Source organism: Gavia stellata, chromosome 14 (assembly GCF_030936135.1).
Source record: "Gavia stellata isolate bGavSte3 chromosome 14, bGavSte3.hap2, whole genome shotgun sequence".
In the NCBI taxonomy this organism is placed as follows: Eukaryota; Metazoa; Chordata; class Aves; order Gaviiformes; family Gaviidae; genus Gavia; species Gavia stellata.
This window is the reverse complement of record NC_082607.1, coordinates 24507124-24646992: the sequence shown is the minus strand read 5'-3', so window position 1 is coordinate 24646992 and position 139869 is coordinate 24507124. Positions and strand designations below refer to the sequence as shown.

At 55.8% G+C, this 139869-nt stretch overlaps 4 protein-coding genes across 6 annotated transcripts; all 4 read right to left on the bottom strand.

Moving 5' to 3' along the window:
* Positions 1 to 68856: 68856 nt before the first annotated feature.
* RPS4X (ribosomal protein S4 X-linked) lies at positions 68857 to 73178 on the bottom strand. The gene is made up of 6 exons (XM_059824645.1): positions 73094 to 73178; positions 72331 to 72511; positions 71800 to 71897; positions 70457 to 70628; positions 69649 to 69806; positions 68857 to 69019 (listed from the first exon to the last, which is right to left on the bottom strand). Exons 1-6 carry the CDS (start codon positions 73118 to 73120, stop codon positions 68918 to 68920), a joined length of 738 nt encoding a protein of 245 aa, XP_059680628.1. The 5' UTR covers positions 73121 to 73178; the 3' UTR covers positions 68857 to 68917.
* A 1570-nt stretch (positions 73179 to 74748) lies between these two features.
* On the bottom strand, positions 74749 to 75207 carry CITED1 (Cbp/p300 interacting transactivator with Glu/Asp rich carboxy-terminal domain 1). Its single transcript, XM_059824600.1, has one exon. It carries the CDS (start codon positions 75205 to 75207, stop codon positions 74749 to 74751), a length of 459 nt encoding a protein of 152 aa, XP_059680583.1.
* Positions 75208 to 77238: 2031 nt separating this feature from the next.
* Positions 77239 to 114320, bottom strand: HDAC8 (histone deacetylase 8). Its single transcript, XM_059824599.1, has 11 exons — positions 114240 to 114320; positions 113582 to 113634; positions 112028 to 112158; positions 109592 to 109733; positions 105968 to 106080; positions 104835 to 104912; positions 104303 to 104411; positions 96712 to 96884; positions 94930 to 95024; positions 80719 to 80824; positions 77239 to 77771 (listed from the first exon to the last, which is right to left on the bottom strand). Exons 1-11 carry the CDS (start codon positions 114318 to 114320, stop codon positions 77749 to 77751), a joined length of 1104 nt encoding a protein of 367 aa, XP_059680582.1. The 3' UTR covers positions 77239 to 77748.
* A 238-nt stretch (positions 114321 to 114558) lies between these two features.
* Positions 114559 to 139500, bottom strand: PHKA1 (phosphorylase kinase regulatory subunit alpha 1). Of its 3 annotated transcripts, none has more exons than XM_059824541.1 (31): positions 139423 to 139500; positions 139076 to 139234; positions 138517 to 138564; positions 137796 to 137964; positions 137349 to 137431; positions 137081 to 137161; positions 136554 to 136652; positions 136293 to 136439; positions 135917 to 135970; positions 134163 to 134285; positions 133951 to 134046; positions 133163 to 133270; positions 132881 to 132959; positions 132298 to 132432; positions 131110 to 131219; positions 130306 to 130450; positions 129314 to 129392; positions 128709 to 128884; positions 126576 to 126752; positions 126100 to 126194; positions 125756 to 125895; positions 125453 to 125609; positions 125226 to 125305; positions 124949 to 125027; positions 124733 to 124862; positions 124254 to 124355; positions 123733 to 123861; positions 121829 to 122031; positions 121236 to 121289; positions 120902 to 121102; positions 114559 to 120626 (listed from the first exon to the last, which is right to left on the bottom strand). In XM_059824541.1, exons 1-31 carry the CDS (start codon positions 139498 to 139500, stop codon positions 120453 to 120455), a joined length of 3690 nt encoding a protein of 1229 aa, XP_059680524.1. In that variant the 3' UTR covers positions 114559 to 120452. The 3 variants fall into 3 exon arrangements, with proteins under 3 accessions (XP_059680524.1, XP_059680525.1, XP_059680526.1); XM_059824542.1 differs by having other exon boundaries at positions 121829 to 121999; positions 123746 to 123861; XM_059824543.1 differs by lacking the exon at positions 126576 to 126752 and having other exon boundaries at positions 121829 to 121999; positions 123746 to 123861.
* Positions 139501 to 139869: the final 369 nt, after the last annotated feature.

The window sequence follows — 139869 nt, the reverse complement described above, 5'->3', positions numbered from 1 at the left end:
ACGAGCATACGTTAGTAAGTTCTCAAAAATAAGATGAATACGTATAACAATACCAGGAAACCAAACGCATACGTATGTAATAGGCCAATGTAAGCTACAAACTAACACTATTCAGGTATGCATGCTAGATAGAATTATCCCCTGTGCATCCAGCGCCACAATAAAGACGACCTGCTTTCTAACATACAAAGAAGTGTCAGGGAGTTCTTTTAGGACCGACTTTTCTGATAACAGGGGCAGCTGCACAAGGTGCAGCTGCGGGGCAGGGGGAGGTCTGGCGAGTTGGGGGGGCAGCTGGTGGCTGCGCCTGGGCCGGTGTCCGCCTCCTTCCCCTCTTCCCTTCTGCCAGCTCTCGGCTGGCTCCCGGGGGCTGCCCGGACCCGGCCCGCCTCCAGCTGAGCAGCAGCCTGCCGCAGCGGGCGGTTCGCAGCCTCCCGCCCCGCCACCCCCGGGCGCCGGCGGGCAGTAGATACCCCGGCACACGCCCAAGGCCTCGCTCCTCACCGTTGGCCTCGGCCCTCGCCCACCGCCGGGAGGCGGCGGCGGCGGCACTGCTGCACGCCTGCCTGGCACCGGCGCCCCGCCCAGCACCCGCCGACAGCGCGCACGTCGGGCGGCAGCGGCGTTTCCTTACCGGGGGGCAGCACCCGCGGCTCCCCGCCTGCAGTACCCGCTTGTGTACGCCAGACGGCAGCAGTGAGCATGGGCGAGCGCCCCACCGCGCATGCGCAAAGTCGGACTGAGCAGGACCGACTTGCGGTCGCCAGGCAACAGCAACGCACGGGGCTCCGCACCAGCGCGCATGCGTTGCGCGCGGGCCCGGATGCCGGGCGACACCCCACCGCGCATGCGCTACCGCGGCACCGCTTACCGAGAAGCGGGCAGAGCTTGAAACCTGCAGAAAACCACACGAAACCGACAACAAAAACGACACCTCGCGCCGCGCAGCGGGGGCCGCGGCGGTAGCAAGGACTACGCCTCCCTGCACGCGCCCGAGAGCAATGCGGCTGCCCGGCAACCGAGTCCGCAAAAACTACACCTCCCGGCATGCACTGGCAAGCACAGCATGGCCGCCCGGCAGCCCCCTGCCGGAAGACTACGCCTCCCGGCGTGCTCCGCGAACCACCCCAGCCGACACGCAGCTCCCGGCATGCCGCCGGAGGCAGCCCGCAATGCTTTCTGACCCTGCAGGGACACCGTACCCACCCTCCGCCGCACCCGGAAGCCCCACCGTGGCGCGAGCGCAGCCCTGCGCTCGCCAGCGCTGCTCCGGGCAGTCCCCGCCGCCGCCTCCGACAAGGCGCGGCCCCCCGCCAGGCTCCGGACAGCCGCCGCCGCCTCCGACCCGGCCCCGCCGCATCCCCGCCGCCGCCGCCCCATGCATCCGACACGGCCCCTGCCGACCCCGCACCTTCCTCGGGGCTTTCCCCAGGACCCGCCGGTCCACTGCGCAGCCCCGCCACCAGACCCAGTGCCCCTCCCTCCGCAGGGGCTCCCTGGCCCCCAGCGAACCCCCCGCACCCGACCCCAGCACTCGGCAGAGGCGCCCCCCCCACCCCCGGGGCCACCACTGCCTGGGACGTTCGGGGTCCAAAAGGGACGCCCTGCCCCGCTCACCTTTTCTCCCGCGCTGCAGCCGCAGCCTGGCCACGCTCGGCAACTGCTCCGCTCCACTCCTCCTGCGGCTCACACCGACCCTGCCATGGCCACCCGGGGCAGGGCAGCACTGGCAGCAACCCCTCCCCAGCAGCCCCTTTACAGGGAGGGGCCATCACCAGCAGCCTCACTGGCCCCACCTGGGGCACCAGTAGCCTCACTGGCCCCACCTGGGGCACCAGCAGCCCCAGTCACCAGCTGGAAGGAGCCCAGCGGGAACAGGGGCCATGGCCCCACCCTCACGGCATGTCACCTCGTCCCCGGGGCTCTGTCGCAGGCCCTCAGCCAGTGCAAAGGGAGTGCAAAGGCGGCCGGGAGTGCAAAGGAGATGGCGATGGTTTATCCGGTCACACACATACCCAGTCCCGGGAGCCAGTCTGCTCCAGGCCCCCACGACTCCCCCTGCCCTGGGACACCTCGGCAGTCGTTTCCAGAGCCACACTCATCACCCGGCAGGGAAGAGACCGTCAGTCGGTCTACCAGCTCCTGGGCAGAGGTGAAGGCCGCCAAAGAGGAGGAGCGGGGTGCGGGACGCTAGAAGCCGGGGGAGGGTGGCGTGAGAAAAGCGGCAGCCGGCTGGGCAGCGGGGGTGTAGCGAGAAAGCGTGAGGCAGGACTGGGCCAGCGACAGAAAGACAGGGAGCCCAACAGGGATGGAGAAAGAAGCGGCAGGCAGAGAGGAAGAGAGGCAGCAGAAAGAGGGAGAGGGAGCGGGACAGGGACCGACAAAGAAGGACGGGGAGCAGGACGGAGATGCAGAAAAAAACCCGGGACGGGCAGCATGACAGAGAGGGAGGAAAAAAGAAGAGGGACAGGGAGCCGGACAGAGAGAGAGAGAAAAAGAGAAAGACAAAAAAGCAACAAAGAACAGGGCCGGGAGGGAGGAATGAAACAACAGGGACAGGGAGCCGGGACAACGAACGATGGGGTGGGGGTGGACAGGGACACAACACAAACCAAACCACATAGCTACACACCATCTCCAGGGCTGTTTCACACTCACGTTTTCTCTATCACAGCTTCTGCGCAGCATTTTTTAGCCCTTCTTAAATAGGTCATCCCAGAGGGGCTACCGGCGTTGCTGATGCAACTCGAGGCCGTTTCCTCTCGTCCTACCGCTTGTCGCTTGGGAGAAGAGACCAACACCCACCTCACCACAACCCCCTTTTCAGGCAGTTGTAGAGAGCGATAAGGTCTCCCCTCAGCCTCCTCTTCTCCAGACTGAACAACCCCAGCTCCCTCAGCCGCTCCTCGTGAGGCTCGTGCTCCAGACCCCTCACCAGCTTCACGGCCCTTCTCTGGGCACGCTCCAGCACCTCAGTGTCCTTCTTGTAGTGAGGGGCCCAAAACGGAACACAGCATTTGAGGTGCGGCCTCACCAGGGCCGAGTACAGGGGCACCATCGCTTCCCTCTTGCCCTTTAGTTTGACCAGCAGGCCTCGACTCACCCACGCCTGTCTCTCGCCTTCCTTTCCCGATTGCTTACCCCTGGGGATCGAGAGCTCTCGCACTCTTTGGAAAGCGTCCTTAAAGGTCCGCCAGCCCTGTTCCGCTCCCTCGTCCCCGTGGGCAGTTGCCCAGAGGATCCTATTGACTAACTGCTTGAACAGTTGGAAGTTTGCTTTCCTACAGTGCAGGGTCCTGACTTCACTCCTCGCCTGTCCCACATCCCTCAGGACCGAGAACTCCACCAGTGCACGATCGCTGCAGCCCAGGCTGCCTCCAACCGTGACATCGCTGACTAGCTCGTTCGCGCTGGTGACCGTCAGGCCCAGCCTCGCGCGTCCCCTCTGGTAGGGCCGTCTATTACCTGGCTTAAGAAGTTGTCCTCCGCGCGCTCCAGGAGTCTCCTGCACTGCCTACAGCTCGCCGTGCTACTCTTCCAGTAGATGTCGGGGTGGCTGAAGTCCCCCGGCGGGGCAAGAGCCCGCGAGTGTGACGCCTCCTCCCGCAGCCGGAGCGAGAAGGGCTCCCCTTGATCCGGTGGCCTGTAGGAAACACTAGCGACGAGGCTCCCTTTGTCCCCTCAGTCTCTAATTCTTACCCGTAAGCTTTCACCCTGCTCGTGGCTCTTAGTCAGAGACAGCTCTTCACAGTCGATCCATTTCTTGACGCGGAGGGCAACCCCTCTGCCCCTCCTTCCTCGCCTGCCCCTTCTGAACAGCCGGCAGCCATCGACAGCCGCGCTCCAGTCACGGGATTCGTCCCGCCAAGTTTCAGTAACAGCCACGAGGTCGTAGCTTTCTAGAGGCGCAGTGGCTGGCGGCTCCTCCCGTTTGCCGCCCGTGCTGCGCGCATCAGGGTAGAGGCACTTCAGCTGGGCTGTCGGCCATGTTGCCTTCTCGGAGGAACGCCTCTTAACTCCCTTCAGGTACTCCACCCGTGTTTCCCTGTTGGCTCCTACTACCCGAGGAGCCCCCGGCTCACCTCCGTAAGACTTCAAGCGCGCTCCAGTGTACCCGGCACGTCCCAGAGCAACCGACTGAGGGCCCTCGCTAGCAGCCCCTCCCTCTAGCCTCGGCGCGTGGTCCCACAGCTTGTCCCGAGCAAGCCTGACATTAAATCCCTCCCCCCGCCTCAAGTCTAGTTTGAAGGTAGGTCTGCCAACGAGCCAACGAGCCTCTTCCCACTCCGAGAAAGGCGAATCCCACCCGACGCCAGCAGACCTGCTGCCGCGGAGAGCGTGCCGTTATTGAAGGTGGTCTGACGGACCGCAGAATAAGAACAAAGGCCCTAGTGTGTCCGTCTCCATGGTCTTGGAGGACTTCCGGATCCTAGAGTGTCTGTCTCTATGGTATTAGAGGGCTTTGAGGTCCTAGATTGTCCGTCTCTATGGTACTGGAGGCCTTCCGGATCCTAGAGAATCCATCTCTATGGTATTAGAGGGCTTCCGGGTCCTAGAATGTCCATCTCTATGGTACTGGAGGCTGCCTGGATCCTAGAGAGTCTGTCTCTATGGTCTTTGACGACTTCCGGATCCTAGACTGTCCGTCTCTATGGTTCTGGTGCAGATCCTAGAGTGTCCATCTCGATGGTATTAAAGGACTTTTGGGTCCTAGAGTGTCCGTCTCTATGGCCCTGGAGGACTTCCGGATGCTAGAGTGTCCGTCTCTATGGTCCTGGTGGACTTCCGGATCCTAGAGTGCCCGTCTCTATGGCACTGGAGGACTTTCGGATCCTACAGAGTCTATCTCTATGGTCTTGGAGTACTTCGGGGTCTAGAGTGTTCATCTCTATGGTACTGGAGGCCTTCCGGGTCCTAGAGAGTTCCTCTCTATGGCTCTGGAGGACTTCCGTATCCTAGACTGACCGTCTCGATGGTATTAGAGTCCTTTCGGGTCCTATAATCTCCGTCTCTATGGTACTGGAGGCCGTGCGGATCCTAGAGTGTCTGACTCTGTGGTATCGGAGGACTTCCGGATCCTACAGAGTCCGTCTCAGTGATCTTGGAGGACTTCCAGATCCTAGAGTGTCCGTCTCGATGGTATTAGAGGGCTTCCGGGTCCTAGAATGGCCGTCTCTATGGTACTGGAAAACTTCCGGGTCCTAGAGAGTTCCTCTCTATGGCCTTGGAGGACTTCCGGGTCCAGAGTGTTCCTCTCTATGGTACTAGAGGACTTCGGATCCTAGAGAGTCCAGCTCTATGGTCTTGGAGGGCTTCCGGATCCTAGAGTGTTCGTCTCTATGGTACTAGAGGCCGTGCGGATCCTAGAGCGTCCGACTCTGTGGTATTGGAGGACTTCCGTATCCTAGAGTGTCCATCTCTATGGCCCTGGAGGACTTCTGTATCCTAGAGTGCCCATCTCTATGGTACTGGAGGACTTCCCCATCATAGAGTTTTCGGGATTGTTGGGGGTTGCAGTAGCTGTTATGGCGGTTTTTAAAATTTTGTTTGCTTGTTTGTTTCTTTGTTGTGATTCCTTTTTCAGTTTTTTTAGTGTTTTAATTTGTTAGGTGTAGTTATTTGTTTAGGAATATTTGGTGATTTGTTTAGGGAGCATGTTTATGTAATTTTTGATTCCGATTGGACAGTGGTGTGTTTTTCTTTTGGGTTAGCAGTGGGGTGAGTACAGTGTAGTTTAGGTTCTCATGAAATGGGAGTACAGGGAGAGAGGTGTAGTGGGAGGGGTGGGGTTCTAGAACAAATTGAAAAAAAAAAATTCTCCCAGGGAGCAAACCATTTTCTACTGCTGCACCAGAGTTCTTATTTTTTTAAGTTTTGTTTCTTTTATTTTTGTTACGCCCAGGCAGTATGCTATTTTCTACTGCTGGTTTAAGATCCCTAATCCTAACCCTAACCACTAAGCTTCAGCAGTTTCAGTAATAAATTTATTAATCTGAATATTGCTTCTAACACCACTATCCACATGTTAAATGCACAGCCTGGTATTTTTTTGTAAACAAAGCACCTAGCAGCAGGCTGTGACACTGTGGAAGTTGCAGAACCACACCTGCTTTCGAGCATGTTCCGCTAAGCTCTCGCCAGAGCTCTGAAATAGTGCAGTACAACTATGCAGCCTCCCCCACTGTCCCTCATTTCACTGCTCCTGCATCTGCTCCAGCACGTTTATGAGTATAGGCTTTGAGAGCAAATTAAAAGCAAGTGCAGAATAAAACACGTACATAAATAAGCCTAAGTGCAAAAGTGCAGCTATGCCGCCTCTTTTTTTGCTTTTGAAAGGAATTTGTGCATCCTCCTGTTGGAGCAAATCTGCCGGAGCAGGGGGTACCAGTGCTCCACCAGTGGAGCACTTCAAGACAGCTACCAGCTCTGCCCCGCACTGTCCACTGAGGTATTGAAAAGTAATGCGGCTGGACAACACCTTGAGCTACCCAAGAGTCCACATGGAAGCACCTGAGTCAAATACACAACCACCTCGTGAGAGCAAGAGTTGCAACTGCTGTGGCAAAAGCAAAAAAAGGTGTAGCATAATCTTATGAGTAAAATGAAAAAAGGATATTGAAACTGCTATGCGTACAACACAGAGTTTGAAAAAGCATTTTATTGAGAATCCAGAAGGTCGAATAAGGGGGAAAAGGGAAGTCAGAGATGCATTTTCCTTTCTGTCCAGGAACAGCTTCTCCGGATGCTACAGTCCAGCTGCATTCTCAGATATAGAGGTGCTGCAATAAAAACATACATTTCAGACATAAAACACACCACAGTCTAATCTAAAAGATAGCAAACGGCCTAAAAGAAACAGTTCTGCAGAAGAAACAACGTCCATCACACCAGCATATCCCGTGGCCAGAGCTGCATATATGGTACAGAAAAAGAGATGCAAAAGAAGCTCTCAAAAGGAACTCCCTGCATTACAGTGTGTCTGACAACAACCCCCACCATCCCACAACACCCCTCCTACTTCAGCTTGTCTCACCCAAGCGACGCACAGCAGAGAGTCCCAGCCGGTGCTGGAGCTGGCCTCAGAGGCGGGCACCCTGGGCAAATGGAGCTGGGCATGCAAGGCAGCGGCCAAAGAGGCTGCACCCCTGCTTACAGGGGGCTCGAGCCGCTGCCTGGACTGCAAAGCGCCCGGGACTCCAGGGCACTGGCCGGGCCCTGACTTACAGGGCAGCCCTGGTCCCAAAGGCCCACGGAGGCTCCTTCTCTCCGGATTCAGGGGTACCCTGACCCGCACCCCGCTAACGGGGCGGTCACCCCACACAGGCTGCCAGCTGAGCACAAAGGCTCCCAGACCCAGACCCCGATTACAGGCGGGTTGACACCCAGGGAGCCAGAGAGCTCGGCCTTCCCCCGCAGCAACAGGAACGAGACTCAACAGCCAGGCAGTGGAGCTTCACGGCCAAAGGCCGGGGGGCCGGGGCCCCAGCCCCGAGAACAGGGGGGGCACACGCCCGGCCCCACGCCTCTGAAAGGCCGGGGCCAGGGGCACCCGCCTGCTTACAGGGGGTCCCTCCAAGCACGGGGGGCACGCGCAGCCCTGCTTACAGGGCGGTCCCCCTCGGCTCGTCACACACTCCCAACAAGCCCCACGGAGCCCGAGGCTCCGACCCGCGCCCGAGTTACGGGCTGGCCATCCTGGCTGCAGCACACCACCACATCTTCAGGAGCCCAGGGAGCGACCTCGACCCCAACCGCGGGGAGGTCGCCCCAGCCAAAAGCAGCGCCAAAGGCGGGACTGCGCCCTCCGGCACAGCGCTTCCTCAACCTGCACCCTCTAAAGGGCGAGGGAGGGCTCGTTCCTGTAGGCTGGCTAAAGGAGCCTCCCCGGCCCTGCTTACAGGGAGGTCGGGCTGCTCCTGGGGACAGAGGGCTCCACAGCTCGTGACACACGCCCCGACTCCAGGGGGTCACGCTGGCAGGTCGCCAGCAGGACAGGCAGCCACGCAGGCAGAGACCCAGGCCCTGACTACAGGCGGGTCGCGTTGCCCGCGCTACGACTAAGCGGCTTCGCTCCGTCCTTCGAAAGAAGGGGCAAGCCCGCACTCTCCCTCCGCTCGCGGGCTCAGAGGGGACTCCCCGTAGCTGCACAGAGCCCTTCTTTCCCTCCTGGGAAGTTTAAGCTAAGCTGCAGCGACTTTAACAGGGGCCTAAAGGACAAGCTCACTCACACCAACAAGGACAAGGACACACAGACAGAACTTCCCAGAAGGGAGCGCGAGCTCTGTGCAGCCAATGGCTGGGGAGCCATCCCTACCGCCGAGCAGGAGAGGAGAGCCTCAGACCTGCCCCCCGGGCTGCTGTGTGGAGGCCAGAGGGGCCTCAACACGCCAAGGGGCTTCACGGGTGGCCAAGGGGCAAACGCTGTGACACGCCCCGACTCCAGGGGGTCACGCAGGCCAGGCCGCCAGCAGGCAGAAAGCCGCGGGGCCAGAGGAGGGGGACAGGGAAAGGGCCCTCCTCTGCTTACAGGGTGGGCTTGGGGTCCAGAGAGCTCCATTTCCCCCTCGGGTGCGGAGACGGTGGCTCTCACCCTCCTTACAGGGTTGCCACTCTCTCCGGGCAGCCAAAGGAGCAAGGTGGCAAAAGGCCAACAACAGCAAAAGCAAAGACCGAGCCCTGGTTACAGGGCGGTCGCCCAGCGCAACGTCAGCCAAGGGCACCCCAAAGGTGCCCGCGAGGCTCTTACGTGACCGCGCCCTGCTGACAGGGAGGTCCCTTTGCCCAGAGCGCCTTTCTCGTGACCCCTCTTCAGCCCGATGCCGCTCCTCTTCTCGCTCACTCTTGCCTCGCCGTTCCACACGACGCCTCTTCTTTCTTCTCCGCCAGCTGCTGCCAAGGAAGGAGGACACAGTTAGGCCTGAGAAGCGCCATCTCCTACCTTCTAAGCCTGGAGAAGGACTGACTCCTGGAGCAGCATTACTTTAAGTCCCTGTTCTGTCTTCAACCCGTATCAACTACAATTTTTGCTTCATGCATCCTCCTCTCCTTTCTTACCCAGCCCCATGTTCTCGCTCTCTCCACCCCTCCTGCCCATTCACTGCAAGTAATCCTTTTGCTGAACTCACCCTTAAGTACCGGTTGATCCTTTATCTCCTTTCCTCCAGGAAGATTATGTCCATGCACTTCTGTTAAAACTGGGCTTCAGAACTCTAAATAATAGAAAATACCATTGCCACGTTGTTATTTTGAATCAAGTCCTATGCGGATGCCTTTTTTTTTTTTATGAAAATCCCTTTCCATGACCCTCTTTTCAGCTGTCCTGCACCTTAGAGCCTAAATAACTACACAAATCATGTAGCTTGACCTCCTAACATCTTCATCCTTCCTCCTACTTTTAGCATCTTGCAACACCATAGCTTCTCCCACAAAAATGCTGCCAATATCTTCCCTAAGGTACCTTATATACTGCCCTCAAACATGCTCACCCCATCCTAACCATCCTCAATTTTACTCTGATAAATGATGGAGGTCTCTCCTGGTGCTTTCCCTATCATCTCAGTTACCTCAAACTTGCCCCTCAAAAATACTGTTTCTGTTCCTCTTAAGAAACCTAAGGCTTTCCACCGATAATGCTTACTCCGTCCATTTTGAGGTGCCTCAGATTTTCCATAAAAAAACTGTCTGGTGGTTCCCCTCTAAATTACCTCAACTATTCCCTCCCCAATGCCACCTGTCCCCTCTACATTACCTCAGGTTTTCCTACAAAAACACTTGTTTTGTCCCCTTTAAATTACCCCAGCTATTCAGCTTGAAATATCACCTCTATACCCTCTAAGTTATCCCAGATTTTCTGTCGAAAATGCAGCCTCTGTCTTCTCTGAGTTACAGCACTTTCCCTCAGAAATGCTCATTTTTCCCCCTCTAAATCACCCCAGATTCATCCCTCAAAAAAAGGTCATTTTGTTTCATCTAAATTACCTCAGGTTTTCTGTCAAAAATGTCACCTCTGTCCCCTCTAACTTACCTCAGCTTTTCCTGCCAGTAAGTTCATCCTGTCCCCTACAGATTATCTCACATTTTACCCTCAAGATGTCCCCTCTCTGACCCTTTTAAGTTACTTCAGCTTCCCCCCACCCGCAATAAAGCTCACTGTCCCCTCTAAATTACCTCAGCTTTTCCCTCAGAAATTGCACTGAAACACTGTGCTGTCCCCTGAGGCAGCTGCCCAGCACTCCCTCCCTCTGCAACAGCCCAAAGCCTGCCCCACGGCCACTCCAAGACCCATTACAGCGCACCCCAGCCGCAGGCGCGCATTTCAGCCCGTGTGGCTGCCGTCCCTCTCGCTGAACGGCGGAGCAGTGAGGCAGCGCGGTTTCAAACCCGGCGCCGTCGGCGCCTGACGAGCCCAAGGCGGCGCGAAAGCGACACGCCCCGCCCCGCCGCTGAGGGAGGGCAGGCACAGGCGCGGCTGAGGGCGAGAGGCGCCCCCCCTGTGGCGCGCGGGAGCGATGCACCCGCGTAGCCCACGGCGGCACAGCAGCAACCCGCCGCCCCCCCTTGGCGACCCTCAGGACACTCACAGCCCCCTCAGCGACACGCGGGGCACCCCCCGCCCCTCTGCGACCCTCAGGACACTCACAGCCCCCTCAGCGACACACGGGGCACCCCCCGCCCCTTTGTCACCCTCAGGACACTCACAGCCCCCTCAGCGACACGCGGGGCACCCCCCGCCCCTTTGTCACCCTCAGGACACTCACAGCCCCCTCAGCGACACGCGGGGCACCCCCCGCCCCTTTGTCACCCTCAGGACACTCACAGCCCCCTCAGCAACACGCGGGGCACCCCCCACCCCTTTGTCACCCTCAGGACACTCACAGCCCCCTCAGCGACACGCGGGGCACCCCCCCGCCCCTTGGCGACCCTCAGGACACTCACAGCCCCCTCAGCGACACGCGGGGCACCTCCCGCCCCTTTGTCACCCTCAGGACACTCACAGCCCCCTCAGCGACACGCGGGGCACCCCCCGCCCCTTTGTCACCCTCAGGACACTCACAGCCCCCTCAGCGACACACGGGGCACCCCCCGCCCCTTTGTCACCCTCAGGACACTCACAGTCCCCTCAGCGACACGCGGGCACCCCCCGCCCCTTTGTCACCCTCAGGACACTCACAGCCCCCTCAGCGACACGCGGGGCACCCCCCGCCCCTTTGTCACCCTCAGGACACTCACAGCCCCCTCAGCGACACGCGGGCACCCCCCGCCCCTTTGTGACCCTCAGGACACTCACAGTCCCCTCAGCGACACACGGGGCACCCCCCGCCCCTTTGTCACCCTCAGGACACTCACAGCCCCCTCAGCGACACGCGGGGCACCTCCCGCCCCTTTGTCACCCTCAGGACACTCACAGCCCCCTCAGCGACACGCGGGGCACCCCCCGCCCCTTTGTCACCCTCAGGACACTCACAGCCCCCTCAGTGACACACGGGGCACCCCCCGCCCCTTTGTCACCCTCAGGACACTCACAGCCCCCTCAGCGACACGCGGGCACCCCCCGCCCCTTTGTCACCCTCAGGACACTCACAGCCCCCTCAGCGACACGCGGGGCACCCCCCACCCCTTTGTCACCCTCAGGACACTCACAGCCCCCTCAGTGACACGCGGGCACCCCCCGCCCCTTTGTGACCCTCAGGACACTCACAGTCCCCTCAGCGACACGCGGGGCACCCCCCGCCCCTTTGTCACCCTCAGGACACTCACAGTCCCCTCAGCGACACGCGGGGCACCCCCCGCCCCTTTGTCACCCTCAGGACACTCACAGCCCCCTCAGCGACACACGGGGCACCTCCCGCCCCTTTGTGACCCTCAGGACACTCACAGTCCCCTCAGCGACACGCGGGGCACCCCCCGCCCCTTTGTCACCCTCAGGACACTCACAGTCCCCTCAGCGACACGCGGGGCACCCCCCGCCCCTTTGTCACCCTCAGGACACTCACAGCCCCCTCAGCGACACACGGGGCACCTCCCGCCCCTTTGTCACCCTCAGGACACTCACAGCCCCCTCAGCGACACGCGGGGCACCCCCCGCCCCTTTGTCACCCTCAGGACACTCACAGCCCCCTCAGCAACACGCGGGGCACCCCCCCGCCCCTTGGCGACCCTCAGGACACTCACAGCCCCCTCAGCGACACGCGGGCACCCCCCGCCCCTTTGTGACCCTCAGGACACTCACAGTCCCCTCAGCGACACGCGGGGCACCCCCCGCCCCTTTGTCACCCTCAGGACACTCACAGTCCCCTCAGCGACACGCGGGGCACCCCCCGCCCCTTTGTCACCCTCAGGACACTCACAGCCCCCTCAGCGACACACGGGGCACCTCCCGCCCCTTTGTCACCCTCAGGACACTCACAGCCCCCTCAGCGACACGCGGGGCACCCCCCGCCCCTTTGTCACCCTCAGGACACTCACAGCCCCCTCAGCGACACGCGGGGCACCCCCCCGCCCCTTGGCGACCCTCAGGACACTCACAGCCCCCTCAGCGACACGCGGGCACCCCATCGGCTCTCCCGCCCAGACCGCTCGCAGCCCACCACCCCTTCTCACCTGAGGCCGGCCCCGCCCACCGGCTCTGCCCCCTCCTCCCCGCACACCCCGCCTGTCCCCGCTCTGTCCCCCACCGCCACCCCTGCATGAGCTCTTCCCGCACCTGCATCCTGGCCCCAGCACCTCTCATCGCCTTTCCACCTGCCCTGCCTAGCTAGACCCCGGCCGAGTCCTCTGGCTTGCTCCAGCCAGCCCCCGGCAGTCCACAGGCTACTCCAGAGCTTGGCTTGACACAAGAGGCCCTCTCATTTCCTTTATTTTTTTTTAAAACTCCAAATAAGCATTATGTGCTCTGATGTGATTTCCCCCAAGTTCTCACCACATGCGCCTACTTAAGATGATTTTTACATAAATACATCCGTTTTAATCTTTGCCACATTTGTGCTGCTGTTTTCCCATAACAAACGCTTTGGCAGTATCATTCCTCTGCCAGTAAGAATTCCAAAGGGAGTAAGTATGCTGTCTTTGCACTGGAATGCGTGGTCAGACAGAGCTATAAAAGTTAAGGAAATAAGGCTGGTTTCCTATGCATTTTTAAGCACGTATTTTCTAGAACTCTCTGATCTTTCCACCTGCACAGAGGTTCTCATGGTTAGCAGGAAAACGTACATTTTCCTTTAAACAAGGTCCTGGGTCAGACTGCAACCCTGTGGATAATTCCCCAGGGATCCTACCTGACTGGGCAACTGCTGTAGTCATTTTAAGGGGTGGGGAAAACTGCCAGCGACAAACGCGAGCAACCTCGAGTCAGCAGAGGCACCAGGGCTGAGTGGTCTCTGCCTATAAAACTGACTCAGGACACTCTAACGCCACAGGGCTAGCTGCTGGCCATACCCTTCGGCTTGCTCAGGTAGGTACAGAAGGGAGAACTTAGAGCACTGAGCCAGTGTACTTTGAATACCAGGGTGACATTTGAGTCCCCCTACTCCATCATAAAATCGTTTAGGTTGGAAAAGACCGTTAAGATCATCATGTCCAACCGTTAACCTAACACTGCTAAGTCCGCCACTTAAACCATGTCCCTAAGCACCTCATCCACACGTCTTTGAAAGATCTCCAGGGATAGTGACTCAACCACCTCCCTGGGCAGCCCATTCCCATGTGTGACAACCCTTTCAGTGAAGAAGTTTTTCCTAATATCCAATCTCAACCTCCCCTGATGCAACTTGAGGCCATTTCTTCTTGTCCTAGCACTTGTCACTTGGGAGAAGAGACCAGCACCCACCCCTCTACAGCCCCCTTTCAGGTAGTTGTAGAGAGCAATAAGGCCTCCCCTCAGCCTCCTCTTCTCCAGGCTAAACAACCCCAGCTTCCTCAGCTGCTCCTCGTAAGAGTTGTGCTCTAGACCTCAAGGCACAGCCTCACCAGTGCCAAGTACAAAGGTACCATCACTTCCCTAGGCCTGCTGGCCACACTGTTTCCGATACAAGCCAGGATGCCATGCATTGCACGGGGCTGTTGCAACCTCGGCACAGCAGCTTTGACGACCAGGCTGACCGCAATAGCAACGGGCAGGCCAGGATTATATTGTAGCCTCATGGGTGAGGTGGTGAGCTATCTAGGGATCTCGGCTCCAGGGGACTTGACACTTCAGTTTCCAATACTCAAGAGCCTCAAGAAGAACCCCTGAGCAAGGCAAAGCAGGACCCCATAGACGATTCATGAATTATCTTCTCTAGAGAGTCTTAGCACTCTCATGAGCTAAAGAGCTGACATCTAGTGGAACTGGAAGCTCACATCCAGGCCCTGGGTGTCTGCTACCAGCTTGGAGTTACTGTGCCAACATGAACTTCTTAATCAGTGTAAGTTCACTCTGCTGAGTCAGGTGTGTTCCAGTGTATTATTTTGTCTGACAGAGGAAGATTTGTCCCAGCAGGTTTATGCCAGATGGGCTATCATCTCTGCTCCTGCAGCTGACACAGCCAGCACAAACAGCTCTGCATGTGCCAGCAAAGGGGACAAAACCTGTTTGTGCACTGGTATAGGTAACACCTTCATTGCCAGGTGATCCACCACATGTGGATCCAGTACTAATCAATGCAAAACAGCAGTCTGCTACAGCTATACTCTAAAAAGGTACTAGAAATTTTGTTGGAAGGGAACAGTCTCAAGGCAGGGGACAGCTTTATAGCAGACAATAATGCAGATGCCAGCAGCAACACACAATGCCAGGTCTGGCAGAGCAGCCTTCTCTCTCCAGTTTTTTTTCCCCCTAGGATTTTCATGGCATTATTTTGTGCCCAGTGAGCTCCGTAAGAGGTGCCTATGCCTGCAGCCATTGACAAGGCCTTTGGCCAGGCAGGCAGGCTGCCTGGAAAGCTCCAGGCCTGTGCCCTGGGGGAGGCATGGGCAGAGCCCAGAGCTCTGGGGCAGCCTGGGACCAGCCTCCTGTGCTCGGAGCCCCTTATGGCTCCAGTGCTGCTTAGGAAGGGGAAGGGGCAGCACAGGCAGCGCAGCCCCAACGCGCAGCAGAGAGCACCCGGGAAGGCGGGCAGCTCAGCCCCCACATGCCGACTCAAGCCTCCAGGGTCAAACCACTTCGGAAAAGTTACATGAGTGTTTATCCCAGAGTAAGCACACTGGTAATTGACCTAAATAAAGCCAAAGCAAGCTACTAACACAGGCTTTACCACCCAAAGTGCATCTCAGTGCTGCAAAGCGCCTCCCCCCACCCCCAGGTTAGACTCTGCATCCCCCAGGACCATTTATATTGCCTGACAAATCTGGTCTGGAGAGCAGGCCACCAGCATAGCCCACAAACTCAGAGCAGCTGACCCCTAATCTTCCCAAGCAAGGGGGAGATTTATCATCATGGTCTGTTGCTATGTTAAATTACAGGGCAGACCAGCATCCCTTCAGCAATGCCCTAGCCTCCCCCAAGGCCCCTGAAGACCTCCAAAAGGAGATAGAACCCTGCAAAGAGGTCTCAAAGCCATTCTTGAACAGTGATCCTCTACCACGTTTTTAAAGCGCCCACATTTTGGCAGGCATCAAGCCATCCATTTTTCAACAGCAGGCACTGCATCACCCAGGCTAAGCTAAGCCTGAAGCACCACCCCTTTGTACCCCTTCCATGAGCTACCTGACTTTCCTGCTCAGGCACAGCTCCCACTGGCATTACAACACTTACAGGACCACCCAGCCTCACTGGCCCTCCCTCAGCATTGTAGTTGTTAACTCAGAGCTAGAAAAAATTTGACAAATATCCTACTCTCCCCAGGTAACCACTTAAGTAAAATGTAAGCTCCTTCATGAAGTCCACAACCCCAAAAAATATTTTGGGAACTCTGTTTCCAATAACACTTAGACCCAACCTCCAGCCAAATACCTGTATCAGCCCATTTTTCTCTGAAGCTTCAATCCTGAACACACTGAGGACTCTTCCAGCACCTCTCAGCTCCCTCACACCAGACCACAGCACAAGCAGAAACCTTCACCTACTGTTGGGAAGCTACTTATAGGGATCCCAGCTGCATTCCTGGGGTGCCAGAGGCAGAAGCCCTCATTGGCAGCATCTGAGGCACAATTAATAGCATACAGGTGCAGCCCAGCCTGATTTCTTGAGCAGATCCATTAATCCTTGCATTTATATAATTCTGGAGTTGAATTCTGAACAAAATATTTTAGGCCCTTTAACATGCAAAAATACTGTCACTGTAGAGTATATGACCAGGAAATTATTGCTATTTTTCAGTAGTCTCCTCAGTTTCTTTTAAAAAACAACTTATCAAGAAGCCCCCCTTCTCCACCCTTCCTGTGCAATGGCAGGAAAAAAATGTGGGCAAAAAGATTTATGCTATCTCCTCCTAGCTCTGCTTCTCAAGCCTGCATCCTTCCTCTCCCTGCAACTGGATTTGTACTTTTCTTTGCCTTGAAATTCCTGGATACAAAGCACTGGCCAGTCTGAGTATCACAATATTCTCCTAGCTTGCTAAACTGAGCCCTCTGAGACATTCAAAGTCCTGAAACAAGATTATAAATCATGAGATTATAAAGCTTATAAAACAAGCTTATAAACATGAGATTATTAAAAAACAAAAAGAAATTGCTGCTTAAGTTCATATGCTGGCTTAGAAACCTTTTGAACAAGTAAGTTTCTCAGCTTGTTATTGCACGGATAAAGTCAATCGTTTGACTTTATTTACTATGGTTATTTACATACTTCATTTACTATGTTTATATACATATAAACTGTGTTTATTTACATAGTTCTTTACTATGTGAGCAGTGGAGGGTGTTTGTGATGAGTCAGTCCTAACATGATGTGTCATTTTACTCTTTACACAGGATAGATTTTTTTTTAGGTTGTGATTTTTTTTTTAATGTTGTGAATTCCTGTTTTGAAGAGATTCAGATTTCAGTCAAAAAGTGTGTTGGGCAAGATACTCCAAAAAAGCAATGTTTAGGATCATGACCACAATCTAGGCTAGGGCTAGGAATAGTAAAGAAAATATATTTCTCAAAATAGATGTTATTGGAATTTATGCAGCTGTTACATGGGGGAAATATGCGTGTTTCTGAGCATCTTATTCAGTAAGATTCCTTTTCTTTCTTGCTATTTCTTAACTTGAAGGAAGTACTTATAGGTATTTCTGAGGCCACACATTAGTGTGACACTCAGAACCCCCCCGAAGAACAAGTTATTTGCAACCAAAGGAAAAATGGAAAGTTCTGTCGGTTAAAATCAGAGGCAGGGACAGAGCGATGGGCAAAATGAGAAAGATAGGGAAAGAATTAGATGAAAAACACCTACTGTCAGAGGAAAACAGTGCTACTATAATCATGCATGCACACAGACACAGGGGAAGGTTCTACTTACATACAAACACACACTTAACAAAAAGGGTATTTATGAAGCATCACAAACAATGTAATCTGCTGTTTACTACAAGAACAGTAAATAAATGCTAGGAACTAAACCACAGCCTATTTTAATGCAATTCCTGTCTGCGCTGGCAGGCCAGGGCTACACTTCTGAAAATATATTAGAAATAAATCACAAAAAGCTGTATTCAACCGAAGCAAACTTTGTAAATATGAATTAATCAAGCGTGAAGGGCCAACAAAAACTGCTCTGAAGTCTCCACGTGTCCTCCTCATGCAAAGCAATGACTGGATAGAGCTAGCTTCTTCCTCCATTCTCCTTAACACGACATTCATTGCTTTTGCTGTTGAGATACAGGAGGGAATTTACGCTGACACCAGCTCAGTCAGAAACAGCTTTAACAGGGGGAGGGGAAGAAAACCGCTCCCTGGCCTGCACGGGTGAGAGTGAGCACAGCCCCTTGCACCTTGCTGCGTGTAATTGATGGCTTTCCCTGGCAGAGGTGGTCTGTGTTATTGGGGTGAGGGGGGGGTCAGTGAGCGTGGTCGGTTATCTCTTCCCCGTGTAGTCTTTTAGGGAGCCCAGGGTGCTATGGCTCTCCATGATAAAGCTGCATGATACAGGGAAGTTGGCCTGTATGAGGGATGGGGGGGAAGCAGCGTGATGTTAACACCCGTGGCCTGCAGCCCCTGTGTTAGCTCTGGTGACTGGTGGGCAGACCGGTTATTCTGCTAGGAAGCGCCCGAGGGCAGCATTGCCTTTTGCTGGAGTATGCTTGTGAGAACCAGCGTAGTGCTGCAGTCTTCCCTAAGGATCGTGAGGCTTGTTGGGGTGGAGCAGGTTGGATCCTAAGGTCCTGCCGTGGTCTGTTCTTACATGTGAAAAGAAATGCATTGTAGAAGCCGAAAGTCCTATGTTTTGTTTATGGACTGCAGTCCATTGGTAGGGTGGGTTTTGATTTTTTTTTTAATGATCCTTGGGTTTTCAGGGTTTAGCCTTTTCTTCCCTGGTAGGGTAGATAGGAGGGATGAAAGTGAGCTTTATGGACTCACCTTGTCATGAGTCCTACAGCTCTATTTTGTGTCTATGCTAGTAGGTCTAAGTTACTGCGGCAGGCTTTTAGCAGAGAAGCACAGATTTCAGTGGGGAGGACTGCTCCTAGCTGTATGGGAAGGGGGAGTGGGAAGAAGTTAAAAAATGCTGATCTCTTAGAAGCTTACTAGATGAAATGGTTAAAAGTAATAGCAGTACAACTTCTGAATGCTGGCAATGATGTGTCTCATGTGTGTAATGAGTTCCAGGAAGCTGTATGGTTGTATCAAAGGGGCAAGGCAGACTTCAGTGGGGAGTGCTGGCAGGGAGAGAGTTACAGCATTGCTGGAAAGCCAGACTGGTAGTAGTGTCTCTGAACGGTGTTAAAGTCTGCCTTCTCTGTCCCAGGCTTTCCAGGGCCAGCACACTGCTGGCATACCTGTGTTTGGTGGTGAGGGAGTGAGGGGCTTAGAAGTGGGAGCTCTCCTGGATTGTCTTTCCAGACCTAATGTGTTCTTCTTTTGCAGGTATGGACCAGGCTGAGGAAGGACCCTGAACCTGCCTTGATGGCTGTAGACCTCAGAGTTGCACTGTGCTGCCTGCCTGGCTGCAGCTCAAGCTACCTTGACCTATAAAATAATTTCCAGCCTCTTGCGAAACACAGTCAGTAACTGTTCTTTGATCACTTAAATATTTTCCTATCCCCCATCTAGCCAAACTCTGTCTCTTTGGCACCATGTACAACTCAGAAAAACTTCAGGCAGCAGAAAAAATTGTTTCCTTGTTTGCAAAAATAAAAAGAAAATAACACTACCCCACTCAAGGGGCATGGGGACCTTGTTTGCCCTGCTTCAGCTTGAAGTGAGGTTTTTATGGGCGGGTTATAAACCCCTGCACAGCAAGGTCTGTAATATTGACAGAGCTTTCAGCGTAGCTGCTTTAATACCTCTGCTCTGACCGCAGCAACACCGTGCATCTCAGGGGATGAGATCAGAAGCAGGCAGACATTTTCAGCTATTGGCAGGTTTGTGTATACTTCACAGAAGCCTTTATCTTGCTAAGGAAGTGGAGACCTTTCAGTGTCTCTTGGTGGGGAGGGGGGAGGAATTCAACATGAACAAGGCAAACCCGTTCCAGTCCTGCCAAAGCTACTGGTTTGCTTTGAGCCGCCGGTTGCCTGCAGCAAGGGCTGCTTCTCTGTGCTGTGGAATAGTGATGGTGTCCTGCTTCAGAGGTAGCTGCATTATTTTCTACCCACAGCAGAGCTTGGGATCCTTCTGTGAGTGGCATTAATGGAAGGTAGGCCAGAGCTTAACAAAGTGTTGGCCACCCGATTTCCCATGCAGTTTAATGGGATGCCATGGCCTACCTTCACCTAAGTGATGCTCGAGTGTGGAAATATAGTAGCTTTCAAGGTCACTCAGCAATACTGGCCAGTGGTTCAAGGGCCAAATCCTACAGAGTCTGCAATGTTAGCTCAGCTCTGGGTAGGGGTAAAAGCCCAAGCAAACTCTTTTGTGGGGTGGGGGAAAGAGGACCTCGCTTCCCCCTCGAGAGGCTCTGGAGAATCGTTTTGGGAAGGTGAGGGCTGCAGTATGCCATCCTCAAGTTCTGTATTTTTCCGTGAGGGAGACTAAAGCGGAACTATGTTGGGAACAAGCAGAATCCTGTCTGAGAGGTAGCTTGGACTCTGGAGGTCCCATCAAAATCTGTTTTGTACTGTACGTGTACTATGGCATTGCCTTTCTCAGCCCCTCTAGTTTCCAGCAGTTTTGGAGTACTATTACTCCAGTTGTAGCGGTAGGGAAGTAGAGTCCCTGACAGACCATGCTCAAGTAAGGTCACGCTGTCTTCTGCAGACTTGGGGTTGCCTAGAGTTTGCTAGATAGGCGCAGGGAGGAGATACGCAGAGCCAGCATGGTGCCTGTTTGCCCCAGCTGAACTTGGTCTTGGTGGTGAATCCTGCTGGAGGATGGGGGTCTGGTAACTGGCTCAATATGGAGAGCGGGGACCTTTCTCTGTGGCTGGCAACTCAGATCCCTGCTTGCTGGAAGTTGAGGAATTTACTCTACTTGAACTCCCTAGCTCCTGGCAGCCTGCTGGTAGATGTTCTCCAAGGAGATACTCGAGGCAGAAACTTGGTACAGTATATAAGGGAGAAGCAGCCAGCAGGGTGTGATGGGGTGGACCTTGTTCTAGAGCTGTCACCGGGCCAGCGTCCAGCCACCAGTGTCACAGCGCTGAGGACCTGCAAACGCCCCTCTGTGTTTCCCGTGCCCTCTGTCTGGCACGTTTTCTTCCGCAGCCTTTGGTTCTTCCTTATCGTAAATCCTGTGGGATTTAACTTCTAGCTACTGATCCTTTTGACAGTAATGGACCATTAACTAACTAGACATAAAATTGAAAGTGTAAATCCCTCTCCCTTGGGGAATCAGAAAGCAGGTTTAGGATGCAGGCCATGAAATGCAGGAGTGCATTGTAATCACAGAAGAGGCCTGATTAACTCTGCCTGCCCAGCATCCCCAGGTCTGTGCTAGCTGATGAACAAGAAAGCAGAAGCTGAGGCTGGTACTGCAGAACCATTTGCATCTGCCAGGGGAAAGCCTTTAGTCTCAGCGTTTGAGCTTGTTTATCCCATTGCCAGGGTCTGCCCTGTAAGACAGTGAGGGGAGTCTCGGTTGCTAAGGAATGAATTATTTCTGGAGTCTGATGCTGCCTCTGATTGCAAGCTTGGTGGTTTTTCCTTTTTTGGGACAGGGTGAGAAGGGAAGACCAGGAGCTTTGCTTGCGTCAGAGGTGAGGGGGGAAAAAGCACAAGGTGCCTCTGCCCCAGGGGAATGGCCCACACTGCTCCCACCAGGGAGAAGGATGAGATGATGCAGCAGCTCTGCAGGTTGGTGTGTACCAAGTCTAGTTCCCAACACTTTCCCTGAAATCTCCAATAATGTGGCAGGACTCCGCTATGTACCTGTGGGAGTGAGTTTGCTGCTGACTCTGTTCTCTGACCTTGAGATCAGTGCCCACTGATTAAAAAAATTAATTACCTTCCTCTTGAAGGAATGACTGTACTTTCAAGGTCTCCCAGGCCCTTAATCAAGCATCTCCCTTTGAAAGAAGTTTTGATTGAATTGCAGTAAGCTGTCACTAGAGCCAGGATGGCCAGGTTAGAGGGGGATGAGTTCAGAGACCTAACTGAGCTCTGCTTGTGGTGAATGGAGTGGTTCCAAACTTCTCAGAGAGAAGAGGAGGAAATGGGTTCAAAAGCAGTTTAGTTATGCAGAAACTAAGTATCTTGGGCAGTCTGAGTACCGGCCAGAAATTATACAGGTTGCAGTAGAAAAACTAGCTGCATGTATGGAGGCTATCCAACATGGGAACAGTGTAGGAGAAGGAGAGGACCTGGCCTAGATTCTCACTGGGCTGGAGATGCAGTTTTTACAGATTTGAGTGCTCAGTAGTAAGTAGCTTGAGGCTTTCTCTTCTCTGTGCCATGTTCTTTCTTCATGCTCTGCTTTGCAACCCCAGAGTTAGAGGATAATTTGGCTCCTCAAACACAGGGTTCTCCAGTAATCACTTGATCGTAGCAGCTGGGCTTTGGGAGGAGCAATGCCGGCAGGTGACTGGCAAGGCCATGTCACCTGCCCTCACACCGCCTCTGAGGTTCCTCTGAGCCTGCAATGGGAGGGACTCCAGGCATGGTGCTGATGGTAGGCAGGGCTGGGTGTGGTCTGTATCGCCTGGCCAGTGGCCCCAGCACACCTCAGCCAGCCTCACCACGTGTGTATGCTCTGGCATTTCCCTCCTTTCCTTGCAGCCCATGGCCATGCTCCTGCAGCCGAGCTGCGTGCTGGTACCTGTGCTATTCATCATGCCAACAGCACAAGAGCAACTGGAAAAAGTGTCTGGAATTTATCACCTGTGGCAGGAGCTTTTGTCTGCAATAAAAAACACTTTCCCCCTTCCCTTCTCTCATTATTATTAAGAAGCTTAATGCCATACGTCTTGCTGTTTCATAAATAACCCCTATAATCAAGCAGCACTGGGTAAATGGGCAGTCCAGCTTGTGCAATTTGTTTGGCAAAATGAATCCAGAACAGTATGAGTCTGTGGAGGAAAGACAAATAGAGCAGCTTGGATTAATGTGTTAACCAAGAGAAAAATGGCTTGGCAGTGTGGTTGATGCTGTATTTATCCACACAAATGGAGGTCAGGGCTAATTTATTAAAAATAGAGTACAGAGCTTGCCAGAGCAGTCAGTGTCTCCGGGGAGGGACAGCAAGAAACATGGTCCTGCCAGGGTCACGGAGAGGAGCTGAGCTCAGGCTTGTCGGGGGGGGGGTTAGGCCTTTCTGTGCTGTGGGGAGGCAGGCAGTGTTGAGAGGCTAAAGGGACCCCACCCTCAGCTGATGGACACACGGGCTGCAGCAGTAGGGCTAGTGTTTGCATTCCTTGTGTGTCTTGGCAATGCAAGTAGCCCTGCCCTGGTCTAGGTGCTGGGCATACCTGCAGACAGTCTAGTAAAAATCATCAGCAGGTTCTTGTTGACTCTTTGATCTTGTGGGCTTTTTTCATGCCTTTCTTCTGAATCTCTGAAAGTGTCCAGCAGACTTTCATTCAGCATCAGTCCTTCCCTGGCCTATTTGGTGCATTTTAATTGTTTGCGGGGAAACCAGGAGTCCTGACTCCCTATTTTGGGACTGAGCAGGTCAGAGCTGGCTACTGGCAAAAACGTTCCAGCCAGAAAACCCCTGGTTCCAGCTGGGAGACCCCAGCCAACCACAGCTCCTTTGCCATTTGCTGGCAAACAGGTTGTGCCTGGCCAGGGGACGACGTTGCCTGGCTGGGGGACAGGTAGGAGGGGAGCCAAATTCAAGCCCCTGTGCGCTGGGAAAACCTCTGAGCTGTATGGAAGCTCAAGGGGACCCTCAGTCTCTGCAGCTGCCACATTGCTGAGCTCCAGGCTGGGCCTGGTGAGCTCTATTTGGTTGTTTTCTGCTAGATCAAAATGCTAGGGCCAGAAAGGGCATGCTGGTGAGCAGACCAGGCTGAGCAAAGACCTCCAGCCCTGCAGGATGCTCAGAGTGCTACAGGAGGAGGGAATGCGGGAGGCGCAGCCCTTGAGCACCCTTGGAGGCAGCAGGGATATGCAGAAGTGAAACAACAAAGTCGGTACCGAGCCCGCGATCGGGACGGTTTTCCGAGATGAATAACTCAGTAACAACTAGTTTGTTATTAAGCAGGCATTCTTTAATACAGCGCTGGGCAGCACTGGGGATTCGTCCACCACGAGTGCTCCAACGGGTTAGCAAAGCACCTCAGTTCCTATACAGAAAAATCATACATATTCATCAGCATTCTAAAAAGGGCGGTCTTACGTGAATGACTTCCTGGAATTCATTTGCATAGTCCAAGCATGCGCAGTAAAATTAGGGTTAGGGTCTTTTCACCCTCCGGTGGTCGTTCATAGTCTTCCTCACGCTGTCTGCTAGTTGAACTTTGGCCTTCCTTTGTCCATACATGGTCATGGAATTGGCTCATCCATCCTTTGGCCTCGGAATGTTACAAAAGGGTCAGTTTGAACTAGTTCTTTGGCACTTATCTTGACACAAACGTCCCGAGTCCCTGTTATCAATGATATACTCAGGAGGCATAACGAGCTACCTCAAGGCCCATTTGATCTTGTCAGGAAGGGAGTTACACATCTTGAAACATCCTATTATCAACTCTGCTCAGCAAATAACTAAAACTATGCAAGTAAAGCTTTTATGTATCACAGCAGGGTCTCAGCCAGGGACCGTCAGTGATTTAACCCTTCATTCAGTATGACTTTTCATATCAACTTTCACAGTGCCAGCCCTTTTTGCAGAGCCCAGCCAGGGGGTATGAGAGGAGGTGAGGACAGGGCAGGCCATCCTGCATGCCGCTGCTCCTCCCTGGGGTGCCTTGGGACCCAAACTCCCAGGGAGAGCAGCTCCCTGATGCTGCCCTCCTCCTCTGTCATACACATACCCAGTCCTGGGAGCCAGTCTGCTCCGGGGCTCTGGGCCCCCACCACTCCCCCTGCCCGGGGACACCTCGGCAGTCATTTCTGGAGCCACACTCATCACCCGGCAGGGAAGAGACCGTCAGTCGGTCTACCGGCTCCTGGGCAGAGGTGAAGGCCGCCAAAGAGGAGGAGCGGGGTGCGGGACGCTAGAAGCCGGGGGAGGGTGGCGTGAGAAAAGCGGCAGCCGGCTGGGCAGCGGGGGTGTAGCGAGAAAGCGTGAGGCAGGGACTGGGCCAGCGACAGAAAGACAGGGAGCCCAACAGGGATGGAGAAAGAAGCGGCAGGCAGAGAGGAAGAGAGGCAGCAGAAAGAGGGAGAGGGAGCGGGACAGGGACCGACAAAGAAGGACGGGGAGCAGGACGGAGATGCAGAAAAAAACCCGGGATGGGCAGCATGACAGAGAGGGAGGAAAAAAGAAGAGGGACAGGGAGCCGGACAGAGAGAGAGAGAAAAAGAGAAAGACAAAAAAGCAACAAAGAACAGGGCAGGGAGGGAGGAATGAAACAACAGGGACAGGGAGCCGGGACAACGAACGATGGGGCGGGGGTGGACAGGGACACAACACAAACCAAACCACATAGCTACACACCATCTCCAGGGCTGTTTCACACTCACGTTTTCTCTATCACAGCTTCTGCGCAGCATTTTTTAGCCCTTCTTAAATAGGTCATCCCAGAGGGGCTACCGGCGTTGCTGATGCAACTCGAGGCCGTTTCCTCTCGTCCTACCGCTTGTCGCTTGGGAGAAGAGACCAACACCCACCTCACCACAACCCCCTTTTCAGGCAGTTGTAGAGAGCGATAAGGTCTCCTCTCAGCCTCCTCTTCTCCAGACTGAACAACCCCAGCTCCCTCAGCCGCTCCTCGTGAGGCTCGTGCTCCAGACCCCTCACCAGCTTCACGGCCCTTCTCTGGGCACGCTCCAGCACCTCAGTGTCCTTCTTGTAGTGAGGGGCCCAAAACGGAACACAGCATTTGAGGTGCGGCCTCACCAGGGCCGAGTACAGGGGCACCATCGCTTCCCTCTTGCCCTTTAGTTTGACCAGCAGGCCTCGACTCACCCACGCCTGTCTCTCGCCTTCCTTTCCCGATTGCTTACCCCTGGGGATCGAGAGCTCTCGCACTCTTTGGAAAGCGTCCTTAAAGATCCGCCAGCCCTGTTCCGCTCCCTCGTCCCCGTGGGCAGTTGCCCAGAGGATCCTATTGACTAACTGCTTGAACAGCTGGAAGTTTGCTTTCCTACAGTGCAGGGTCCTGACTTCACTCCTCGCCTGTCCCACATCCCTCAGGACCGAGAACTCCACCAGTGCACGATCGCTGCAGCCCAGGCTGCCTCCCACCGTGACATCGCTGACTACCTCGTTCGCGCTGGTGACCGTCAGGCCCAGCCTCGCGCGTCCCCTCTGGTAGGGCCGTCTATTACCTGGCTTAAGAAGTTGTCCTCCGCGCGCTCCAGGAGTCTCCTGCGTTGCCTACAGCTCGCCGTGTAACTCTTCCAGCAGACGTCGGGGTGGCTGAAGTCCCCCGGCGGGGCGAGAGCCCGCGAGCGCGACGCCTCCTCCCGCAGCCGGAGCGAGAAGGGCTCGCCTGTAGGAAACACCAGCGACGAGGCTCCCTTTGTCCCCTCAGTCTCTCATTCTTACCCCTAAGCTTTCACCCTGCTCGTGGCTCTTAGTCAGAGACAGCTCTTCACAGTCGATCCATTTCTTGACGCGGAGGGCAACCCCTCTGCCCCTCCTTCCTCGCCTGCCCCTTCTGAACAGCCGGCAGCCATCGACAGCCGCGCTCCAGTCACGGGATTCGTCCCGCCAAGTTTCAGTAATGGCCACAAGGTCGTAGCTTTCTAGCAGCACGGTGGCTGGCGGCTCCTCCCGTTTGCCACCCGTGCTGCGCGCATCAGGGTAGAAGCACTTCAGCTGGGCTGTCGGCCGTGTCGCCTTCTCGGAGGAACGCCTCTTAACTCCCTTCAGGTACTCCACCCGTGTTTCCCTGTTGGCTCCTACTACCCGAGGAGCCCCCGGCTCACCTCCGTAAGACTTCAAGCGCGCTCCAGTGTACCCGGCACGTCCCAGAGCAACCGGCTGAGGGCCCTCGCTAGCAGCCCCTCCCTCTAGCCTCGGCGCGTGGTCCCACAGCTTGTCCCGAGCAAGCCTGACATTAAATCCCTCCCCCCGCCTCAAGCCTAGTTTGAAGGTAGGTCTGCCAACGAGCCCCGCTAGCCCACGAGCAAAGACCCTCTTCCCACTCCGAGAAAGGCGAATCCCACCCGACGCCAGCAGACCTGCTGCCGCGGAGAGCGTGCCGTTATTGAAGGTGGTCTGACGGACCGCAGAATGAGAACAAAGGCCCGGGAGCAGGACAGAGGGGAATAACGGGACAGCGAGCTGGACAAGGCGACAGAGTGAGGAACGATGGGATAGGCAGCGGTACGGAGATAACACGGGCAGGACGGAGAATGGACAGAGTAAGAGAAGAGAGACAGGGAGCGGGGCAGACGTGGAGAAAGAAACATTAGAGACAGAGAGAGAAGGAGAGTGGCAGGACCAAGGCAGAGAGATGGAGAAAGAAACGAAAGGAAAAAACCCCATAAAAAAACCCGACGGTAGCAGGCCAGAGGGACAAGGAAAGACAGTGGGAAGGACAGAGGGATATCGAAAACAGGTGAGGGACAGGGAGCCAGGAAGCAGGATACTGCGGAAGGGAGAGGGACAGGGAGCAGGACGCGGGGATAGAGAGCCCACGAGAGCCACAGAGAGAATGGCAGAGAAATGGAACGAGAGAAAAAACAGGGACAGCAAGCGGGACAGAGAAGCGAAGCAACAAGTAAGAGGACCAGGGAGCAGCCCAAAGGGTCAGAGAGAGTAAGAGATGAACAGGAAGGAGGACAGGGACAGCGAGATGCAGAATGAGAAAAAAAAAAAAAAACAGTGACAGGGAGCAAGACAAAGGCCGGGGGGAGAGAGAGCGAGAGAAAGAAAAGGAAAGAGGGCGAAAGATAGGAGGGCAGGGACACAGAGCGGCACGTACGGGCGTAGAGAGGAAAAGAAGGCCAGGGAGCAAGCAAGGGAAATTCTAGGGAGAAAAAAAGAGGCAGACGCAGATCAGGGCAAAGGGATGGAAAAAGAAACGACAGCACTGGGCTGTAGGACAGAGACGACAGAGGAGGAAAAAAGGAGGGAGAGGGAGCAGGACAGAAGTGCAGAGAGAAAAAGAAAAGGGAGCGGCAGAGCAAGAGAGAGGAAGAAGGGGCAGGACAGAAAGAGAGAGAGAAGAAGTACAGGGAAGCAGGGAAAAAAGAAAAAAAAAATCATCAGAGCAGCACGGGAAAGAGAGAGACCAGGACACAGAAGAGGGGCGACAGGGCCCCGAGGGCCCGGGACTCACTGCAGCTCTCGCTCTAGGCGCTGCCCGGAGACTCGGACAGTTCAGACGCTTCCTTCTCCTTCTCTCCTCCCTTCTTCTTCTGTACCTCCGGTCGCTTGACTGTGCTCCACCTAAGAGAATACGTGGGCATCTCGCAGCTCTTACGAGACGAGGCTTCCTAGACGCGTAGCCTCGCTCACTCACGCGATACGCGGCCGTACCGTGCTTTTGGTGACGCGTACAGACCCTGCGGCGCACACCGGCGGTCTGGTCTCCCGTGGACTACAAAGAGGGATCCTTCCGCACAGGGAGAGGAAGGGTCTCTCTTGCCTGCAGCGGGAGAGGCAGCTGCCAGCCGGACGACCTTCGATTTCTTCCGCTTTACCTTCCGCCGGCCTCTCCGGCTTCAGCCGCGGCAGCCCCTGCCCACAACCAGTAAGCGCTCCGCCCGTCCCTTTTCCACGCCGCGAGGAGAGCGAGGCCGGGCAGAGACAACCCACGCAAGCCGGAGGCGGGCACAGTCAACGGCACCCCCGGGGGAGGAACGGACAACCCTGCCCTCGGCGCGGCCTCTGGGAGAGGGAAAGAAGCAGCAGCGACCGTTATTACCGTAGCTCCTTCCCCGCACAGCCGGAGGCCCTCCTTCCACAGGGACTTCTGGAGACCCCGCTCCTTCCCCGCACGGCTGCTAACGGCACCCGCCTCCTTAAGGGAGAGCCAAGCGCATTCGAGGGCCAGCTTGCCACTGCCGGGACAGGGCTTGCGGGTGGCCTGGGGCTACGGGACAGCTGGGGGCTGCGCCTGGGCAGCTGTCTGCCTCCTTCCCCTCTGCCAGCCCGCGCCTGGCTCCCGGGGGCTGCCCGGACCCGGCCCGCCTCCAGCTGAGCGGGAGCCTGCCACAGCGGCCGGTTCGCAGCCTCCCGCCCGGCGGGCAGGAGACACCCCCGCAGGCGCCCAAGGCCTCGCGCCTCACCGGCGGCCGCGGCCCCGGCCCCGGCCCTTACCCGCCGCGCCACCACGCTGCTCTCGGGCACCACGCATGCACCGGAGGGGCCACTGCTGATGCGCCAACGCCGGGCTGCAGTGCCGCCGCTGCAGGACCCTGCTGGGCGCCCCGAGCGCCCACCGGCACTGTGCACGTCGGGCGGCGGCGTTTCCCTACCGGGGGGCAGCAACGGGCGCGGGGGCATCACCCCGCAGGCACCGCGTCGCCCGTAGCGGCGGACGGCAACGTGGAGCACAGCAGCACCCTCCGCGCATGCGCGGCGCCCAAGCCGCGGTGCCGCTTGCCGGGAAGCGGGCACCGCTGGAAGCCGGCAGAAAACCACACGAAAGCGGCAACAAAAACGACACCTCGCGCCGCGCAGCGGGGGCCCTGCCGGTAGCAAGGACTGCGTCTCCCGACACGCGCCCGAGAGCAGCGCGGCTGCCCGGCAGCCGAGTCCGCAAAAACTACACCTCCCGGCATGCACTGGCAAACACAGCATGGCCGCCCGGCAGCCCCCTGCCGGAAGACTACGCCTCCCGGCGTGCTCCGCGAACCACCCCAGCCGACGCGCTGCTTCCGGCATGCCGCCAGAGGCGGCCCGCCATGCTTTCTGACCCTGCAGGGACACCGTACCCGCCCTCCGCCGCACCAGGAAGACCCGCCGAGACGCGAGCGCAGCCCCGCGCTCACCAGCGCTGCTCCGGGCTGCCCCCCCCCAGCCGCCCCGGCTCCGGCTCCGGCACGGCGCGGCCCCCCCAGCCGCCCCGGCTCCGGCTCCGGCACGGCGCGGCCCCCCCAGCCGCCCCGGCTCCGGCTCCGGCTCCGGCACGGCGCGGCCCACCCCCCCCTTCAGCTGCCGCGGCCCCGCCGCTTCCCCTTGCATCCGACATGGCCCCCGCCGGCCCCGCCACCTTCCTCGGGGCTTTCTCCGGGAACCGCCGGTCCACTGCACAGCCCCGCCACCAGACCCAGTGCCCCTCCCTCCGCAGGGGCTCCCTGGCCCCCAGCGAACCCCCCGCACCCGCCCCCCGCAGAGGCGCCCCCCCCACCCCTGGGGCCACCACCGCCTGGGACGTTCGGGGTCCAAAAGGGACGCCCTGCCCCGCTCACCTTTTCTCCCGCGCTGCAGCCGCAGCCTGGCCACGCTCGGCGACTGCTCCGCTCCACTCCTCCTGCGGCTCACACCGACCCTGCCACGGCCACCCGGGGCAGGGCAGCACTGGCAGCAACCCCTCCCCAGCAGCCCCTTTACAGGGAGGGGCCATCACCAGCAGCCTCACTGGCCCCACCTGGGGCACCAGCAGCCCCAGTCACCAGCTGGAAGGAGCCCAGCGGGAACAGGGGCCATGGCCCCACCCTCACGGCATGTCACCTCGTCCCCGGGGCTCTGTCGCAGGCCCTCAGCCAGTGCAAAGGGAGTGCAAAGGCGGCCGGGAGTGCAAAGGAGATGGCGATGGTTTATCCGGTCACACACATACCCAGTCCCGGGAGCCAGTCTGCTCCAGGCCCCCACGACTCCCCCTGCCCTGGGACACCTCGGCAGTCGTTTCCAGAGCCACACTCATCACCCGGCAGGGAAGAGACCGTCAGTCGGTCTACCAGCTCCTGGGCAGAGGTGAAGGCCGCCAAAGAGGAGGAGCGGGGTGCGGGACGCTAGAAGCCGGGGGAGGGTGGCGTGAGAAAAGCGGCAGCCGGCTGGGCAGCGGGGGTGTAGCGAGAAAGCGTGAGACAGGGACTGGGCCAGCGACAGAAAGACAGGGAGCCCAACAGGGATGGAGAAAGAAGCGGCAGGCAGAGAGGAAGAGAGGCAGCAGAAAGAGGGAGAGGGAGCGGGACAGGGACCGACAAAGAAGGACGGGGAGCAGGACGGAGATGCAGAAAAAAACCTGGGATGGGCAGCATGACAGAGAGGGAGGAAAAAAGAAGAGGGACAGGGAGCCGGACAGAGAGAGAGAGAAAAAGAGAAAGACAAAAAAGCAACAAAGAACAGGGCCGGGAGGGAGGAATGAAACAACAGGGACAGGGAGCCGGGACAACGAACGATGGGGTGGGGGTGGACAGGGACACAACACAAACCAAACCACATAGCTACACACCATCTCCAGGGCTGTTTCACACTCACGTTTTCTCTATCACAGCTTCTGCGCAGCATTTTTTAGCCCTTCTTAAATAGGTCATCCCAGAGGGGCTACCGGCGTTGCTGATGCAACTCGAGGCCGTTTCCTCTCGTCCTACCGCTTGTCGCTTGGGAGAAGAGACCAACACCCACCTCACCACAACCCCCTTTTCAGGCAGTTGTAGAGAGCGATAAGGTCTCCCCTCAGCCTCCTCTTCTCCAGACTGAACAACCCCAGCTCCCTCAGCCGCTCCTCGTGAGGCTCGTGCTCCAGACCCCTCACCAGCTTCACGGCCCTTCTCTGGGCACGCTCCAGCACCTCAGTGTCCTTCTTGTAGTGAGGGGCCCAAAACGGAACACAGCATTTGAGGTGCGGCCTCACCAGGGCCGAGTACAGGGGCACCATCGCTTCCCTCTTGCCCTTTAGTTTGACCAGCAGGCCTCGACTCACCCACGCCTGTCTCTCGCCTTCCTTTCCCGATTGCTTACCCCTGGGGATCGAGAGCTCTCGCACTCTTTGGAAAGCGTCCTTAAAGGTCCGCCAGCCCTGTTCCGCTCCCTCGTCCCCGTGGGCAGTTGCCCAGAGGATCCTATTGACTAACTGCTTGAACAGTTGGAAGTTTGCTTTCCTACAGTGCAGGGTCCTGACTTCACTCCTCGCCTGTCCCACATCCCTCAGGACCGAGAACTCCACCAGTGCACGATCGCTGCAGCCCAGGCTGCCTCCAACCGTGACATCGCTGACTAGCTCGTTCGCGCTGGTGACCGTCAGGCCCAGCCTCGCGCGTCCCCTCTGGTAGGGCCGTCTATTACCTGGCTTAAGAAGTTGTCCTCCGCGCGCTCCAGGAGTCTCCTGCACTGCCTACAGCTCGCCGTGCTACTCTTCCAGTAGATGTCGGGGTGGCTGAAGTCCCCCGGCGGGGCAAGAGCCCGCGAGTGTGACGCCTCCTCCCGCAGCCGGAGCGAGAAGGGCTCCCCTTGATCCGGTGGCCTGTAGGAAACACTAGCGACGAGGCTCCCTTTGTCCCCTCAGTCTCTAATTCTTACCCGTAAGCTTTCACCCTGCTCGTGGCTCTTAGTCAGAGACAGCTCTTCACAGTCGATCCATTTCTTGACGCGGAGGGCAACCCCTCTGCCCCTCCTTCCTCGCCTGCCCCTTCTGAACAGCCGGCAGCCATCGACAGCCGCGCTCCAGTCACGGGATTCGTCCCGCCAAGTTTCAGTAACAGCCACGAGGTCGTAGCTTTCTAGAGGCGCAGTGGCTGGCGGCTCCTCCCGTTTGCCGCCCGTGCTGCGCGCATCAGGGTAGAGGCACTTCAGCTGGGCTGTCGGCCATGTTGCCTTCTCGGAGGAACGCCTCTTAACTCCCTTCAGGTACTCCACCCGTGTTTCCCTGTTGGCTCCTACTACCCGAGGAGCCCCCGGCTCACCTCCGTAAGACTTCAAGCGCGCTCCAGTGTACCCGGCACGTCCCAGAGCAACCGACTGAGGGCCCTCGCTAGCAGCCCCTCCCTCTAGCCTCGGCGCGTGGTCCCACAGCTTGTCCCGAGCAAGCCTGACATTAAATCCCTCCCCCCGCCTCAAGTCTAGTTTGAAGGTAGGTCTGCCAACGAGCCAACGAGCCTCTTCCCACTCCGAGAAAGGCGAATCCCACCCGACGCCAGCAGACCTGCTGCCGCGGAGAGCGTGCCGTTATTGAAGGTGGTCTGACGGACCGCAGAATAAGAACAAAGGCCCTAGTGTGTCCGTCTCCATGGTCTTGGAGGACTTCCGGATCCTAGAGTGTCTGTCTCTATGGTATTAGAGGGCTTTGAGGTCCTAGATTGTCCGTCTCTATGGTACTGGAGGCCTTCCGGATCCTAGAGAATCCATCTCTATGGTATTAGAGGGCTTCCGGGTCCTAGAATGTCCATCTCTATGGTACTGGAGGCTGCCTGGATCCTAGAGAGTCTGTCTCTATGGTCTTTGACGACTTCCGGATCCTAGACTGTCCGTCTCTATGGTTCTGGTGCAGATCCTAGAGTGTCCATCTCGATGGTATTAAAGGACTTTTGGGTCCTAGAGTGTCCGTCTCTATGGCCCTGGAGGACTTCCGGATGCTAGAGTGTCCGTCTCTATGGTCCTGGTGGACTTCCGGATCCTAGAGTGCCCGTCTCTATGGCACTGGAGGACTTTCGGATCCTACAGAGTCTATCTCTATGGTCTTGGAGTACTTCGGGGTCTAGAGTGTTCATCTCTATGGTACTGGAGGCCTTCCGGGTCCTAGAGAGTTCCTCTCTATGGCTCTGGAGGACTTCCGTATCCTAGACTGACCGTCTCGATGGTATTAGAGTCCTTTCGGGTCCTATAATCTCCGTCTCTATGGTACTGGAGGCCGTGCGGATCCTAGAGTGTCTGACTCTGTGGTATCGGAGGACTTCCGGATCCTAGAGAGTCCATCTCTATGGTACTGGAGGACTTCCGGATCCTACAGAGTCCGTCTCAGTGATCTTGGAGGACTTCCAGATCCTAGAGTGTCCGTCTCGATGGTATTAGAGGGCTTCCGGGTCCTAGAATGGCCGTCTCTATGGTACTGGAAAACTTCTGGGTCCTAGAGAGTTCCTCTCTATGGCCTTGGAGGACTTCCGGGTCCAGAGTGTTCCTCTCTATGGTACTAGAGGACTTCGGATCCTAGAGAGTCCAGCTCTATGGTCTTGGAGGGCTTCCGGATCCTAGAGTGTTCGTCTCTATGGTACTAGAGGCCGTGCGGATCCTAGAGCGTCCGACTCTGTGGTATTGGAGGACTTCCGTATCCTAGAGTGTCCATCTCTATGGCCCTGGAGGACTTCTGTATCCTAGAGTGCCCATCTCTATGGTACTGGAGGACTTCCCCATCATAGAGTTTTCGGGATTGTTGGGGGTTGCAGTAGCTGTTATGGCGGTTTTTAAAATTTTGTTTGCTTGTTTGTTTCTTTGTTGTGATTCCTTTTTCAGTTTTTTTAGTGTTTTAATTTGTTAGGTGTAGTTATTTGTTTAGGAATATTTGGTGATTTGTTTAGGGAGCATGTTTATGTAATTTTTGATTCTGATTGGACAGTGGTGTGTTTTTCTTTTGGGTTAGCAGTGGGGTGAGTACAGTGTAGTTTAGGTTCTCATGAAATGGGAGTACAGGGAGAGAGGTGTAGTGGGAGGGGTGGGGTTCTAGAACAAATTGAAAAAAAAAAATTCTCCCAGGGAGCAAACCATTTTCTACTGCTGCACCAGAGTTCTTATTTTTTTAAGTTTTGTTTCTTTTATTTTTGTTACGCCCAGGCAGTATGCTATTTTCTACTGCTGGTTTAAGATCCCTAATCCTAACCCTAACCACTAAGCTTCAGCAGTTTCAGTAATAAATTTATTAATCTGAATATTGCTTCTAACACCACTATCCACATGTTAAATGCACAGCCTGGTATTTTTTTGTAAACAAAGCACCTAGCAGCAGGCTGTGACACTGTGGAAGTTGCAGAACCACACCTGCTTTCGAGCATGTTCCGCTAAGCTCTCGCCAGAGCTCTGAAATAGTGCAGTACAACTATGCAGCCTCCCCCACTGTCCCTCATTTCACTGCTCCTGCATCTGCTCCAGCACATTTATGAGTATAGGCTTTGAGAGCAAATTAAAAGCAAGTGCAGAATAAAACACGTACATAAATAAGCCTAAGTGCAAAAGTGCAGCTATGCCGCCTCTTTTTTTGCTTTTGAAAGGAATTTGTGCATCCTCCTGTTGGAGCAAATCTGCCGGAGCAGGGGGTACCAGTGCTCCACCAGTGGAGCACTTCAAGACAGCTACCAGCTCTGCCCCGCACTGTCCACTGAGGTATTGAAAAGTAATGCGGCTGGACAACACCTTGAGCTACCCAAGAGTCCACATGGAAGCACCTGAGTCAAATACACAACCACCTCGTGAGAGCAAGAGTTGCAACTGCTGTGGCAAAAGCAAAAAAAGGTGTAGCATAATCTTATGAGTAAAATGAAAAAAGGATATTGAAACTGCTATGCGTACAACACAGAGTTTGAAAAAGCATTTTATTGAGAATCCAGAAGGTCGAATAAGGGGGAAAAGGGAAGTCAGAGATGCATTTTCCTTTCTGTCCAGGAACAGCTTCTCCGGATGCTACAGTCCAGCTGCATTCTCAGATATAGAGGTGCTGCAATAAAAACATACATTTCAGACATAAAACACACCACAGTCTAATCTAAAAGATAGCAAACGGCCTAAAAGAAACAGTTCTGCAGAAGAAACAACGTCCATCACACCAGCATATCCCGTGGCCAGAGCTGCATATATGGTACAGAAAAAGAGATGCAAAAGCAGCTCTCAAAAGGAACTCCCTGCATTACAGTGTGTCTGACAACAACCCCCACCATCCCACAACACCCCTCCTACTTCAGCTTGTCTCACCCAAGCGACGCACAGCAGAGAGTCCCAGCCGGTGCTGGAGCTGGCCTCAGAGGCGGGCACCCTGGGCAAATGGAGCTGGGCATGCAAGGCAGCGGCCAAAGAGGCTGCACCCCTGCTTACAGGGGGCTCGAGCCGCTGCCTGGACTGCAAAGCGCCCGGGACTCCAGGGCGCTGGCCGGGCCCTGACTTACAGGGCAGCCCTGGTCCCAAAGGCCCACGGAGGCTCCTTCTCTCCGGATTCAGGGGTACCCTGACCCGCACCCCGCTAACGGGGCGGTCACCCCACACAGGCTGCCAGCTGAGCACAAAGGCTCCCAGACCCAGACCCCGATTACAGGCGGGTCGACACCCAGGGAGCCAGAGAGCTCGGCCTTCCCCCGCAGCAACAGGAACGAGACTCAACAGCCAGGCAGTGGAGCTTCACGGCCAAAGGCCGGGGGGCCGGGGCCCCAGCCCCGAGAACAGGGGGGGCACACGCCCGGCCCCACGCCTCTGAAAGGCCGGGGCCAGGGGCACCCGCCTGCTTACAGGGGGTCCCTCCAAGCACGGGGGGCACGCGCAGCCCTGCTTACAGGGCGGTCCCCCTCGGCTCGTCACACACTCCCAACAAGCCCCACGGAGCCCGAGGCTCCGACCCGCGCCCGAGTTACGGGCTGGCCATCCTGGCTGCAGCACACCACCACATCTTCAGGAGCCCAGGGAGCGACCTCGACCCCAACCGCGGGGAGGTCGCCCCAGCCAAAAGCAGCGCCAAAGGCGGGACTGCGCCCTCCGGCACAGCGCTTCCTCAACCTGCACCCTCTAAAGGGCGAGGGAGGGCTCGTTCCTGTAGGCTGGCTAAAGGAGCCTCCCCGGCCCTGCTTACAGGGAGGTCGGGCTGCTCCTGGGGACAGAGGGCTCCACAGCTCGTGACACACGCCCCGACTCCAGGGGGTCACGCTGGCAGGTCGCCAGCAGGACAGGCAGCCACGCAGGCAGAGACCCAGGCCCTGACTACAGGCGGGTCGCGTTGCCCACGCTACAACTAAGCGGCTTCGCTCCGTCCTTCGAAAGAAGGGGCAAGCCCGCACTCTCCCTCCGCTCGCGGGCTCAGAGGGGACTCCCCGTAGCTGCACAGAGCCCTTCTTTCCCTCCTGGGAAGTTTAAGCTAAGCTGCAGCGACTTTAACAGGGGCCTAAAGGACAAGCTCACTCACACCAACAAGGACAAGGACACACAGACAGAACTTCCCAGAAGGGAGCGCGAGCTCTGTGCAGCCAATGGCTGGGGAGCCATCCCTACCGCCGAGCAGGAGAGGAGAGCCTCAGACCTGCCCCCCGGGCTGCTGTGTGGAGGCCAGAGGGGCCTCAACACGCCAAGGGGCTTCACGGGTGGCCAAGGGGCAAACGCTGTGACACGCCCCGACTCCAGGGGGTCACGCGGGCCAGGCCGCCAGCAGGCAGAAAGCCGCGGGGCCAGAGGAGGGGGACAGGGAAAGGGCCCTCCCCTGCTTACAGGGTGGGCTTGGGGTCCAGAGAGCTCCATTTCCCCCTCGGGTGCGGAGACGGTGGCTCTCACCCTCCTTACAGGGTTGCCACTCTCTCCGGGCAGCCAAAGGAGCAAGGTGGCAAAAGGCCAACAACACACCAAAAGCAAAGACCGAGCCCTGGTTACAGGGCGGTCGCCCAGCGCAACGCCAGCCAAGGGCACCCCAAAGGTGCCCGCGAGGCTCTCACGTGACCGCGCCCTGCTGACAGGGAGGTCCCTTTGCCCAGAGCGCCTTTCTCGTGACCCCTCTTCAGCCCGACGCCACTCCTCTTCTCGCTCACTCTTGCCTCGCCGTTCCACACGACGCCTCTTCTTTCTTCTCCGCCAGCTGCTGCCAAGGAAGGAGGACACAGTTAGGCCTGAGAAGCGCCAACTCCTCCGCCCAAAGGACACGGGGTCCCCTACCCCTGGAGGGAGCTCCTCAAGGCACAAACCCAGCCGCCACCCACCCCCCCCGCCCGCCCACAGAGCCCCCACCTCCACAACACCCCTCCTACTTCAGCTTGTCTCACCCAAGCGACGCACAGCAGAGAGTCCCAGCCGGTGCTGGAGCTGGCCTCAGAGGCGGGCACCCTGGGCAAATGGAGCTGGGCATGCAAGGCAGCGGCCAAAGAGGCTGCACCCCTGCTTACAGGGGGCTCGAGCCGCTGCCTGGACTGCAAAGCGCCCGGGACTCCAGGGCGCTGGCCGGGCCCTGACTTACAGGGCAGCCCTGGTCCCAAAGGCCCACGGAGGCTCCTTCTCTCCGGATTCAGGGGCACCCTGACCCGCACCCCGCTAACGGGGCGGTCACCCCACACAGGCTGCCAGCTGAGCACAAAGGCTCCCAGACCCAGACCCCGATTACAGGCGGGTCGACACCCAGGGAGCCAGAGAGCTCGGCCTTCCCCCGCAGCAACAGGAACGAGACTCAACAGCCAGGCAGTGGAGCTTCACGGCCAAAGGCCAGGGGGCCGGGGCCCCAGCCCCGAGAACAGGGGGGGCACACGCCCGGCCCCACGCCTCTGAAAGGCCGGGGCCAGGGGCACCCGCCTGCTTACAGGGGGTCCCTCCAAGCACGGGGGGCACGCGCAGCCCTGCTTACAGGGCGGTCCCCCTCGGCTCGTCACACACTCCCAACAAGCCCCACGGAGCCCGAGGCTCCGACCCGCGCCCGAGTTACGGGCTGGCCATCCTGGCTGCAGCACACCACCACATCTTCAGGAGCCCAGGGAGCGACCTCGACCCCAACCACGGGGAGGTCGCCCCAGCCAAAAGCAGCGCCAAAGGCGGGACTGCGCCCTCCGGCACAGCGCTTCCTCAACCTGCACCCTCTAAAGGGCGAGGGAGGGCTCGTTCCTGTTGGCTGGCTAAAGGAGCCTCCCCGGCCCTGCTTACAGGGAGGTCGGGCTGCTCCTGGGGACAGAGGGCTCCACAGCTCGTGACACACGCCCCGACTCCAGGGGGTCACGCTGGCAGGTCGCCAGCAGGACAGGCAGCCACGCAGGCAGAGACCCAGGCCCTGACTACAGGCGGGTCGCGTTGCCCGCGCTACGACTAAGCGGCTTCGCTCCGTCCTTCGAAAGAAGGGGCAAGCCCGCACTCTCCCTCCGCTCGCGGGCTCAGAGGGGACTCCCCGTAGCTGCACAGAGCCCTTCTTTCCCTCCTGGGAAGTTTAAGCTAAGCTGCAGCGACTTTAACAGGGGCCTAAAGGACAAGCTCACTCACACCAACAAGGACAAGGACACACAGACAGAACTTCCCAGAAGGGAGCGCGAGCTCTGTGCAGCCAATGGCTGGGGAGCCATCCCTACCGCCGAGCAGGAGAGGAGAGCCTCAGACCTGCCCCCCGGGCTGCTGTGTGGAGGCCAGAGGGGCCTCAACACGCCAAGGGGCTTCACGGGTGGCCAAGGGGCAAACGCTGTGACACGCCCCGACTCCAGGGGGTCACGCGGGCCAGGCCGCCAGCAGGCGGAAAGCCGCGGGGCCAGAGGAGGGGGACAGGGAAAGGGCCCTCCCCTGCTTACAGGGTGGGCTTGGGGTCCAGAGAGCTCCATTTCCCCCTCGGGTGCGGAGACGGTGGCTCTCACCCTCCTTACAGGGTTGCCACTCTCTCCGGGCAGCCAAAGGAGCAAGGTGGCAAAAGGCCAACAACACACCAAAAGCAAAGACCGAGCCCTGGTTACAGGGCGGTCGCCCAGCGCAACGCCAGCCAAGGGCACCCCAAAGGTGCCCGCGAGGCTCTCACGTGACCGCGCCCTGCTGACAGGGAGGTCCCTTTGCCCAGAGCGCCTTTCTCGTGACCCCTCTTCAGCCCGACGCCACTCCTCTTCTCGCTCACTCTTGCCTCGCCGTTCCACACGATGCCTCTTCTTTCTTCTCCGCCAGCTGCTGCCAAGGAAGGAGGACACAGTTAGGCCTGAGAAGCGCCAACTCCTCCGCCCAAAGGACACGGGGTCCCCTACCCCTGGAGGGAGCTCCTCAAGGCACAAACCCAGCCGCCACCCACCCCCCCGCCCGCCCACAGAGCCCCCACCTCCACAACACCCCTCCTACTTCAGCTTGTCTCACCCAAGCGACGCACAGCAGAGAGTCCCAGCCGGTGCTGGAGCTGGCCTCAGAGGCGGGCACCCTGGGCAAATGGAGCTGGGCATGCAAGGCAGCGGCCAAAGAGGCTGCACCCCTGCTTACAGGGGGCTCGAGCCGCTGCCTGGACTGCAAAGCGCCCGGGACTCCAGGGCGCTGGCCGGGCCCTGACTTACAGGGCAGCCCTGGTCCCAAAGGCCCACGGAGGCTCCTTCTCTCCGGATTCAGGGGCACCCTGACCCGCACCCCGCTAACGGGGCGGTCACCCCACACAGGCTGCCAGCTGAGCACAAAGGCTCCCAGACCCAGACCCCGATTACAGGCGGGTCGACACCCAGGGAGCCAGAGAGCTCGGCCTTCCCCCGCAGCAACAGGAACGAGACTCAACAGCCAGGCAGTGGAGCTTCACGGCCAAAGGCCAGGGGGCCGGGGCCCCAGCCCCGAGAACAGGGGGGGCACACGCCCGGCCCCACGCCTCTGAAAGGCCGGGGCCAGGGGCACCCGCCTGCTTACAGGGGGTCCCTCCAAGCACGGGGGGCACGCGCAGCCCTGCTTACAGGGCGGTCCCCCTCGGCTCGTCACACACTCCCAACAAGCCCCACGGAGCCCGAGGCTCCGACCCGCGCCCGAGTTACGGGCTGGCCATCCTGGCTGCAGCACACCACCACATCTTCAGGAGCCCAGGGAGCGACCTCGACCCCAACCACGGGGAGGTCGCCCCAGCCAAAAGCAGCGCCAAAGGCGGGACTGCGCCCTCCGGCACAGCGCTTCCTCAACCTGCACCCTCTAAAGGGCGAGGGAGGGCTCGTTCCTGTAGGCTGGCTAAAGGAGCCTCCCCGGCCCTGCTTACAGGGAGGTCGGGCTGCTCCTGGGGACAGAGGGCTCCACAGCTCGTGACACACGCCCCGACTCCAGGGGGTCACGCTGGCAGGTCGCCAGCAGGACAGGCAGCCACGCAGGCAGAGACCCAGGCCCTGACTACAGGCAGGTCGCGTTGCCCGCGCTACGACTAAGCGGCTTCGCTCCGTCCTTCGAAAGAAGGGGCAAGCCCGCACTCTCCCTCCGCTCGCGGGCTCAGAGGGGACTCCCCGTAGCTGCACAGAGCCCTTCTTTCCCTCCTGGGAAGTTTAAGCTAAGCTGCAGCGACTTTAACAGGGGCCTAAAGGACAAGCTCACTCACACCAACAAGGACAAGGACACACAGACAGAACTTCCCAGAAGGGAGCGCGAGCTCTGTGCAGCCAATGGCTGGGGAGCCATCCCTACCGCCGAGCAGGAGAGGAGAGCCTCAGACCTGCCCCCCGGGCTGCTGTGTGGAGGCCAGAGGGGCCTCAACACGCCAAGGGGCTTCACGGGTGGCCAAGGGGCAAACGCTGTGACACGCCCCGACTCCAGGGGGTCACGCGGGCCAGGCCGCCAGCAGGCGGAAAGCCGCGGGGCCAGAGGAGGGGGACAGGGAAAGGGCCCTCCCCTGCTTACAGGGTGGGCTTGGGGTCCAGAGAGCTCCATTTCCCCCTCGGGTGCGGAGACGGTGGCTCTCACCCTCCTTACAGGGTTGCCACTCTCTCCGGGCAGCCAAAGGAGCAAGGTGGCAAAAGGCCAACAACACACCAAAAGCAAAGACCGAGCCCTGGTTACAGGGCGGTCGCCCAGCGCAACGCCAGCCAAGGGCACCCCAAAGGTGCCCGCGAGGCTCTCACGTGACCGCGCCCTGCTGACAGGGAGGTCCCTTTGCCCAGAGCGCCTTTCTCGTGACCCCTCTTCAGCCCGACGCCACTCCTCTTCTCGCTCACTCTTGCCTCGCCGTTCCACACAACGCCTCTTCTTTCTTCTCCGCCAGCTGCTGCCAAGGAAGGAGGACACAGTTAGGCCTGAGAAGCGCCAACTCCTCCGCCCAAAGGACACGGGGTCCCCTACCCCTGGAGGGAGCTCCTCAAGGCACAAACCCAGCCGCCACCCACCCCCCCGCCCGCCCACAGAGCCCCCACCTCCACAACACCCCTCCTACTTCAGCTTGTCTCACCCAAGCGACGCACAGCAGAGAGTCCCAGCCGGTGCTGGAGCTGGCCTCAGAGGCGGGCACCCTGGGCAAATGGAGCTGGGCATGCAAGGCAGCGGCCAAAGAGGCTGCACCCCTGCTTACAGGGGGCTCGAGCCGCTGCCTGGACTGCAAAGCGCCCGGGACTCCAGGGCGCTGGCCGGGCCCTGACTTACAGGGCAGCCCTGGTCCCAAAGGCCCACGGAGGCTCCTTCTCTCCGGATTCAGGGGCACCCTGACCCGCACCCCGCTAACGGGGCGGTCACCCCACACAGGCTGCCAGCTGAGCACAAAGGCTCCCAGACCCAGACCCCGATTACAGGCGGGTCGACACCCAGGGAGCCAGAGAGCTCGGCCTTCCCCCGCAGCAACAGGAACGAGACTCAACAGCCAGGCAGTGGAGCTTCACGGCCAAAGGCCAGGGGGCCGGGGCCCCAGCCCCGAGAACAGGGGGGGCACACGCCCGGCCCCACGCATCCTGGCCCCACGCCTCTGAAAGGCCGGGGCCAGGGGCACCCGCCTGCTTACAGGGGGTCCCTCCAAGCACGGGGGGCACGCGCAGCCCTGCTTACAGGGCGGTCCCCCTCGGCTCGTCACACACTCCCAACAAGCCCCACGGAGCCCGAGGCTCCGACCCGCGCCCGAGTTACGGGCTGGCCATCCTGGCTGCAGCACACCACCACATCTTCAGGAGCCCAGGGAGCGACCTCGACCCCAACCACGGGGAGGTCGCCCCAGCCAAAAGCAGCGCCAAAGGCGGGACTGCGCCCTCCGGCACAGCGCTTCCTCAACCTGCACCCTCTAAAGGGCGAGGGAGGGCTCGTTCCTGTTGGCTGGCTAAAGGAGCCTCCCCGGCCCTGCTTACAGGGAGGTCGGGCTGCTCCTGGGGACAGAGGGCTCCACAGCTCGTGACACACGCCCCGACTCCAGGGGGTCACGCTGGCAGGTCGCCAGCAGGACAGGCAGCCACGCAGGCAGAGACCCAGGCCCTGACTACAGGCGGGTCGCGTTGCCCGCGCTACGACTAAGCGGCTTCGCTCCGTCCTTCGAAAGAAGGGGCAAGCCCGCACTCTCCCTCCGCTCGCGGGCTCAGAGGGGACTCCCCGTAGCTGCACAGAGCCCTTCTTTCCCTCCTGGGAAGTTTAAGCTAAGCTGCAGCGACTTTAACAGGGGCCTAAAGGACAAGCTCACTCACACCAACAAGGACAAGGACACACAGACAGAACTTCCCAGAAGGGAGCGCGAGCTCTGTGCAGCCAATGGCTGGGGAGCCATCCCTACCGCCGAGCAGGAGAGGAGAGCCTCAGACCTGCCCCCCGGGCTGCTGTGTGGAGGCCAGAGGGGCCTCAACACGCCAAGGGGCTTCACGGGTGGCCAAGGGGCAAACGCTGTGACACGCCCCGACTCCAGGGGGTCACGCGGGCCAGGCCGCCAGCAGGCAGAAAGCCGCGGGGCCAGAGGAGGGGGACAGGGAAAGGGCCCTCCCCTGCTTACAGGGTGGGCTTGGGGTCCAGAGAGCTCCATTTCCCCCTCGGGTGCGGAGACGGTGGCTCTCACCCTCCTTACAGGGTTGCCACTCTCTCCGGGCAGCCAAAGGAGCAAGGTGGCAAAAGGCCAACAACACACCAAAAGCAAAGACCGAGCCCTGGTTACAGGGCGGTCGCCCAGCGCAACGCCAGCCAAGGGCACCCCAAAGGTGCCCGCGAGGCTCTCACGTGACCGCACCCTGCTGACAGGGAGGTCCCTTTGCCCAGAGCGCCTTTCTCGTGACCCCTCTTCAGCCCGACGCCACTCCTCTTCTCGCTCACTCTTGCCTCGCCGTTCCACACGACGCCTCTTCTTTCTTCTCCGCCAGCTGCTGCCAAGGAAGGAGGACACAGTTAGGCCTGAGAAGCGCCAACTCCTCCGCCCAAAGGACACGGGGTCCCCTACCCCTGGAGGGAGCTCCTCAAGGCACAAACCCAGCCGCCACCCACCCCCCCCGCCCGCCCACAGAGCCCCCACCTCCACAACACCCCTCCTACTTCAGCTTGTCTCACCCAAGCGACGCACAGCAGAGAGTCCCAGCCGGTGCTGGAGCTGGCCTCAGAGGCGGGCACCCTGGGCAAATGGAGCTGGGCATGCAAGGCAGCGGCCAAAGAGGCTGCACCCCTGCTTACAGGGGGCTCGAGCCGCTGCCTGGACTGCAAAGCGCCCGGGACTCCAGGGCGCTGGCCGGGCCCTGACTTACAGGGCAGCCCTGGTCCCAAAGGCCCACGGAGGCTCCTTCTCTCCGGATTCAGGGGCACCCTGACCCGCACCCCGCTAACGGGGCGGTCACCCCACACAGGCTGCCAGCTGAGCACAAAGGCTCCCAGACCCAGACCCCGATTACAGGCGGGTCGACACCCAGGGAGCCAGAGAGCTCGGCCTTCCCCCGCAGCAACAGGAACGAGACTCAACAGCCAGGCAGTGGAGCTTCACGGCCAAAGGCCAGGGGGCCGGGGCCCCAGCCCCGAGAACAGGGGGGGCACACGCCCGGCCCCACGCATCCTGGCCCCACGCCTCTGAAAGGCCGGGGCCAGGGGCACCCGCCTGCTTACAGGGGGTCCCTCCAAGCACGGGGGGCACGCGCAGCCCTGCTTACAGGGCGGTCCCCCTCGGCTCGTCACACACTCCCAACAAGCCCCACGGAGCCCGAGGCTCCGACCCGCGCCCGAGTTACGGGCTGGCCATCCTGGCTGCAGCACACCACCACATCTTCAGGAGCCCAGGGAGCGACCTCGACCCCAACCGCGGGGAGGTCGCCCCAGCCAAAAGCAGCGCCAAAGGCGGGACTGCGCCCTCCGGCACAGCGCTTCCTCAACCTGCACCCTCTAAAGGGCGAGGGAGGGCTCGTTCCTGTAGGCTGGCTAAAGGAGCCTCCCCGGCCCTGCTTACAGGGAGGTCGGGCTGCTCCTGGGGACAGAGGGCTCCACAGCTCGTGACACACGCCCCGACTCCAGGGGGTCACGCTGGCAGGTCGCCAGCAGGACAGGCAGCCACGCAGGCAGAGACCCAGGCCCTGACTACAGGCGGGTCGCGTTGCCCGCGCTACGACTAAGCGGCTTCGCTCCGTCCTTCGAAAGAAGGGGCAAGCCCGCACTCTCCCTCCGCTCGCGGGCTCAGAGGGGACTCCCCGTAGCTGCACAGAGCCCTTCTTTCCCTCCTGGGAAGTTTAAGCTAAGCTGCAGCGACTTTAACAGGGGCCTAAAGGACAAGCTCACTCACACCAACAAGGACAAGGACACACAGACAGAACTTCCCAGAAGGGAGCGCGAGCTCTGTGCAGCCAATGGCTGGGGAGCCATCCCTACCGCCGAGCAGGAGAGGAGAGCCTCAGACCTGCCCCCCGGGCTGCTGCATGGAGGCCAGAGGGGCCTCAACACGCCAAGGGGCTTCACGGGTGGCCAAGGGGCAAACGCTGTGACACGCCCCGACTCCAGGGGGTCACGCGGGCCAGGCCGCCAGCAGGCGGAAAGCCGCGGGGCCAGAGGAGGGGGACAGGGAAAGGGCCCTCCCCTGCTTACAGGGTGGGCTTGGGGTCCAGAGAGCTCCATTTCCCCCTCGGGTGCGGAGACGGTGGCTCTCACCCTCCTTACAGGGTTGCCACTCTCTCCGGGCAGCCAAAGGAGCAAGGTGGCAAAAGGCCAACAACACACCAAAAGCAAAGACCGAGCCCTGGTTACAGGGCGGTCGCCCAGCGCAACGCCAGCCAAGGGCACCCCAAAGGTGCCCGCGAGGCTCTCACGTGACCGCGCCCTGCTGACAGGGAGGTCCCTTTGCCCAGAGCGCCTTTCTCGTGACCCCTCTTCAGCCCGACGCCGCTCCTCTTCTCGCTCACTCTTGCCTCGCCGTTCCACACGATGCCAATTCTTTCTTCTCCGCCAGCTGCTGCCAAGGAAGGAGGACACAGTTAGGCCTGAGAAGCGCCAACTCCTCCGCCCAAAGGACACGGGGTCCCCTACCCCTGGAGGGAGCTCCTCAAGGCACAAACCCAGCCGCCACCCACCCCCCCGCCCGCCCACAGAGCCCCCACCTCCACAACACCCCTCCTACTTCAGCTTGTCTCACCCAAGCGACGCACAGCAGAGAGTCCCAGCCGGTGCTGGAGCTGGCCTCAGAGGCGGGCACCCTGGGCAAATGGAGCTGGGCATGCAAGGCAGCGGCCAAAGAGGCTGCACCCCTGCTTACAGGGGGCTCGAGCTGCTGCCTGGACTGCAAAGCGCCCGGGACTCCAGGGCGCTGGCCGGGCCCTGACTTACAGGGCAGCCCTGGTCCCAAAGGCCCACGGAGGCTCCTTCTCTCCGGATTCAGGGGCACCCTGACCCGCACCCCGCTAACGGGGCGGTCACCCCACACAGGCTGCCAGCTGAGCACAAAGGCTCCCAGACCCAGACCCCGATTACAGGTGGGTCGACACCCAGGGAGCCAGAGAGCTCGGCCTTCCCCCGCAGCAACAGGAACGAGACTCAACAGCCAGGCAGTGGAGCTTCACAGCCAAAGGCCAGGGGGCCGGGGCCCCAGCCCCGAGAACGGGGGGGCACACGCCCAGCCCCACGCCTCTGAAAGGTCGGGGCCAGGGGCACCCGCCTGCTTACAGGGGGTCCCTCCAAGCACGGGGGGCACGCGCAGCCCTGCTTACAGGGCGGTCCCCCTCGGCTCGTCACACACTCCCAACAAGCCCCACGGAGCCCGAGGCTCCGACCCGCGCCCGAGTTACGGGCTGGCCATCCTGGCTGCAGCACACCACCACATCTTCAGGAGCCCAGGGAGCGACCTCGACCCCAACCACGGGGAGGTCGCCCCAGCCAAAAGCAGCGCCAAAGGCGGGACTGCGCCCTCCGGCACAGCGCTTCCTCAACCTGCACCCTCTAAAGGGCGAGGGAGGGCTCGTTCCTGTTGGCTGGCTAAAGGAGCCTCCCCGGCCCTGCTTACAGGGAGGTCGGGCTGCTCCTGGGGACAGAGGGCTCCACAGCTCGTGACACACGCCCTGACTCCAGGGGGTCACGCTGGCAGGTCGCCAGCAGGACAGGCAGCCACGCAGGCAGAGACCCAGGCCCTGACTACAGGCGGGTCGCGTTGCCCGCGCTACGACTAAGCGGCTTCGCTCCGTCCTTCGAAAGAAGGGGCAAGCCCGCACTCTCCCTCCGCTCGCGGGCTCAGAGGGGACTCCCCCCGTAGCTGCACAGAGCCCTTCTTTCCCTCCTGGGAAGTTTAAGCTAAGCTGCAGCAACTTTAACAGGGGCCTAAAGGACAAGCTCACTCACACCAACAAGGACAAGGACACACAGACAGAACTTCCCAGAAGGGAGCGCGAGCTCTGTGCAGCCAATGGCTGGGGAGCCATCCCTACCGCCGAGCAGGAGAGGAGAGCCTCAGACCTGCCCCCCGGGCTGCTGTGTGGAGGCCAGAGGGGCCTCAACACGCCAAGGGGCTAACGCTGTGACACGCCCCGACTCCAGGGGGTCACGCGGGCCAGGCCGCCGGCAGGCAGAAAGCCGCGGGGCCAGAGGAGGGGGACAGGGAAAGGGCCCTCCTCTGCTTACAGGGTGGGCTTGGGGTCCAGAGAGCTCCATTTCCCCCTCGGGTGCGGAGACGGTGGCTCTCACCCTCCTTACAGGGTTGCCACTCTCTCCGGGCAGCCAAAGGAGCAAGGTGGCAAAAGGCCAACAACACACCAAAAGCAAAGACCGAGCCCTGGTTACAGGGCGGTCGCCCAGCGCAACGCCAGCCAAGGGCACCCCAAAGGTGCCCGCGAGGCTCTCACGTGACCGCGCCCTGCTGACAGGGAGGTCCCTTTGCCCAGAGCGCCTTTCTCGTGACCCCTCTTCAGCCCGACGCCACTCCTCTTCTCGCTCACTCTTGCCTCGCCGTTCCACACGACGCCTCTTCTTTCTTCTCCGCCAGCTGCTGCCAAGGAAGGAGGACACAGTTAGGCCTGAGAAGCGCCAACTCCTCCGCCCAAAGGACACAGGGTCCCCTACCCCTGGAGGGAGCTCCTCAAGGCACAAACCCAGCCGCCACCCACCCCCCCGCCCGCCCACAGAGCCCCCACCTCCACAACACCCCTCCTACTTCAGCTTGTCTCACCCAAGCGACGCACAGCAGAGAGTCCCAGCCGGTGCTGGAGCTGGCCTCAGAGGCGGGCACCCTGGGCAAATGGAGCTGGGCATGCAAGGCAGCGGCCAAAGAGGCTGCACCCCTGCTTACAGGGGGCTCGAGCCGCTGCCTGGACTGCAAAGCGCCCGGGACTCCAGGGCGCTGGCCGGGCCCTGACTTACAGGGCAGCCCTGGTCCCAAAGGCCCACGGAGGCTCCTTCTCTCCGGATTCAGGGGCACCCTGACCCGCACCCCGCTAACGGGGCGGTCACCCCACACAGGCTGCCAGCTGAGCACAAAGGCTCCCAGACCCAGACCCCAATTACAGGCGGGTCGACACCCAGGGAGCCAGAGAGCTCGGCCTTCCCCCGCAGCAACAGGAACGAGACTCAACAGCCAGGCAGTGGAGCTTCACGGCCAAAGGCCGGGGCCCCAGCCCCGAGAACAGGGGGGGCACACGCCCGGCCCCACGCATCCTGGCCCCACGCCTCTGAAAGGCCGGGGCCAGGGGCACCCGCCTGCTTACAGGGGGTCCCTCCAAGCACGGGGGGCACGCGCAGCCCTGCTTACAGGGCGGTCCCCCTCGGCTCGTCACACACTCCCAACAAGCCCCACGGAGCCCGAGGCTCCGACCCGCGCCCGAGTTACGGGCTGGCCATCCTGGCTGCAGCACACCACCACATCTTCAGGAGCCCAGGGAGCGACCTCGACCCCAACCGCGGGGAGGTCGCCCCAGCCAAAAGCAGCGCCAAAGGCGGGACTGCGCCCTCCGGCACAGCGCTTCCTCAACCTGCACCCTCTAAAGGGCGAGGGAGGGCTCGTTCCTGTAGGCTGGCTAAAGGAGCCTCCCCGGCCCTGCTTACAGGGAGGTCGGGCTGCTCCTGGGGACAGAGGGCTCCACAGCTCGTGACACACGCCCCGACTCCAGGGGGTCACGCTGGCAGGTCGCCAGCAGGACAGGCAGCCACGCAGGCAGAGACCCAGGCCCTGACTACAGGCGGGTCGCGTTGCCCGCGCTACGACTAAGCGGCTTCGCTCCGTCCTTCGAAAGAAGGGGCAAGCCCGCACTCTCCCTCCGCTCGCGGGCTCAGAGGGGACTCCCCGTAGCTGCACAGAGCCCTTCTTTCCCTCCTGGGAAGTTTAAGCTAAGCTGCAGCGACTTTAACAGGGGCCTAAAGGACAAGCTCACTCACACCAACAAGGACAAGGACACACAGACAGAACTTCCCAGAAGGGAGCGCGAGCTCTGTGCAGCCAATGGCTGGGGAGCCATCCCTACCACCGAGCAGGAGAGGAGAGCCTCAGACCTGCCCCCCGGGCTGCTGTGTGGAGGCCAGAGGGGCCTCAACACGCCAAGGGGCTTCACGGGTGGCCAAGGGGCAAACGCTGTGACACGCCCCGACTCCAGGGGGTCACGCGGGCCAGGCCGCCAGCAGGCAGAAAGCCGCGGGGCCAGAGGAGGGGGACAGGGAAAGGGCCCTCCTCTGCTTACAGGGTGGGCTTGGGGTCCAGAGAGCTCCATTTCCCCCTCGGGTGCGGAGACGGTGGCTCTCACCCTCCTTACAGGGTTGCCACTCTCTCCGGGCAGCCAAAGGAGCAAGGTGGCAAAAGGCCAACAACAGCAAAAGCAAAGACCGAGCCCTGGTTACAGGGCGGTCGCCCAGCGCAACGTCAGCCAAGGGCACCCCAAAGGTGCCCGCGAGGCTCTTACGTGACCGCGCCCTGCTGACAGGGAGGTCCCTTTGCCCAGAGCGCCTTTCTCGTGACCCCTCTTCAGCCCGATGCCGCTCCTCTTCTCGCTCACTCTTGCCTCGCCGTTCCACACGACGCCTCTTCTTTCTTCTCCGCCAGCTGCTGCCAAGGAAGGAGGACACAGTTAGGCCTGAGAAGCGCCATCTCCTACCTTCTAAGCCTGGAGAAGGACTGACTCCTGGAGCAGCATTACTTTAAGTCCCTGTTCTGTCTTCAACCCGTATCACTACAATTTTTGCTTCATGCATCCTCCTCTCCTTTCTTACCCAGCCCCATGTTCTCGCTCTCTCCACCCCTCCTGCCCATTCACTGCAAGTAATCCTTTTGCTGAACTCACCCTTAAGTACCGGCTGATCCTTTATCTCCTTTCCTCCAGGAAGATTATGTCCATGCACTTCTGTTAAAACTGGGCTTCAGAACTCTAAATAATAGAAAATACCATTGCCACGTTGTTATTTTGAATCAAGTCCTATGCGGATGCCTTTTTTTTTTTATGAAAATCCCTTTCCATGACCCTCTTTTCAGCTGTCCTGCACCTTAGAGCCTAAATAACTACACAAATCATGTAGCTTGACCTCCTAACATCTTCATCCTTCCTCCTACTTTTAGCATCTTGCAACACCATAGCTTCTCCCACAAAAATGCTGCCAATATCTTCCCTAAGGTACCTTATATACTGCCCTCAAACATGCTCACCCCATCCTAACCATCCTCAATTTTACTCTGATAAATGATGGAGGTCTCTCCTGGTGCTTTCCCTATCATCTCAGTTACCTCAAGCTTGCCCCTCAAAAATACTGTTTCTGTTCCTCTTAAGAAACCTAAGGCTTTCCACCGATAATGCTTACTCCGTCCATTTTGAGGTGCCTCAGATTTTCCATAAATCACAGAATCACAGAATCAGTACGGTTGGAAAAGACCTGTAAGATCATCGAGTCCAACCTGGAAAAAAAACTGTCTGGTGGTTCCCCTCTAAATTACCTCAACTATTCCCTCCCCAATGCCACCTGTCCCCTCTACATTACCTCAGGTTTTCCTACAAAAACACTTGTTTTGTCCCCTTTAAATTACCCCAGCTATTCAGCTTGAAATATCACCTCTATACCCTCTAAGTTATCCCAGATTTTCTGTCGAAAATGCAGCCTCTGTCTTCTCTGAGTTACAGCACTTTCCCTCAGAAATGCTCATTTTTCCCCCTCTAAATCACCCCAGATTCATCCCTCAAAAAAAGGTCATTTTGTTTCATCTAAATTACCTCAGGTTTTCTGTCAAAAATGTCACCTCTGTCCCCTCTAACTTACCTCAGCTTTTCCTGCCAGTAAGTTCATCCTGTCCCCTACAGATTATCTCACATTTTACCCTCAAGATGTCCCCTCTCTGACCCTTTTAAGTTACTTCAGCTTCCCCCCACCCGCAATAAAGCTCACTGTCCCCTCTAAATTACCTCAGCTTTTCCCTCAGAAATTGCACTGAAACACTGTGCTGTCCCCTGAGGCAGCTGCCCAGCACTCCCTCCCTCTGCAACAGCCCAAAGCCTGCCCCACGGCCACTCCAAGACCCATTACAGCGCACCCCAGCCGCAGGCGCGCATTTCAGCCCGTGTGGCTGCCGTCCCTCTCGCTGAACGGCGGAGCAGTGAGGCAGCGCGGTTTCAAACCCGGCGCCGTCGGCGCCTGACGAGCCCAAGGCGGCGCGAAAGCGACACGCCCCGCCCCGCCGCTGAGGGAGGGCAGGCACAGGCGCGGCTGAGGGCGAGAGGCGCCCCCCCTGTGGCGCGCGGGAGCGATGCACCCGCGTAGCCCACGGCGGCACAGCAGCAACCCGCCGCCCCCCCTTGGCGACCCTCAGGACACTCACAGCCCCCTCAGCGACACACGGGGCACCCCCCGCCCCTTTGTCACCCTCAGGACACTCACAGCCCCCTCAGCGACACGCGGGGCACCCCCCGCCCCTTTGTCACCCTCAGGACACTCACAGCCCCCTCAGCGACACGCGGGGCACCCCCCCGCCCCTTGGCGACCCTCAGGACACTCACAGCCCCCTCAGCGACACGCGGGGCACCCCCCGCCCCTTTGTCACCCTCAGGACACTCACAGCCCCCTCAGCGACACACGGGGCACCCCCCGCCCCTTTATCACCCTCAGGACACTCACAGCCCCCTCAGCGACACACGGGGCACCCCCCGCCCCTTTGTCACCCTCAGGACACTCACAGCCCCCTCAGCGACACGCGGGGCACCCCCCGCCCCTTTGTCACCCTCAGGACACTCACAGCCCCCTCAGCAACACGCGGGGCACCCCCCACCCCTTTGTCACCCTCAGGACACTCACAGCCCCCTCAGCGACACGCGGGGCACCCCCCCGCCCCTTGGCGACCCTCAGGACACTCACAGCCCCCTCAGCGACACGCGGGGCACCTCCCGCCCCTTTGTCACCCTCAGGACACTCACAGCCCCCTCAGCGACACGCGGGGCACCCTCCCGCCCCTTGGCGACCCTCAGGACACTCACAGCCCCCTCAGCGACACGCGGGGCACCCCCCCGCCCCTTGGCGACCCTCAGGACACTCACAGCCCCCTCAGCGACACGCGGGCACCCCCCGCCCCTTTGTGACCCTCAGGACACTCACAGTCCCCTCAGCGACACACGGGGCACCCCCCGCCCCTTTGTCACCCTCAGGACACTCACAGCCCCCTCAGCGACACGCGGGGCACCTCCCGCCCCTTTGTCACCCTCAGGACACTCACAGCCCCCTCAGCGACACGCGGGGCACCCCCCGCCCCTTTGTCACCCTCAGGACACTCACAGCCCCCTCAGCGACACGCGGGGCACCCCCCCGCCCCTTGGCGACCCTCAGGACACTCACAGCCCCCTCAGCGACACGCGGGGCACCCCCCGCCCCTTTGTCACCCTCAGGACACTCACAGCCCCCTCAGCGACACACGGGGCACCTCCCGCCCCTTTGTCACCCTCAGGACACTCACAGCCCCCTCAGCGACACGCGGGGCACCCCCCGCCCCTTTGTCACCCTCAGGACACTCACAGCCCCCTCAGCGACACGCGGGGCACCCCCCCGCCCCTTGGCGACCCTCAGGACACTCACAGCCCCCTCAGCGACACGCGGGCACCCCATCGGCTCTCCCGCCCAGACCGCTCGCAGCCCACCACCCCTTCTCACCTGAGGCCGGCCCCGCCCACCGGCTCTGCCCCCTCCTCCCCGCACACCCCGCCTGTCCCCGCTCTGTCCCCCACCGCCACCCCTGCGTGAGCTCTTCCCGCACCTGCATCCTGGCCCCAGCACCTCTCATCGCCTTTCCACCTGCCCTGCCTAGCTAGACCCCGGCCGAGTCCTCTGGCTTGCTCCAGCCAGCCCCCGGCAGTCCACAGGCTACTCCAGAGCTTGGCTTGACACAAGAGGCCCTCTCATTTCCTTTATTTTTTTTTAAAACTCCAAATAAGCATTATGTGCTCTGATGTGATTTCCCCCAAGTTCTCACCACATGCGCCTACTTAAGATGATTTTTACATAAATACATCCGTTTTAATCTTTGCCACATTTGTGCTGCTGTTTTCCCATAACAAACGCTTTGGCAGTATCATTCCTCTGCCAGTAAGAATTCCAAAGGGAGTAAGTATGCTGTCTTTGCACTGGAATGCGTGGTCAGACAGAGCTATAAAAGTTAAGGAAATAAGGCTGGTTTCCTATGCATTTTTAAGCACGTATTTTCTAGAACTCTCTGATCTTTCCACCTGCACAGAGGTTCTCATGGTTAGCAGGAAAACGTACATTTTCCTTTAAACAAGGTCCTGGGTCAGACTGCAACCCTGTGGATAATTCCCCAGGGATCCTACCTGACTGGGCAACTGCTGTAGTCATTTTAAGGGGTGGGGAAAACTGCCAGCGACAAACGCGAGCAACCTCGAGTCAGCAGAGGCACCAGGGCTGAGTGGTCTCTGCCTATAAAACTGACTCAGGACACTCTAACGCCACAGGGCTAGCTGCTGGCCATACCCTTCGGCTTGCTCAGGTAGGTACAGAAGGGAGAACTTAGAGCACTGAGCCAGTGTACTTTGAATACCAGGGTGACATTTGAGTCCCCCTACTCCATCATAAAATCGTTTAGGTTGGAAAAGACCGTTAAGATCATCATGTCCAACCGTTAACCTAACACTGCTAAGTCCGCCACTTAAACCATGTCCCTAAGCACCTCATCCACACGTCTTTGAAAGATCTCCAGGGATAGTGACTCAACCACCTCCCTGGGCAGCCCATTCCCATGTGTGACAACCCTTTCAGTGAAGAAGTTTTTCCTAATATCCAATCTCAACCTCCCCTGATGCAACTTGAGGCCATTTCTTCTTGTCCTAGCACTTGTCACTTGGGAGAAGAGACCAGCACCCACCCCTCTACAGCCCCCTTTCAGGTAGTTGTAGAGAGCAATAAGGCCTCCCCTCAGCCTCCTCTTCTCCAGGCTAAACAACCCCAGCTTCCTCAGCTGCTCCTCGTAAGAGTTGTGCTCTAGACCTCAAGGCACAGCCTCACCAGTGCCAAGTACAAAGGTACCATCACTTCCCTAGGCCTGCTGGCCACACTGTTTCCGATACAAGCCAGGATGCCATGCATTGCACGGGGCTGTTGCAACCTCGGCACAGCAGCTTTGACGACCAGGCTGACCGCAATAGCAACGGGCAGGCCAGGATTATATTGTAGCCTCATGGGTGAGGTGGTGAGCTATCTAGGGATCTCGGCTCCAGGGGACTTGACACTTCAGTTTCCAATACTCAAGAGCCTCAAGAAGAACCCCTGAGCAAGGCAAAGCAGGACCCCATAGACGATTCATGAATTATCTTCTCTAGAGAGTCTTAGCACTCTCATGAGCTAAAGAGCTGACATCTAGTGGAACTGGAAGCTCACATCCAGGCCCTGGGTGTCTGCTACCAGCTTGGAGTTACTGTGCCAACATGAACTTCTTAATCAGTGTAAGTTCACTCTGCTGAGTCAGGTGTGTTCCAGTGTATTATTTTGTCTGACAGAGGAAGATTTGTCCCAGCAGGTTTATGCCAGATGGGCTATCATCTCTGCTCCTGCAGCTGACACAGCCAGCACAAACAGCTCTGCATGTGCCAGCAAAGGGGACAAAACCTGTTTGTGCACTGGTATAGGTAACACCTTCATTGCCAGGTGATCCACCACATGTGGATCCAGTACTAATCAATGCAAAACAGCAGTCTGCTACAGCTATACTCTAAAAAGGTACTAGAAATTTTGTTGGAAGGGAACAGTCTCAAGGCAGGGGACAGCTTTATAGCAGACAATAATGCAGATGCCAGCAGCAACACACAATGCCAGGTCTGGCAGAGCAGCCTTCTCTCTCCAGTTTTTTTTCCCCCTAGGATTTTCATGGCATTATTTTGTGCCCAGTGAGCTCCGTAAGAGGTGCCTATGCCTGCAGCCATTGACAAGGCCTTTGGCCAGGCAGGCAGGCTGCCTGGAAAGCTCCAGGCCTGTGCCCTGGGGGAGGCATGGGCAGAGCCCAGAGCTCTGGGGCAGCCTGGGACCAGCCTCCTGTGCTCGGAGCCCCTTATGGCTCCAGTGCTGCTTAGGAAGGGGAAGGGGCAGCACAGGCAGCGCAGCCCCAACGCGCAGCAGAGAGCACCCGGGAAGGCGGGCAGCTCAGCCCCCACATGCCGACTCAAGCCTCCAGGGTCAAACCACTTCGGAAAAGTTACATGAGTGTTTATCCCAGAGTAAGCACACTGGTAATTGACCTAAATAAAGCCAAAGCAAGCTACTAACACAGGCTTTACCACCCAAAGTGCATCTCAGTGCTGCAAAGCGCCTCCCCCCACCCCCAGGTTAGACTCTGCATCCCCCAGGACCATTTATATTGCCTGACAAATCTGGTCTGGAGAGCAGGCCACCAGCATAGCCCACAAACTCAGAGCAGCTGACCCCTAATCTTCCCAAGCAAGGGGGAGATTTATCATCATGGTCTGTTGCTATGTTAAATTACAGCGCGGACCAGCATCCCTTCAGCAATGCCCTAGCCTCCCCCAAGGCCCCTGAAGACCTCCAAAAGGAGATAGAACCCTGCAAAGAGGTCTCAAAGCCATTCTTGAACAGTGATCCTCTACCACGTTTTTAAAGCGCCCACATTTTGGCAGGCATCAAGCCATCCATTTTTCAACAGCAGGCACTGCATCACCCAGGCTAAGCTAAGCCTGAAGCACCACCCCTTTGTACCCCTTCCATGAGCTACCTGACTTTCCTGCTCAGGCACAGCTCCCACTGGCATTACAACACTTACAGGACCACCCAGCCTCACTGGCCCTCCCTCAGCATTGTAGTTGTTAACTCAGAGCTAGAAAAAATTTGACAAATATCCTACTCTCCCCAGGTAACCACTTAAGTAAAATGTAAGCTCCTTCATGAAGTCCACAACCCCAAAAAATATTTTGGGAACTCTGTTTCCAATAACACTTAGACCCAACCTCCAGCCAAATACCTGTATCAGCCCATTTTTCTCTGAAGCTTCAATCCTGAACACACTGAGGACTCTTCCAGCACCTCTCAGCTCCCTCACACCAGACCACAGCACAAGCAGAAACCTTCACCTACTGTTGGGAAGCTACTTATAGGGATCCCAGCTGCATTCCTGGGGTGCCAGAGGCAGAAGCCCTCATTGGCAGCATCTGAGGCACAATTAATAGCATACAGGTGCAGCCCAGCCTGATTTCTTGAGCAGATCCATTAATCTTTGCATTTATATAATTCTGGAGTTGAATTCTGAACAAAATATTTTAGGCCCTTTAACATGCAAAAATACTGTCACTGTAGAGTATATGACCAGGAAATTATTGCTATTTTTCAGTAGTCTCCTCAGTTTCTTTTAAAAAACAACTTATCAAGAAGCCCCCCTTCTCCACCCTTCCTGTGCAATGGCAGGAAAAAAATGTGGGCAAAAAGATTTATGCTATCTCCTCCTAGCTCTGCTTCTCAAGCCTGCATCCTTCCTCTCCCTGCAACTGGATTTGTACTTTTCTTTGCCTTGAAATTCCTGGATACAAAGCACTGGCCAGTCTGAGTATCACAATATTCTCCTAGCTTGCTAAACTGAGCCCTCTGAGACATTCAAAGTCCTGAAACAAGATTATAAATCATGAGATTATAAAGCTTATAAAACAAGCTTATAAACATGAGATTATTAAAAAACAAAAAGAAATTGCTGCTTAAGTTCATATGCTGGCTTAGAAACCTTTTGAACAAGTAAGTTTCTCAGCTTGTTATTGCACGGATAAAGTCAATCGTTTGACTTTATTTACTATGGTTATTTACATACTTCATTTACTATGTTTATATACATATAAACTGTGTTTATTTACATAGTTCTTTACTATGTGAGCAGTGGAGGGTGTTTGTGATGAGTCAGTCCTAACATGATGTGTCATTTTACTCTTTACACAGGATAGATTTTTTTTTAGGTTGTGATTTTTTTTTTAATGTTGTGAATTCCTGTTTTGAAGAGATTCAGATTTCAGTCAAAAAGTGTGTTGGGCAAGATACTCCAAAAAAGCAATGTTTAGGATCATGACCACAATCTAGGCTAGGGCTAGGAATAGTAAAGAAAATATATTTCTCAAAATAGATGTTATTGGAATTTATGCAGCTGTTACATGGGGGAAATATGCGTGTTTCTGAGCATCTTATTCAGTAAGATTCCTTTTCTTTCTTGCTATTTCTTAACTTGAAGGAAGTACTTATAGGTATTTCTGAGGCCACACATTAGTGTGACACTCAGAACCCCCCCGAAGAACAAGTTATTTGCAACCAAAGGAAAAATGGAAAGTTCTGTCGGTTAAAATCAGAGGCAGGGACAGAGCGATGGGCAAAATGAGAAAGATAGGGAAAGAATTAGATGAAAAACACCTACTGTCAGAGGAAAACAGTGCTACTATAATCATGCATGCACACAGACACAGGGGAAGGTTCTACTTACATACAAACACACACTTAACAAAAAGGGTATTTATGAAGCATCACAAACAATGTAATCTGCTGTTTACTACAAGAACAGTAAATAAATGCTAGGAACTAAACCACAGCCTATTTTAATGCAATTCCTGTCTGCGCTGGCAGGCCAGGGCTACACTTCTGAAAATATATTAGAAATAAATCACAAAAAGCTGTATTCAACCAAAGCAAACTTTGTAAATATGAATTAATCAAGCGTGAAGGGCCAACAAAAACTGCTCTGAAGTCTCCACGTGTCCTCCTCATGCAAAGCAATGACTGGATAGAGCTAGCTTCTTCCTCCATTCTCCTTAACACGACATTCATTGCTTTTGCTGTTGAGATACAGGAGGGAATTTACGCTGACACCAGCTCAGTCAGAAACAGCTTTAACAGGGGGAGGGGAAGAAAACCGCTCCCTGGCCTGCACGGGTGAGAGTGAGCACAGCCCCTTGCACCTTGCTGCGTGTAATTGATGGCTTTCCCTGGCAGAGGTGGTCTGTGTTATTGGGGTGAGGGGGGGGTCAGTGAGCGTGGTCGGTTATCTCTTCCCCGTGTAGTCTTTTAGGGAGCCCAGGGTGCTATGGCTCTCCATGATAAAGCTGCATGATACAGGGAAGCTGGCCTGTATGAGGGATGGGGGGGAAGCAGCGTGATGTTAACACCCGTGGCCTGCAGCCCCTGTGTTAGCTCTGGTGACTGGTGGGCAGACCGGTTATTCTGCTAGGAAGCGCCCGAGGGCAGCATTGCCTTTTGCTGGAGTATGCTTGTGAGAACCAGCGTAGTGCTGCAGTCTTCCCTAAGGATCGTGAGGCTTGTTGGGGTGGAGCAGGTTGGATCCTAAGGTCCTGCCGTGGTCTGTTCTTACATGTGAAAAGAAATGCATTGTAGAAGCCGAAAGTCCTATGTTTTGTTTATGGACTGCAGTCCATTGGTAGGGTGGGTTTTGATTTTTTTTTTAATGATCCTTGGGTTTTCAGGGTTTAGCCTTTTCTTCCCTGGTAGGGTAGATAGGAGGGATGAAAGTGAGCTTTATGGACTCACCTTGTCATGAGTCCTACAGCTCTATTTTGTGTCTATGCTAGTAGGTCTAAGTTACTGCGGCAGGCTTTTAGCAGAGAAGCACAGATTTCAGTGGGGAGGACTGCTCCGAGCTGTATGGGAAGGGGGAGTGGGAAGAAGTTAAAAAATGCTGATCTCTTAGAAGCTTACTAGATGAAATGGTTAAAAGTAATAGCAGTACAACTTCTGAATGCTGGCAATGATGTGTCTCATGTGTGTAATGAGTTCCAGGAAGCTGTATGGTTGTATCAAAGGGGCAAGGCAGACTTCAGTGGGGAGTGCTGGCAGGGAGAGAGTTACAGCATTGCTGGAAAGCCAGACTGGTAGTAGTGTCTCTGAACGGTGTTAAAGTCTGCCTTCTCTGTCCCAGGCTTTCCAGGGCCAGCACACTGCTGGCATACCTGTGTTTGGTGGTGAGGGAGTGAGGGGCTTAGAAGTGGGAGCTCTCCTGGATTGTCTTTCCAGACCTAATGTGTTCTTCTTTTGCAGGTATGGACCAGGCTGAGGAAGGACCCTGAACCTGCCTTGATGGCTGTAGACCTCAGAGTTGCACTGTGCTGCCTGCCTGGCTGCAGCTCAAGCTACCTTGACCTATAAAATAATTTCCAGCCTCTTGCGAAACACAGTCAGTAACTGTTCTTTGATCACTTAAATATTTTCCTATCCCCCATCTAGCCAAACTCTGTCTCTTTGGCACCATGTACAACTCAGAAAAACTTCAGGCAGCAGAAAAAATTGTTTCCTTGTTTGCAAAAATAAAAAGAAAATAACACTACCCCACTCAAGGGGCATGGGGACCTTGTTTGCCCTGCTTCAGCTTGAAGTGAGGTTTTTATGGGCGGGTTATAAACCCCTGCACAGCAAGGTCTGTAATATTGACAGAGCTTTCAGCGTAGCTGCTTTAATACCTCTGCTCTGACCGCAGCAACACCGTGCATCTCAGGGGATGAGATCAGAAGCAGGCAGACATTTTCAGCTATTGGCAGGTTTGTGTATACTTCACAGAAGCCTTTATCTTGCTAAGGAAGTGGAGACCTTTCAGTGTCTCTTGGTGGGGAGGGGGGAGGAATTCAACATGAACAAGGCAAACCCGTTCCAGTCCTGCCAAAGCTACTGGTTTGCTTTGAGCCGCCGGTTGCCTGCAGCAAGGGCTGCTTCTCTGTGCTGTGGAATAGTGATGGTGTCCTGCTTCAGAGATAGCTGCATTATTTTCTACCCACAGCAGAGCTTGGGATCCTTCTGTGAGTGGCATTAATGGAAGGTAGGCCAGAGCTTAACAAAGTGTTGGCCACCCGATTTCCCATGCAGTTTAATGGGATGCCATGGCCTACCTTCACCTAAGTGATGCTCGAGTGTGGAAATATAGTAGCTTTCAAGGTCACTCAGCAATACTGGCCAGTGGTTCAAGGGCCAAATCCTACAGAGTCTGCAATGTTAGCTCAGCTCTGGGTAGGGGTAAAAGCCCAAGCAAACTCTTTTGTGGGGTGGGGGAAAGAGGACCTCGCTTCCCCCTCGAGAGGCTCTGGAGAATCGTTTTGGGAAGGTGAGGGCTGCAGTATGCCATCCTCAAGTTCTGTATTTTTCCGTGAGGGAGACTAAAGCGGAACTATGTTGGGAACAAGCAGAATCCTGTCTGAGAGGTAGCTTGGACTCTGGAGGTCCCATCAAAATCTGTTTTGTACTGTACGTGTACTATGGCATTGCCTTTCTCAGCCCCTCTAGTTTCCAGCAGTTTTGGAGTACTATTACTCCAGTTGTAGCGGTAGGGAAGTAGAGTCCCTGACAGACCATGCTCAAGTAAGGTCACGCTGTCTTCTGCAGACTTGGGGTTGCCTAGAGTTTGCTAGATAGGCGCAGGGAGGAGATACGCAGAGCCAGCATGGTGCCTGTTTGCCCCAGCTGAACTTGGTCTTGGTGGTGAATCCTGCTGGAGGATGGGGGTCTGGTAACTGGCTCAATATGGAGAGCGGGGACCTTTCTCTGTGGCTGGCAACTCAGATCCCTGCTTGCTGGAAGTTGAGGAATTTACTCTACTTGAACTCCCTAGCTCCTGGCAGCCTGCTGGTAGATGTTCTCCAAGGAGATACTCGAGGCAGAAACTTGGTACAGTATATAAGGGAGAAGCAGCCAGCAGGGTGTGATGGGGTGGACCTTGTTCTAGAGCTGTCACCGGGCCAGCGTCCAGCCACCAGTGTCACAGCGCTGAGGACCTGCAAACGCCCCTCTGTGTTTCCCGTGCCCTCTGTCTGGCACGTTTTCTTCCGCAGCCTTTGGTTCTTCCTTATCGTAAATCCTGTGGGATTTAACTTCTAGCTACTGATCCTTTTGACAGTAATGGACCATTAACTAACTAGACATAAAATTGAAAGTGTAAATCCCTCTCCCTTGGGGAATCAGAAAGCAGGTTTAGGATGCAGGCCATGAAATGCAGGAGTGCATTGTAATCACAGAAGAGGCCTGATTAACTCTGCCTGCCCAGCATCCCCAGGTCTGTGCTAGCTGATGAACAAGAAAGCAGAAGCTGAGGCTGGTACTGCAGAACCATTTGCATCTGCCAGGGGAAAGCCTTTAGTCTCAGCGTTTGAGCTTGTTTATCCCATTGCCAGGGTCTGCCCTGTAAGACAGTGAGGGGAGTCTCGGTTGCTAAGGAATGAATTATTTCTGGAGTCTGATGCTGCCTCTGATTGCAAGCTTGGTGGTTTTTCCTTTTTTGGGACAGGGTGAGAAGGGAAGACCAGGAGCTTTGCTTGCGTCAGAGGTGAGGGGGGAAAAAGCACAAGGTGCCTCTGCCCCAGGGGAATGGCCCACACTGCTCCCACCAGGGAGAAGGATGAGATGATGCAGCAGCTCTGCAGGTTGGTGTGTACCAAGTCTAGTTCCCAACACTTTCCCTGAAATCTCCAATAATGTGGCAGGACTCCGCTATGTACCTGTGGGAGTGAGTTTGCTGCTGACTCTGTTCTCTGACCTTGAGATCAGTGCCCACTGATTAAAAAAATTAATTACCTTCCTCTTGAAGGAATGACTGTACTTTCAAGGTCTCCCAGGCCCTTAATCAAGCATCTCCCTTTGAAAGAAGTTTTGATTGAATTGCAGTAAGCTGTCACTAGAGCCAGGATGGCCAGGTTAGAGGGGGATGAGTTCAGAGACCTAACTGAGCTCTGCTTGTGGTGAATGGAGTGGTTCCAAACTTCTCAGAGAGAAGAGGAGGAAATGGGTTCAAAAGCAGTTTAGTTATGCAGAAACTAAGTATCTTGGGCAGTCTGAGTACCGGCCAGAAATTATACAGGTTGCAGTAGAAAAACTAGCTGCATGTATGGAGGCTATCCAACATGGGAACAGTGTAGGAGAAGGAGAGGACCTGGCCTAGATTCTCACTGGGCTGGAGATGCAGTTTTTACAGATTTGAGTGCTCAGTAGTAAGTAGCTTGAGGCTTTCTCTTCTCTGTGCCATGTTCTTTCTTCATGCTCTGCTTTGCAACCCCAGAGTTAGAGGATAATTTGGCTCCTCAAACACAGGGTTCTCCAGTAATCACTTGATCGTAGCAGCTGGGCTTTGGGAGGAGCAATGCCGGCAGGTGACTGGCAAGGCCATGTCACCTGCCCTCACACCGCCTCTGAGGTTCCTCTGAGCCTGCAATGGGAGGGACTCCAGGCATGGTGCTGATGGTAGGCAGGGCTGGGTGTGGTCTGTATCGCCTGGCCAGTGGCCCCAGCACACCTCAGCCAGCCTCACCACGTGTGTATGCTCTGGCATTTCCCTCCTTTCCTTGCAGCCCATGGCCATGCTCCTGCAGCCGAGCTGCGTGCTGGTACCTGTGCTATTCATCATGCCAACAGCACAAGAGCAACTGGAAAAAGTGTCTGGAATTTATCACCTGTGGCAGGAGCTTTTGTCTGCAATAAAAAACACTTTCCCCCTTCCCTTCTCTCATTATTATTAAGAAGCTTAATGCCATACGTCTTGCTGTTTCATAAATAACCCCTATAATCAAGCAGCACTGGGTAAATGGGCAGTCCAGCTTGTGCAATTTGTTTGGCAAAATGAATCCAGAACAGTATGAGTCTGTGGAGGAAAGACAAATAGAGCAGCTTGGATTAATGTGTTAACCAAGAGAAAAATGGCTTGGCAGTGTGGTTGATGCTGTATTTATCCACACAAATGGAGGTCAGGGCTAATTTATTAAAAATAGAGTACAGAGCTTGCCAGAGCAGTCAGTGTCTCCGGGGAGGGACAGCAAGAAACACGGTCCTGCCAGGGTCACGGAGAGGAGCTGAGCTCAGGCTTGTCAGGGGGGGGTTAGGCCTTTCTGTGCTGTGGGGAGGCAGGCAGTGTTGAGAGGCTAAAGGGACCCCACCCTCAGCTGATGGACACACGGGCTGCAGCAGTAGGGCTAGTGTTTGCATTCCTTGTGTGTCTTGGCAATGCAAGTAGCCCTGCCCTGGTCTAGGTGCTGGGCATACCTGCAGACAGTCTAGTAAAAATCATCAGCAGGTTCTTGTTGACTCTTTGATCTTGTGGGCTTTTTTCATGCCTTTCTTCTGAATCTCTGAAAGTGTCCAGCAGACTTTCATTCAGCATCAGTCCTTCCCTGGCCTATTTGGTGCATTTTAATTGTTTGCGGGGAAACCAGGAGTCCTGACTCCCTATTTTGGGACTGAGCAGGTCAGAGCTGGCTACTGGCAAAAACGTTCCAGCCAGAAAACCCCTGGTTCCAGCTGGGAGACCCCAGCCAACCACAGCTCCTTTGCCATTTGCTGGCAAACAGGTTGTGCCTGGCCAGGGGACGACGTTGCCTGGCTGGGGGACAGGTAGGAGGGGAGCCAAATTCAAGCCCCTGTGCGCTGGGAAAACCTCTGAGCTGTATGGAAGCTCAAGGGGACCCTCAGTCTCTGCAGCTGCCACATTGCTGAGCTCCAGGCTGGGCCTGGTGAGCTCTATTTGGTTGTTTTCTGCTAGATCAAAATGCTAGGGCCAGAAAGGGCATGCTGGTGAGCAGACCAGGCTGAGCAAAGACCTCCAGCCCTGCAGGATGCTCAGAGTGCTACAGGAGGAGGGAATGCGGGAGGCGCAGCCCTTGAGCACCCTTGGAGGCAGCAGGGATATGCAGAAGTGAAACAACAAAGTCGGTACCGAGCCCGCGATCGGGACGGTTTTCCGAGATGAATAACTCAGTAACAACTAGTTTGTTATTAAGCAGGCATTCTTTAATACAGCGCTGGGCAGCACTGGGGATTCGTCCACCACGAGTGCTCCAACGGGTTAGCAAAGCACCTCAGTTCCTATACAGAAAAATCATACATATTCATCAGCATTCTAAAAAGGGCGGTCTTACGTGAATGACTTCCTGGAATTCATTTGCATAGTCCAAGCATGCGCAGTAAAATTAGGGTTAGGGTCTTTTCACCCTCCGGTGGTCGTTCATAGTCTTCCTCACGCTGTCTGCTAGTTGAACTTTGGCCTTCCTTTGTCCATACATGGTCATGGAATTGGCTCATCCATCCTTTGGCCTCGGAATGTTACAAAAGGGTCAGTTTGAACTAGTTCTTTGGCACTTATCTTGACACAAACGTCCCGAGTCCCTGTTATCAATGATATACTCAGGAGGCATAACGAGCTACCTCAAGGCCCATTTGATCTTGTCAGGAAGGGAGTTACACATCTTGAAACATCCTATTATCAACTCTGCTCAGCAAATAACTAAAACTATGCAAGTAAAGCTTTTATGTATCACAGCAGGGTCTCAGCCAGGGACCGTCAGTGATTTAACCCTTCATTCAGTATGACTTTTCATATCAACTTTCACAGTGCCAGCCCTTTTTGCAGAGCCCAGCCAGGGGGTATGAGAGGAGGTGAGGACAGGGCAGGCCATCCTGCATGCCGCTGCTCCTCCCTGGGGTGCCTTGGGACCCAAACTCCCAGGGAGAGCAGCTCCCTGATGCTGCCCTCCTCCTCTGTCGTCTCCGCCTTGCCCAAGAGCACGGAAGAGGTCTTTTGCCAGGCTGCTTTCTGGGTCCGAGGACATTTTGCCTGTGCAGAAGCAGCTCTGCTTAGCCCTTTCCCAACCATGCAGCTACAGGAGCCTGCAGGGAGCAAGCCCTTGTTTGCATCCTCACTGCCGCCAGCCCTAGGTCTAAAACTTAAGGCTTGTGGCCAGTGGCATCACAGACAGACCTTCAGCTGTGTCTCCTGCCATTCCCACCACCAGTTCCCACATGGAGGAGACCTGTGTTGCATGGCTCTTTGGTGACTTGGTGCAGGCTGGCCTCGTCAGGCCCCTGAGCTCTACTCATTTGGGGAGGGGGAATACCTCCCCCCTTCCTCAGCAAAGCCCAAGCCAAGCTCCTCCTTCCATTTCCAGAGCACCCTCCTTTCCCAGCAAAACAACTCCCACGTTGCCGGGGGAGGGGGGAGGTTGGCAGCTCTTCTGCAGAATGTGGTGTTCCCATGGCAACGGGGATCTGTCGCCCTTTCCAGTCTGCAGACAGCGGGAACGGGGCGGGGGGGGGCGAACGGGACCCCCCGCACCGGTGCGTGCCCCGGCCGGGCCAGGCTGGAGAGCCGCTCCGGCGGCGCCCCCCCCGCCCCAGGGGCTTCCTTCCCCGCCTGCCCCCCGCACCCCGGGATGGGGCGAGCCCCCCGGGGCCGGGGCGGGCCCGGGCCCGCAGAGGCAGAGCCCCCCCCGCGCCGCAGGGCCGGGGGCCGAGCCCGCGTGACGCCGCCCGGCACTGATTTGCTGGGGCCGCCCGCCCGGTCCGCCCAAACTGCGGGGGCGCCGCGCCGCCCACAGCCCCGCCGGTAGGCACGGCCCCGCCCGCCCCGGGCGGCCCCGCTCCGTCCGAGGGGCCTCCGTGTCTTCTGTCTGTAGTAACGCCATGAGTACCGACCACAGCTTAGTCAACGTACACCGAGGTTGAGATCCACCCTGTAAAAACCAGATGCATCAGTCCAAGTTGGCCACCCTGAGCTCCCTTCACAGACATGACACAGACAACTCCAAGGGGGGATTCATCTGACCACCCTGGATACCCACTCTAGGCTGCAGAGGAGAGCCCGTCTTTCACATCCTTCCCATTCCTGGACATACGCTCCTTCCCGAGGAGGACTGGCAAAATCTTCTCTGTTCTTTTTTGTCACGTCGCACTGCAAAGCCATCTTGCCCAAAAGCCACTCATTCTTTCGGGCTGTGGACTGCATGATGGCTGTCAGGAAAGACTGGGGATTGAAGAACCCAGCAAGCCACACTGAGGAGGGTAAGGAAAAGTCTCCTGTCCAGGCCTCCAGCTCCTTGACACAAGTGAGGAGGTCAGCAAACCATGTGCCCAGGCTGGCTGTGGAAGGGTGAGCCCTCTTTATCCAGGACTCGGGCACCGTGTCCAAGAAGAGGGCATTCTGCAGGTTCTCCATGTCACTTGTCAAGGTCAGTTCTCCCTGAGTGCGAAAGGGTAGAATTAGCACTGACAACTGTTTAACCTGAACAAAGCCTCCTTGAAAGCAGAGACTGAGCTAGGAAATGTGAAAGAGCATGACATCCTACAGAGTCACAAGTGTTTACGTACTGTGAATTTCTTAATGAGTTTTGGGTTTTCATGAACACCTTCTATCGCATATTCCTGCATCGTCATCTTCCTACTGTAAAAATACTACTTGGAGGAAAAGATGCATTACACAGTGACAATAAGCACTGTGTGAGTTGTCTCAGTGTTGTTTCTGTTCTCTCTCACTGACTGAAGATCTTTATAGGGCAGGAGGAGGAGGAGTGGGAAGACGGCAGCAACAGAGAGCTGTCCCAAGGGGAACACACCACCTTCTACAACATCTGGGTCAACCCCTTGGTCCCGGAGCTCTTCCAGGATGACCACACTGGTCCCCAGGAGGGGCCCGGCTGGCCCAGCAGCACAGGCACAGAGGTGGCAGGAGAGGCAGATGGCGACCTGCAGAGCGCGTCTCCTGCCCCGGTGGGGCTCACGGATGCCGAGCTGGCAGCTTCTGCCCTGGCCGGAGCTCCTGACGAAGAGGGGCGCTGTGCTCCCGGGGCACAAGAGGAGGCCAAGGCACCAGCTTCTCCTGTCCTGGGCGAGCAGGCCAGAGCAGCACAGGAGGAGAGCCAGGCATCTGCCCCGCAGCCTATGAGGCAGCTCTGCGGGAGACAGTCCAGTGCCTCGTGAGTGAGGTCGTGGGCAAGGCTTTCACTGGGAGCCGGGGACCCAGGCAGCAGCCGGCGCCACAGCAGGACCTGGCACAAAGCATGGATGTGGCAACGGCAGCAAGAACACCTGCAGGGCCCCAGGACACTGAGTCTCCCTTGGCTGGAGAGCCTCAGGGAGAGGCCAGCACAGCCCCTCTCGTCCCAGCGGCATGCCAGGATGGAGAAAACATGGCTTCTCCCATCTCTGGAGACCATCAAGGAGAGGCCAGCACAGCCATTGTCTCCCTGGTAGCGCACAAGGTTCAAGTGGCTTCTTCGATGCCTCAAACCCCTGCAGCAGACACTGGCACACCCCACTTTGCCCCAGCAGCGGACAACAAAAGAGACCCAGTGGCTTCTCCCTTGACTCGGGACCCTCAGCAACAGGTGAGCCAGGCACGTGTGGTCATCAGCGGGCATCCCGAGGTGCCAGAGGCAGACGCAGTGCCCGGGCTGTGTGCGGCAGGGAGATGCCTGGTGCTCTCCATGTCATCCTGCCGACATCCCTTCCCTCCCCTACCTGTGCTCTTGCTCTCCCCATGCCGGCAGCCTCAGAGCACAGAGGCGATGCGCAGCCCTCCTCTGCCTCCAGGGACATGCCCGAGGATGACCCAGGTACGTCCCCGAGTCGAGCACTGCCCCGGCAAGGGCAGGCCTGGCCCGGCTGTCCCAGTGAGCGGCACCCAGGCCAGGCCAGCAGCACTGTTCACCTGGGGCCTGGCCGTGCCCTGGCCACCCCTCCCTGGGGAAAGCCCTCAGTGGCGAGTGGCAGGCGGGAGCTTGCCTGTCACCCGCCCAGCCCCTTGCCTACAGCTCTCCTTCCCCCACAGGCATGGCCACCCTCCCGCACACCCCAGCTCGACGGCGATGGCCCTCCTTCTTCAGGAGGGCGCTCCGGGCTCTGCGCACAGTTTTCCGCTGTACCTGCATCACAGGACAGCAAGAGGAACAGCGCCCCGCTGCCAGCACCATGTGGGTCTCCAAAGATGCAGCTGGCCCTGAGCCTGCACAGCATCCACAAGGAGCCGCAAGGGGAGGCACGTGAGGGATGGGTGCATGGACAGCGCCCCAGGCATTCAGCTGCCCTGAGGACATTCTGCTGCCAGCCTCACAAAGCTTCCACAGCCGAGCAGAGGCCAATAAAATATGACAATTTTCCCCCAGTGCTCGTCAGTGCCTGGTCCATCTTGGGAGAAAGACAGGCAAGCAGAACTGGAGAGCCCCTGTGCTCCCTCTTCTCCAGGCTGAGCAGAGCCTATGCCCTTGGCCTCTGCCCGTGCCTCTGGTGCTTCAGCTCCCAACCAGCTGGGGCCTCCGCTGGCCTCGCTCCACCGTGCCTGTGTCTGCCAGGACCTGGGCAGCCCCAGCCCGCAGCCGGTGCCCAGGCACGGCCTCCCCTGGGCCCAGTGGCGCAGAGGAACCCCTTCCCCATGGTGCTGCCCACACCCTTGCTAGCACAGCCTGGGCTGCAGGCCTGCCCTTGGCCTCCGGGGTCTTTCCCACAGCCTCTGCTGCTATCCAGCCGCCCGGCCCCACCTCTGCCCATCCCCAGGCCAGTGCTTGGCACTTGCCTTTGCTGGACTTCCTGGGGTCCCCAGCAGCCCATTCCTCTGCTCCAGCCAAGTCCCTCCCAAGAGTAGCCCAACTGCCAGCACTGCCACTGCCACCCCCAGCGTGGGGACCTCCCCTGGCCTGGCTGGCAGCACGATCCCCTGCACTCTCCACCTCCGAGGAAAGCCACTGAACAAGAGCAGCCCGTCAGGGACCTCCCCTGTAAGCAGCCACCAGCCAGGCTCGGGACACTGAGCACCACCACCCCTGGCGCCCAACCGACCCACCCCTGGCACTGGTCGCAGAGCCTCCCCTCCCTGCTCAGGCCCCCGGCCGGGGGCAATCCCAGAGGGCCTCAAGCCTGTCTGGCACCATTGGCCCCGGGGAGAGCCCAGCTGGCTCTTCCCAGTCCCCGGCTCCTCCAGCACGTCCCTGGGAACGACGTCCAGGAGCGGTTGTGCCACCACCTTCCTGGGGTCAGAGCAGCCTGGAGGTTCTCCCACCACTCCTTTCTGGAAGATGGCTCTGGCAGTTGCTTGGATCTCTAGGAGCCTCCCCAGATCAGCAGGCCCTTCCAGAGAGCAGAGCGTGGCCTCGCACTGGCACGGCACGGCTCCCCCCAGCCCTGCGACGCTCCCCAGCCAGTCACACAGCCATTTGGTAAACGGTTTAATTAATACACTGAAAGGACCACTGCCAGCCCAAGCTGCGGTTCACCCACTGCTCTGCTTGGCCGCCAGTCTCTTGTCTCTCTCTTCAGCAATGGTCAGGCGGATGCCCTTTCCACGGGGCAGGGAGATCCACGGCTTGTTGCCCTGCAGCAAACGAGAAGAAGCCACCTCTCATCATGAAACACAGCCAGGGGCAGAGCTCTCCCTCTCAGAGAGGAAAAGCAGCAGAAGCCAGCCCCTGCCCATGCTGGGCCACGTACGCGTGGCCACGGCATTGGCCCGGCAGAAGCCCCTTAGGAAGGTGCCGAAGGTGTACAGGCCTACATCTGCCTCTTTCGGCCACGCCCATGAAGAATGCGCTTCAGCCCAAAGCAAAACACCACCCCTTTCCAACCCGGACAAGAGAGCCCATCGGGGATGGCGAGACAGCAGAGGCGCTGGCAGGGAGGGCACGCTCAGTCAGAGCGGCTGCCCAGGTCCCATCAAGATCTCGGCACTGCTCAGCTCCCAGCTCTCAGAAGGTTGAAAAAATCCCACAAGGCTGCTTCTCGAAAATGTCCCCATTCCTAAAGTTACGGATGCTTCCCCTTCCCACAGCGCTCAGCCCAAAGCAGGCAGAACCTCAGGGAGCAGAGCCGGAACTGATGCCAGCCCTGGAGCTTCTGTGCGTGGGAAGGCAGCTGCCTACAGAAGACACCAACGCCTCTTTGCTTCAGCCAGCAGCCCCCAACAACAGGAGAGAACCCACCCGCCTTGCCTCCGCGCAGGCTTACTTTGCCAATGACGAAGATGTTGGAGAGCCTGGTGGCAAAGCTATTGCCATTGGCGTCCTTCACGTGAACCACGTCAAATGACCCGGGGTGTCTCTCCCGGTTGGTGATCACCCCAATACGGCCCAAGTTGGCACCGCCGGTCACCATGCACAGGTTGCCTGCGGTGAAGGAAGACGGCTGTGACAAGAGCTGGCACACGGTGGCGTGGTGAAGCCCTTCCGCTTGGGCTCTTTGAGGAGCACCGCTGGAGAAGGGCAGGGACAGAGCCGCACTGGCCCGTGGAGTGGCCGCCGGAGGGGGCACCTGGTGACACCATGTCACACAGGAACCCTGGCACACCCCAAGGAGCCAAAGAGCTCTCTGGCCCCGAGGCCCACCACCTTCTCGGTTGTGTCGGCACCAAGGAGGCATTCCCGTACCACTTGTCCTGGTGCTGCTCAAGGCTCTGCAACTGACAGCTTCTCCAACAGCAAAGAGCCAGGAATCTCCCTACGGCTGCCCAGAGCTTTCCACTCACAGCCCTGTAAGAGCCAGGCTCAAGCAACTTCTCCACCAGCTCGCTGCTTCTACCTGGTGCCTGCCTGCTCTTGGAACTGCTCCAAGTCCCTACACCAAATGCCTCCCACTGCCAGCACGTGGGAGGAATCCCTGCTCCAGGTGGAGATGCCCCAGGGAAATGGGACCCCTTTCCCAAGGCTGCCACCGCTGCCTACTTTACAGCAAAGATGTCTGGCATTTGTATTTAACTTCCATACTGCTCTCCACGGTGGGGAAGAGTATAGTGTTTTACATGGAATGCAAGACCTACCTGTGTCAAACTTGATGAAATCCGTGATCTTGCCTGTCTCCAGGTCAATCTGGACCGTATCATTCACCTTGATAAGGGGGTCCGGATAGCGGATGGTGCGAGCATCGTGAGTGACCAGATGAGGGATTCCTTTGGTGCCCACGAAGATCTTCCTCACCTTGCACAGCTTGTACTACAAACAAAATCCAACACTGCTCATCTGAGGCAGCAAGAGGCACCATGGACCAGAGGACTTTTGTCCCCCGAGAGCCGCTAGCCACCACAAGCCTCAGACCCCAAGCGGAAACACCCAGACACTCCAGGGCTTGCAACAGGAGACCAGGCAGGGGCTTGCAACAGGAGACCAGGCAGGGGCTTGCCCAGCTCACTGTCCCAGTGCCTCTCGTCTGGCTGCCACGCGGCTATGCTACAGCTCCACGGGAAAACACCAGCGCTTCAGGAACAGCGGCCCACCCCAGGCTTCGGCCTCCCCACAAACGTTGGCTGCATTTTTCCAGTAAAGCCCGTGCCAGGCCGGTTTCCTCATTTTGCCCTGAAGCCCACAGTCATGCAGTGGAGGCAGAGGGCAGAGGCTGCCTTTCTTCAGGACCCAGAAGAAATCTGTATCCCTCCTCCAGGGCACCCCGGTTTCCCTCCTGCCTTTCACCCCCGACTCCTTCACAGCCACTTTGGGACTCACGGCTCAACACAGAGTGGTAGCCAGAGGTAAAACCGTATCACAGCTGGGTGGAGAGGCCCCAAACACACACCACAGCCGGCTACAGCACAGCCAGCTCTCCCCTCAGCATCACTGTGTGCCTGCACAGCCTGCCCTTAGGAAGGACATGCGAAGGAGAGCACACACTCGCAGCTCAGGCACGCCAATGTGCTTGGGTTAGGGAAACGTGCGAGAGTCACTCCCCAACACCCAGGGCCAGAGGGCAGTTTTGCAAACGCTTCTATAAGAGACCTGGGAAGGAATTCAAGGCTTTTGCACCATGGGCAGTACCATGTTTCTGATCACTGTTAGCTTGCGGAGCCCTACGGTAAGGCTCACCACACCACAGCAGAGCAACCCCAGAGGTCCCTGTGAAGGTAACCCAGCCCATGCCAATAGCAGTCATTTCAAGCACCAGACAATGCACCTGCAGTCATCTGGGCATTGCTCTCAGGTCACTAAAAGACTTCCCCCTGCCAAAGGCTTCGTATCCCAACGCTGAAGGCCCTGATCTTCTCAAGGGTGGCATGGACTCAGCTCTCAGGCAAGAGAGCCAACAGCTCCTGTTCAGGAGATGCCAAAGAGGAAACACCGCCCCAGCCAAACCCGACTGGGCCCACGCTTATGCCAAGCTGAAGCCCCTCACCTTGGCCTCTTCAGCTGTGATGCGGTGAACAGCAAAGCGGCCCTTGGTATCGTACACCAAGCGGAAATGCTCGCCTGTCTTCTCGATGCTGATGACATCTGATTTCAGAGAGGGAAATAAAATAGCAGCTGTTATCAACTACATTACCAAACACTGTAACTTGGCACGAAGCTCACATTTAAGAAGAGCTACGGACTGCTGAACAACACTGCCGCCATGAATGACGATGTTGGTATCTCCCCTTGACCACAGGCTCACATCTTTTACTGTGATACAGTGCAAATTAGCAAAAACTGCCAAAGGCTGAAGTCTGAACAGCAATTTATGCATATGCAAGCAGGCAGTTACAGGCTACAGATACATGGCTTTGGTCTTCACTGCAGTGCACAACTCCGAACTAAATAACAAGACCTTATACTTACTTTTTCTTCAACTCCACCGGGAAAGCATCTTCCGTGCCAGCCTCACAGAACAACCCCCCCCAGCGCAGCACAGCTGCATGAGGTACCTGCCCCAGCACTCCCCGCTCACCCATGAAGCCCGCAGGGTAGGTGATGTCTGTGCGGACTTTGCCATCTATCTTGATGAACCTCTGCATGCAGATCTTCTTGACCTCATCTCCTGTTAGGGCATACTTCAGCCTGTTCCGTAGGAAGATGATGAGTGGAAGGCACTCCCTCAGCTTGTGAGGGCCTGTTGATGGACGGGGTGCCTGCAAACAGAAGCTTTCTGCTGGGTGCTCAAGCACAACAGCAGCATTGATGGTCCCCAGTGGAAGAATGCTACTGCCCTGACAGCTCTCGCAGCAGCACCTAAGGACAGCTGCGTGGAGACTAACTGCTAAGCAGACAGCGATAGGGTGCCGATATCTTGGTATTCACAGCACCTTTCCCCCAAGTCTTGCCAGCCTCATAAAACACTGCCCCCAACACAGTACAACCATCTGCTGACCCATCCCAGTGAAAGAAAACCAAAACAAGCAGGTTAAAAGAGAGCAGCCAACTACCCCACTGCCATATCCCTTGCAAACAGGGGAAACACGAAAGCTGTTCGCAAAGCCCCTAACAGCAAGTAATCCCTTCTCCCCTGCACCGCCCCACTGGCCCAACTCAGCGCACGCCCCGAGCAGCACGCCTGAGCACACCTGCACGACCTGCCGGGCCTGGGAACCCCACTGGTGAGACCGCCAAGCCCCCTGAGCCCGCAGAGAGTGGGGAAGGCCGCTGCTGCAGGCAGCCCGGCCCCATCCCCATCCCCGACCCCAACCGCGACCCTGACCCCGTCCCGCACTCACGAAGACGCCCGTCAGTTTATCCAGCATCCAGTGCTTGGGCGCAGCCACGCGCTTCAGGTGCTTCTTGGGGCCGCGGGCCTACGGGACGGGATGCGTTACGGGCCGCCGCCAGGCCCGGGGCCCACAGGCCCAGCCCCCCTCAACCGCCCCTCCTCGGCCCCCCCGGGCCCCCGCTCCCCCCCGGCCCTGACGGCGGGCTCCCTCCCACGACCCTCGACGCGGCGGGGGGGGGCGGCAGCCCGCCGTGGGCGGGGGATGGCAGCGGATGGCGGCGGGGAGCGGCCGCGCCGCGCTCTCACCATGGCTGCGCTCCGCCGGGAAAGGGCCGCCGCTTCCGGTCCGCCGCTGATATCCGCGGGCGCTGCGGCCGCGCCGCGCGTTGCCCCCTGCCGGCCCGGAGGTCCAGTGCCGCCCGGTGCCAGGGCAGACGGGGTGCGTGTGCCACCCACGCGGGACAAGCTCGGCGCTCCCCGCGGTGCCCCGCTGACCTGGGGTGCTCCCCATGGGAGGTGAGGGGGGCTCTGGACAGCCCCCACCAGCAAGGTGGGGTGCGCCGTCTCCTCCCCGCTGCAAGCGGCCTCGACGGGGGCGCCCCGCTCTCGGCAGCGGGCGGCTGTGTCCGTTCCGGGGGGGCACGGGGGGAGGTTGAGAGGGGGCGGTGACCGGATCCCTCCCGGTCCTCGCCGGTGCTGTGGGACAGCTCCCCACGTTGTGCCCCTGCGGTTTGGGAGAGGTTGTGAGGGTGTCGGGGGTGGAACACCCCCCGCCCAACTCCGGGACGGGGCGGGAGGGCTCGGGGACTCCGGGTTACCCCGGCTGCCCGGGGAGCCTAGCCGGGGGGGACACGCGTGCTGGTCCACCTCCCTCCACTCGCCCACGGCCCTTCCCGGGGTGGAGCTGGGACCCCACGCAGCCCCCCGGACCCGACTCCGGGACTGAGCGCCCGCTCCCGAAGGCAGCTCGGGGGCCAGCGGTCCCCGGCTGGGCTCCACGGGGAGGCTGCGTGTCCCCCCGAGGTCCCCGGGGCACCCCCCGCACCCCGCCAGGCATCCGAGTGGAGCGGTCCCGCGCCGGGCAGCCGCCGGCGGGTCCCCGCAGTACCGTTCCCTCAGCGGGGCGCGGGCGGGACAGAGGTCCCATCCTCGGGGTGACACGATGGGGACACCGCGCAGGTGGCACCCCTGGTGCCACCGTAAAGCCGGGAGGAGGCACGGGAGCTGCGGGGGGCAGACCCTTCTCCCACCCCGGGCCGCTTCCCACGGGGTCCCCCGCGGAGGTGGACCCTCTTCCCACCACCCCCCCCCCAAGCGCCAGCGCTGAGCTGGACAGGGAAAGGGGCACAGGGGAACAAGGGTTCTTCCAGATTTTATTAGACAGCACCGTCAGATCTCCGCCTGCATGGCCCAGCGAGGCGGCTCCGCGTTGAGGGCAGGCAGCGCGGCCCCAGCCCCGCTCCAGCCCCGAGGGCGGCCCCTTCCCACCCTCGGTCGAGCTCCGAGCGCTCCCTGAGCGCCCGCCCGGCCCGTGGCGCCGGCCCTCGCCCCCCGTGGGGCAGCCGGGGCGCTCCCCGCGCGCAGCGGCACCGGCCCGCAGGTCCCCGGTGGGATGTGGCGGCGCGGGAGCCCCCCGCCCCCCACCCCAGCCCCCCTCCAGCCTCAGCAGCCGGCCGGCAGGTCCGCGGGGAAGTCGAACTCGTGGTGGCCGAGCCAGAGCTCCGGCAGCTCGTCCGCCCTGTCGAGGCCGAGCTCCAGCACCAGCACGCTGAGCACCTCCTCGTCCACCGGGTCCGAGTCGATGATGCCGGGGCCGGCGGCCGGGGGGGGGCGGCTCCCCGCGCCCCGCGGTTGCGTCCCCAAGCCCCAGCCGGGCGGCGAGCCGGACTCCGGGGGACGCCCGGCTCCCCCCGCGGTGCGGTGCTGCCTGTTAAGCTTCTGGAGGGGCATGCTGGCCAGGAGGTGGGGACCCGCCCGCAGGGCCAAGGGGGCGGCGGGGGCCGGTGGCGCCCCCCCCGCGGCGGCCGGCAGCGCTCCGGGCCCGGTGCCGGAGGGGTAGCGCACGGTCGCCGCCACCTCGCGGTCCTTCGTACCCCGTGGGGGGGACCGCAGCGGGTTCATCTCCTCCGGGGCCTGCGGGGACACGGCGGCGCTCAGCGGGGCGCGGGCTGCCCGCCCTCTCCCCGGGCGGATGGGGTCCGGCGGGGTCCCCAGTCGCGGGGGGGGAGGCTGGAGCGGGGCCGGGAGCGGCGCCCCGGCTCCCCCCGCGCTTACCTGGGCGGCCCCGCTCCCCGCTCAGCTTCACTCCCCGCACGGCTCGGGCCGCCGCCGCCGATTTATAGCGGCCCCGGTGCGGCCGGGCCGCGGGGAAAGGCGAAGCGGAGCGGGGCCAGCGGGCGGACGGGGCGGGCTGGGAGGGATGGGACGGGACGGGGCGGGCCGGTCCCCGGGGGCGGTGCTGGCACCGCCTGCCCCTCCGGCCCCCGGCCGGACCCCCGTGCCCCCTCCTTCTAGGCTGGGTCCCTCCGTGTCCTCCCCGTTCAGGCTGGGACCTGCCATGTCACCCCATTCAGGCTGGTACCTCCCACGCTTCCCCATCCAGCCTGGACACAGCCCCCCCTGACATGTTCTCCCACCTGCCTCCCAACCTCTTGGGTGGGAACCCCTATGTCCCCCCCATCCCAGCTGGGACCCCCCATGCCTCCCCCCATCCAGGCTGGGACACGCTTGTAACCCCTATCCAGGGTGGGGGTGAGGGGCAAGAAGGGGGTTCAGCCAGTGCCCAGGCTGGTGAGGGTGACGTGGGCTGGTGCGCTCAGCTGGCTGGAGGCAGATTTGGGTGTGAGGGGGTCTGTTGAGGGGGCACTGGGGGTACCCCCTGAGCCTTTGTCCTACCTTTTGCGCTTTTCTTGCTTTGCACCAAGCTGAGCTCCAATTGTCTCTCTGCATTCGGGGACATGGATGGAGATGGCGGAGGGGGTGTTTGACCCCATGCCTCAGTTTCCCCAGCTGTCTGTGGGTGGGCAACCTGCCTGGTTTAGGGTACCATATCCCTACAGTCCCTTCCCTGGGTGCAGCTCTCCCTGCACCTCACCTAAACTGCATTTAGTGCCGCAATGTGTGACACTTGGGGGGTTTCTTATTGTTTCTTTGTTTTCCCAGTTGTGTTCCTGAAGCAGCTCCCGCAGCTCGGAGGGCTGTCTGTGCCTGGTGTGGGGACAGAGCATGTGGGGCAGCGAGGTGGGTCAGAGGGGGCAGCCGGTCAGCTTCTCTGCTCTCTCAAACCCCACTTTTCTCCTGGCTGAACGATCTCCAGGGCTGACATCTCCCCTGGGCACTGAGCACGTTTGCTGTGCTGGTGGCAGTGCCAGCCTCCTGCCAGCAGTCACCGCACAAGGCCAGTCTCCCCCCACCCCACCACAGCAGGCGCCAGGGGAACATGGGGAGAAGCAGGGAGGGGGTCAGGAGTCACTCAGCGGGGACATGGGAGCCACGTCCAGCTGAACTCCCTCCACGCTGGGTTTCCTGTTGTTTGGATCGGCAGTGAAAAACAAGAGATCAAAACAAAGCCAGACCAGGCTGGGAGTCCCTTCATCTTGCTATTTATTCCAGCGTAATCTAATTAAAGCAACAGGAAATATGCCTTCCCACAGCGACTGGACATCTTTAAAAAGAAACAGCACAAATAAAAGCTCCACGGGCCAGGTGAAGGTGCGGACAAGGGCAGCAGAGGCCAGGCTCCATGGCCCGAGGCACCAGGAGGGATCTGCCCCAGATACCCGTGTACCTGCCCCTTGCTGAGATGCCTTGCGGAGATGCTGAGTGGCAGCTTTCATGGGGCGCTGGGGCATCTGGAGGTTCATCTAAGATCTCCCGGGAGAGGAGCTGCCACCCTGCCCTCAACACTCTGGAGAGCATCCCCGGGGTCTGGCCCCTCTGCACAGGATTTCAGGAGCCCACCCATAGCACTGGGGGGGTGGGTCTGTGCTGCCTTACGTGATGGGGCTGGAAGGGACGGTCACAAACGCAACTGCAGATCTTTGTCTTCCCGCGCTGGCTGGACCTCCGCTGAATGCGTGAAGTGCTGTGGAAAAGAGCACTGGCAAGGCAGGGTGGGCGCAGGAAGAAAGGAGAGGGCTGGAGAAATATTTCAAATACTTTATTTTAAAAAATTCCCAGTTAAAAACACAATGGCCATGCCTTTCTGCAGGTAAGAGGCACAGCCCATGTCCTGTGCCCTGGCTGGCCCTCGGCACCGCTCCCTGGGTGGGCAGCTCAGAGGCCATGCTCCTGCCAGGAAGGCAATGCAGCGCTGGGCTCCAGCTGGGGAGGGTTCACAGCTCTGAGCAGCCCCTCTCTTAAAAAACATTTAAAACCAGTTGTGAGAATAAACTCTGTGGTGTTAAAAAAGGAAAGAGAAAGGAGCAAGGGAGGCTCTGCCGGCACCGGAAGGCTGTGGCTGGAGGGCCCACGCTCCTGCCTGGGGAGAGCCACAGTGCTCATGGTGTGCAGCAGCTTTTCTTCTTTAAAGAGAAAACAACCAACCAACAGTAATTTCTTCCAAAAATCCCCCGCAGCCACAAATTTCATCAGCTGCTCACATAAACTCGCTGTCTTCCCCATGGGAAATGCTCTTGCGGAAACCTGAGCCTTCCTTCTCTGCTAAACAACATGCTTCAGATTCCCTGCAAATAAAAGGAGGCAGAAAATGATATTTCCACTGATATTTCAGCCTGACGGAATGGCCCAGCCAGCGGCAGGGGTGCCACTGCTACACCTGATGGACCGGGCAGCGATACAGGAATCTCAGCCTCAGTGCAGACCCCAGTCCCTGCTGGCCCCTCACTCCCTTCACAGAGGCTGCTGACCTCCTCCGAGCCAGCCTTGGGGAACTACCAAAGGGAGACCCTGCCACTGCTTGCGCTACGAGTTTCTCCTGCAAGCTGATCACTGGTTGGGGATTCATGGGCCAGGCACTGGAGGGGCACACGCTCACTCCCTGCTGCCTTGTCCTCCCTCTGGGCTGGATGCGCTGCCAGGAGTGTGCAGCATAGATCCCTCCCTTCCAGCTCTGGAGCCATGCTGTTCCTCCTCCCTTCCTGGACAGGTCAGGGGGGATGTCCCCTCCCTAGGACTCGCCTGCGCTTGGGAACGGACACCCCAGGGCATCCATGGCCATCGCATCTCCCACCCACCTCCTCCTACTCTGCTTCTAACACCAACACATCACAACATGCACAGAGAGTGAAAAGGGCTGCCAAGCCCTGTCTTGCTGCCCCCAGCTCCTCCTGGGGACAGGGACAAGACAGATGGGCAAGGGCATCGAACAAGGCTGGCACGAGCTGGCAGGGCTCACCCAGCTGCCTGCACTGGACTCCAACAGCTTTCAGTCTCCTGCTTGGCTAGAGGACTGTCCCAGCTCCTAAGGAAATGCACGGAGATCAGGTGGGGAACCATCTTCCCTTGCCCTTAGGCAAGCCCCAGCCCAGCACAGCTCTGAGAAGAGCAAGGTGGCTCTGGCTGTGCCCCAAGGGCCGATGGAAGGATGTCAGTGCCAGTGCCACATGAGGCGGCCCCAGGGACACTACACATGCTCCTGCCAAAAGCAGACCAGGGTCTCTTGTTAAGCTGGGTTCTTCAGATACGTGAGTAGTAAGAAGCTGCCCAGGGAAGACATAGGCCCACTGCTAACAAGGGAAACCAATTACTAATAATGCTGACAAGACAGAGATTCTCAGTACCTTCTCTATCTCTGTCTTCACTGGCATAGCTGAACCCCAGATCACAGAAACACGTACCTACAACAATGCATGTGTCCACCCACCAGCAGGGATGGGTGGTCTGTGACCTCTTGCAAAGGTTCAACCCCCACAAATCTATGTTAAGAGATGTTGTTGCAAGGCCACTGTCTATAATATTTGAAAAGTCGTGGAGATCAGGGGGATATCCCTGATTACTGGAAGAGGGCAACTGTCGCACCCATCTACAAGGAGGGCCCAAAAGAGGACCCAGGAAACTACAGACACATTAGTCTTACTTCAGTCCCTGGGAAAGTCGTGGAACGAGTCCTCCTAGAAACCATTACAAATCAAATGAAGCAGGTGACTGGGAAAACTCAGCATGGATTTACCAAGGGCAAATCATGCCAGGCTGAGCTGGTCATCTTCTACAACAAAGTAACACCTTCCATCGACATGGGGAGAGCAGTGGATGTTGTTTACCTAGATTTCAGCAAAGCGTTTGACACTGTTTCCCACAGCCTCCTCCTGGACTAACTGGCAAGATACAGATTGGATGGGTGGTCTGCAAAGTGGGTAGGGAGGGAATTGGCTCACAGGCAGCACACAGAGGGTGGTGATCAATGGTTTTTACTCAGGCTGGCAGCCTGTCACAAGTGGGGTCCCCCACAGATCGATACTGAGCCCCACACTGTTCAACATCTTCACAAACGATCTGGATGATGGGATTGAAAGCAACCTCACCAAGTTTGCTGATGACACCAAACTGGGTGCTGAGGTGGACACATCAGAAGGGAGAGCCATCTTATAGAGACCTGGACAAGCTGGAAGAGTAGGCTAACAAGAACAGTATGAAATTTAACAAAGACAAGGGCAAGCTCCTGCACCTGGGACAGAATAACCAAAAGAGACCAGTTCAGGCTAGGATCAGTGTGGCTGGGGAGCAGCTTTCCTGAAAGGGACCTGGGCGTCCTGGTATACAGCAAGCTGAACATGATCCAGCAGTGCACCGCTGCAGCAGTGAAGGCAAACTGGATCCTGGGCAGCATCTGCGAGTGCATTACTAGCAGAGATAGAGACAGAATCATCCCACTCTGCTCAGCACTTGCCAGTGGCACCTGGAGTACTGTGTCCAGTTCTGGTTCCCACAAATCAAAAAAGACGTGGACAGACTGGAGAGGGTCCAAAGGAGGGCCACAAACATGATCAAAGGGCTGGAGAACCTGCCTTGTGAGGAAAGGCTGACGGAGTTGGGTCTCTTATCCCTGGAGAAGAGAAGGCTCAGGGGGACCTCATCACAGTATTTCCAGTACTTGAAGGGCAGCTACAGAGAGGACAGAGGCTCTCTCTCCACAAGGAGCCACATGGAAAGGACAAGGGGCAATGGGTATGAGTTGCACCAGGAGAGGTTTCACCTCGGTGTAAGAAATAAATTTTTTACAGTGAGAACAATCAAATCACTGGAACAACCTCCCCAGGGACGTGGTAGAGTCCCCATTGCTAGATGTGTTCAGGATGCAACTGGACAGGGTGCTAGATGAGATTATCTAGGCTCCCTTTCCCATGAAAGGTTGGGGCAAATAATCTTTGAAGTCCCTTACAACCTGGGCTGTTCTATGATTCTAATAAGGACGAGGCCCTGTGCTCCTCTAACCAGCCGGAGGAAAGGCAATGACAACTTTTGCTAACAGGGACCCACAGCTCTGAGCTGATGTGCTACTAACACTGAGAATCCCAAGTGAAGCAGGAGACAGATGACATTGTACACGATGAGCAGTCATGTGAATGTGGTTCATCTTTCTAGTTAGCGAGAAAGACTCCAACAGGCTTTCCTGAAGTCCTCTCTAAAAAGACCTGTAAGCCTGAAGCAGAAGTGCTGGCTTGGACAACTCACCTTTGATAGAGTTAAGAATTTCTTGAATTCTCTGTGGCTCATTACGGTCTGGTCTGCAGCTCGGTGTGATCTCCAGCACGTAATCAGGACCGTACTCTGTGAAGAACTACAGGGAAAAGGAGAGGAGAGTCAGCAGAGAGCTCTCTGTCTGGCTGAGGCTGGAGGGAGGGCTCCCCATGGGTTCTTGTTTGTAAAAAGGCAAAAACATTTTCTCCATCTGAGGGGCACATGTACCTTAACTACATCAAAGAGGTGCTTTTGCAGTGTCTGCGTCCACCTGAAGTTTGCAACTGCTACCCATTCAAGCGCTTGGGAAGCAGAGCTCAGTGGGGCAGCCAAAAGCAGTCTCATGTCTATCCCACCAATGCTTTATTTGGGAAAGCTGTTGGTTGACACTCATTTTACACAGGGTTACCTCCAAACCTGATTTTCTAATGAACAAAATTCAAGTGCTGCCTATCAGATATCCTTCCTTTTGGCTCCCCGCCCCACCTTGCAGAGTGCTGCATTGACATCACTGTGAAACACCTGGAAGGAGAAAAATCAGTTGGCTTCAAGGTTAATAACGTGTCTTTCCTGGCTGAGTCCTCCAGTAGTGTGCAGCTGAACCTGAATGAGAAAATCTGCAGCACATGGGCTCTACACGGTAATGCAGAATCACAGATTAGTGCCAGCAGTTTTATTTCACAAGCATGCAGTGCTGAGCAAATCAGCAGACACACCAGGGTTAAAAACTCAGCAGTGAAGTTGCAATCGGTCCTGTTGCTACCCCTGGAGAGCTAGACCAGACTTAAAGCTATTGTACCAAAGATAGGGTGAGTCACAGCATTATAGTCTCCCAAGTGATTAATGATGCACAGGGCTGGTGTTTTCTTTAAGGGTGAGATTGGAGGTGGCAGATCTGGCAACCCAAGACCCACATCTCTGCGCTAGCAGGGGCAATGAAGGATTCTCCAAGCAGACCTCAACATGCCAGTACTGACAGGGAAAATGAAGTGGCTCCTGAATGCTGCAGGTTACAGTCCAGCATTTGAAAGCAAACCTGAAATCACACTGGGTTTACCAGCCTGTGAATCACAGTGTTAAGGAGCTGCCCGCTCCGTATGTACATCAGCTATTCACACAGAATGGGCAAGGCAGCTGGATCAGGGCAGGCAATGTGCTGCCTGCCAGAATTTTGTGGGCCAACACAATATTCCACTGAAAAGGGAGTAAAAGACAGATTTTGACAGCCGCACCAGCTCATTTGTGCAGTGCTCGGTCACTGTAGACCCAGGCAACTGATTTAAAAAAAATGGAAAAATCTTTCCTTTTTAGTGAGTCAGGGTTTTTATCTATGCTTTCAATGCTGTGAGAATGAGATCCCATCTGTCCCCCAAACCAACATGGGGCAGCAGCAAGCTGCAGTACATTGTGGCTGCTCTTAGCTCATTAAAAAATTACCATGACTATTCAGATCGGAGATGGACCCAGGGCGAGCCTGAATGGGAGCCCTACCCAGCTGTATCATGCAGCATGTGAGCACATTCTTCCAAGTTTCTCCACAGTCAGCCCAAGGACTGATGTATATTGTTCAAGCAGACTATTTTCACAGTTTTCTTGAGTAATCTTCTTTAGAGCTAAATATTTTCCTTTCTTAACCTCTGCCCGCATATTGCTTTGGAAAGCCCTTGCTAAAATACTGACATGAGAGGAGAACACTGACATTTTTCCTGCTTAGAAAGACTGAAAATGGCTACAGCAGAAGCAGCCAGCATGTTTTGGGAAGTCCTCACCGAGAGCTGGTGCCTCTAGTCTGGTTTGAGTTTGTTCTTGTAGTGTGAACAGGAGACAGCTACTCTCAGAGTAGAGAGCATACAGGCTCCACTGGCAAAGCCCACTGACTCCACAAACCAAGCAAGCTGGCTATTTGCAGGAAAAAAGGAAATACACATAAAACCTTGACTGCAGCATCCGTGAAAGAGTACATGGAAAATGCACACCTCTCAGTAACTGGTCTCAGCTGCACAACCTGCTGGTTACACAGGCAGTGGCACAGCGGACTTTGTACTGTGGGTCTAGCACATCCAACCTGGGAAACCATGAGGCACAGTTAATCCTGATGAAGGCATCATGTTGCACTTCCTCATCCTCTGATTTCTGTGGCATCAAGTGAAACAGAGCACCAATACAGTTTCATGCAACTGTTTTTTTGAGTTTTTGTTAAAGGGCAAAAATACCTGGACTTTTGCACTGATGTGGTCTATGGCAGTTGAGAAGCTTTTGGTATTAAATAACTAATACCCTGTAGAGCAGCTCCATGTGCTGAGCCACCCAGTATAGGTTGCAGAGCACAGTCATGCAGAAGAGCTTGGGGTCGGCTCAGTTTTACACCATCCACCAGAAAGCAGGTCAGCAGGGCAAGACTGGTAAACCTTGAACTAGCTTATCCAAGAGCTCTGAAGCAAACAGCCTCAGCTGTTCAACATGTTCCTACCCCTCTACCGCAGTCACAGTGTCCAGTCACCCCAGATCACAGACCGAGACACAAACTGGCAGGGCACAGAGGCAGCGGCAGAAGCCCCTGCCCATTTCTGCTGCCTTGCGCTGGCAGCAGAACGGCCAGGCATGTAGGACAGGATCACCTCTCATTGCCACAGCTAGAGGTGCTTCTTGTCTCTGAGGAAGCACTGACAAAAGAAATTCTTTCAACCACTCATCAGTTGACGAAAGCAACAACAAGCCCCTGGGAATCGGCTGAGTTTTGACTCACCACAGGGACCCAGAGAGGCAAATCCACCAAAACAAACCAGTAACTTTGATTTTCTCTTTGAGGTGGGAGGCTTAAGCCTTAATATTTCCGAAGATAGTACAGAAGAGCCATTTGTACAAGCACCTTGTACCCACTCTCTTGCAGCCTGGAGGGGATTCAAGAGGTGGTTTTCAGTGCTTCAGAAAAGACTCATTCTGTCTCTTCATCTCTCAGAACAAGGAGGATGTTACAAGCAGGCAAGCTCATGCTTCAGCAATAACAAAATGCCGGCACTACTCACTCATCCATTTGTAGCAGGGGAAAATACATCTTTTTCATCCCTGAAAAAACCTGTCATTTTCAGGGATGAAAAAAACAGTGTTGAGAACCAAGACTCACAAGGAAAGCTAAAAATTCTCTCCTTAATCAGCAGCTCACCTGGAAACTCACAACCACTCTCTTTTAAAAGTCAGGCATGCCAAAACTGAGAGAATGGCAAATGTCTGATGTGCAATCCTAAAGCCTTGCGCAGCCCAAAAGGAGCTGAAGTTTAAACGAGAGTGAGGCATACCTGGGACTGCAGATGTCTTGCCTCCCATCAGCAGGGTGTCCCAGAGAAAAGAGCAGTGCCCAGTGTAGTAGCACAACTGCCAAGTGCTTTGATGGTCTGAAAGAGGGTGGGAGTAATGGTTCAGGAGATGGGAATGTGAAATGACTGCAGGGAAAGAAGTGCTGGAGGAAGAAAAGAGTATGCATAGAGGCCAGAAAAAAGGGTGAGAAATAGAGAAAGAAAAAGGCAAAGAGGAGAAATGAAAAAAAAAAAAAAAGCCTAAAACAATAATGTTCTTAAAGGGGAAGGATATTTTCTACTGAATAATGCCAGATCTGACAACAAGTACTATGCCAACAGCAAAAAATTAGGCATTTTATGAAAGTCTAAATTCTGTCCCTGCTTTTAGTACAAACAGTTCATTGGCGGACACTGCTGCAGGGGGACCATGACCCACTGCACCATCAGCACTGGATGTTCAAAGAAATTCTATGCTGGTCCTTCCAGACATCCCAAGACTATTTAAATATCATTACACTGCTGCTCAGTCAAATGCTTTCTGGATCTCAAGACCACAGCCATCTTGTTTTCAAGCCCTTCTCTACAAACTCATGAACAAAAAAGAATGACCATGCCAAACCTGGCTGATGGAGAGAAATACATCGAGAGCAGCACAACCTAGCCCCTTCACAGCAAGGTGCTTCAGCAATGATCTGTCCCAGGCCACTCACTCTCACGAGCTTCCTTCAGGAGGCAAGCAGAGCCCTGAGGTTGTACAGCAGGAAAGCAGTGCCTGGACTGCCTTCAAGCTGCTCACAGTCAGGAATTCTGCACTGACCTCAAAAAGCTGACCGGTCTGACAGCTCAGTTTCCAGGTTTCATGTTAATCAGAATGGGCATTCCTATTTAAAGCAAAGAAAACACAAAATCAGGAAGTACCAACCTTTGTTTCTGTGCACAGGCGCTGATAAGCTACTAAACCATTAGTGGTTCTATGCCAGAAGCAGCAGAAGAAAACCCTGGGAATCTGACAAAAAGACATCAGCCCTGTGTGCGCGCAAATACGTACGTACACATACACAGAAAGCACATGCTGTTTCCCCTTCAGATAATCTCACAGCTGTGTAAATATTTCATACCCACTAGCCTCCAAATGAATTCTCTTCCTTCATGACCTTGCCCCCCGCCAAATCTGCATCCACCAGTTTACCTTAAATACGCTAACCCATCCCAACAGCACAAGGCAGGCAGTCTGGAGCATCTCATGGAAAGATTATAGAGGGTAAAATATACTGATGAGAAGGACCCTAAAAATATGCAAAACCAGTCAGCTGTAGCTTCTCTGGGAGTTTCTGTTAGGAAGCCCTGCAGGATTAATGCAAGATGAGGACACCTCATTCTTAATTTCAGAGAAATAGGCTGCCCCACAAAGTGCTAGCCTGGAACTTGCACTAGCAGCAAGGTGAGGAACTATGTTACCTTCGACTAGTTCCGTCTAAGGGGAAAAAAGAAGCCTTCTCTAAATGCAATGACTCATGGGAGTGAGAGATGGGAACAGAAGAAATCCCATCAAAATGAAGGGCCACATATTGGATACACAGTAAAACGCTCCTTCCCCTGAAAATCTGAGGTCCATAAGGTTTAAACTAACTTGTCAAGTCAAAAATGCAGGTGCGAACACCACATGGGAATGTGCCTCATCCAGGCTCTGGAATAAGGCAACGGCAAAGCACTGCCTGGCGTCTGACTGCTCTCTGTCATGCTCTGATGCAAGATAAGCCTGCTAGAAAACATAGAAAGTGTATTTTAAGTTCAGTAAATGGCAGAGCAAGATGGGTTACAGCTCCCTAGGACGGTGTACAAGTACTATTCCAAACCATGTCCTCCAAAAACTGTATTTGCTGCCAACCATCTTACTGTCTTCTGCTCTGACAACTGTGACCAGCAAAGACTGGTCTTCCAGACAGCTTTGTTGTAAAGCAAAGGCATGAAGAGAAGCCAGAGAGCAAAAGGTCCTCAGTGACTTTGGATGTCAACTCCCAAGCTGGCTCATCCCTTCTACAGGCAGCTTGCAAAAGAGCCGTTTGACTTTAACAGACTGAGGTCCCCTTGTAGAAAGTGCAGGAGTGCAAGAGCAGCAAGTTGCTTCCCGGAGCGTTCAGTGGGCCAGCATGTGTATTCACATCCGTACCCGAGGCAGCAGGTAGAGACGCTGCACTGAACCGCACACCCTGCCTGCATCCATCAGCGAACATGCCCGATGGCTGGGAGCCTTTTCCCTTGGCAAAGGTGGAGAATGGAAGCTTCATCCCAACTTTGTTCAAGCCCTCCCACAAGGCAACAGCCCATCTTATGGATGCAGAGTGGGATAAAGCTTGCTTTTGTTTACACAAGGCTTTCCTGGTTCACTCTGTGGCTTTTTAAACAGAGCCAAGTCCTGATGTACCCCTCTCTGTGCTTCAGAGGAAGCCAGAGGACATGCAGCCATCCCCACATCCAAGCTGAAATGCAGTCGGGCAGGAGGAGGGCCCCAGATGCATGGCACAACACACAGACACCCTCAAGGGAAGGTGGAGGACACCTGCATCATGGGCACTGAATTGCATGATGGAGTTTGCCTTCTCCACATAGCCACCCACCAAACACCCAGACAAGCCCTCCCATGGCATCTCAGAGTTAAGAGCCCCAAAGGAAACCTCCACCATTCTCGCCTGGACGTTAAGTGTGTGGGGCCATGTGGTGCCACGCTCACATGCAGTTCTTCACCATGAAGGGGTGGCACAAAAAGCCAGGGTTTTATGCCCTTAAACAGCATAGAGGTCTCAGGAAGCCAGGCCTGAGATTCTTCTCCCCATTGGCATCTCCACAGGGAGCTACATTAGCACACTCTCACTGCACTCTCCACAGTGACCTCTCCCCAGACCTCAAGCACCAGCATTTCTTGTGGATGCCTTATTACAGAGGCATCTCCCTCTGCTAAGGAGCTATGTGCACGTGCCATGGGACATGGATATTTCCGACTGTGCTGTGTCCCAAAGGCAGTGCTCAGCACCAGGCTTCCAGGAGAGACTGGTACCTGTATGTACCTTGCAGCTTTCACCAGAAATCAGGCTTGTTTCAGTGCTCCTGAGAAGCAGGAGGTTCCCAGCCCTGGAGGAACACTCTTTCCTGGGGGAGAAGCACAACACGATCCAGTACAAGCTGTCCCACGCTGGCCTTGGACAGGACTTGCACATCCACTCAAGGGTGAGAGGCCAGTCGATCCCAAACTCCTGCTCTTGTGCATGCCAAAGCCCATGCCGTCCCTCACCAGAAGACAGAGCAACATGCTGAACAGCTGAACCACAGGAAGCCCCAACGTGGGGGGTACGCAGGTACTTGGCAGGGACTCTCACATGAGGTTCATCAACCAACTGGGATTCCCATGTCAAGGGCAACAGATTCACCAGGCATAGATTAATACACACAAAGGCTGGGACATAACAGAGGTGGAGATGGGATTCGTTAAGACAAGAGTTGGGAAGAAGACACACACTGGCCCTCACATGCTCAGACTGCACATACCCTCTGCTAATGAGCAAGTAACAGCATTTTCCCAGCTGGCCCCTCCTGGTCCCACGCTTTAACCGTCACATCCAACACAAAGACCAGCCTTTTCACAGCTTCACTGGTTTATTAGCCTTGGCTATTAATTTCCTGTTGATGAGTAAACAAATCCAGCTGGCAATGTTTCCACTTGACTGTTCTTCCTGCATGGGTGACAAGACCTTGGAGGACCACAGATGCAAGGAAGAGTTACTGGTTTGAGTAAAGCAGCAACCAGGCTGCAGCCTCAGTTGAAAGCCCAGAAGAGCAGGATCGGGCAGTTTGGTCTGCGTGGAGAGGAGACAGCTAGGGGACAGCATCCAAATTAAAAGGCAACGTTAGCTGCAGCGAAGACAAGCCTACAACTGCTTGGGATCTGCTGTGGCTTCTGATCTCATGGAAAACAGGACAAACAATAAGAAGGATGTCAGCTTCACCACGGATCGCCTGTGGCTGTCCAACTATAGCGAGGTTCCTGCCTCCTGCCTGTGGCAGTGTTGTGTTAAAAGGAACTTGCATTTACTTAAGTACCCAGATCTAGACTGGATCAAGTGAGGATTTTGTAGCTGAGCTTCAATAGAGCTTTCCACTCCTGGAAAACAATTTTTCTTCTCTCCAAGCCAGGGTAGCTTTCAGAAACCATGTCAAAGAAAGTGTTTATTGCTGCTGTAATCTTATTACAGAGCCATTCTGTCAGACACCCTCAGCCAAACATGGGACCAAGTAACTGGAAATTGTTGCATTTGTCTCTACCTCAGAGACACCATAACAGCAACCCCAAACGCAACTTTCTTCTCTTCTAAGAGACGTTCAGGCACTGATCCAAACCACTGTCAAGCAACCCACTGCAGATCAGCTAGCGAAATCACTCCCAGGTTTGCTGCACATCTGCACTGCTTCCCATTTTATTTCAAAGTATGAAAAAGTCTTAACATATAAACCCAAAGATGCAGTTTCCAAAGAGAATGAAAGTTGTCCAGAAAGACTTTACCAAGGAAGAAAGGATGGGAAGAACCAAATTTTTACACTGCAAGAGGAGCTGCTGGAGTCTCCAGCTGGGAAGTCTAAGCCCTGAGAGCTGGGTAAGAACAGTCTGGTGGCACTGGGGACACTGGGACAAAAACAAACTGAGGGAACCAACCAGAAAATCTGAGCATTTCCTGTGACGGAAATCATCTTGAAAGTGGAAATTTTCCTAAAGGAAGTGGTGGAAGCCCAACTGCTTCCATTATCTCAAACCAGATAAAGCCCTTGAGCATAAACAAAAGGGAACATTCCTGTACCGGGTGCCAGTTTACTTTGAAAGGGAAGTTTGATATCTAAAAGTAATTATTTTTTCCATGTCCAGCTTTCATGAGCCAGGCAATTTTCTAATTAATTTATTTTCAAAAATGAAAGTCCTGGTAACTATTAGTAGCCCAATATACCTCCCCATAGGTATCTTTTAGCAATCCTCTCACACAGAAAAACCCCATCAAATTTTCTCCACACAGTAAGATTTACATGCTGTAATACACAGGCTAGGGGGCAACAGGCGTGGATAACCTACCCATGACTCCCTGACTGTTGAAGAGTATCCAGAAGACAGAAAACTCAGCTGATGCAGAGACTGCTGCACGCACATGAATTCTATCCATTACAGGGGTACAGACCTTCGCATCACCTGAAACCTCAGTGCTATGGACACTGGACCTGTCATCCTCATTCAACGAGGTGGATGAACTTGCTCCAGGTAACTCAAGCCGAGGTGGCAGGGCAGGCTCTCAGGTGTAATGCCCCTGCCTCATTTATGGTAGGCAGGATTTTAATGAAGAACGATGGGATTAAAGTCCCTATCTTTAGTATTATCCCATGCAGGGTGCATATTGGATCACATCTTGGCATACAATGAGGCATCCCCGCCTTGCTCCAAACCAGAGGCTTAGCCAATTCAGCCCTGTCAAGTACCGGATGGGGAGCAAGGAATTACAGAAACCAAAAGGATGGCCCCAAACATGCCACCCTGGAGAAGCAGCTACCCCCTTCCTGCGTGCACTTGGCAACTCCCGTAAAGCACACTGTGCACAGCCAGTTGCTAGCCTTGTGCTCTTCTTTTTGCCCAGGGTCTCACTTGACTAGGATGGGTTTGGAGAAGTGCTGAACACCCACCGCTGCCCCCAGGACCAGCTTAAACATCTAAGTACCATAATAACGCTGAATCCTCTCTCAAACCAAGCCTTACGTGTTATCAACGGGACAAATACGGAGAGAGCAGGATAATTCTTGGCCATACATCATAGAAAACTCGAAGAGCACCCAGAGAAACTCTGTGTTTGTACTGTTCTTTATACTCGTCCCCCCACATCTGCTATCAGCTACTGTGGCAGAGAGAATGACAAACAGACAGCTTCCTGGACAATACTGCTCACTTGACATGGTGAAAGAGGTATCATCCTCCAGATTGCACATTCCCATGCTATTTAAGACCACTGCAACACGTTGAGAGAGCAAAGTCCTGTGTCCAGGCCACGGCAGAAAAAGAAACACACGCAGTGGACCTAACCATGACACAACTGTTTCTTGCAGAGTGTGGGGAAAAAAAAAATCTCAGATGCATGGTTTGGGAAGAAAGCTCTTGTGGGCTGGGAATGGGAATGGCTTTTGCTGCAGAGGGCTCAACTCCACTTCCTAAATCTCTTCAGCTCTGCAGAACAGCTGTTGCCTTATGGGAATCGCCGTCTGCTGGGCCAGGCACCCACTCAACACCAGCTGAGCAGCCAGCAGACACTGGAACATGCGTCAGTGCACAGGCAAGAAACAACAAAAGGGCTTCACTAACAATCAGGGCTTTGTGACAGCTTCTGCCCCCACCCCCACCCAATGCAAATTGTCACATTCTCTGCCCAAAGCCCCTCGCATCCCCTCAGAAAGGCTTGGCCTCCTGTTCGCTCACTTCTGGGAGAAGCGGTAGGAGTTGGTGGAGTGGGGAGCGGAGCAGAGGTTGTTCAGCAGGTACAAAGTAATTTTTGTTCCCTTGACAGGGCTGAGCTGCTGCTTCTCCTGCTTCTAACCCTCCTGGGGTCCCCGGGAGAAGAGGCAGGGGCAGTTCAGGAATGTGACTGTGTCCAGTTTGCGGTATCTTAGCAGGGCCACAGCTTCCCTCTTTGATCCCTGGCCATGAAAAGCACATAAAAGATTTAATTCAAGAATGAAGACCTTTACAAACTGGCCTGCGGGGACTCTGTCTGCCCCAGGACCTCCTCCCACAGTAGCAGTGCCCTGTATTATCACCAGCCCCTGTGCTGGTCGCTGGCTGGCGGTCCCTTACATTTAGCTACCAACACCTCCCTCCCCAACACATTGCGCTCAAAAAGCGTCCTGCAAGCACCACTCTGAGGCCCCAACACCGAATGTGCCACAGGCTCACTGCTGCCTGGATATATGCAGTCGGTATCTCACGCAAAACACTTGATTCCTGCAAGTGCAGCCGGAGCACACGATCACACAGAGGCAAAATCTCCCCAGCCGGGTGCAAAACAGAGCAACACTTAACTCCTCCCCAGCAAATAACCTTTAGGAGGGCAGCAGGTAGCAGCCAGAAGGCTGGGGCCGAGAGCACACCGCTCTGCCTGGTGAGCCGAGGCCCGTCAGGCCGCCTCGCTCACACTGCACACGAGGATGCTCTGCTCCCTCAGCCTTCCTCATTTTGTAAATCCCACAAAAATCACACCTTACAAAAAGATCTCACCATTGTTTATGAAAGTGTTTCACACGAGTTTTCTGATCCTTCATTCCTTTTCCTCATGTCCTATCGCTGGTCACCAGAGACAGGAGACCAGCACCTCCCCTTCCACTGCCCCCCTTGAAGAAGTTGCAGACTGCGATGAGGTCCCCCCTCAGCCTTCTCTTCTCCAAGCTGAACAAGCCAAGTGATCCCAGCTGCTCCTCGTAAGTCTTATGGACACCCATGGTCCACTAAGATGCCCAGGGACATCAGTCTTGTGCTCTGGGTTTCTTCCCTCCCTGCCCTCCTTCCTCCATTCCTGCTCAAAGTCCGTTGATATTACCTCCTCTGGTTTGTGAGTGTTTAGGGGGGGACTAAACAAGGCTAACGAGACTTTATAAACGTCCCATTGAGCACACCCAAGAAGACAGAGCATGACTGCACACAAGCACCATGGATCAGCAAAGCTGTTGAAAGCAAACACGCTCCATCTGATTTGGACAGCAAACATTCAGATGCTGATTCAGCACTGCACGCTTCGCTGCGCCATCTTTAGTGTTACGCTGTGTGTAGTAGCACGAGAGCAAACATGGGCCAATGTACCCCATGGCACAGCTTCCCAGGCTCGGGGCGAGCTGCTAACCTAACCCATCAGTGCGCAAAGTTTGGACATCTCTGTTTCAATGCAAATGGCCTCACTGCACTCAATAGGAAAACACGAGAGGGACCCTTACTTCTAGGCAAGTAAATACTATGCTAAGCATTATGAAATAATCCAGTTTAGGAGGAGGAAAGGGGCAGGTAATTGCATCAGAGTTATATTAAAGAAAACAAAGATGATCCTTCAATGTTCTTGTCAAGACGGTTTCAGAAATTGTTGATCTTGGTTGTGGTTCAAGAGCTAAAAACACCGACCAATGCTGATGGGAAGAAGCAAGAAAACATTTAAAACTGATAAAGGAAATCCTCTGAAAAACAGTAAGCATCAGCCTATGGCTCTGGCTTTCAGGGTACTTGTTGATACAATCTGCTTAGTGCATTTCAGAACAGGATTATAAATGTAAATGAGAAATAGCATCTGGTGCCATTAGTGAGGCTAGAAATGAAGCTCTTGATCTCCTGCCAGAGGATGTGAGCTAGCACCCCTCTAGGAGAGGCAAAAACTTCACGCCCGACTGGGGACACACACCTTCTTGACTGTGAAGCAGCCCGCAGTGTCCACTTGCAGGCAAAACCACAAGCATGGCAGCTGGCTCGCCTTGGTTCAGTGCAAGCCCTACACGGCTGCAGGGCGTTGCATGCACATGGGTAACACACTACAGCCCAAAACCTCACCTTCATCTGCAATGCAGTCCCAACCACCAGCAGGCTCTGTAGCAGATAATAATGGGATAAACCTGTTGACAGGGAACGCTCCTCCCAATGCCTTTTAATTAGCAGTTCATCAATGCCTCAAAGCCAGGGAGCATACCTCCATTTGTTCTACTACTTAGGAGCAGAGCTTTGGAGAGGTTCAGGTTCGTACACCAACCTAAGGGCCATGCCTCGGGGTACTTTACCTCCTGCAGTTCAAACACAACTTCACCGCTTCCACCTGGTAACTGAGGGGCCTCATCCCCGGTGATCTGAAGCCTGCTGCAGTTCGCTTACCCACTTCTTCCAGGTCCCAAAAGAGATGCAGATTCCCTGAAGGTAGGCTGCTGCTCCCTGCTTACTGACATTACTGACATGAATATCACCATCTTTTAGCTGGTATCCGATCCAGAACCGTTCAACTCATATACCAAGGCTATTTCTTATTACCAAGGTCACTTTATCACCCAGGCTACTTTATTACCTTTGGTGAAGCATATGGCCACAGACTTTAAAACAATCAGACAACTTATCATATGCCAGTGTCTCCACGTGTTCTTTGTAGACCTGATGTATATTCTAGTAGAGCACTGTGGATTTCTGACTCGTTTCCAATTCAGCTCCAGCAAACTCTATTCACCCAAGCGCTTTCTGGCTATTATGAACCACCACTCCAGCCACTTCACCTGGCATTCCATAAGCACTGCACGATGCTCCTGATCCTCACTAGCTGCTTTGCTGGCTAAAGTCACCACTCCAGAGATGATTCTTACTAAATCCGTCCGCGGTGCAGGAGTCAAGATGCGCTTGCTCATGTCAGGCACTTAGTTTTACGAGCCTGCCATAAAAATTCTCCTATAGGTGCCAAGTGGGAACAGCAACACTTGGTGACTGCTTCATCCAAGGCAGCCCACATCTCCCCTCTCTCCCGCTCATTCCTCTTCAAGTGCTGCACCACAGCTCCAAGAGACAGGCTGGGCTGATCTCCGGGAACTTGCTCCTCCAGGGTGATTGCTGAGCGGTTCATCTCATCTCCAGAAACAAGACCACAAGCACTGTTTTGCAGCAAGGGGAACCCAAACAGGCCGGTCACCAGCAGCACCACAACTCGCAGCCAGCACAGGAGGGGATACAAATTCATAGAATCATAGAACACCAGGTTGGAAGGGGCCTCAAGGATCATCTAGTCCAACTCTTCTTGGCAAAAAATTCCTCTGAGAAGGAGCAGCCAGAGCATGCAGAGCCCCACTGTGCACCTTGTGACATCCTGCAATCAACTCATTCTCACACTGCTCTTATCCTTCAGGGCACTCAGTGCAGGAGTCATTAACACAACAAATACATTGTTCAGAGCAACAACAAACAGGCAAAACCTAACCACCTTCAGCAGTTAACTCCTACAGAGGAACCCACCCTTTTCTCTTCCCATATATGCAAAAGATCCAGTTTTGTTTAAAACCTGTTTCTGCAGAAACCTGGTTAAAGGATCATATTCAAGCACGACATCTCTCAAAAAGCATCTTGTATCTGTAATCACCAGTTTCTACAATGATGAATTTCCAGTTTCAGTCCACACAAACGCTTTACTTCCTCATGCATACTGGTCCGTGAGATCCTTAGATAAAGGCAAAACCGTAATTCTCCTCTGTAGTCACTGTAGGCTTGAACTGCTTTGCACGTGCAGGTTTGTTTCTGTAGGGTCAATAACACTGATCTGCAGTTTGAGACCTATTATGAACCTACAGTTATTCCACCCAAATTCAGTCGAGATTGTGTCCCTCCAACCAGCTGTCCAGCCCCACTCAAGACTTTAAAAGCGCCAGCACTGGAGCTGAGACAGCTCATACGCTGTCACGAACAGCACCTGGCCCCATGGCCTGTTGCAAGACTGCTGGTCAGAGAAGCTTCAAAGTTGCACCCGGTACTTTCTGTCAGTCACCGCAGGGCTAAAGCAGGGCTAAAATTTAAAGCCTTGAGAAAGGCCTGGCTCTTTCCTGGCAAAAGTACGTGCACATCCTAAAGAGCTCTTTGAGCAAACAGGTGACTCCCCCTCCCCATCCTCTCTGTAATTATGTGAGACTGGAGTTTATTGGCGCCTGAGATCCCTTGCAAAAAGATGCAGACAGCCTCGGGTTTTGGGAACAAGCACCCACTATGCTGTTAGGACAGTGCGTTATTGTTACCGGAGCGTCTCAACAAAACAGTATTGAGTGGCAAGGATGCCGTTTGGATTAGGTAGAACGACTCAGCTCTCATGCAAGGAGAAGGGAGGGTTTGTCAAAGCTTTACCTCGTGATCGGGGATCTCAGAGGACAGTGTTCTCCCAAGGATGACCCCAGTCAAGTATGTCCAGCAGCGAGCTGTGTTGGCAAGGTTGTAGCCTCCTGTCTCCAGCAAGAATTGTGATTTTGGAGAGGGAAGAGTGGGGAAAGGGAAGAGACAGGGGAGAGATTTTAGTGGAAAGAACAAATCACAGAGGCAACACGTGCAGCTTACATGAATTAAGCTTCTTTCATCCACTCAAGCTGTGCCCAAAAACTGCATTTTGCACCTGCTGGCCACACAAGGCCAGGTCCGAATGACGCTGTATGCAAGGGCAGACCTCCCAAACTGAACCGCAGTTACACCCAGCATGTCACAGGCCAGGGTCCTCCAGCCACCATCTCAGACCCAGCACAAGCCCCCGGCCCCATGCGCTGGGCTCTCTCCTGGCGACAAGGAGGGGTGTTCAAACGTAACAGGGAGAGAAGCGCAAGGGCAGCAGTGGAGACGGGGAATTCCTGCTTTTTAATGCCAGCCTTTGACCCATAAAGCATAATACACATGCCCAGCCATTCGCTGGTGAGCTCTTCAGCACTGTCATCTTTGAGAAGAAAATATGAAGCTCATTAGTACAACTTGCGACTGCTTTACAAGTAAATGAGGTTTCACAGTCAGTATGGTAATGGTCACCTCTGTGTTAACAGTACACGAGCCCACAAGGAGAAACCTTAGCTGAAAGCAATCCTGCGAAGTTTTTTTCCAGCAAAGACGACTGAAATAGTAAGAGAGAAACCCACTTTGAAAAAAGAGGGAGACAATATTTTCCGACGTCTCCTTCTGTTTGGGTTATGGGGTTTGATTTTGGGGTTTGTTTTTTTTTTTTTCCACAAGCACTGACTCCTCCCTGAATTTCCACTTCAAGTGCTTCCACAAGCTGCAGTGGTGGGACACTCCTTTGGTATTTTCACGAGTGACAAATAGTTGTCCTTCATTTTTTGACAAAAGTTTTGGGGTTTCTTTTTGCCTGAAAGGTGCCATCCCCAGCATACCCACAGACATGCCACAGCAGCATTGAATGCTCATAACCTTTCCAAAACAAAGTGCATTAGGCACATCAAATTTTAGGCTTACCATGCTATACCTGATCTTCTCCATCTCAAAAAGGGCAACAGCTGGAGCAGATACAGCTCCAGGCAGAGAGCTGGGGGACTCTCCCTGGCACACAGTGGCTTTTGTTGTTCTGAAATGCTCTGTTGCATAAAGCCTGTCCTGTGCTCTCCCCACTGGACATGCAGCTGGTTATGCAGCATCGCAGAGCTAAGTCAACCTTAGCTTTTGCTGGTTATCAGAGCCCTGCTGTACCGTGCAGGCAGCCAGTCCTTTTTCCAAGCCCCTGCTTGAATCCAAACAAAATCATTCATTGCCAGATGCTCAAGGCAGGTTTGGAAACACAGCGCTCACTTTTAAAAAGAAGCGCTGAAGGGCGGATCAGCAGAGACGGGAATCAGAGGCACCATTGAGAAGCCAGGATCAGTTCATCAGGGTTAACAGCCTCTGCTCTTCTCCAGAAGAGCCAAGCAGCCTTTAACTCAAGATCTTAGGGTCAGGATTGAGACTTGCAGCTGTCGGTATCAAGGATTTCAGGCCTGTGTGAAAACAGTACTGCGCCACAGACTGCCCTCCTGATGCTGCCCAGCAGTCACCCTGCTAAACTCCAGCCAGTGCCGAGCCTAAGGACACACACCTGAGGAAGGGTTGCAGGAGGACAAACCCGTTTCCTTATGAATGGCAGGATGCGCGTGCACTCACCTCCTCCCAGGATGAGAGTTGCTAGCTGCCACTGCAGGACGTACTTTAGGCACTTGCCCACTCCCTCAGGTGTCATGTTGAAAGAGCACATGGGATCTCCAGCAATGGTGTCTGCCCCCAGCTGCAGCACAACTGCGTCTGGGTTGAAGGCGGCATACACCTCCTTCAGCACGCTGTGGAGAGAAGTGGTGGGGGTTACCACAAATGCAGCTCAGAGGGATGCATGTGGCATGGCCCTGGTCCCTCAGATCCACTGATGCCTCTGAAGGTTTCTGCATTCTCTGTTCCCACCTCCCTTATACCAGTTATGCTCCCTCTGCTCCCAGTCAGCCTTCTGTCTCTGCTACTCTCCTGCAGTAAGTTTAGCTCTCAAAGTGCTCATCACAAGGCTGATGAAGGCAAAAGCATCACTGAGAACACAGGGGAGGGGGATCTAGTCCTGATCAGCTTAGTGGTAGCATCGAACCACATGTTTACATTGGCTGCCCTGAGCAGAAGGGCTGCAAGGCAAATCCAGGGGCTTTTCTCCCCTGTAAAAGTCATGGTGAAGAGGAGGGTCGGGCAAAACAACAGTCCTAAACTCTCAGACACCTCTCACCAGGACAAGACAAACAGAGGGAGGCTCTGTCTAGGTTCTCACTCCCCTCTCTCCCATACGTCTATTGAGGCAGAAATACATTTCCCCCAGCTCTAGCGAATGCTGGGGTGCGGCAGGGCCAGTGTCCTGGACACAGTTTATTAGAAGTATTCTCTCCTGCAGAAGGCAATTGGGCATGTCAGACATTTGGCTTTGCTCCAGGAGATTTTTGGTATTACGAACACCACAAAGGGAATAATCTTGTTCCCAGCACTGCGCTCCAAAGCCCCAAATACAAGGCAAATAATGGAGAAAAACATGTTCCTTTCACAACAGTGTTTTTATTTTGCTAAAGTAGAAACAGATGTGATCCCTGGAATAAATGCTTTTGCCTTGGTTAAGAGAACCCAAGCATCACCAGTTCTTATTTGATATGCATCTAGAAACCACTGCAGTGCTAAACAAGAGAGCTGCTTCCCTGTGACAAAGAGCTTGCATTTACCAGCACTCACCCCAAGAAATTTAGCCAGTCGCTGCACCCAGACAAGGAACCCCACTGAACTCGGTGCGGTCTGCCAAGGCAGATGCCTGCAGGGCTGAGGCTGTCTGCTCTACAAGCACCACAAATTCACTACTGAAATACAGGCACTGCTGGGAAAAAACTCGACTGTTGTTGAGAAAAATTCTGGGAAAAAACTCAACCCCCCTGAGACCAAATATGTAACCCTGTGGGAAAACAGTATTTCCATTCCGTATGCGTACTCACCCCGGGTATGGCAGCACAGCCTGAACATGCCGAGAGCCTGGCCCCAGCACCCAGGTAGCTGGCAGGGCCAGGTAGCCAACAGCTAGTCACACCACTCATGTTTTTGACAGCTACCAGGCCACATTGTCCACACAGTCCCACCAAGCTAAGCAAACTGAGGCAGATGGTGAAAATCACAATGCCAAGGAGAGAGCAGTCAAATCGGCATAAGCTTCCTTCCTGAAGTGGACCCAAAGTCAGCCTCTCTTCTGCAGATGTCAAGGACGGGATGGATGAGAGGGGCTTCCACCTCTGCCCAAGGCCCACATTGTACTACCCTTCCCTGGAGTAAGGAGTACTGAACCGGTTTTCTTCAAACACTGTAGGGCTTCTTGACACTGCTGCTGGTGAGGGCTTTTGTTGCCTGCACTCAGACCTCTGCAAGCACACACCTAGCTCCTGTGAGCTGTCTCTGGGTCCCTCTTCCCTGCGTCCCTCAGACACGCTTCTCTACTTTTGCTAGACAGGCAGCTGACACTGGCCAGTTCAAACAGCTCACTTTTTCCCTAGGAAGCTTTACATTCCTCACAGATCCACCAGAAATGGGCACATGCATGTGAAATAACATGGGCAGAGGAAGGTTTACCTCTCGCTAGCAAAGACTGGGGGTCCCCTGCCCCCTCGCCGATCTCACTGTGCAAGGACAGCCACTTCCACCAAAATGCAATCACTATCACGAGTCCTTCTATTATTTCCCCAGTGAAACTCACTTCAGGCTAAGGCTTCCTACTATTTCTCAGCAAGGTCTCCCAGTGAGGACAAATAATAGCCTTCTAGCCCAACCCTGCAGGTTTTTGCTGGCTGCACGAGGAGTTTTAAACAAAGTTCACTCTCTCCCAGGGCTTTTAATTTTCAAAGCACATTGCAGACATTACCTAAATGATAAACATCTCCTTGACACAACAGCATTTGTCTGTAGCTGCTGGGATCTCTGTTAATGCACAAGGGTAGCTTAGCCCCCTTCTTGCCCCACGCTGTGCTCAGGAACAGAGCAATTCTTTCTGGTGTTTTAGGAAACCAGCAGAAGGACTGCTTTGCAGTCCCAGCTCCATGCAGATGTTGACAGACCCTCACATGCAGGCACGCTACAAGCTTGAGCTGACGATAAAGGCAAGCTGACCAGGTAGTCCCTTCTACCCACCCTTCCCAGACCCTTCCTTTTGCTTATGATGGAGCTGCTCTGATCCCACAGTATGCAGTTTCAGAGAGCTGAACCAGTAGAAAGTTGCTTAGCAGGGTTAGTTTTCTGCTAGGTTAACTCCCTGAACTGGTTTACAGCAAGGAAAAGAGGGGAAAGGAGTGGGCAGCCAAGGATAAGGCAGTGGGAATGGGACTCTTCTCCCCTTCTGGCAGCATTCCTCAGGGAGACCAGCTCAGTCATGCCATCAGAGCTCAAAGCCTGTCTGGGAACTCCTCATACACCTCCCTGCAACAGCAGACTAATCCCAGCTAGAAAACTGACTTTACATTGAGATGCATCATAAACACAGCAAAGATGTCTCACTGTCTCACAGCTGCAGGTGCAGGAACCTCTGACCTGTGACAGCTGGCTCCAGTGGGATGGTACCCCCATCACTGCGGTCAGGGCACGGTGCAGCCAACGCGGACCATGTGGTCTGGGCTGCGCACTCATTTGGCACATGTGCAAAGGGGATGTTCTGGCCCCTTTCTGTTCCTGAACTAACAAACTAGTTCAGGGAAGTCCTGTGAGCAATGTAGGGCCATGAAAACAAGGTGACCCCAGCCGTTCCTTTCTGGACCTGGCAGAGCGGTGTGCCAAGACAGGGCTGCACTGCCTGCCCTTGTAGCGGAGATGAACAGACATTGCCAGTTTTCAGACTTCTCCAAGTGCTTTCTTTCAGCAGTATCCAATTCACTGCCCCTCCTGCCAGCCCCCAAAGGAAGCGGCTGACAGAGAAGTCGCCTTTTGTTACCCCCAGAGAGGTCAGAAGAACAGCTAAAACAGTCAGCAGCTGACAGCGAGGATGGAAGAGAATGGGCTTCTGCAACTGCTCAAGCAAACCCAGAATGGCAGTCAAAATTTCACAGCCCCAGTGAGATTGCCACTGCAAGAGGACCACATGACGTTTCCTCCCATTGGTGTCAGGAGATGGCCAGCAGCACGGGAAGGAGCTTCCCAAATTGGAGGGCCTTCCTTTACCTGGACATACAGGCAAGATTGTGACTTACAACTCCGACCTCCAAAAAGCTGCATCCAAAACCTAGCAAGCAATCAAGTTACATCCGCTGTCACCTTAGCAGCAACACATGGGCCTGCCTGCTCCTCCTCCTGCCCGCACTGCAGGCAGACAAGACCCAGAGCTGCCCAGGGCCTTGCTGCTCTCAGAGCCAGCAAACGCTCCCCATGCCAGCTCGCCTCCTGGCTCCCGTGGGTCTGCCTGCCACCCTGCTGCTGACTGCCCCACACTGTACATGTCCCGGCAAGATCCATGATATGCCAAGGTGACAGCTGCACCAGCAAACACCACAACCCCTGTCCGTAAGCTGAAGAAAACAGCCAGACTAATTTTGCAAACTGGAAAGTAGATTTGAGCTGGGGGTCATGCCCAAATGCAGCCCACATGTAATGCCGGCCAGCACAGGCACTCAGAAAGCTCCATCATCCACTGGGTTAAATTGGGCTTTTTCTCCAGGTTAAAACTTGGGACCTTCCGAAAGAAAGCAGGGGTCTGGAATTTCAGCCCGAGTTTCAAAATTTCATCCCAAACCCTGAAAAACTCAGAATATGAAACTTCTGCAAAGTTTGTTGGACTATGGACATATCTTAAACTTTTAAGAGTCTGGAAGAACATTTAGGATTTGTGCTCTGCTGCATGACAAAAAGCAACCAATGAAGTCCAGATGGTGGGCTAGTTCTGCTGCATTCACCACCTGCCCCATGCTGTATTCAACCCTTACAGCAGAAGGAAGTGGAAAACCAATCCCTTCCAAGCAGATTCCAAATCCAGCTGTCAGTCACACCCCTAATCTCCAGAGCCTCCCAACAACATGGTCACTCTGCGGTCTGTACTGTTCAGTGCCCACACCCAAGGACCAGATTCAGAACCGGCCCCATATTATTGCAGGGCTTCCAGGCCATGTGGTGCTTTTCACACCATGGACACGCAACACGTACAGGGAGAAGGCACCCTCTCCCCAGGAGTCTCCATTTATACCTGCATGACATGAAAAAGCCCCGCTAGATGCTGGCAGTCATGCAGGAATTGCTTTTTATCACGCACTCCATTTTTTGACTTCATTTTCCCCCACCGCTGTCTGCTTTAGACTGGCACTCCACTGGAAAAGGCTGTTCACCTCTCTGCTCGCCTCGTCCTCAGCACTGAAACAGGGAGAAGTGTGCGTCAGTAGATACCCTCAACCTACCGTAGCTAGGAACAGGCACAGCTGGATGCACTGTGAAAGCAATACTGCAGCCTCCCAAGAAACGGCAGTCTCTGCTTTTAGTCTTATTCTTGCAAGTGGGAAACTTTTGCTTCAAAAAAAAGGAGTCTAATCTGGGTTTTGCCATCTGGGGCTTGTTTAAAGGCTTCACAAGAGGCACCAAAAGGAAGACAGTCAACCATCAGGAGGCTGAAATTGGATCTACAGGGAGCCGTGCTGCCACCTGGGACACTGTAGGTGCTCACACACTGACAGAGGTTGAAAGCCCTCGCTTAGAAGGCCACCTACGGTGGCTGAGTCCAAAGGAACCAAGACAGCTGGCTGCTGGGATGCAAGACGTCCACCACAGTCATCCTGTTTTCCTTTACTAAGACACTGTAAATAGAGAAATAGTATCTTCTTTCTAGATAGCAGGCAAGCCTTTGGTAGCACAAAGGTCCTGCATGCTTTCCTTGTAAATGACCCATGTTACTAACCCGTTTCTCCACCAACATAATGGACACATCACAACTTCCACTCAAGCAGATCTTTGTCACACAGGCCAGCCTGCACCGGCTAAAGCAGAATTTCGCTAGATCCGTGCCTACACACCACTAACACAGCTCCCCTGCATCACATATAATGACAGGCCAAAGAGCGTTCAGATTTTGGGGTGGGTTGGTTTGGTTTTATTATTTTACATTCTGGACAATACTAGAGGACAAATAGCTGATTAGTGATCTCTTTCAGGTATAACTAATTGCGAGTTTACCAAGCAAACTACTACAGCCATTTAAAATAACTCAGATTTCTCTGTGTCTTTGGAGCAAAGATAATGCATTTGAATGTCTCTGGATTATTTCTAAGTTTACTTTTCTGCACTTTCAATGTTTCTCGCATATTGCATTTTCTTAAGTCTTCAAAAGATTAATATTTAAACTCCAGGTAAAGTTACTGACATCTTTTCAGAACCAATTTCATTCATTAATTTGGGCAGTTTTGGAAGGTGATCAAGCAAATCAGCTGTTCTGGATGCTTACAATTAGCCAGACCCATCACAACTTTCTCTTTTGACAGAGAGACTACGTGAGCAGGCAGGCTCCCAGAGGGCTCTAAGTGGGAACATGCCTTGGACACATCTCTGCATGAGCAGAGCATACCACAGAAACTCAGCATCCAGCTTCGGTGCTGTCACTCTGATGGCAGCTCTGAAACTTTTCATCCCTGGCTGCCTTTGTCTTCAAAATTTTAAAAACATCAGACTTTCTAGAAAATATATAAATAATGTCACACTTTGGCCCCCTTTCCACGCAGCAGCTATTAGTAACAATGTACTTTAATTGGAGCCTGTGTCATTCAACTTCCAGAAACAATAGGCAATTATCCGTGTGCCACACCACCTCAAAAGCAGGATAGGAGTTTATCTACTAGAACAAAAGCGATCAAACACAAGCACTGTAATTTATAGAGAGGCAAGTTCCAAGTGCACATACTCCGAGACGCCAAGAGCAAAATTCCTCCCCATTGATTTATGTCACTGTGCTGCAGCAGATCAGCCTCCACAAAGACCAGGGAGGCAGTTGTCCCCCCACACCGAGGGAGGTGAGACTGTTCTGCACAGCATCTTCCTGTCTTTTTGCTCCAGGAACACCTGATCTGGCAGCGCCTCGGCAAGGAGCAGAGGGCTGCCAAGGAGCAGGTCTCCTCTCACTGGCAGGGCACACAGGAGAAGAATACGAGGAAAAGCTCTTCATGGGGTGTAGTCAGCCTGCAGAAACCCGTGTTGGAGGGAGTCAGGTGCTCCAATCCCACCACGCGTTTGGGAGGCCCAGGCAATCATCCTCAGACATCAGCTGGATGAGACACCCACAGTCATGCACATGACTGTCTCCCAGCCAGGACAGAACTCTTCCTCTTTGCCCATAAGATCTCAAAATTTCTTTGTAGATGCTTCCGTTATATGCAGCTTGGAACCTATGGTGGGTAGGTTTTGATGTCCTTCGAGCAGGAATGCATGCAATGGGCTACTCCTGACTGGGGTCCTAACCTCTACTCAGCCCCTAAAGCTGCCCTGCCTTTTGGAACCACATCCCCTGGCAGGAAGAGAGCTGCTCTACCACCAGCAGTGACAAGCACCAACAAGCTAGCAGGAGGCACGGCTACATCATGACTGCTCTAACGTGATACAAGACCGGAGAGGTTTCAGCCCTCAGCTGTTAGAGCTGAGAGGTGGATGTCCTAGTGTGTCCTGCAGCCCCGCGCTGAGGCTCCTCTCCCCTTGAAAAGAACAAGCCCTGGAGCCCAGTTTTGACATGGGCAATGGCTTGTGAGGTCCATCACCAACTGAGTGACAGAGGGGCCTGCTGGGAGGCAGCTCAATCACTGGCAGACATTCAGCCTTCAGCCTTTCATTCTTCCAGCATAGACAAAAGGTGATTGGAAAACACTTTTAGCTCAGCCCCAAGCATATCTCCCACAGATGGTCAGGGTTCAGAGCATTTATTTGAAGAAAAAGCATCTAGCCCTAAGTCCACAGCTAAAAAGTACTTGCCCCTTCTCAGTCTCTCCGTAAACACACAGGCTGACCAGTGGCAAAGAGACCCTCCAGCCACCCACAAATGCCTCTGTATATTCAGTTTGCCTGAGGATTCAGGCAAGACCTCTGAGATCACTTAAGATCCATGTTCGCTGTAATCAAAAACTGTAACAGGGGAATGGGCAAGCCTTAAGGAAGGACTGTAATTAAAATAGTAAATAAACAAAATCTGTGCAGTCTCTGTTCTCTAAAATCCCATTCAAGTAAACTGTATCAGAGCAAGAGGGCTTACGTTTCACAGATCTGGTAATATTTCTCGTCCTGAATGCCATCTTGAATAGGTACATTCACGCTGTAATAGCGACCTTTCCCCAGGCCAACATCTGTCACATCACCGGTGCCTGAAAAACAGAAACACCCCATAGTTAATTACAAGGGAAAGGGGATCAGGAGCAAGAGAAATGCATGGGATGTCTCAGATGAGAGCAGAGAGCAGGACCTTTGGTATGCTTATGGAGAAGTCCACTGGCCACCACCAATAAAGGAGGGATTCGATGGATCTGGTTCTCACCCTCTGCCCAATTCTGTCATGCAGCTTTCAAGGGCTGCAGGCGGCCAGCCAGCAGTGGCTCTGCCCAGAGCTTAGCCACAACCAGAAAGGGGGAAATGCCAAACATATAGTTCCCCGCTCTTTCTTTCTCCTCCGTCAACAGGAGAAGCAGAGAGACACCTCTGCTGGACAGAAGGAATGGCACTTGCCTTTGCTGGGGCCTCGTCAGTGATGCATGAACCAAACAAGCACAAACCTCCCAAGTTCAACTTGCCTGGGAAAAATCCTGGCGAAAACTTGTGCAGAGAAACAGTCATGACTTTCGAGGTGAAACTAAAGGCATCTTCAACTCCTATCAGAAAAGGAAAGAGAAAAAAGCTTTTACACATCATTCACATAAATGACAGTCTAAACACACAAACGAGCCACTCGATAAACACGGGGCAGCAAGCAGAGCAGGAACGGAATGAACAAAGCAGAAAACCAGATGTGGCTCAATAAATCCGTCCTTAATCAACAGAGACCCAAATTCAACTGCAGCAAAGGTCACAACTGAAATGAATTTGGCAGGTCTCATGCTAATCAGTACTGAATGGATCTCAATACCTCAGGTCAGTGCCCATGTTAGCAGCACTCGCCTGCACTGCTTGGCCTGCAAGGCTGGGGGAGGGAGCTGAGCGGGGATGCCTTGGCCAGACCTTGGCTCTGATTAGAACCAGAGCTACCAGGCTCTCTTGCTTTTTCTCAGCACTGCTGTGGTTCAACACGCCTTTTCTTTTCCTTAAATACATATTAAAATAGTGGGGGTGGGGAGGGAAAAAGAAGTGACAGGAAACTTAACAGAAACCAAATGTGGGGGGAAAACAGAGCAAAATGAAACACACCATAAAATTTAGGAGAGCAGGAAATGTTAAATGGTGTTGAAACAATGTCCCTAAAGGAGACAGCAGTTTCAGCAAGGCCAGCTCGGGCTTCAGTTTTATAGCACCAAGTCTTCTTTTAAAAGCACCATTTACTACTGACTGCTTCCCTCTTGCACTGGTGGCATTAAACAATTAAACACTGTCAGCAGCTGTTCTGCCGGGATGGGAGACAAGGGACTGAGGGAAGTCCTTGCTGGAGAGCCACTGGCAGAGGGGATTACTGGAATGGGAACACGCTGTTTGTTGCTTTAGGTACAAGACTGCTGCCCAGACCCTCAAGAGAGGTCTGATGAGCAGCACAGGGCAAATCCATAAAGCAGGACAAGGTAGAAATGGATTGAGGGAACTTGACTGCACTGAAAGGGGACAAAGCCACGGCTGTTGCAGCAGGTAAAGCCCTACTGCTCCGACAGGCCTTCACTTCTCCCATTCCTCCCCCTGAGCCTGTGCAGCTGTGCTGTTTGCAGCCTGCACTGAGCCTTACCATCCCCATGATGCAAATCCAAATCGATATAAAGGACACGGTCAAATTTCTGGCGCAGTCGAAGGATGCCCAAGACAGCGTCGTTGAGGTAACAGAAGCCAGAAGCTTCATCTCTGTGAAAACAATGTCTGTGAGGTTGAACATCGCCAATGCAATCACCTCTGATCTCGGTGTTGTCACTCTTGCTTTGCAAGTCTCCACCTTGCATGGGCACAGAGGAGGATGAAGAGCCCAGCCAAGGCCCAAGGGATGGGTCAGTAACAGCTCAAAGCATGGCTGTGAAGCACAGAGAACATGACTGCTTGTGCCAATTGCTTCTCAACCCTGGGCTTGCTGGCAGCTGGTAAAGCATCAGCTGGCTCTGCTGCAGAGAGGCCCTAACCCATGGGGGGCTTGGCAGGGTATCTCTGACCATTTCACTGTTGCACAAATAAAATGTTAGCTTTCTGCACCAGAGATATTTTAAAGACATTCAGAGCCACTCGACTCAAACCCACTCTCCGCTGTACCTCTTCTCCCTCTGTGGCAAGAGGACAGGCCCCTGGACAGTCCTGCTTGGCCGTTTTCCTGCAAGTGCTGGACAGACACAGGCAGTCAGCCACTTCATCCCTGCTGTCTGAGTCACAGCTCCTGGAAAGGTCCTGGCAGTGAAAGGCAGGTCCAAGGCAGTCACAACACTCTGCTGCTCTGTTCCAAAGTCTCGGGGTATGAAAGTTAAGCCTCTCCCCAAAGCAACACCCTCTCTTCCTGCCCAGGAAAACGCAAACAAGATGCCCCACGTGCAGTCCCTCGCAATACAGCTCCTAGGCTCAGCCAGAAGAGAGCCCCAGCAGCTGAACGAGGACAGATGTTGCATGGAAAGATTTAACCCTGACATACATCTGGGGGCAGCTTTCATACTCAAATGCTGTGTTCAGTTTTGGGCCCCTCACTACAAGAAAGACATTGAGGTGCTGGAGCGTGTCCAGAGAAGGGTGACAAAGCTGGTGAGGAGTGTGGAGCACAAGCCTTATGAGGAGCGGCTGAGGGAGCTGGGGTTGTTTAGCCTGGAGAAGTGTAGGCTCAGGGGAGACCGTATTGCACTCCACAACTCCCTGAAAGGGGGTTGTAGAGAGGTGGGTGCTGGTCTCTTCTCCCCAGTGACAAGTGATAGGACAAGAGGAAATGGCCACAAGTTGCATCAGGGGAAGTTTAGATTGAATATTAGGAGAAATTTCTTCACTGAAGGGGCTGTCAGACACTGGAACAGGCTGCCCAGGGAGGTGGTTGAGTCACCATCCCTGGAGGTTTTTAAAAGACGTGTGGATGAGGCGCTTAGGGACATAGTTTAGTGGTGGACTTAGCAGGATTAGGTTTACAGTTGGACTTGATGATCTTAATGGTCTCTTCCAACCTAAATGATTCTATGATATTACTGGCATCAAAGGAACAAGAAAGTTTCTTAATCCCTACTCCAGACTCGCTTTGAAGTCAAGTCTCCATCACCACTTGGCACTAGCCCACATACACTTGTAGGTCAGCCCTGGATAGCTGATTTAAACCAAAGCTTCATACTTTGCAACAGGACCGTCCAAACCCCTCTTCCCCAGGCTCAGATGCCTCCAGGATCTAAGATATGCCTCTTGGAAATGTTCCTTGACTTTCAGCCACAGCACTCGGCTCATTTCCCTGACGCTCCCCTGCTCAGCAAACAGCTGGAAACAGCGAGGAGCAAGCATGGGGTGCCAGAACTGCACTTGCTCTCACTCCCTGAAAATATCGTGGAGCATAGATGCTTCCCAGTGACTCTGTTCATTTACAGCGATGCTGAGAACTGGGATGTTTGCAGGTATCCTGGGAGTCTTCCTTAATTGTGATTACACTCCATACTCCTCCCCTCCTTCCCAGCCCGCAAGGAAGCCGAGTGAACTATCTAATGTCTTGGGCACTCTCTCCATGCTGTAACATATGATCTCTTTCAAACTTGAGGCCAAGCAGAGCAGGACACCAGCTCGGACAGAGGCTGACCAGCGTCACAGCTGCAGCTCAGTGCAAGCACTTGCTATTCTCCCCACCCAGATCCACACAGCAGAGCTTGGACTGTAACTGCCGGAAGGGAGGGCAGGGCTGCGTCAAGAAAAGGCACCAACTCAGCATCTTGCCCTCTGTCCCAAAGGCATACCAGTGAACTGGGAGCTTCAAAAGCCCCAGGTGACAGTGGTTACCATTCCTACCTTTACGACCTTGAAAAGTAACTAAGCCACCAGACAGCAGGCCTTTTTTGACAAAAGGACATGTATTTTCCTAGGACACAGGTCCTAGCACCAGGCACCTACAGTTGGGTGTCAGTCTGGCTGGACCTTCACACTAGACAGGCACCTACCCCAGCTGCTGCCTACCCTGCAGCATCCCATGCCACCTCACTGGGGTGACTGGGAAGGCTTCTTTGTGACCAGTAAGTATTAAATGTCTTTTTCAAACAGACTGCTTCCCAGAACAGCGCTAATAGCACAGCTCAGTGGCAGCAACACTGCTAAGATTTTTTCTTACAGGCATTTTATAAACCATGCAATCAAGATAAAAGAGAACTGAAGATTTAAAAGCCACCCCTCCTGTGAAGAGCAAGAAGGCTCAGCTCAGCCAAGCTAAACTCTCTCTTTTCTCAGCAAGCCATAGCTGAACCCATATTCAGCAAAGTGCTGACCAGGAAAAGGGTCCTGATGAGACGTTGCCATTGCTTGAGTTTGCACACCACTGTTACACGTCCAGAGTTTCTCTGTCATGTCAGAAAAGTCACTGGAGCATGAACAGAAACCTGTGCACTCATGTACAAGTTGTTAGGGTTAGACACGTGGTTCATGTTAATCTCTGGGGCTCTCCAAGGAAACGGAACGGCACTGCAAAGGCCAGTTAGCTGGGGACAAGGAAGGGTGCTGTCTCATCTGCATTTGCAGACAGGCCTCACGTATTGGGAGATGGGGGACACAAGTTAAAATAAAACATACATACATGGAAAATGGGGAAGCAATGGAAACAAATTATTTTACCACTACAGAATCACAGGAGTCAGGGACAAAATTTTTTACTTCCTCTCCTGTTGTTCTGGAAGATCATTACTGACATTACAGCTCAGAGCAAACAGCCACCCACAGAGCATGGGGAAAACCACAGGTCAGTCCTGCAGTGTTTCCAACCTCTTATTAAGAAACCAAAAAAGCCACACAAAACAATTTGAGCAAGTTGCCAGGTTCCCATTCTCTCCCACGTTGGGAGTGACACCAATCGTTTGCCTCTCCACAGCCCTTCTCTATGGACTTTGCAAAATCATTCCTCACTTGAACTCCCAGAGATAACCAAATATCAATGGATGGTGGGACATGTCTGAATATATCTGCCCTAGACCCACACTGCAGCCCATGATAGCACCAGGACTGGCCAGTAACCAGCTTACTCTCAGGCCTCTGCCCTGCACTCTGCTTCTTTCCTATCTACCTCCTGCCTTTCCTCACCCCTCTCACACCTTGCTTTCTCTTCCAGCTGGATTGCCCACTGCCGCACCCTGAGGGTTTGAAGGGAAGTTAGGAGCTAGGAGGCGGGGTTCAGACACCAGGTGAGAAAACACAAGGGAAGAGATTGTTTTCTTACTTCTTTGCATGATGCCACCCTCCAGGCCAGTTAATCGCTACCTTGCACTTGCCGTCCAGCAGGCACTGGGCTGCGGTGATGGTGGCTCCTCCCACGGCTGCCGCATACTCAAAGATCCCTTCAGTAGCCGGACAGTCATAACCTGCGGGTAAGAGTCCTTGGGTTAGACATAACAGGCTTTTTCCTCTGCGGGAAGTGCATTCTCTTTGTTTTGAGCTACCTCTCTTTAACCACTGCTCTTTCTGTTCCAGGCACAATGAAAAAGCCACAGCACAAAACCCCCAAAACAGGCCTCCGATTTGGATTCACACAGCAGATTTAGGGAGTATAAGTAGGAAAAAAATTGTATTGGGTTTGTGTGGCAAGGCTTTGGGTTGGGGGGGGGAGCTGCAGGAGTGGCTTTTATGAGAAGACACCAGGAGCTGCACCCATGTCAGAACAGAGACGGCTCCAAGACAGACCCACCGCTGGCCAAGCCTTAGCCCATCAGCAATGCTGGTGACACCTCTGTGATAACATATTGAAGAAAGAGTAAAAAATGCTGTGCAGCAGCTGGGAGAGAGAAGTGAGAGTATGTGAAAGAAACAGCCCTGCAGACACCAAGGTCAGTGAAGAAGGAGGAGGAGGAGGTGCTCCAGGTGCCGGAGCAGAGATTCCCCTGCAGCCCATGGTGAAGACCATGGTGAGGCAGGCTGTGCCCTGCAGCCCATGGAGGTCTACGGTGGAGCGGACATGCACCTGCAGCCCATGGAGGACCCCATGCCGGAGCAGGGGGATGCCCGAAGGAGGCTGGGACCCTGTGGGAAGCCTGCACTGGAGCAGGCTCCTGGCAGGACCTGAGACCCTGTGGAGAGAGGAGCCCACGCTGGAGCAGGTTTGCTGGCAGGACTTGTGACCCCCGGGGGACCCACACAGAGGCAGTCTGTTCCTGAAGGACTGCACCCGGTAGAAAGTACCCATGCCGGAGCAGTTCATGAAGAACTGCAGCCCATGGGAAGGACTTACATTGGAGAAGTTCATGGAGGACTGTCTCCTGTGGGAGGGACCCCATGCTGTAGCAGGGGAAGAGTGTGAGGAGGAAGGAGTGGCAGAGACAAAGCGTTATGAACTGACCACAAACACCCATTTCCCACCCCCTTGCACCGCTCATCAGGGAAGGAGGTAGAAGAGCTGGGAGGGAAGTTGAATCTGGGAAGAAGGGTGGATGAGGGGGAAGGTGATTTTAGTTTTGTTTTCAATTCTCACTATCCTACTCTGTTATTAATTGGCAATAAAATGAATTAATTTCCCTAAGTCAAGTCTATTTTGCCTGTGACGGTAACTGATGAGTGATCTCCTTATCTTGACCCACGATCTTTTCCATCATATTTTCTCCCATACCCAATTGAGGAGGGGGAGAGAGAGAATGTCTTGGTGGGCACCTGGCTGCCAGCCAAGGTTAACCTACCAGAAAAATCAACAATCAAAATGTTTCCTTGTGCTCAGATCATTCACAGATGGGTCTTGAACCAAATTCTTATCTGTGTGCCTGGCTAGTCCAATCTACTGGTCCCTCATACCAATCCTGCAAAAACATTCTCAGTTCTCTCTCTGGCTACTCTACCAGGAAAGCCCTGACACAGTAACTGATGTATCTCCCCCCTAAAAACAGACATCCACAAAGGAGACAGGCCTAGGTAAACTGCAGATATATAGCTAGAATATCGTCTTCACCTATTCCTACAACAGCCTCCCTGGAGCCGTTCCCCAGCAAGGCGTGACCCCAGGGCTGCTCCTCTGCCTGCAGACAGATCAGCTTCAGAAATGCAAAGGGCAGATCTAGGGGAGACTCATGAGATCAGCGCAGAATCTGCACCACTGCCTCAGTGCTGGGTCACGCCTCCTGTTCCTGAAACTAAGACAGTACCGACAGCCACCTTGCCTGCTTTAACTACTGCGTTGCTCAGGCTGTGTTAAGCTCAGGAAGGCAAGAGCCCTCTGCTCAAGACATAAGCAAAGTCACCAAGCAAACAGCAGCTGCTGTGGTCCCTGGCTGTAGCTTCAGGCCGTTGTTCATGCATGCCCTCCACCACCGCACACTTGCGGCAGCCAGTCTCAGCTCTGTTCCAAGGGCAGCATGTCCGGGCCTTCTGTCCTGCCTGAGATCCTCAAAACAGCAGCAAAAGGCACTGGCTCCCGGTATGCAAGGGACAGGCTGAGCTGCACGGAGCAGCAGCGTGAGGCTGACAGTACCCTCTGCTGGCAGCAGTGAAAACGCCAGCCTGACAGGTGGATGCTGGCTGACGGGGTTCAGCAACAGCCCATCGAAGAGTGTTTCCCTCTGCAAACAGCCCAGGAGCCCACTTGAGCTCACCCCTCTGTCTAATCTCAGCTCCAGCAAAAAGCATCCCGGACCTGATACTCAGTTAATCTCTCGCTGAAGATACGCATCCTTACCCAGTCCATACTCCACGGACTCCGGATGGTCATCATCCCCCTCCTCACTGACCTTCTGCAGGTGCTGCAGGTAGGCATCCGTGTGGAAGCTTGCCATCTCCTCCATGGAGGCCACTTTTGGCTTGACTATCCTAGGCAGAGAGGAGGAAGGGAGCACATCAGGACAAGAGGCTCCAGGGTTCGTCTGGAATGCCCAGCTTTACCCTCCTCAGACTACAAGCCTTCTTTTTGGCAGTTACTGTTGAAAAAGCAAACAAAATCCCCTCCTCCTCTTGCACCGGACTGTCACTTTGAGTGAGAAAGCTGCTCAGCTGAGCTGGAGTAGGCCTTTCTCCCAACTTGGCACCGTCTGCTGTGCCCGCTCCAACAAGGAACATCTGCAGGTGCTGCCTGCATTAACCTTTCCACTTTGCTTCAAGTTTTTTTCCCCTTTTCTGCATGTTCTCCCAGTTTGGGCAATCTCCAGCAGACCCAACATTCTGGTTACACACAGAGGAAATAACAGAGTGAAAACATCCAGGCCCAGCCCACTGCTGCTGTAGGACACCAGCCTGCTGGGTGAAGAGCTGAGCAGCACCTCTTACATGCTCTTAACTGCACCTGCGTTTAAAGCAGAGACTGTCTCTGTCCTCAGCTACTCTCATATCACCTTTCCCAGGTCTGGGTGCTTTGCAATCTGCCTAAACAAATCTTGCAACATGTTGAAGCCCTCTCCAAACCTCAGACTCTGGGGGTGCACGCTGGCAATGCAGTACAGCTCCATTGCTACTGGAAGAATGCAAGAAGCTCCCAGCTCCAGGCTAGCCCAGGTGCTGGGCACTTCTCACCCCATGCCAGGGCGAAGAGCCCTTTGGGTCTACCTCTGTAATGGTACCTGCAGACATTTTGCAAGCACGCTCTACCAAAATGACCAGAAAGAAAAAAATCCTTTAAAAAAAAGTCCCAATAGGATTTGCTGGCCCTGCTGAACTGGAGCGTGGGATTTTTTTAAGATTTTATGAGATGCTACATAAGAGAAGCTGAGCTAAGCCTTTTCTTTCCCTTCATATCCCCCAGTGTCAAGGGCCTAATGGGGCAGGAGGGTTCTCACTCTTCTGCCTCAGACCTCATCTTGTCTTCTCTCCTGAAAAGCAGCAAGACCTCACAAAAAGACTCCCAAATCAATCACAACACAGCAAAACAACATGGCCCCTCTCAGCATCAGCACTGGCCAGCGGATTCGGAGCAGCACCAACAAGGATCATTTCTACACCATCACTTCTGCTCAGAGCCATGACAGCAGCGGGTTACAGTGCACTCTACAGAGAAAGCACAAGGCAAGTTGTACTCCATTGGACCAGGAAGGGTAGCCATAAATCACACCTCCCGTAATTACCATAATCTTGTCCATTTAGCAAAACAAGCAGAATTCCCTTACATCCTAGAAATACACACTGCATGGGCTCCTATAATCATGCTGCCAGCAGGGACAGTGTAAGACCTGCAGTTAATCAGTATCTTCCAAACCTTAGCAGAGAAGAAAATAATCTCTTCACAGGAAAAGGGAGCACTTACTTCATCTGGTCAAGTAAGGAATACGCTTCAATCAACGAGTGTACCATACTGGCCTAAAAAAAGAAGAGTAAGACTGTGACAGCAGCTCTAGTGTAGGTGACAGAAGCACAGCAACCAGGGGCTAAATGACTTGCAGCAAAGGTGTAACTGTGACTTCTCCCAGCAGCACTGCTAAACCGGCACCAGCCTGAACAAGGTCCCCGGGCAGGGTCTCCCCCACGGAGGGTGTGCAGCACAGCAGGGGGGTGTGCGGGACTTCCCGTGCGTCAGGGAAGGGCACAGCAGCGCGCAGCTTCTCGGGGGGGGGGGGGGGGGGCGCTTGTGCCACTTCTGTGTCCCAGCCACCCGCTCCCTCCCTGCCAGAGGCGGTGTAAGGGGAAAGACAGGCGCTCCCTCTGACCCCGCGCTCCTCCTGCCCAGGGCCGGGGTGCCCCCCCGCCGCTGCCGCTGCCCCCAAGCTCCCCGCACGCTCCCGCTGTCCCAGCTGCTGGCAGCCTCCCAAAGCCCCCGGACTTCCCGGCAGCCTCAATCGGGCGCCCTCCGACCCCAGGCCTCACCGCTGCGCTCCTAACGCCCCCACGCCGGGGTCCCACGGGCCCGTTAACCGCCTCCCCCCCCCGCCCCGCTGGCCTCGCCAGCCCCCCGGTGCGGCGCTGACCCGCTTGGGCACTTTGCAGAGGGAGTCGCAGAGCGCCACGTACTCCGAGCTGTACACGTAGACCGGCGGCGCCGCCGCCATCGGTGCCGCCACGCCGGGACGCCCGGCACTGCCGCCCGCCCGGGACGGGCAGTTCCGGCCCCGGGGCACGCCGGGAGGAGCCGCTCCGCGCCAAGGCATGCCGGGAGCGGTAGTCCCTCCGCTCACCGGCGCAGCAGGCAGGCCGCGGCTCCCTGCCTCAGTGCCGGGGACCCTCCCTCCCTCCCAGCCCAGCCCAGCCCAGCCCGGTGAGGAGAACAGGCCGCACGCTCGCGTTAGAGACATTTTATTTAGGGCCCCCACCCCACGGAGCTCGGGGTGGTGGTTTTCTTTGAAAACGTAGTAACTGTCATTAAAAAAGGCACCCACCCGCCGGGCCCCCGCCCCACAAGGGGAGGCCTCCCGCCAGAGAGGATGCAGCCCTATGCCCCGCTCCCCAAAGAAGCCCAGAAGGTGCCCAACACTTTCTACTGGGGCTCCCCATGCTCAGCCAGAGCCCTGCTGACTCCCAAACGCAGCTGCCTCCTGATTTTCTTGGGACAGAGAGAGAAGTTGGGCTGGGGCTTACAGTCTCTTCAAGCCTCCCCTGCCTGGGGCAGGGTTTACCACGTGTGGAAGGATCAGTGTGCAACAATTACAGAATACCTGCTACTGTCAGGAAGCAGCCCTGAGAGACAACCCAGGTACTACACTCAAGCTCAAGCTTTACAGTGGCAGGTCTCAGCGCACGGGGCCACAGACACCCCTGCACCTATAAAAAGCAGCCCGAGGAGCGCTAGCAACCAGGGCCTCTGTGACCAGAGCGGGCAAACAGAACGTGGCAGAGCAGTTCATGTGGAAGGGTGTCCTCACCCTACCAGCTCAAGAGGTGAGTTCAGTTGGTAGTCATCACCCTCCCAGAAGGAGCTTTGCTATGGTATCCACCTGGCAGAAAGCCATGTCCTCTGCACTCACCAGAACAGATGTGGCAACCCAGACAGAGCTCCCACAAAAACAGGCAGCCCTCCAGGTCTCAGGCTGCAGGGTGTGCCAGAGCCTTTCACTGGTAATGAATGGCAGTAGTGAGAAGAGCTGTGTGAGGTGTGACCAAGTGGACGATCTGCTCAGCCTGGTGGCAGAGCTACAGGAGGAAGTAGAAAGGTTAAGGAGCATCAGGGGTCTGAAAAGGAGATAGACTGGTAGAACCATGCTCTGCCCTCCCTGAGACAGAAACAGGGACAGCCACCAGAAAAAAACCAAGGTCAAAGAAGATCCTGTATTCTCCCCCCGCCAGGCTCAACACAGTAGCTTAAACGAAAGGAGTGAATGGAGGCGAGTCCACACTTGGTGCGGCAGACGAACCCCCTCCTTGCCCACCTTGCCTTCCCAGGTGCCTCTGTACAACAGGTATGGGGCTCTGGATGTGGAAGGCTAGTCAATGGATGATGTGGATGACAGTCCATCTACACCAGAGGCGTTGCCAAGGTCAGAAAAGCCTACCTCCTGTATCACAACCACCTCCATGAGGAAGAAAACATGGGTTATAGTTGTAGGCGCCTCCCTTCTGAGGGGAACAGAGGGTCCAACATGCTGAAGAGACGCTCCTGTTAGGGAAGTCTGCTGCCTCCCTGAGGCCTGGATTAAGGACATCACTAGGAAACTTTCTAGCCTGGTACGGCCCCTCGGACCGTTACCTGTTACTGCTCTTCCATGTGGGTGGTGATGAAGCTGCAACCCATTGTCCAAGGGCAATCAAAAGAGACTTCAGGGCCTTGGGACGGTTCGTTAGGGAATCTAGAGCAGAGGTTATTTTTTCCTCTGTTCTTTCAGTTGCGGTCAGTGACAGTGGAAGAAACAGAGAGACCCAGTCTATTAATACATAGCTCCATGGCTGGTGTCACCGCCACAATTTTGGGTTTTTCAATAATGGGATGGCCTACATGGCACCAGGCCTGCTGGTGTCAGATGGGATTCACCTTTCTGAAAGGGGAAGAGGGTCTTTGCTCATGAGCTAGCAGGGCTCATTGACAGAGCTTTAAACTAGACTTGAAAGGGGAGGGAGATAATATGAGGCTTGCCCATGACAAGCTGTGGGACAAAACGCCAAGGTTAGAGGGATGGGGTGCTAGTGAGGCCCCTGAGCCTGTTGCTCTGAGACATTCTGGGTACACTGGAGCACAACTGAAGTCTTATGGAGATGAGCCAGGGGCTCCTGAGGTAATAAGAGCCAAGAGGGAAACACTGGGGAAATACCTCAAAGGAACTAAGGTGTGTTGCTCTAAGAACATGATACGGCCAACAGCCCAGCTAAAGTGCCTCTACACCAATGCACGCAGCATGGGCAACAACCAGGAGGAGTTAGAAGCCACCGTGCTGCTAGTTGCCATTACTGAAACTTGGTGGGATGAATCCCCTGACTGGAGAGTGGCTACTGATGGCTACAGGCTGTTCAGAAGGGACAGGTGAGGAAGGAGGGGTGGAGGCGTTGCCCTCTACATCAAGAAATGGATAGATTGTGAAGAGCTGTCTCTGCAGAATAGCCATGAGCAGGGTGAAAGCTTATGGGTGAGAATTAGAGACCGAGGCAAAGGGAACCTTGTGGTTGGTGTCTACTGCAGGCCGCCCGATCAAGGGGAGCCTATTGACAAAGCCTTCTTACTCCAGCTACAGGAGGCACCCCGCTTGCAAGCTCTCACCCCGCTGGGGGACTTCAACCACCCTGACATCTGCTGGAAAAGAAAAGTAGCACGGCGAGCTGTAGGCAATCCAGGAGACTCCGGGAGTGCATGGAGGATAATTTCTTAAGCCAGGTAATAGACAGCCCTACCAGAGGGGATGCGATACCTGACCTGATGGTCACCAATGCAATTGAGCTAATCAGTGATGTTAAGACTAGAGGCAGCCTGGGCTGCAGTGATCATGCACAGGTAAGAGTTCTCAGTCCTGAGGGATATGGGACAGGCAAAGAGTAAAGTTAGGACCCTGAATTTTAGGAAAGGAAAATTCCAGCTGTTCAAGGAATTAGTCAATAGGACCCCCTGGGAAACTGCCCTCAAGGACAAGGGAGCAGAACAGAGCTGGCAGATCTTTAAGGATGCTTTCCAAAGAGTGCAAGAGCTCTTGATCCCCAGGTGTAAGTAATCAGGAAAGAAAGGCAAGAGACCAGCATGGATGAGTCAAGGCCTGCTGGTCAAACTAAAGGACAAGAAGGAAATGCACAGGCAGTGGAAGCAGGGACAGGTATCCTGAGAAGAGTATACGGATGCTGCCCAGTTGTGTAGAGATGGGGTCAGGAAGGCCAAGGCACAGCTGGAGCTGAACTTGGCAAGGGACACAAATAATAAGAAGAGCTTCTACAGGTACGTCAACCAGAAAAGGAAGGTCAAAGAAACCATACCCCCCTCGATGAACACGACTGGCAAACTGGTAACAACAGACAAGGAGAAGGCTGACGTACTCAACAACATTTTTGCCTCAGTCTTCACTGACAACCTCTCTTCCCACAGCTCTCGAGTGGATGGACTGCAAGACAGGGACTGGGGGAGCAAAGCAAAGTCCCTCCCACTGTAAAAGATGATCAGGTTCAGTGATCACCTGAGGAACCTGAACATACATAAGTCTATGGGACCTGACGAGATGCATCCCAGAGTCCTGAAGGAATTGGCTGATGTAGTTGCCAAGCCACTCTCCACAATATTTGAAAAGCCATGGCAGTCAGGTGAAGTCCCCAGTGACCGGAAAAAGGGAAACATTACATCCATTTTTAAAAAGGGTAGAAAGGAGGACCCTGGGAACTACCGACCTGTCAGCCTCACCTCTGTGCCTGGGAAAGTTGTGGAACAGAAGCTACACTAAGGCACATAGAGTACAGGAAGGTGATTAGAGACAACCAGCATGGCTTCACCCAGGGCAAGTCTTGCTTGGCCAGCCTAGTGGCCTTCTATGATGGAGTGACTACATGAGTGAAGGCAAGAGCTATGGATGTCATCTATCTGGAATTCTGTAAGGCCTTTGACATGGTTCCCCACAAAATCTCTTTCTTTAAATTGGGGAGAGAGGGATTTGATGGATGGACTCTTCAGTGGATGAGGAATTGGCTGGCTGGTCACATCCAGAGGGCAGTGGTCAACAGCTCAATGTCCAGATGGAGATCAGTGACAAGTGATGTCCCTCAGGGGTCTGTATTGGGACCAGTACTATTTCATATCTTCATCAGTGACATAGACAGTGGGGTCAAGTACACGCCCAGCAAGTTTGCAGACACCACCAAGCTGAGTGGTGCAGCTGACACACCCGAGAGACAGGATGCCATCCACAGGAACCAGGACAAGCTTGAGAAGTGGGCCCACATGAACCTCTTGAGGTTCAACAAGGCCAAGTGCAAGGTCCTGCACCTGGATCAGGGAAACCCCAGGTATCAATACAGGCTGAGGGATGAGGGACCGAGAACAGCCCTGCAGAGAAGGACTTTGGGGTACTGGTGAATGAAAAGCTGCACATGAGCCAACAATGTGTGCTCACAGCCCAAAAAGCCAACTGTGTCCTGGGTCCATCATCAGCAGCGTGGCCAGCAGGTTGAGGGAGGTGATTCTGCCCCTCTGCTCCACTCTGGTGAGACCCCACTTGGAGCACTTCGTCCGGTTCTGAGGTCCCCAGCGCAAGGAGGACATGGACCTGTTGGACCATGTCCAGAGGAGGCCACAGAAATGGTCCAAGGGCTGGAACCCTTCTGCTAGGAAGAGAGGTTGAGAGAGTTGGGGTTGTTCAGTCTGGAGAGAAGGCTCCAGGGAGACTTTACTGCGGTCTTTCAATACTTAAAGGGGCCTTATAAGAAAGATGGGGACAAACTTTTTAGTAGGGCCTGTAGCAATAGGACAAGGGGTAATGGTTTTAAACTAAAAGAGGGCAGATTTAGACTAGATATAAGGAAGAAATTTTTTTTACAATGAGGGTGGTGAAACACTGGAACAGGTTGCCCAGAGAGGTGGTAGATGCCCCATCCCTGGAAACATTAAAGGTCAGATTCGACAGGGCTCTAACAACCTGATCTAGTGAAAGATGTCCCTGCTCATTGCAGCAGTGTTGGACTAGATGACCTTTAAAAGGTGCCTCCCAACCCAAACTATTCTATGATTCTATAACCCCACTCTCCCCACTGCTTTGTGGTGTGTGTGCCTGATCCCAGTCAGTCCAACTGCATTATCCTATGTGGGGTTTGACCAGCAAGACAGAGCAGAGCTGGGACCCACTCTAAAGTCACCAGCCCTCTCCTGGGCAAGGCTGTGGGAGCTGGGGCAGAGGCTGGAGTTGAGCGCTAAGAGCACATCTGTGGTGGCACAGCTAATGCTGAGCCAAGCAGGCAGATCAGAGCTGCTTCACAGGGCATGTATGAACTCAGGAACCTGCGACTTAGCCATTGGCAACACTGCCAGGGACAGAGCTGACAGCATGGAGGGGCTGCCACTGGCATCCCCCAGCCAGCCAGAAGCCCTGTCCTCACAGCTTGGTGGTAACAGGGGTCCGTTACCACCTTGGGATGCTCCGGGCTCCCACAGCCTCCCCAGCTCTACACACAGGACCCCTGAAGGTGGCATGATGGGCTGCCTACTTCCAAGCAGCACAGCTGTGGCTGGGTTTGATTGTTTTGATTTTGGGTGCACTGGTATTCTCTAACAAAGCTTTTCCATCAGCAGCAGGAAGAGCAAGAGCTCCAGCCTACACTAGTATAAACCCTGCAGACTTGGAATAAAAAGCAGCACAGAACAGGTTAAAAACCTCAGATCTGCTGGAGGCAGGGAGACTGTGAGCTGGAGCTGGCCATGGGGCGCTGCAGTGCCAAGTACACATGCCTGGTAAGGGGGGGGCCCCTTTCCATCTCCTTCAAACACAGGCCCCTCCAGGGGTGATGGCCCAGGAGAAGCCACGGAGGCAGACACTTCTAACACAAGCAGGCTTCAAAGCTCAGCCTTTCCCTACCAGCCCTTGCTCCACAGGCTGCACAAAGGCACAGGTCAGCTTAGCACGTGTGCCTCCTGTGGAGCCCCTCCGGAGAGCCGCTCACCAACCGAGAGGCCAGGACTGGGAGGAGAGATGGCCACGCAGGCTGCCTGCAAACTAGCCTAATGCCCATCTTTAAAAGCCGTATGAAACAACCCTCCCGTGGTGTATGCAACCTGGGGAGAGGAGCTGCGACAGCTACTGCATGGAGCAGCTGTCAGTGGGCAGGAAGTCGTACACGTACATGGCCACCGACTTGGACAGGTAGGTCATGGTGCCGAACCGACCACTCGGTGCGCTGTCATACAGCAGGCTGCAGATGCCTGTCACGGGATCCCTCTCCAGCATGTGGTCATCAGCGCCCAGGGCTTTCTAGATTTTGTACAGGGAGGGAGAAAGGCAGCATTAGGAATAAGGGCAACTCCCTCACCAGCTTCCACCCCAAGCATCCTCTTTTGCACTTGCAGCGTGACACATTGATAGTGAGCAGCAGCAGGAGGAGGACACTGCATCTTTGCTGTGCCCCATGAACACAATGGGGACAACAGGAAGGACCCTCCAGGCGGGTGAACCCTGTGTAGCTGTGGGGAACACAGCCAGCAGCCCTGGGTACAGGCCATGACCTCTGCATAAGGCCTGGCCCCTACCTGCTCCTCATAGAAGAGGTCATTGGCCATCTGTAAGATCTTTTCCACAGATATGATGCCACCGATGGTGTGCACCTCCATGTCCACCAGCATGGTGAGCACTAAGATAGCCTCCACCAGCAGCTGCCTGTACTCTGGCTGCGGCACACGGTTGAGGACTGACTCCACATGCACAGCAAACTTCATTTCCCCTGGGGTCATCTGTGAGGAGGGAGAAAGAATGTACCTAGAGCACCATATCGCCAGCACAAGTCCCAAGCTATGCTGGGCACTCGCCCAGGGCAACCCAGCGCCAACCCACCTGCCCCATTTCCCCTTCACATAAACCTCCTACCTCTCTGGTTGTTGAAGAGGGAAGAACAAAGCCCTCCACGGAGAGGCCATGGCACTGCAGAACAAGGAGAGGCCATAGTTATGGCCTGGAGAAGCACTGTGCTAAGACATGTAGGTCCAGCCCACCAGCTCGCTCCCACTTGAGCACTGGTACATGCTGCCCACACACCCCAGCCACACCTCCTGACTTTTTGCACAGCAACACTCCTTTCCCATCAGTTCGGCATCAGCCAGAGCCCCCACGCACACAGCACAGGGCTGTGCTCCCCGGCTTACTGTGCCAAGGACAAGCTATGCCCGCATGTGATTCAGCTGTGGCTCCAGCCTTGCCCCTGCCTGGCTAATGCATAAAGCACCTGAGCAGCCCTAGCCCCCCTCTGCAAGGGTCAGCACAGAATGAGGTAGGTCCTGTGTGCCTACAAGGCAGCTCCAGCTCTTCCTCAGCTTTCCAGGGCCAGCTGGCCTTGTCCATGAAGCAGGTAGCTACACAACATCAGGGACTAGCCCCAGGTGCCTAAGTCCCCCTGGCAAGGCTGGTGCCTGGGACCACAGGCTCACATGCATGGAGAGGAGCTAGCCGGACGTCCAGCTCACCTTCTGCAGGACCTTCCAGACCTTCTGGTAGAAGCCCACAGGGACACGGTTGAGGGCCCCATCCAGCCGCCGTCTCCGCTGCCACTGGCCCTGGCGGCTGTCCTTACTGCCCTGGTCTCCCAGCATGCTCGAAAAGGAGCCCTTGCCCAGCAGCTCCGAGTGCCCAGCAGACTGGGCAGACAAAACAAGGACCACAGAGAATGCTGCAAAGTTAAATACCCCACAAGAAGGCAGCCCGCTGCTGCCCAAGAGTTTGTGCTCACCCAGCCTGGTTCCCAGGGCAGAGCTGCCATCCCCTGCCCCCAGCAAAGCCCACCCTGCAGCCCTGGCTCCCTGCAGCACCCCCCTTTCTGCAGCCACAAACAGGACAGACCCCATGCACGCAGCCAACAAACGCAGGTTACCAGAGAGGACTTCAGGTCGGTGTCCCCAGACTGCAAACTGAGGGGCTGAAGGAAAAAGGGAGAGACAAAAATCAGACTGTGCTGGAGCAGGGCAGCCATTACGACAAGCAGAGCAACAGCAGCATGGACCAAGCTCAGGTCGTGGGGCAGTTATCCCAGGGGCTGTGGTTAGCTGGAGATTGAGAGGTAGTTTCGAAAGGCGAGCTGCAGAAAGACTCACGTTAGCATCAGAGGGGAAGGATTGCGCCAGGGCACAGAGTGGCTGTGGGTGCCTGCACGCTGGTGCTGTGGCAGCAGTGGGGTTGTGCTGGCTGGCACACAGGAGCAGGGCTGCTACTGCTCTGTCAGCTGCTGGCATGGGCAAGGATTTAGTCTCAGGCAGACTGGAGGGCCAGCAGCAAGGTCACTGCCTGTGGACGACCCTCCTCGCCACAAACGCAGGTTTCACACTGTAGCAGGTTGGCCATAAACCTGCTGCATCAGCATGGTCTCTGCAGGCCCTGTCTCTTTGAGGACAGGACCCCTCCTAGAGCTCAGGACTCCTCCTGGACACGCACCAGAGGAGGTCCTTATCATTTGTAGCTGGGCAGGAGCCTCTTCCCCCAGAGAAGAAATAGTGGGGAGGCTATAGGCAGGAACCAGCAATCACCAGTGAACTGCCCAGCAAGGCCACTGCTGATCGTGGCACTGGAAACATCATGCCATCCTGCTCAGCAAGTTTTTGTGGGTATAATGGGATCTATTTGGCCATAGCAGCTATGGAGCACAGCTCCCAGCTGGCTGCAATGCCAATACACCCACAGCTTAGAGAAGCATTCCTCCCCACCAGTCCAAACACAGCTGGTCCGACTCAAAGGGGAGCTGCCTGAAGGTTGTGGGGCAGTGCCAGCCCTGGGCCCCCACAGCATGTTAAACCATGCCGACCTCTCCCCAGGGAGCCAGCCTCCTTCTCCTGTCCTGAACAGAGCAACCCTGAGCCTTCTGAGAGGGGAAGCCAGCTCATTGCTGCAGCAGCTCACTCAGCAGGTGTGTTTAGGAAAGCTCATTAACTCATGCATGCTCAGAAGCTGCCCTGGTGTGTGGTGTAAGGGATAAAAGCTGAGGCTGCAGGAGGATCAGGGTGGCTTCACCTTACTCCCAGTCAGAGACTGCCTACGTTTATCCAATTGCTGCAAGAGAAGAAGAAAATGAAGTTTCTGCTGCTGGAAGAGGCCCACCAAGACACCAGCCACACCTGGGACACCGCGTGGTCCTCCCCACCCCTGTACCTTCTCAGGCACCCCTGTGCTCCCCCCTTACTGCACTGCCAGAGCAACCCCACACCCACTAACAAATTTACCCTAATTCTCCCCCCAGGGCAGGACTGGAGCCAAAAGGAGCTCCCAGAAGCAGCTGCAAGCTCCCTGAAGCCCAGGAGCAAGCTCCCTCCTGCTCTCCCATCAATCCTGCCTGTCCTGCAGCTGCTTGTCACCCACAAAACCTGGCAGGAGCAGCCTGCACCACCTGTCCTCACCTGTTTGATCTCACTTTTCAGCCTGACGATGCCAGCACGCTCAGGCTTGGTGGCCCCAACAGGCCCCACCTCACAGATGGAGACAGCAGTGGTGAGCGATGAGTCGACCGATCGCACTGGAGGGGAAGAGAGGTCTAGAGTGGGTACCATGGCTAATGACACTAACATCCCTCATCACTGCTCAGGCACTGGTACCTCTGCACACACTTGCCCTCTATCCCAACCAGCACCAGAGATCCATGAGCACAGCACAGAACTGCTTCAATTCAGGCCTGACCGGGCCAAGTGCCAAACTAAGCAAAGCCCCAATAGCCGGAAATTGGCTCAGCACCACCCTGCTGAAAAGCACAGCTTCTCACTGGACCACTGCAGTGCAGAAGCAGCTGTGCTGAACATGCAGGAGGACAGGGACATCCCCCACAGGTGGGAACACTTGGAGCTGGCCATGCTCTGCACCAGGACCCAGCTTTGCCCAGAGATGCTCTTGCAACCCTGCTGAGAGACTCACCGCTCCTTTCCACCCCAAATTCCTTGCCGGAGAGTATGTGGTAGAGGAGGCTCTTCATGTCTGACGGGCTGAGATTCATCAGGTTCTCAGTGGCTTCTCCAGCTGGAGAGAAGAGTTGGGATGTTGTACCCCACTTCACAGCCCTCCTGGGACGTTTCTACCCTGCACCCCATTCTGTTAACAGGGGAAGCACTAGTACAGGAGCTCATCCTCCAAGGATGTACACTAGCACCAGGTGTTGCCTACAACAGGGACTCTTCCCCATGCCAGCCCAACACATGCCTAAATAGAGACAGCAGTGAAATCACACACCTGTGCTGCCAAAGAACAGTCCCAGCTGCAGGCCCTGGAACTTTCATGCAGGGCCTCCTCCTGGTGCTGAGCTGCACATTCTTAAAAGCACTTCTCCTTCCTGGCTGACAGGGCCCAAAGCACTGAAGCACCAACCCCAACTGGGGTGCTGTTCCCGTTGCACGTACCTGAGCAGCGCAGGGAGTGCGCCAGCTCCGTTGCCATCACCTGGATGATGAGCCCGATGCGGATGCGGAACATCTCAGTGAAGAGTGCAGGCTGTGTGCGCATGTACATGGCCAAGTACACCATGATCTCCTGGAGGGGAAGAAGCAGATCACCCCTCTGCTGCTCCCCAGAACAGACACCCAGCTGTGGGGTCCCCTGCTGCCCCAGCCCCTAACCTGGGTGAGGATGGACACACTGAGGTTCTTCTCACTGGCTTCATCAATGAGGCGAACGAGTTCCTCGTAGGGGATCGGGCTGGGGAGGGAAACGAACAGCAGAGCAGGTGAGAGGAAGCAGAGCAAGCCCTGCATCCCCCCCTGGTCTGTACAGCCCAGAGAGAAGAGATACAGGCTGGGGACAGCCACCCAGAGCCGCTCATGCCAACAGACTCCAGGAGCAGCAGGCTCACATCCAGCCCCAGCACACATGGGGAGGGAGAGGTGCCGTACTCACGCAGAAATTGTCTTCTCACGTGGCTCCGGGGGCAGCCCCACTGTCAAGTGCTTCTGGTGAGAGAGGAGGTCAGTGCAGGCCTGGGGACAGAAAGGATCACCCCAGGCATCACCAACAGCCGAGGGCAGAGGGAGACAGAGCTGATACAGCCACAGTTCACCTGCCCACTCTGCTGCCTCCTCCCCAATGGACCTCAGCCCACTAGAGGCCAGCTGCACAGTTGTTACCTCATCCAGAGCTTCCACCTTCTTCTTGAGGATGCCAGAGATGTAGCGGATCAGGGCCCACTGGCGCGTGTCCCCCACCCGCACGTACAGCTCAGTGAGGAGCTCCTTGACAGTGGGGCCAGGCTCGCCATCAAGCCCCGTGTGCCACTCGGGCCCCCTGCAGTAAAGGGGATGCCAGGTTATAGCCAGCAATTTGCCCTGCGGCAGCTCCCTGGCAGCCCCCAGGCTTTGCGGGTTGGGACGCATGCACAGCTGCACCAGCTCTCTGTTCAGTGAGCCAGCAGGATGTGGAGCTCATCATACTTGAGGATGTGGAGCATGTAGAGGATGTCCGCTTGCTCCTGCAGCGTAGGGCAGATGCGCAGCTGGTCCACCAGCGCCTTGCAGTCCACGTTGCCATCCTTATCACAAGGCAGGTTCATGTCTGCATAGAGCGCATGGCTCTGGGGGAAGGGAGACCCATGGTCCTCGTTAGCACCGCCAGCATCCCGCACCAAGTGTGGTCTGGTTACGGAGCCAAGGCCATTTACCCATGGATATTCCCCCTTGCCAAACACCAAGCCTTCCCCATGCAGCCCTGCAAGTGCCCTCTGGCTCCAGCTGAAAGCATGACACTGCTCAGCCAGTCCAGGAGGGATAGGGCTCACCTTGCCATCCAGGTCGTGCTGGCTGGGTGAACTCAGTAGCTTGACCGACTGCTGGGATGCCTGGAAGATCTTGCTGGGGACATACATCCCAACATCTGAAAGAAAGGCAAGGTTGATGCAGACACTTCTCAACCCCAACCACCACTGCTGTGCCACAAACCACCTCACATCTGACACTCTGCTCCCCCAGCAGCCCCTGCCCACCCGGTTAGAGGAATGCCACAGGGAGCTACCATTCCTTATCATTCAGCAGTTTCTGTGAGGACTGCACAGGCACAAACTCCAACATATTCCATGGCTAGGACTAACATGACGGACATAATGTGCCTTTGCCCAGGCAAAGGCTGGGTTGCTCTGCAGTCCATAGCATGCTCTCCTAGGGCCCCCAACATTGCACAGCTGGGAAAGCTCTCAAAGCACCTCAGCCTCACCCCCTGGGCTTGAGCAAAGTTGCTGAGGGTGCTGGAGTTACTCACTCTGAACATGAAGGTCCTTGGCCTTGGATGCCAGGGACATGAGGTCACGGGTGGTGTGGACAGCAGCCCGGAAGCGGCTCAGCCCTCCCCGCTGGGCAGTGGGAGGGAGGTTTGACTGGGGAACCGTGCGCTGCAGCAGGTGGTCTAAGTACTGAGCAACCTCGTCATAGGTGTCTGCTGGAAGGGGAGGCAGAAGAGGCAGGGTTCAGCTGCTTTGCGCTGGGGCAGCCCCAGACCCTGGAGAGCTCCCCAGCTGTGCCTCCACAAGGGCAAAGTTTTGCTGGCTGCACAAAGCAACAACGTGGGGCTAGTGCCAGCAGCCAGATGGAGAGGGACAGTGCCAGCAGCCAGGCTCACAAAGCACAGCAGCCGTGGCACCCCTGTTCCTGCACTGCTCCACTGGCTGGGACACTGGCTGCCAGCTGGGGCCAAATTGGGGCTCCCTCCAAGTCCCACATGGACGAAGGCAACAATGGCGCTGCAGTATGTGTCGGGTCCAACCCTGCAGAAGGACAGCGGAGTCTGCTCAAATGCTGTGGTGAAACCCTCATGGCTCTGTCCCTCTGGGGAAGAACGGGAGGCACAGCCAGGGGCAGCCTGTCCAAGCAGAGACCACTTACGAGCACCCCAGCACAGCAAGGGCCTCATCCAAGCAGGACTCCATCACGGGAGCAAGGCAGGGTGGGTTTTACAACAGTTATTTCTAATTAGAAATTACCAGTTATTTCTAGCTAGGAGTTAGAGGAGTTAGAGTCTTGCTCTTTGCCCAGCTTCCAGCAGCTCCCATTGCTCCCAGAGCCACATTGGGAGCACCAGAACCACCACTCGCTAACTGTGGCATGGAGGAAGGTGTTCAGAGGCCACTTCTCTGCTCAGCCAGGAGATAATGGGCTGGCCAGCAGTGAGAGGGATGCCCCAGTGGGGAGATGCCCCATGCCAAGGTAATGCAATACAATGCAGAGCTATTGATGCACTTCCAGCCAGTGGGCTAGGGCAAATCCTTGGTGCTCTCCAGCTGGCAGACAAGCTCCATGGTGTGTCTGCCCCAGGAGGTGAGCTGCAGACTGCATCTGAGGCCAACAGTACAGCATCCCCTTTCCACACCTGGTGGGGATGCCTCACGGCAGCCCCTGGAGGCTTGGCTGGCAGAGTCCCCCAGATATCAGGCTTGAGAACATCATCCTGCCTGGCTGCAGCATCTGACAACAAGAAAAACTTAAAATTGAGCATCTTCCAGCTGCTGTAGAGAGGCCAGGCAGGCCCTGTCTCCCATTGGGGCTGGGCAGAAGCAGACACCTTGGAGAAGCCTGGGTACAGCCTGCAAGGAGACTGCAGGTGAAGCAAGAGGAGGGCAAGAGCAATAAGTATTCAGAGTTACAGAAGTGCAAACACTGGCTACAGGAGCAGCAGAGGCAGAGCAGACTGATGGGAAGGCTGGGAAGATGACCAACACTAGGTCACGCAGGAGGAGGACGTACCCAGGTCTGCTTGCAAGGGGAGCAGCAAAACTTGCACCCCACCATGGTCTCAGGACAAGGTGGGTCCATCACGCTGTGATGGGCCAAGGCCCTTCTCAGGCACCCTATCCACAGCAGCAAGGCCTCAATTTGGCACCCACTGGAGCAGCTCTGCCCAGGGAGAGTCAAAGGCTTTGAGAAAACAACACTCAGACTGCTTGGGGACATGACATGGTGGCTCTTCCCCACCATCTCCGGCACTGTACCATCACTTGTGCACCAAAGTTCCTCAGCCAAATCTCCCGAGCGGAGGCAGGTTGCCAAGCCTTTGTCTCTTCCCAATGCAACAGCCTACGAAGGTCAGAGTGGCTTGTTCCAGAGCATCCTCCATGCTCTCCACAACCACATCCACAAGCCTCAGCCCCGTCTGGCTGGGAAACCCCTCTGACAAGGGGGCTACAACAGCTGCATCAATTCACTCCGTCCCAGCCCACTGGTGTCACCATGAGCGTCACCCAGACAAGGTTAATTGATGGAGGGTCAGACGGAAACAGAAACATGGTAAAAATCCAAGTGTATGAATAACACAGTGGCGGACACTGGCAAGGAGGTTGGGTGTTACGGGTGAGTTTGGCATTTGCCACGCCACAGCAGCAACTGGCCTGTTCCCCCTTACCATCCTCTGCTATCTGCAAGCCATGCAGCCACTCCTCGGCGTATAGCTCCTCAAAGCTGTCAATGCTGAGCTCGTAACTCTTGGCAAAGACCTTACCCTCTGGCCCAGGGTCCATAAAGCTGAGGTGCGTTCGGCACGACGTTGTCAGGAACTCCGACAACTTACCCGTCTGGATCCTGGGCAAGAGGAGGGGAAGTCACACAGAGAGGAAGGGGAAGGCAATACCCTTGGCTCTGCCTCCTGGATCCAGGGCAGGCCCTTCATCGGGGAGAGATGCACTCACACAGGAGCGTACACATGCCCCAGTGCCTGCTTTAGCTGCCTGCAACTCCTCCAGCCACAGGTGAGCATAGAAGGGCTGCCCAAAAACTACTAGAGGGATCCTACAGCCATGGGTTTAATGGCATGAAGAGATGTGTCCTCTCTTGCATCTCCTCTGTTGGGATTGAAGCCCCGGGGTGCACTTACAGCCTAGCACACCCCAATGTATCCTCCACAGCTTGTTCCCCAACAGCCGACGCTCAGGCCCAACAGGTACCCTCATAACCAGGCTCTCGGAGGCCACCAGCCCTCTCCCCTCCTCCACCCTAGGAAGCTGCACTCACCTTGCGCCACCGAAATACCCATCCTGCAGCTTCCGCAGCGTTGCCAGCACCGTGGGGTGCACGCTACTGCCAGTTTCATCTGTTGAGGACAGAGATACAAGCAGTCAGGCTCTCCTGCTCAAACAGGCTACCAGAAGGTAACACAGGGCCAGGTGAGCATTCAGATATGCGAAGCGCCATGGCATCAGCCAGACCATGGCACCAAAAGCACTACCCAAAAGGGAAATTCAGGACTGTCCAGGCTGGATTCCAGCAAAGCCAGGCCGAGACCCACTCCAGGCTCCTGGAATTTCACCTTGGGCTGAAGCCGACATTACCAGACAGGAGCACCCAAACAGCCCCCTGCTCTGTCCATGGCTTTCACATGAGGCAGGAGATGGGATGCTGCTGTCAGGGGCAGAAGACATCACAGCAAAGGGCAGGCTCAAGACACTAAGGGGATTTCAAGTACACAAGGAGAGCCAAAAAGGCTTGAAAGCAGAACAGAGTCCCTTCCCTGCACCAGGCTCATGAGGAAACTGTGAGCTGCTCCAGAGAAGCCAGTTTTGCTCTGAGCACAGCTCTCTGCTCCTTCTGGTTTGCTGCTTTCCCTTCCCTGTTGTCTAGGAAAGCCTTTAGCAGGTGGTTAGTCTTCATGCAGAATCAAGATGCAGGAAAAGCCCCAAGAACACTTTTACAGGGGGATTATTTTTTTGGGCTTGCTCCCAGGCAGCCTCCCAACAAGCCTAGCTGCCCAGAGACTGAATACCTCCATGCCAGCAAACATCCCTTGAGCTGCAGGCACTAAGTGCTTGGCAGGCAGCCCTGCTAGCTGCCAACTCAGTGTGACTCCTTTAAGCAGTAAGCTCTTTACAGGACAATACTGGCTGTTCTAGCCCCACCGTGTCCCCATTACTGAGATGGTCTCACATCTGCCCACCCCCTTCCTCCCACAGAGACTGTTTCCCAGGCCTGCTCTAGCCAAACGCCTTGCAAGGCTGGAGGATCTATACCAAGCATGGTGTGGGAGACGGGGAAGGTGATGGTCGGCCGCCCGGTCATCCTCCAGCGGCTGCAGAGGTACGAGAGGTCCGTCCTCAGCATCTCCACAATCATCTTGTTGTCGAGAGCCAGGTAGAACTGCTGCTGGTCTATGAACTGCGAGGACAGCAGGAGACATGAGGGGCCCTTCCCGCAGTCATGAGGTCCCTTTGGTGCCACCCGTGTCCTCCCATAGGCACTGAGCCAGGCCAGCAACACAGTGCACCCAAGGGAGATGCTCCTCTGCACTGACAGCTCATACCACCTTACTTGGTATGTGCCAGTACAATATAGCAAGGGACCCTCAACCCCCAGGGCAGCTACTGGCCACCAACAACTACCAGGAGATAACACTACAGCTCAGCAGCAGCATCACCCAGGCCCTGCAGCTGGTCTGCGCTGTGCCTATCCCAGGCAAATACACACTTCCCACAGCACCAGGCTTGCAACCCTGCTCATCCCCGCACCATGCTGGACAAAGGGATCCCTGTCCTGCCATCAGGGTCCTCCTGGTGTCCTTGTCAGGGTGAACAAAGATTTTCACCTGACACTGGTCATCAGAAAGCTGAAACCATCTCCTCCCAGCATACATACAGCCAGGACCACCAACTCTGCTGCTTCACACCAGGGAGCTGGGGCTGCTCTGCCCTTCCAGGCTATTCAGAGTGCGTTGGGCCACCCCTGAGAATAACCCAAGTGCTCAGCCAGTGGAGAAACCTCCTGCCCAGTTCCAGATTGCATGACAGCTGGGAATGAGCCCATGCAATGCCACCCACCTGCGGGGTAAAGGTAAAGATGTTCTTCCTGATGTTGTAGAGCTTGGAGGTCCCAAGGACGCCCATGTGCCGGTAGGGCCGTCCCGTCAGGCACATCTGCTTGTTGCGGCCTAGGGGCGCAGGAGGAGGAGGTTTTAGTGCAAGCCTCCTCACGAAAGGGGATGCAACAGCAAACCGAGACAGGCCCCTGTGCTACCGGCCAGCAGGAAAAGGCTGGTTTGTGGTTGAGGTACCCCAGGACCCTGTGTCAAGCTGGCACAGCTCTAAGGGACGGTGATACTCTGTCTCCCAGCCCTGCCCAGGGGGCTAGAGACACCCAGGCCCTCCCCAGGGACTCTTGCTGAAACAGGAACATACAGCCCATCCTGACCTCCGCAACATGACACGCCTCCAGGTCTTTAGAGATGTCAGAAGCCGGGGCAGGGCCAGGGGTTCTCCCTTGCACACAGGGCTGGTCCCCCAAAGCTGACAGCTCTATCAGCATTCCCATTGCTCCTGGATTACTCCCAGAGCCCAAGATGGTGCAGCAGCAGCATCGCCCCTTGGTCACATCAGCCCTAGCAATGGCCAGGCTGCTCCCCTGCCCCCTCTGCCCATGTCACACTTGGCCTTTTGGTGGCTTAAATTAGCCAGCCTATGGAGGATCAGGTTTCTCCTTTGGCCCAGACTAGGTCTCCAGCTCCTGCACAAGCCCCATGCCCAAGGGGTTGCAGCATCAGGGAATGAGTGTGCAGAGCTCTGGAGCACACCCGCTCCTCACACTGAGCCCTGCCAACCCTCCAACAGCTGTCCCACCTGAGCTAGAGGCTCTCTCAGCCAGGGACTGCCAGGGGACCCTTCTCTAGGGTCTGGCTTGCCTCCCCCTTTGAGATATGGGTACAGGAATAAAAGCTGGCTCCTGCCCACACCAGGTCCATTCTATATGGATCAGAGTTCCCGCCTGTCCCTAGGGCGACTTTGAAACTGCAATGCCAAAGCTTTCAGAATCACCCTGAACAGCACTGACTGCCACCCCAGTTCCCCTCGGACAGGAGTAGCTTTACCAGACCCAGGAATGGGTGGCAGAGCCCTCATCAGCCAGACAGAGAGCAGCAGGGCAAGACATCAGCATCTATGAGCAGGAGTGCCAGGGGATGGGACAGACCCTTCTGCACCCCCTTTGCTGCAGCAGCAGAGAGTCCAGCTCACCCAGCCGGGCGTAGATGTGGCTGAGGATGCGAGCAGGCTGGACTCTGATAGGGTAGACATCTGCCACAGTCTCCACGTCGATGTCCTCCTTCCTCAGGACAGCCTTGATCCCCTCTGTCTCTGCTAGGATGCACACTGTGGAGGGAGGAGGACAGGCTCAGTGCGGCAGGGGCACAAGGGTGTGACAGCACTGCCCAGCCTTTGTGGTCACATACAAGGTGCCACGTCATGTAGAGGAAGCTGTCTGGGGTCCCTTTGGGAACCAGTTTCCACTGCATAGGTCTGCCTTGCTCCTCCTAACACTCTCTGCACCCAAGCCTTCCCCGCTGAGCAGCGGGACAGGACAATTTTCAAGCCCTCTGCAGAGGAGGCTGTAGCAGGTGATAGTTCCCTGGGGCACCACAGGGTGGAGTGGGAGGATTTGCACCCCATCCTATACCCACCTTGCCAGGGCTGAGATCTGGCTGCACCAGCAGCCACCCAGCAAGCAGAGCTACCCTAGAGCCACCCCTGTGAATTCTGCACAGGCAGAGTCCCCAGGCCTGCCAGGCACAAGGGTTTGAGTCCAGTCCCTTCCCCTCACCTTGGACCACCACATCGGGCTTGGGGACAGTTGCAAACCGGCGGTTGAGGGGATCTATTTCACCGGGAGCTAGAAACCCCTGAGGAAAAAGAGGTGTGAGGAGATGAACATTTCATGGGCAGGGTAGAATGGGTGATGCCTACAGACAACCCACCTTTAAGAAGTCCTGGGGGATGGAAGTGACAACTTCCCCATGGTAGGTGGCTCAGGGTGGCAGCATTTGCCCTTTCAGAGCTCAGAGCCTGGCCCCACAGCCCTCCCCATCACCAAGGGTGACTGTACCTCAGCCATCAGGCAGCCCAGGATGTAGAGGGACTGCCCCCACATAAGCGGCAGCTTGCCCATGGGTATCCTGTCCACAGTGTGGGGGTTCCTGTACTCCTCATCCACCTGGAAGACAAGCCAGGAGGTCAGGGAGGGATCCACAGACACAGGATGCTGAAGGAAGCATCATCATTGCATTTTGAAGTCCAGCAGTTTAAGGCTTAAAACAAGAGCCTGTGAAAGGCATTTGACACAAAGGGTCCAAAACATCCTTGCTACATTCCTCCCCTCTTCTCATGATTGCCCCAGCAGCCGCGTCAGACAACAGATCAGCTGCTCAGACCTCATTTGGGATCCCAACACGGGACATCCCACAGGAATGACTGACATGCCCCAGGAGCACTGGGGTGATGCTCTCTGTTGCTGGCAGGGAGAGCATCTCTCCTGTACCACCTGGGCACCAGAAGGCCGTTGCTCTCAGCACAGGCCCGCACAAACACCCTCACCACTGAACAACCTCCTCAGCCCAGGTCCGCATGTCCTGAGCTCTCAGAGGACTCTGACTCCAGGCCAGCAGACTGTCAGCAAAGCACCCTTGTGTATGGGGGCAAGAAATGCTCTGGGGAAAAAAAGCAGTTTATTTATCCAACATGGTTTTATAACAGCTCCAAGCCACACTTTTTTTACATGGGGTTTCCATGCACTACATGTGCTGCTTTACTAACGATTTGGGTTAATAAGCAGTTATAACCTCATTAGCTGGTAATGAGACATTCCCACTTCCACTGCAGCTCACAACCACTCACCTTATCTGGTGGGACACTGTACAGCTCTGGCACCAGGCGCAACCCATTCTTCCCCTTGATGAGAACCCCCTCAAGGGCTTCCCGGTACTCCTGCACCTGAGGAGAGAGAAGAGGGGATCTGCCCCCGGTCATGGCTCCCAGCAGCCTTCCCCTGCACACCTCCCTTGCCAGGGACTTCTTTCCACCAGCCCAACAGGTCCTGCCTCTCTTACCTGCTCCATGTTTCCGCTGAAAATCCCATCAATGATCAAGTATGCCCAGAAAAGAGGCCACTCACACTCAATGTTCTCAAACAGCTTCAGCTCAGCAGGTTCGTAGTAGAGGCGGTTGGGGTCCTGCAGGGAGGGCATGACAGCAAAGCAGGTGATGGGTAGCAGGATCCCCTCACACTAGCAGGGCTCCTACTCCCCCCCAAGACACCAGCCTCAAATGCCCTCCCAGTCTTCCTCTGCGGATGGTGGCTGAGACAGAGCCAAAAAGCCGTTTCACCTCCAGGCTGTGTCCTTTCTATCAGCCATCCCCTCCCAAGCCCCCCGCACTGATGCTGAAGGGGCTCACCCTTCCTGGGCAAAGGGAGCCTACCCAGTCCCCAGGAGAGCACCCAGAGCCTTGTACAACAGTACATCTCCCTCGCTGCACTGGGGACACCTGTGTCTCCTTCACCTTGCCTGCTCTGTCCCAGCCCCTCAGTGCCTGCCTCCCTCCTCCAGCATCACCAGGCTGGCCCAGCTGGGCGCGAGTGCTTAGGCTGGTCACGCAGGGCCAGAAAGCAGGGTCCCTCCTGCTGTTTGCTGCAACTGCGAGCCTGACACAAGGGAAGACGTCAGGATGGAGAGCTGCCTTCTTCAAATCCTCCCACCCCAGATGTGCGTGGTGTAGCGCCTCAAGGGACCTATGCTTGACCCTCCCTGCAAACTGCTTTAACTCGGTTTGCTACAGAGAAGGGAGAGAGCTGGCCTTAGCAAACTGTCAGGCAGAGAGGGCAGCAGGGACAGAGAGAGCAGATGTTTTCTACAGTGCCTGCACACCAGCCACAACCTCCCAAACTCTCATTTGACTCCAGCCAGCTGCAGTGCCTCTTGCAGGCAACGCTGCCCTTCCCGTGCCACACAGCTCCCCAGATGTAGTCCACAGCTTTGCACACTGGCAAAGCTTGTGAGCGCCGAGAAAGTCGGACTGGAGATACTGCTGCTCTTCTCTGGCTCTGGAGAGATGCAGCCACACATGCTGCCTATTATGGTCAGGTCTGAAGAGGCACAGCAGAGAAGTATTTAGAGGCACTCATGCCCAAAGAAGCCCCACCAAGTTATGGGCCCAACAGCCAGTGACGATTTAAGAGACTCCAAGTACCATTTCCTCGTTCTGTGGTTATCAAATCTGACTGCTGCTTATAAAATTTTCCTGTTTTCCCTCCCCAAAGGAGCAGAAGAAAGTCTCTGCTCACTCTGCTGAGAGCCAAGTGGGGCAGTACACAAGCTGCCTGCTGTCCTGGGAGAGGCAGAAGCAGCTCTGTGACCTTCAGTGCTGCCACAGAGCCGAGGCCGTCAGGGAGGAGCACTGCACAGTCACCTCCACAGGCCTCTGGCCCTTGCTCAGGGCTTGTGCAGCCCTGGGAGAGCTGGGGAAAGAGCCCACCTCAGCAGGGCTCACACATGGGGCAGTGGTCCCATCTTCCCCCAGCCTAAGAGATACACAACACCACCAGGTCCCAAGATGCGGGCAGAGCCAGCCTCTGCCCATCTGCTATGGGTGTGGGTGGGATGTACCACCTCTGTAATGGCTCTGGCATTTTGGGAAGCCTTTTCCAGACCCATGACACTGCCTGCGGCTACTCAGGGCTCTCGTCTTCCCAGTGCTCCCCACCACAGCCTTTGCGCTGTACCTGGGGCGGGGCTGCAAATGCAAGGCAGGGCAGCTGCTGCTTGGCACTCAAGTTCTGGCAGGTGGCAGGGCTGGGGACACTTACCTCTTTGGGGGTCCTGTATCCATCCCGGAGGAAGCGGCAGCAGCCGTAGCGCCCCTGGAAGGGAGAGAAAGAGGTGCTGAGCAGGAGGCACAGCATGAGATACCTTGTACGTTCAGTGCAGAAGCACTTGGGGGTCTCCTCCAGCCAAATACCCCCTCTCACTCACTCACCTAGTGCTCAGGCACCACAATCACAGACTAGGGCCACAGCACACAAGGAGTGTTTCTTTGCACACCCCTGCCACAGGCCACAGAGACTGGGAGAAGACATGCCCCAGCACCCGCTCCCCGAGCACGTTTTTGGGGAAAAAAGGGCTACAACAGTTTGGACTGCAGCTGTCTCTCGGGAAGCACAAGACAAGGGCAGAGCTGCTCACCTGCAGCTTTGTGATGATCTCTTGCTTGGTGATTTCTACCAGCTCGCTGTCCTCCACAGCAAACGCCGGGTAGGAGATGACAGAGAGCACACTGGCATCCACCTCCTTGGATGTGGAAGCCCTGGGCAGCATTGAGTGGAGGATGGACTGGGCGAAAGGGAAAGAGGGGTGGTTAGGTTGCCAGACCAGGCATCATTTACACCGCAACCCCAGCAGATCACAGTTCATCCTGCAACAGTGTAAAGCCCGTGCGGGTCTCACCTGGCAGTGCTGCACCTCATCTGACAGCACGCGTATCACCGACTGCGGGCCTCCCTTTGCTCCAAAGAGATCCAGCTCATCCAGTGCCTCCAGGGCAGCCTGCAAGCAGGGTGGGACCCAAAGCAGCAAGTCCTCCACCACACTGCTCAACCGTAAGAGCTCTCACCCAGTGCCAGCCCCTCTGTGTAATGCATTGACCAAATTTAAACCCTGCTGTGGCTGCAGAGCACCACTGGTCAGAACGTGACCACATCTCCAAAGCCACAGGTAGCCAGACATCAACAGGGCCCTGGACATTTCTGCCACACACCCCAATTAATTTCTCAATCCCCATTCAGGCAAAACTCAGGCAAGAGGGGCACAGTTTTATCCCAGCACACAAGGAGAAAGGTCTTCCTCCCCAGGAACCTATCACTGCATGGGCCATTGAGCCTCAATAGTTCAACATGCCCAGCCTTCCCTGTAAAAGAGCAGCACGGGGCTACCGGTGCTCCCCGGCACCCGCCCAGCACCTCTCCCTGGCTTACCTTGGCCATGCCGACAGAGCTAGCATTCAACTCGGTGATGCCCTGGTTCGTCTTGTCCCCGCGTTCCCATATCCCAAAGTCCTGTGCAGAGGCAGCGGTTCACAGCATGCCCAAAAAGCCTTCAAATCCCACCCATCAGTGGTGCTCCCAGCAGGCACCGTGGGACTCTCCCTGCCAGGGCTCAGGAGGGCCCACTGCTGCCCCTAGACATCAGCCCACCACCTGCACCCCCAAGGCACGCTCCCTTTCCCCAGCCCAGGCTACTCACCGCGGTTTTGTAGGCTGCTTCAATGTAGAACACGAGGTTCTGGATGAAGTTGACTTCATCCAGGCTGTGAATTATGTGGAGGCCTGAAGCAGGAGGAAGAATTCACATTAGTCACTCCAAGCCCACAGGCATCCCTAGGAAGGGGCTGCAGTAACGCAGGCCAGGCCCCTCCTCACTGCACACCTGCCCCATGGGAGCCACGTCCTGGCCAGCTCCCATCCCCACCCTCCTATGGCAGCTCTGGGACTTCAAGCAAACAGGGGCTCTTAGAGAGAGATGGACATTGAGGGGCCCAAATCCACCTTGGGTGCTGTCAGTGTAAGAAAACAGGTCGGGAAGGCCATCGCAGCAGCTTGACACCCAGGAAGCTGCACCCAAACTGAGAACGTGAAGAGCTCTGGAGATCAGCATGCTCAAAGCTGAAATGGCATCCCCCAAGAGCATCACCTGAGGCCGTCATTTGCGCCAGCATGAGCAGATAGAGGGAGGTGGCATCCAGCTGTAGATGACCCCACTCGTGGTCCCCCACCACGGTGGCACAGGTGTGGGTGTTGTACTTGGCATGCAGGCAGTCCCTGGTGCTCTGGCTGTACTTGAACGCCTCTACCTTGTCCACCTGGAGAAGAGCAAGGAGATGCAGGAGTTCATCAAACACCGTCTCCAGAGAGGTCTGGCAGCCCCAGAGCCAAGGGCTGCCCCGTGCCAACAGCCCAGCATGTGGACCAAGCCCTGGCAGGGCAGAAATCCTACAGGCCCCGGGCTGAGCCCCTCCACACACCAAGGCAGTGAGTGCAGACTCACATGCCACCCTAGCGAGGGCTGCAACTGTGGAAGGCCCACAGCCACAGTTGCACCGTGTGGAGAAAACAGTATCACCCCAAATGCCCTCAGGGAGAAGAGCTGTGGAGTCCCAGCGCCAGCCAGGACACAAGACAGGGAGCAGCTGGCAAAGGCTCCGCTGGCCACCAGCCCGCAGCACTAGGACTGCCATTGCACCAGGGCCAGATGCCAAGTCAGAGCTTATTTCAAGACTTGCTGGAAGGGGGCCTTCCCTCTGCTCGTCAGGGAAGGCTGGGGAGAGCCGGCACAGCTGGGACCGACAGTCTTTGTGGCAGAGTTGGGCTTTGAGGAAACCACTTGACTCTCGGAGGCGCTCCGCAGCCCCTACCTGTCTCATCATGCACTGGAGCAGCCCCCGCATCAGCTTCACCACGCTCTGCAGGAACAAGGAAAACAGCCTCATTAATCCCCATGCAGCCAGGAGAAGCCCTGACTCAGGATCAGCTGGCCGCTGACCTTTGCGTCTTGTAACCGGCCCCCTGCTCACATTTCCATGGCACCTGCTCCCTAAGCAATAGCAGAGGGAAGCAAGATTTCTTGGCCTGCCAGCAAGGCCAAGCTGCTGTGCCATGCAAGGGGGAGAGAGGGCATGGCTGCAGGACACGGGTCCCCAGACCTTGGGAGAAGGGCTGCATCCCCAGATCACCCCAGAGCCAGAGGGCTGGAACTTCCAGCTGGGCTCCAGAACACTCTAGGAAGAGCGGGCTCTGACATCCCTTCCTACTGCCCACCACGCCTGGGGACAGCCCTGTCCCCATCCTCACTGTACAGCCACCCGTGGCCTTTTGGCCCCAGAACTGGGCTGTCCCAAAAACAAACCAGCCGGGAGGTGACAGCTGGCTCCCTGGTACCACCGGCCAGGCCGGCTGGCGCGGGCTCCCTCCTACCTGCTCCAGCTCGTAGGCCTTGGCCTTGTCCTCATCGCGGTCGGCGTTCTTGCGGTAGGCCAGGCCCAGCCCCCAGACGGCCAGGATGCTGTAGACGTTATCCCGGACCCAGGCATCCCGGTGGTCGGCGCTGGCGGGGAGCAGGCCCGTCACCGCGTCCTGCGGAGGGGTGACACACCGAGGGGCCGCGGCCCCCTTTCCCAGTTAACTCCGCCTGACCCGGCCTGCAGGGTCAGGCGGCGGCTCCCCAGGCCCAGGGGCCGGCGGGGCGCACCGGGGCCCCGGGGCCCGCGGTGAGGCGGATTCCGCCTCCCTCCCCGTCCCCGCCCGCCGGGCAGGCCCCGCACCTGGTGCCGGAGGATGGTCTGCTGCACCAGGCGCCCGTAGCCGTCCAGCCGCACGCCCGAGTTGCTCCTGCTGCGCATGGCGGCAGTGGCGGGACTGGGCGGGCGCGGCGGGCACCGGCACCGAGGGGACCGGCTCGCTCCGCCCCGCCCGGGTCCTGGCAGCTCCCTTGCCCCGCCCCGACGCGCGGCGCCGCTCGCTCGCTGCCGCCCGCAGCGCTGCCCCGAGCACCGCAGCACCTTCGGAGCGGCCTCGCCGTCCGCCGTGCCCCGTGCTCCTCGCCAGCGGCGGCGGTCCCGGCCCGCGGGGCGCTCACTACCGAGCGGCCAGGACCCGCCGCCTTGGAGGCCCCGGTGAGAGGGGCGGGGGGGAGGCGGCTGGCGGCGCCCCCTGCCGAGCGGAGGCCGCGCAGCGCTGCGGGTGGACACACGGCCACGTGTGCCGGTGTA

What these genes read in the sequence shown, in the direction of transcription:
- CITED1 (XM_059824600.1), bottom strand. Translation starts at nt 75,207, where the DNA reads ATGAACCCGCTGCGGTCCCCCCCACGGGGTACGAAGGACCGCGAGGTG.
- HDAC8 (XM_059824599.1), bottom strand. Translation starts at nt 114,320, where the DNA reads ATGGCGGCGGCGCCGCCGGTCTACGTGTACAGCTCGGAGTACGTGGCG. An exon ending in GGATTTGCATCATGGGGATG is followed by an intron (nt 104,913 to 105,967) that starts GTAAGGCTCAGT and finishes CTTTTCTGATAG; the next exon opens with GAGTTGAAGATGCCTTTAGT. An exon ending in CTGAGATCCCCGATCACGAG is followed by an intron (nt 80,825 to 94,929) that starts GTAAAGCTTTGA and finishes TTTTCCCTGTAG; the next exon opens with TTCTTCACAGAGTACGGTCC.
- PHKA1 (XM_059824541.1), bottom strand. Translation starts at nt 139,500, where the DNA reads ATGCGCAGCAGGAGCAACTCGGGCGTGCGGCTGGACGGCTACGGGCGC. An exon ending in AGATCATCACAAAGCTGCAG is followed by an intron (nt 135,971 to 136,292) that starts GTGAGCAGCTCT and finishes TCTCCCTTCCAG; the next exon opens with GGGCGCTACGGCTGCTGCCG. An exon ending in CGTGAGAAGACAATTTCTGC is followed by an intron (nt 125,028 to 125,225) that starts GTGAGTACGGCA and finishes TTCCCTCCCCAG; the next exon opens with CCCGATCCCCTACGAGGAAC.
- RPS4X (XM_059824645.1), bottom strand. Translation starts at nt 73,120, where the DNA reads ATGCTGGATAAACTGACGGGCGTCTTC. An exon ending in TCACAGCTGAAGAGGCCAAG is followed by an intron (nt 70,629 to 71,799) that starts GTGAGGGGCTTC and finishes TTTTGTTTGTAG; the next exon opens with TACAAGCTGTGCAAGGTGAG. An exon ending in ACATCTTCGTCATTGGCAAA is followed by an intron (nt 69,020 to 69,648) that starts GTAAGCCTGCGC and finishes CGTTTGCTGCAG; the next exon opens with GGCAACAAGCCGTGGATCTC.